Below are 144,179 nucleotides of genomic sequence, written 5' to 3' on the forward strand. Positions count from 1 at the left end.
CTCCATTCTCTTCATTGGAACATGCAATTACGGCTGCCAGAGACATATGGTCCCGTAAGTTGAATGTTAGGTCTTGGTTGGAGGCTTTATCAGGTCGATCTTGTTCTAATGAATACTTGGAAACGGCGAACGAAGCAACTGTGCAGGTATGTTCATTAGTCGTACTCTTAAACACTTGCATTCAACATTATTTGAAAAATAATAATTTTAAGTTGCTATATACTTATGACATTTAACCAGTGATAGTTGTTCCATTGATGCTAAAATTTGTAGGAACTTCATGAATGGGGATCAAGGTACGAGGAGAAATTTGGCTATGTTTTTGTGACATTTGTAGTTGGTAGGACATCTGAAGACATACTTGCTGAATTAACGGTTGGTAATAAATTTCTAGCACAGTAAGTGAATTACAGAGACACGATATGTTTTATAAAATAGACCATCAACTATACATTTTATTATGGTGCAGATGCGCTTTAATAACTCGCATGGTGTTGAGTTGGAGATTGCTTCAAAAGAGGAATTCAAGTATATAGAACGTGCTATTAGAGAGCTTCTTTCCAAGAAATCTGTCCAAACTACTGAAGAAGGAGACGGTAATATTTAATTTTGCATTTGTTAATTTTGAAAGTCCTCTTCTCATATTTCCGAAAATTTCTTTCCTTAATAACTAGAATGACTTGGAAGTTATCATTATCTTTTAACTAGTGCTATATGTTGTTGGTTGCATGTTCATATATTCAGTGTCAGCGGAATATTCAGGCGAAATAGTTGCTGACACTCTAGATGGAGCAGGCACTGATTCAGAAGATGATCTAGATGCTATCTCCTCCGGTGGATATGACATCTCCGGGGATGTTGAGCTCAATAGGGTTCCAGAAGAAGACAATGAAACTTTAAACACCCAACATAGAGAAGATGCAGTACATGCTGCAAAAAGGGGTTTCGATCTGAACAAGATGCCATGGTTTGGAGATGACTTATCAGATCCGTTATCACGTCACTGCAGTGCTTTTTTGACAGAGTATTTCTGGCCAGGTCAATACGATGTTGATGAGAAATTTTGACTCAAAACTTGTTTGTCTACATTAGTAATTCTGATTTTTTTTCCATTGAACTTTGTCTTGACTTAGTGAATTTGGACGTTTACTTGATTTTTATGTTACCAGTTATGGTTAAATACAAACTCAAAATGGCTGATACTACAAGAGAAAACATGATTCGTAAATTCGGTTTTAGTTATTCATGTATAATTTTTTTAATTAATGAATTATTTTTTATGTAACACAAGATTGAAAATCTATTTAATGCATTAATTAAGTTGCAGTATTTGAACCTTATCTTTTCATTAAAAAAAATAACGAGGATAAGAACAGTTATAAGATGGCAATAATGTTTATACAAAAAAAATTCAAGTATTAAAAAATATTGCAGCGGTTGGAAAAAAACCGCTGCAAAACGAGTATCAATGTTTTCAACAACTGGACATTTAGTAGGGGTTACAAAAAACCGCTGCAAAATGAGATTATTAAGCAGCGTTCCCTAAAATCGCCACAAGAACCGCTGCAAAACGGGTGCATCTTGCAGCGGTTACTGTAAAACCGCTGCAAAATAAACTCATTTGGTAGCGTCCTCTAAAACTGCTACAAGAACCGCTGCCAAAATCTATTTAGCAGCGATTTTATAAAACCGCGGCTAAATAACCGCCGCTGATAAATTTATCAATTGATTAAATACCGACTTTTTTTTGAGGCCATTGGTAACTACATAAGTAAACAGAAAATAAACATTAAGTTCAATAATAATTATTTGGCAAAATAATAAATTTCTTTTGAATTAATTGTCTATATAAATAATAAATATTGTTACGAAGAATATGGTTACTATTATTATATATATGTATTCCATATAATTTAAAATCTTCTTTTGGACCGATCAATATCTACATAAATTATATATCACTATAATCTTAATATTTTAAAATAAATTAATTTTCACAAAACCAAATATTTAAGATATGTAATTGGGTATATTAGTTTCAACGGTTATAATTTTCTTATATAACAAGAACTAAAGATGCTCATATGATATAAAAAGAACAATAATATTACATCAGGAGTAATGATGTTAGGTAGCCAAAATATTATAGACAATAAAAAAATATAATCAATAATATTTATACTTATAAAAGAGTGTGAATTATTTTTTGGACTTAATTGATACAATTATTTTTTTCTATAACTATCTTCTTTATTTAATTACACTAAAAATCAATTATAAATTTAGTGTGAATTAAATTTTTAAAAAAATTCTCTTTCATTATTGTTACATTTATAATTCTATAATTTTTTTTCAAATAAAAATTTTAAATTTTGATATTTTTAATCCTAAAATAATCTTAAATCACCTCAATACATTTTATAAAAAATAAAAATATTTTATATTTAATTAGTCTCTATTTATTAAAAATCTCCAAAATTATTAGTTTTTAACTTACAAAATAAAATAATATATAATAAATTAATACCAATTCATTAATTATAGATATTATGTGTTTAAAATTATAGATATTATACATATAAAATTATAGATATTAAATTAAAAATTTTAACAACTTCTACTATACAACTCCTATTTTATATATAGACTATTAAAAAATAAAAATAAAAAATAAAATATAAACAAAAATTAAGAAATAAATTTTTAAAAATAATTATTAACTTATTATATTAAAATCAATAAATAAATATACATATAAATATTAAATAAAAAATATCAAAATAATTAAATTATGACTCATTAGTGCACATATGAGATAATAATTTAAAAATACTATAAGACACAAAATTTGAAATTTGATAATATTAATTGTAAAAATTTATTAATTATAGACATCATATCATATGTATGAAATTATGAATGTTATGAGTATAAAATTATGGATGTTATTAATATGAAATTATGAATATTATTTGTATAAACTTATGAATGTTATGAGTAAATTAGTTAATTGAATAAATTAATTTCACTACTAGAAAACTAGTTATTACAGACGGATATTTCTGACGGATTTTATCCCACAGAAATACAGACGAAATTTCAGAGGAATTTTTTGTCGAAAAACAAAAAAATTGAATTAGCATAATTACAGACGGAAAAGAGAATCCATCGATAATTCTGTCGAAAAATTAAATTTTTTTCGTGAGAAATGGTTACAGACGGAAAATCTGTCTGTAATTAAATGGACAGAAGCGCTGCATTTTATTAATGTGTTGTTTTTTAGGCCTGGTGTGTGGGGAAATGAAGGTGGTCAAGTGTAGCAAAATTATTTCCTCATCAAACTATTCATTTCATATGGTTAATGGAATTATTCAAGATCAGATCGAAAGAAAGCTTATATAAATAGCATATGAAACAACTAGCTCAAGTTCCTGAAAGGTCCTTCTTTCTCAATCTCAATGCCTAATTTGCTTCTTTTTTCTTTCCTCCTATTTTGATTTTTGAGTTTTCTGCTAACTATGTAGTGAGGAAGAGGCTAAGAAGACATACTCTGTTTCCACTACTTGGCGCCCTCATTTCCGAAGAGCTTTTTTACAAAGTTAAAGGTAGGTTTTACCGCTACGTTTTTTCTGATTCCTCTTCCCATCAGTTCTTATTTTTCATTAATGTCGATGCTTATTAGATTTGTTTTCATTGCTTGCATGTGTTAAATTCTGATTTGTAAAGCATTTTTGATATCACAATTGTTTTGTATTTAAAAAACTCCTCAACACTCTTATTTCTTGATGAACCAACAAGTGGACTTGACACTGCTGCCTCTTACTATGTCATAAAAAGAATTAAATCCCTTGATCATAAAGATTCCATTGAAAGGATAGTTATTGCATCAATCCATCAGCCTAGTGCTGAAGTTTTTCAATTCTTTGATAATCTCTGTTTGCTCTCTGCTAGCAAAATAGTTTACTTTGGACCTTCTTCTACTGCAATTCAGGTTAATATACAACTAAGAACCAACTAACTAACTAGTTTATATTTTCAATCATTTCTATAATACTATCATAAGAACATCATCTTGTATGTAGTTTTTCACTTCCAATGATTTTCCTTGTCCTGCTCTTCAAAACCCCTCAGATCATATGCTAAAGACTATAAACAAGGACTTCGATAAGGTAATAAGCTTTCCAATGCCACTTTTCTTTTTTTTAATAATTCAGTTGTTCTAAATGAGAAACTTGTTGTGCAAGGATAGTTTTTTAACTCTATGCAAAAGGATTCAAAATGAAAAAGATTTAAAAATAGTTTCCATAAGAAGTGATCATGGAAAAGAGTTTGAAAACCAATATTTTGAATTATTTTGTGATGAATTTGGTATTTCACATAATTTCTCATGTTCTAGAACACCTCAACAAAACAGGATTGTTGAGAGGAGAAATAGAAGCCTTCAAGAAATGGCTAGGGTAATGCTTTATGAAAATGAAATTCCAAAATTCCTTTGAGCTGAAGCAGTAAACACTGCTTGTTCTATTTTAAACCGAACCATCATTCAAAAAGTTTTAAAGAAAATACCTTATGAGCTTTGGAAAGGAATACCACCTAACCTTAAGTATTTTCAAGTTTTTGGATGTAAACGCTTTGTTTTAAATACCAAAGATAATCTTGAAAAATTTGATCCAAAATCTTATGAAGGTATTTTTGTTGGTTATTCAACCACTAGTAAAGCTTATAGGGTTTACCTCAAAGAACATAAAATCATAGAAGAATCTACACATGTTACCTTTTGTGATTCTAACACCATTTCAAGTGTTATTGAGGAGAATGATGTAGGAATTTAAACTGAAATAAGCTCTAAAAAGATCCAAAGTGAAGACAAATCAGAACCCACATTGAAAAATTTTGTTCCTAATTTTACAGAACAAAATGCAGAAGACAATTCTATTTTGTCTCCTAGTGAAGCAGAGAATTCTGGAAATCTCAACAATGCAGAATCAAATCATACCTAACTTGAGATCACTTCACAAAATCCCAGAGAATGGAAGTTCTTGAAGAACTATTCACATGAGTTCATTATTGGAGATCCATCTCAAGGAGTTACCACAAGATCCTCAAGTATAAGAAGGATTGAACTTAATGATTTTGCTCTTATCTCTCAAGTGGAACCTCAAAACGTGAAGGAAGCACTCAATGATCCTTCATGGGTCAAGGTAATGGAGGAAGAATTTGTCCAATTTAAAAAGAAAGAGGTTTAGACTTTGGTGCCTAATCCGAATGGTAAGAAGGTAACAGATACTAAATGGATCTTTCAAAATAAATTGGTCGAGGATGGTAATGTTGTTAGAAACAAAGCTAGACTTGTAGCTCAAGGGTATGACCAAGACGAGGGTATTGACTTTGATGAGTCATTTGCTCCGGTTACTAGAATGGAAGCAATAAGATTATTGCTTGCATATGCAGCCCATAAAGGGTTTAAACTTTTCTAAATGGATGTTAAATATGTCTTTTTATTCATACATTCTATATGTATGGATAAAAAAAGGGTTTAAAAGTCCTCTTTATTTTAAAAAAAAAATTGTAAAAAAAAGACCTTTTCCTTATGTACTATAATTTTATTCTGTATAATATAAATTTAAGAAAAAAGACTAAACCTTTTCTTTCGAGTCTTTTTCTACCATATGTAGAGATTTCTAAATTTTCATATGGTCCGCCGGGGATTTCTTTCAAATTAAGTCTGTTGAATAATTTTTATAGATTCCACCATTTCACTAATTCGAACTAAATAAAGAGCTAATGAATCTCCTTCTTTTTGCCATTGAACGTCCCAATCAAAATTCTCATAACACTCATAATTTTCAGCTTTACACAGATCTCATTATATTCTAGAAGTTCGAAGTATCGGTCCTGATAAACCCCAATTAATTACTTCCTTTCCACTAACAATGCATATTCCCTCAGCCCGTTCTAAAAAATGGGATTTCGTGTAATACGTTTTTGATATTCATCAACCCTTGTTAAAAAATAATTGCAGAAATCCAAACATTTATCTATCCAACCATGAGGTATGTTCGCAAGGGCCAACTTGATCCTCTTCCCCAGGATCCCAGATGAGGAAATCCTAGGGGAGCCGCTGACTCCAACAACCATCCATGTACGATCCCTACTAGATCTGACCAACTACCCATCCTACTTCCTCTACGTTCTTGATCGCCCATCTTTGTCTCAGTATTTGGTCAATATCCTCCCACACCACCATTGTGTAGTTATTTATCGGATATAGAATAAAATAGATCCACTTCTTTTTGTTGCTACCAAATAGAATTATTCCATTTTTTTCTAAAAATCTAGAAGAAATATAAATCCTTTACCAGGTATAATTGACTGCAAAAGGGGGTTTTATAGTATATTTTTTAGTATCTTTTTTTGGTGTAATCCCGAATGATCCATATAAACGAATTATTTGAGAATTCATTTCATTTGGGGGGGGGGTATCTTTCAAATGTACAGCGATTTATTGATAGAGAAGTATATGTAGTTCCACCCCCCAGTTTTGAAAATAAAAATTTCTCAAACCATATTTTTAAACTCTCTAAAGCTCTTTATAGTTTGAGACAAGCTCTAAGAGCTTGGTATGAAAGACTTAGCCCTTTCCTATTAAAAAATGGTTTTCAAAAGAGTACTACGGATACAACTCTTTTCATTAAAAAATCTAATGATCATTTCATACTTGTTCAAGTTTATGTGGATGACATTGTGTTTGGATCAGCTAATGAAGCTTTGTGTGCTAAATTTGGAAAATTAATGACTAGTGAGTTTGTTATTAGTATGATGGGAGAACTTGCATTCTTCCTAGGACTCCAAATCAAACAAACTACTAATGGAATTTTTGTGCACCAAGATAAATATGCCAAGGAGTTAGTAAAGAAATTTTCTTTAGAAAACTCCAAACTAATGAGTACACCTATGCATCCAAATTCCAAACTTGAAAAGGATGAGATGGAAAAAGATGTAGATGAAACAAGGTATAGAGTAATGATAGGATCTCTCATGTATCTAACTTCCTCTAGACTGGACATTATCCATAGTGTTGGAGTGTGTTCTAGATTTCAATCTTATCCAAAAGAAGCACATCTTTCTGCTGTAAAAAGGATCATTAGATACATTAATGGTACTGCTGAGTTTGATCTTTGGTATTCCAAATCTGATAAGTTTTGTGTAGTTAGTTATTGTGATGTAGATTTTGTCAGAGACCGTATTAATAGGAGAAGCACTTCAGATATTTGATGCTTTCTTGGATAGTCCTTGAATGTGTGGTCTAGCAAGAAACAAGCTATAGTTGCTCTATCCACAACAGAGGTCGAATATATAGCAACTTCTTCTTGTTGTTCTCAATTAATTTGGCTTAAAATACAACTTGAAGATTACAAATTATAAGTTAATAGTATCCCTTTATTTTGTGATAACTTGAGTGCAATTAACATTTTTAAAAACCTATTTTACATTCAAGAACTAAGCACATTGAAGTGAGATTTCACTCCATAAGAGAACATGTGCAAAAGGATACAATTGAGATACAATTTGTGAAATTTGAAGATCAAATGACTGATATCTTTACAAAATCTCTGTTTGAAGATAGATTTTATAAATTGAGAACTGCATTAAGGATTGTTGATGCTGTATTTTTGAACTAAATGTGATAAATTTGCTTTATGGTTGTTTTTGTCTCTCAGGTCGACAGGAGATAAAACTGGATAGATGATGATTGTCTCTAGGTTCCATGAAGTTCAGACTGAGTATTGGTTAAATAAATTAATCTGAGACAAGACTAAGTCTTTGGTGATCCATTGTGTTTCCTTAAAACTACTATTGAGCCTAAGAGAAAGAAATTCTATTTTATAAAGTGGGTCTCCTTGTTTGTTTTGATAATTCACATCAAAAGAGTATTTGTTTTTACGATTTTCACTCGAGTCAAATCAATTTCAGTTTTTCAAAATTTTTTACCTTGTTTTTTTAAACTGATTGCATTTGTTTTAAAATTCAAATATTTTCAAAATGCCCTTTCATTTATTTCATTTTGTATTTTCGAAGGAACTCGTGCATTTAAAGCAGTTATTATTTGATAACTTATCATCTTCTCTACTACTTTCGCATTCTCTTTCTTCTCTACATTCATTATTTTATTAACCATGAGAAAGAAGGTTGCCACGAGAAGAGGAACATGGACTATTCGACCTCTACAAAATCCAACACAAAAGGAACAAGCCCACACTCACATTCACATACATTCACACTCATCCTCTCACTCCTCCCAAATACTTGAACCAATGATAAGGACAAAAACCACCTCTTAAAGCTTTGGCGCCGCAGAAAGCAGGAACTTCTAGGACAACTGCGACGAAAGGGAAGAAATCCATGACGGATGAAGAACCACCAAATTCTCCTCCTCCTCATTCATCCTCTTGTCCTCAAGGACGTTTGGCTCTTTCTAGTCGCCCTTCCAAAGGTAACAAAAGACTTTTCCTTAACTCAGTGAAGGAACCTACTAATCCTGATCCAGTAGGCTTCAAATCTCATTTTGGTAACCACCCTCACTCTCATTATGATTCTCTCCGATATTCTTCAAGTATGAATTTTGAATTCCATAGAGAAATTATTTTCAAAAGACCTCTGTGTTCATCTTATGTTGCTAACCTAAAAGCATTGGCCGAAAAAGGAATTGATTTCATTGAAAGTTTTATTTACTTGGATTAGAAAAAATTCTTTGATATTAGAAAGCCTGTTTATCCTGATTTATTCAGAGAATTTTATGCAAACATGTACTATAATGAGGAATCTGTTCACTCATATGTTAAAGACCACCAAATTTATTTAAATAAAGAATTCATTAGTGAAACCCTTCATTATTATGATATCGGTGTTAATGCTTACATTTCTGAAAAATGAGATAATAATCTGGGCATCTCACACAAGGATGTGTTGGCTAACATATGTGAAAATATATCCCTCATGGATGGTGTTACACCCAATCATAGAGCCTTAGGTCCAGCCAAATTCCAGCTTCATCGTCTCATCACTCACATACTCATGTCCCAAAGTGGTTCATTTCAAAAAGTCACCCTCTGTGATACCTTAGTCTTCTATGCAATACTCAACAAACTAAAATCCCATTTGCTTATTTGATGATGCGCCATATGTATGACTGTATCAAAAACGATAAAAATGTTTCTCTTTCATATGGTATATTTTTAACTTTTATCTTTGAGTATTTTGGTATTGTTCTAAGTAATGAGACCTAAGAAGATATAATTTTATATCTCAAGAGTGGTGGTATAGTAAAACATTCAAAGAAAAAAGGGCACAAAGGTAGCTAAGGACACGGTTTTAGAAGAAGAAGAGGAAGAAAGTATTCCTCCTCCATCTGCTGTAGGGACATCATCCTCTCACAAGTACTTAATGAATAGTATTGTCAAGGATGTCTTACAAGAATTTGTAAATCTCACTAAATAGATTATCAACTCGAGCCAACAAGCTAGGAAACTTGCAATTCAAAATGAGAATTCCTTTAGGAAGTATCAAAGCCGAATTGAAGTGCTTCTCAAATACATAGATTCTTTGGAAGATGATCAAGCATTATCCGAGCAAGAAGAAGACCTTCTTAGAACCGAGGATGAGGGATCTGATGTCTAGTTCCTGTTTGATGTTGCTATTTCTTAGAATCTAATTTCTGTATTTTTAGTTTTTAAATTTATTGCTTGAATGCTGTTTACCATTGAATGACTGTAATAGTCATAGAAACTTAATATTGACACTAACACAATTACCTATTTTGCACTTATGGTTTACATATTACGCTATTTTTTGTGCAAGTTTACCCTCCTTGATAACAAAAAGGGGACTAAATGTTGTGTGTAACAATGAATTGAAATTTATTATAATGCTTAAAGCAGGCTGCAGCTTCTGTTTTTAAAATTATTATTTGCAGCTCTAATTATGCATATTGCTCTAATTATGCATACTGCTCTGATGGTGAATATTGATTACACTTGTTTATTGATCATAGCTCTGTTTGGTATCTAATTTTTTGGATTATGTATATTTGATTAATGTTTGATTTAAAGCTGGTTGATGATCTTTAATGGATACATAGCCTTGTAAATATTGGCTAGTAATCAAACAGGTTTTTAGATATAAAACTGTTTGGATAATTATTATATGTTTGGCATTATTTCTATGTAAAGTTTGGGAGAGCCTAGTGATTAAAAGAAAAGGGGAGTTGCAAATCAAAGGAAACATCAAAGAAAAATTCCTAAAACTTTTTTCAATTCTTTTCATAATATTTGCCATAAATAAGGAGATTGTTGAGTTTGAAGAACTAATAACATATTAAAGATGATGACTAAACTTTATTAGTTGGATTAAAATCCAATTATGTGCTTGATTATTTTGTTAAGTGTGCAGAAAATTAAGTTAATCAAAACAGGTCCAAGAAGCATCAATTTAAGCCCATCATTGGTTCAGCTTGAACAAAACATTCATACCATCACTCTTAATCTAAATATTGAGTGGCTGACCTACATGGAAGAAGAGCAAGAAAACTGACCCAAGAACATAAACAAGCCCAAATCGGTAGTCCACATCCAAGTCCAATCATTCAACTTAGTTGCTAACTAAATAATTCAATTTCATTTCATCTAAACTAAACCGCACCAACAAAATCAATCTCTCTCTTCTCTTTGTCCAACCCCACGTGATTTCTCAGAAGAAAAAGTAAGGAAAAGGGAAAGCTTTGAGCTAGGGCAAAATCAAAGAACAAAAAGCAAGTTTCCAAATTCAAGCAAAGAAGGGTAAGTCAAAGAGGCTAGGGTAAAAGACAAGATCACATCCGAAGGGCAAATCACAAAAAGGAGTTTCTAGATTTTTGCTTCATTGAAACTCGATGAAGAAATTCTTTCTTTGTAAGCACAGAAGTAGAAAGTTGAAAATATTGAGGATCATAGAGCTCTGCTGTGAATCAACGTTCAAGAATTTGACTTGGAGCCAAAGCAAGTATGAAGGGTTCAAATTCAACAAGCAACATAAAAAAGGTTGAAAGAGAAGATAGAAGGTATGGATGCATGTATGGTTAAGTAATTGCTTCTACCCTATCTCTCTACTGTCACGTTGCTGCTGCTTCTGATTTTTGGGAGAAAAAGTCAAATATATGTTGAATCAAGTTTCAAGCTTTGGAAGCTTCACTCCTCTATTAAAGGGGTGAACGGCCAAGGATTGGAGAAAGGAGAAAAAACACAAAGTTTGGATTCCCATAACTCACTGAACTATCCATTCTTCTCCTTCATAGTTCTCATTGAATATCTTATTTTCTCAGTCTAGTCTTTCTTTGTTTTCAATGGTAAAAGGCATAACAGTGAGGTTTGTAAGAAAAAGCCATTGAGTGAAAAAAGAAAAGAGAGTTAGACTTAGAGAAAAGCCTATGTTTATTCCAGAAATTTTTTGTAAGTTTTTCTGTTTTGTTGTCATGATCTTGAAGGAATTTTCTTGTAACTTAAGTTAGCACTTTGCTGCTGAAAGTTAGGGTGAGTTCATAGTCAAGTCTGGTTTAGATTAGAAACTGGATTTGTCCCAAATAGGATTGTTTAGAGTCCTAGGAAGAATTGGCGAATGTAATTCTGTTGAAAGATAGTGAAATTCCGTCATAGTTGTGATGGAGACTGGATGTAGACTATATTACACTGAGTAGATGAACCAGGATATAACTCTGTGTCACTTCTTCTTTTTCTTCTCTGTTTCTAGTTCTGCACGTTAGGAGATAAAATTGAATTATCTCTTGATTATTCTATCCCTCTAAATTTCTCTGAATCATACCTTACATATAATTCTATTTTAGCTCATTCTCCAACAAAAGACAAAATATAATTCTATTTTAGCTCCTTCTCCAACAAAAGACAAAATAAAATAATTTTCTATCTTTGACTCGAAGCAGCATTCTAAAAATCAAAAGTTTTATCCAATTCTAAAATTAATCAAGCAAAATAAAAAAATATTAAGATTTAACTCTCTTTCTCTTGATTACTGATATCCATCAGAAGTAAATCTTGATGGCTTAGATGTTTGCCTCTAGGTGTTGAGATTAGAATCGGGAATTAGGATACCTAGGGTTTCGTTTCATTATGTAATTGTGATTTAATTTAGAACTCTACTAGAAACTTGAGTTCTCACCCGTTATTATATATTCTATTTTTTTAGATGCAAATCATGGTGTGTCCTGTTATTAATGTAAGAATGATGCAAAGGATAAGTGATACAAAAAATGTTTTGGATAGTCAAAATTTAAATGTTTTTATATTCTATCCTGTGTACTAGTCTATGACTCTATGTGGCTCCCTTTGTGGGCTAAGAATTAGGAAGTTTCCTATTTATATGTATTTATTTTTTACTTGACTTGTGTAATTAACTAATGGGATTTCTCGTGACTTTGGGATAATTAGAAACATGTGTGATGTATTCCTCATGCGAAAAGTTTTTCAGGTTCACATTAATATAAATACTATTGGTATATACATATATTTTATTTCCACATATGTCTCATTTGACTTACCCACTATGGTCTAGCAGAGTGTTTTTAGTGAGGTCCAAACTAATAAGTAATTTTAATTTATTTTTTATTATTCAAATTAATACTGGGATTACTTTATATAAATCAAACTATAACATAACTTTTATACATTACCACAATACAGACTAAGAAAATAAAATTTTCTTAAAGTATTTGATACTTGAAAAATGGAACCATTAAATTATGAGCTCGGGATAATAATAATATAGAAAATTTGAAAGGTTTGTTTATTTCATGGATATGCATGATAGTCTGTGTGCCCGGCATTGAATTGATGAAATTTCAATTAAATTAATAGTTGTAGTAAACAATGACTTGTATATATTTATCTAATAAATGGACAAATGTGCTGACATTAAATTTTTCCAAGATTAAAGAATATGTATTTATTAATTTTCTTTTTATGAATTAAAATGTTGAATGCATAGTAACAATTATTTAAGAATCAAAGTCTAAGCATCTTTTATTTTAATAAATATAGCGTTGAACTAAAGACTATTATAATAAAAATATGTACTATTCTAAACCGTAATTATCAATGAAAAATGTGCAGCTAATAAACCCATTGAATTCATCAAAGTTCAAACTTGCCTTAGGGTTTAGTCCGAGCCGTTGAATTTAGAAAAGTCACCACTCACATAAACATCACAAAAATAATTTTTTCTAAAGACGTCTACGTGGCAGAATCTAAACTATACATTCTAACACCACACTTTTCACTACAAAACACTTAAAACCGTAGCTTTTTATAAGAAAAAAGTGTTACCTAATGAAAAAAAGTAAATAAGAAGATTTAAGAGAAAAAATTATTAAACTATCAAAATTAATAGATCAAAAACTAATGATTTTAACTAATGTTAATTGTAATGACACCGAATTCCTAAAATCAATACAAAATGATTTTTCTCAAAATCTTTATTTTACTATAAGTTTTATTGAAGGACTTCAAAAACCTGAAAAACTTATATTTCACACGGAATTTCTAAAAAATGCTACCATGGAAATGATTCCCCACATCTTTATCATACTTTTAACCCACAATTAAATTCTATAGTAGATATGCTTGAAGAAATTTTAGTATCCATAAAATTTCAAAGAAATAAGGAAAAAGAGGAACCTAATATAAACGAAATCAAACAGATATTAAATAAATAGTTTCAGAAAGAGAATCCCAAAGAAAAAAATTTTCAAAATATAATCAACATAGCAGAATTAAAGGTAAAACCACCATTGAAATTATGAATATTGAAGAAAAATTAGAAGAAGTTACAATGCTTTTTAAACAATTAAAAATGGCTCAGGAAAATAATATTATGGAATAGGGATTTCAAATAGAAGAAGAATTAGTAAATTCTGAAAATATAGAAAATAAAGAACACATCCTAGATTATTCAAGTGACGAAGAACCAGCAATTCCAATACAAGTAAAAAACGTAGCTGGAACATCTAAGGATAGTCAATCTCAATTTAAATGGGAAACATGTTTTGATAATTATGCTTTTAAAAAAGGGTTTATAAATAAAGATTCAAAATATACAAAAATACCATCAAAATACGTTCCTAAAACCTAGGAAATGGAAGGAGAAAGAATGCTCGATTTAGACTATAAAAAGAATGAAAAAGAAATTTTCGAAAATTGGTTGAATTCCTTCTTATTAAAAGCCTTTACTAATCCAAAACTTAGTGAATTATCTGGAAGAGATATTTGGAATTATATAGGGTTTCATACTAAAGGAACTATAAGAGATTATATGACATCAATAGAAAACCAAATAATAGAAGAATTATCAACAAAAACAACAGCTTATGATAAGATATTACATATAATGATGATTCTATATAAAGAATTTTTTGGAAAAAATATTATAGATCATAGACAAGAAGTCTATAATAAAGAATATCAAGAAGCAAAAAACTATTTAGCTAATATTCAGATATATGATTTATGTAATGTGGAGTCTTATATAGGTGAATATAGAATACATTATTATAAATTAAAAGAAGAAGATAAAAATCATTATCTTAGTATGTATATAACAAAACTTCCATATCCTGCTAATGAATTTATAATGGGAAGATTTATAAGAGAAATAAATAGGGGAACAATTGAAAATAATTTTGGTGGAGCGACCTCTGCAATAAGAGAGGAAATAAAAGAACGTTGTATGCAAGAAGCGACTCAAAAAAGATTTGCAAATATAATTAGAATTTGCTGTCAGGATAATGAAGAAATACCCAAAAAATATGGTCTTAATAAAAATTTTTAAAGAAAAAGAAAATATCAATTTAGAAAAAGAAAATACTATCCAAATTGGAGAAAAAAGAGGTATTTTAGAAAAAGAAATAACAATAAAAACAAAAGAAAAAAAAGTGACTATTGCCCAAATAAAAAAGAAAATTGTAAGTGTTGGTATTGCCAAGAAGAAGGACACTATGCAAATGAATGTCCAAAAAAGAAGGATAAAAAGGATCTTACCAAACAAATAGAAATTGCTAAGTCTTGTTTCATGGAACCATTAGAAGAATCTGATGATAACCTAGACTATATTTTTGAATATGTCTCAGAAACAGACTCAGAGTGTAACACCCTACCATACAGAGTCTTATGCTTAAGTCATAATTCAGAGATGGCAAGGTATTACGACCTCTAAAACAAAAATTTAGTACGTATAGTATTATGAATGATTGATTATAACTAGGAGCCTTTGAAGAAAAATGGGTAAACAAAAATCGTAACTCGAAAACGCAACACTCCGAATGATAATGTAACGAGCAAAGGATAAGCTAGCGCAAGATCATATATATAAAGAGTGTCAAAAACGGGAATATCAAGACTCAAAACCCGGTTGCGAAGATAACCGGTCCGAGCATAGCAATATATACATATGATAAAATAAGAATACCCCAAAGGAAACCCAAAGGGACACAAATACAGAAAACCTATTCTCCAAAAATCCCCTCTAGAAGGAGTCGTCACAGTTTGTATTATTTAATGGAGATAAAAGTATCTAAACAAGATATATAACCCAAAACAGAGTCCCGAGAACAAAGGATCTTCGCTAATCCAGAAGTCTCCAGCATACCTCAACGAGAAGCCTCGCGTCCTGCATCTGAAAACCACAAAATCCGCATGGGTGAGAACCAGAGGTCCCCAGCACGGTAACAGCTTCCACATATATAATACATAATAATAGAGGAAAGCCGAAGGCAATCCTAGAACTTCCTCCAGATAATATCAAAGCTTATAAACAAGCTAAACCGTAAGTGGCAACTGACTATAGATTCTTCAGTCTAACTAATACTTCCCTTTCCAATTCCTTCAGACCTCCCAACCACCAGCAGGAGTATAATATAGCAAACACAGTTATATCAGACAAGAGATTTACAAATAGGAACAGATAAGGCATTTAGGCAATTAGCAAGTAATATGCAGTCAAATAGGCAATCTCAAACAATTCATGTAGTATGCTTATGATGCATGCCTGTCCCTAGTGGCTGATGATATCATCTGTCGGTTATAGAGCCAACCCGACAAGTCCTGGTAGCTAACCATTGGACTGTCCCTCTGTCGTGCATCCCCAACTCGAGTTATACTCATCATAAACTTGATCATAATCATGATCCATATCCATCACCCTCACTGGTGAATATTTATCCATCACCATCACTGGTGAATATTTATGGGGGCGAGCTCATCCGGGCCTTTCACAGTGCCCGGCCACACTTACGACATAGGGTCAAAAGAGCTTCGAGTCTCAACCTGGAGCACATGGTGGCTAGCCATTGCTACTACCCAGGGAAACCCTCATCTCCAATGGTGGAAGTGCAAACCTTCACAATTCAATCAACATCATATATGAATTTATACTTGGCCATAAACATGGCTCCGCCGTAACACGGCAATAATCTAGCCATCCGGCTCACGGTTAAATCCATAACCAGCCAATTCATTAACAATTACGGCCCTTCGGCCCATGGCACAACAAGCACTTCCACCGCCATTCTCCGCATCTCACATAATCATCTTTGATCCTCAATGATCATTCATTTTTCCCTTGCTTCACTCGCAAGTTACCACATTCACTAGCCCTTTTTCTCATGCTAGGCATATCATAATGATTTAAGACATAAGTGGTGAGATCGGAGGCTTAGAAGTATGAAATTTGGCTTTTAAAACTCAAAAATCAACTTTGGGATGAAAACAGGTCCACGCGTACGCGCACGCGTGGATGGCGCTTTCTCGAAGAACGGCGCGTACGCACCAAGTGCGCCTATGCGCGAGGGGTCATTCTGCTAAAAATTTTCTAAGTTAAAAGCTGCAGAATTTACAGATTCAAACCCCAATCTTCCGACGGACATAACTTCCTCATTTTAAATCGTTTTTCACTCGTTCTTCGAACGGCATGGACATCCCGGATCCAATTTCATTTCTAAACAGATTTGGCACAAATCAGAGATCCGTAGTCCAAGTTATGTCCCGTCAAAGTATGCCCAAAAACCATGTTTTCATACAAAACCACAAGGTGCCATTTTCAAAACAAGCCACTTTCAACTCTTTTCAAAATCAATCAAACATGCCAATTTCAATCCTTCTCTTTGAAATCATTCAAAATGTACCAAAATCAACAACAAGCCATCCTCAACTCACACATTGACACTTTACCAAGGTTTCCAAAACCACATCCAACCATTTTAACACTTCTCAATCAAATGGCTAAAGGACAAACACAATATCATGTCATACATCCTTCCTCATCCCAATTTCCAATAATACCATTTCCAATTAACCATCATTATACATAATCAACATCATACTCACCATCAACATGGTACCACCCATCAATTCAACCTCAATCATCCATCAAGCATATATCACAACATGCATTTCTCATATTTCACACAATCAAGGCATCAATATTCATAATCACATATATGAACACATCATATATTTCAACCATTCAACAACACCAACAATTCAATGCCTATCTTAGGGCCTCTAGCCTAAGTATTTCCTACCACATTACATATTAGATACGGGAAACTAAAACCATACCTTAGCCGATTTCCCAATCTCAACCGGAGCACTTCCAAACCACTTGTCCACAAGCTCTCAAGGTATCAACACCTCCAAGAACAGATTTTATCACACAAAACCCTCTTCCAAGCTTTCCAAAATCACCAATTAAGCTCCAATATTCACATATACACAACTTAAGCCACAATCATCATACCCATACACAACATCTCAATGCCCAAACCTCATAGAACAACAAATTTCACTAGGGTTAAGAATCTTACCACACCCAAGGTCCAAAGAGACAAGATTAACCTTCTCCTTCAAGAGAGTTGGGTCCTATAACATCAAAGAACCCAAAATCTCAACATTTTTACTCATGAAACTCGAAATCAAGGGCTGGAATTTCGAACAGTAAAACGTGGCTTACCTCAAGATTAATTGTATGGGTTTTGTAGAGCTCTCCGCGGTGAACGCGTGGCCGCAAACGGAGCGGCAATCGGAGCTCTAGATCAAAAGTTATGGTGGTTTGAAGATCAAGTGAGAGATAGAACTTGAGAGAGTGTTCTTCCCTCCATGGCCTCCATTTCAGCGTGTTTAGTGTCTCAAATGAGGAGAGAGAGTGCTGAAAACTAGGGTTTTGGTTTAGTTTAGTTGGGCCAAGGGCCCACTTTGGGTCCGGTTGGCCCGGTTTGGCCCGTTCGGTCCAATCTTGGTCCGATTTCTATAAAATTGGTACCGAAATTCTCGTCTCAATTTCCTCTATCATATTAAGCCATAAAAATAACATTTTTGGCTTTCTAGAATAAATTCTAATTTATGGGTTAATTAGCCGTTAATTAACCGGATCTTACATTCTACCCACCTAATTGGGAATTTTGCCCACAAAATTCAAATTCAAATTCAATTACCTGAGAATAAGTGCGGATAATCCATTCGCATCTCCGACTCAAGTTCCCAAGTGTGTTCCTCAACATCGCCTCGACTCCAAGCCACTTTGACTAATGAAACCTCTTTTCCACGCAGTCGTTTGATACTAGTATCATCAATTCTGACTGGAGCCACTGGAAGCGTCAAATCTTCCCTTAACTGAACCGATTCGGGTTCTAACACATGGCTAGCATCAGGAGTGTACTTCCGAAGCTGTGACACGTGAAACACATCGTGCAGGTTCGAAAGATGAGGTGGTAGAGCCACCCGATACGCCACCGGCCCAATCCTCTCCAGGATCTGAAATGGACCAATGTATCGAGGATTCAACTTCTTTGCTTTAATCGCTCTACCTACTCCTGTGGTCGGAGTAACTTTCAGGAAAACATGATCTCCTGCCTCAAATTCTAAGGGCTTCCGCCTTTGATCGGCGTAACTCTTTTGACGACTCTGCGCCGTAAGCATCCTATCTCGGATTTTCTTGACTTGTTCAGTGGTCTCAGCTATCATTTCCGGCCCCAACAAGCCTTTCTCTCCAGCTTCATACCAACATAGTGGAGATTGACATTTTCTCCCATACAAAGCCTCATACGGAGCCATTCCGATGCTCGCATGGTAACTATTATTGTATGCAAACTCTACTAACGGCATATACCGATCCCAACTCGCCGGTTGGTCCAAAACACAAGCTCTCAACATATCCTCTAGTGTTTGGATCGTCCTCTCGGATTGACCATCTGTTTGAGGATGGTACGCTGTACTCAAGCTTAATCGAGTTCCAAAAGCTTTCTGAAATGCACCCCAGAACCTCGAAGTGAAACGAGGATCTCTATCAGAGATTATAGTAGCAGGTACACCATGGAGTCTCACAATCTCCTTTATGTATAACCGAGCTAGATCCTCAAGGGTGTAAGTCATTCGAATGGGCAAAAAGTGAGCTGACTTTGTCAGTCGATCCACAATCACCCAGATAGCATCAAAACCAGTCCTAGTCCTTGGCAATCCCGACACAAAGTCCATTGCAATACTTTCCCACTTCCATTGCGGAACCTCTAAGGGTTGCAACATCCCGGAAGGTCTTTGATGTTCAATCTTTACCTTTTGACAAGTTAAGCACTTTGAAACATATTCCGCCACATCATTCTTCATACCCGGCCACCAAAACATCGCCTTTAAATCATGGTACATCTTAGTACTCCCCGGGTGAATGGAGAATCCGCTTTTGTGTGCCTCCTTTAAGATATCTTGCCTCAAAGTGCCAACATCCGGCACAATGATCCTACCCTTGAATCTCCATAACCCATCTTTTTCTTCCGACACTTTCCACTGTTTTCCTTGCTCGATAGCCGGTAACACCTTCCATAACGCTTCATCATTTTCATGAGCCTTTAGGAGTTCGGACTTAAAGTCACTCGAGATTTCTAATCGGCTCAAACACAAGGTTCCAGATACTTCTCGAGCACCAATTTTTAGACTCTCGAATCCCTTGAGCAACTTCTCCTCTTGAAGCATCATCCAAGACGCATATAACGACTTTCGACTTAACGCATCCGCCACTATATTCGCCTTTCCAGGATGGTAATTTAACTCAAAGTCATAGTCTTTCAACAATTTCATCCACCTCCTTTGCCTCATATTAAGCTCTTTCTGATCAAAGAGGTATTTCAAGCTCTTGTGATTGGAGAAGACTTGGAACTTAACCCCATAGAGATAATGCCTCCACACCTTCAAGGCAAACACAACCGCAGCGAGTTCCAAATCGTGCGTAGGATAACTAACTTCGTGAGGTCTCAACTGTCGTGAGGCATACGCCACCACATTATGATGCTGCATCAGCACGCACCCTAGGCCCTTTAACGATGCATCACAGTACACCTCAAAAGGCTCGTTCGGCTCAGGTAACACTAACACAGGTGCAGTGGTCAACTTTTTCTTCAATGTCTGAAAGCTCTCCTCGCACTCAGGAGTCCAAACAAACGGAGTGTCTTTGTGAGTTAACTTTGTCAACGGCAAAGCTAATTGCGAAAAGCCTTTGATGAACCTTCGGTAATAGCCAGCTAAACCCATAAAACTCCTTATCTCAGTTACTGTGGTTGGTTGCTTCCAATCCATCACAGCTTCTACCTTGGTTGGATCTACGGCTATTCCCTTCTTACTCACCACGTGACCCAAAAACTTCACCTCACTCTTCCAGAACTCACACTTAGACAGTTTCGCATAGAGTTTCTTCTCCTTTAAAATCTGCAACACGGTCCGCAAGTGTTCCGCATGCTCTTCTTCAGTCTTGGAGTAAATTAGTATATCGTCAATGAAGACAACCACGAATTTATCCAGAAACGGACGGAACACTCTATTCATGTAATCCATGAATACTGCAGGAGCGTTCGTCAACCCAAAGGACATTACAGTGTACTCGTAATGACCATAACGAGTCCTGAAAGCGGTCTTAGGGATATCCTCACCCCTCACCCTTATCTGGTGATAACCGGATCGCAAATCGATCTTGGAGAAAACCCCAGCTCCTTGTAACTGATCCATGAGATCATCAATTCTCGGCAATGGGTACTTATTCTTTATGGTGACCTTGTTCAGCTGCCTGTAATCCACACAGAGTCGCATACTTCCATCTTTCTTCTTTACCAGTAACACTGGAGCACCCCACGGGGAAACACTTGGTCGGATAAAGTTCTTACCCAACAATTCCTCTAACTGAGACTTTAGCTCGGCCATCTCTAACGGTGACACCCTATAAGGAGCACTTGAGATTGGTCCCGCCCCAGGCACCAACTCAATAGCAAACTCGACCTCTCGGTTAGGTGGAAATTCCTCAATATCATCGGGAAACACTTTCGGAAACTCACACACTACCGGAATCTGATCCAACTTTTGATCATCACCCGAAACACCAGCGGTTAACAACAGGATACCCTGACATTCGATTCCAGAACAGTTCACCATCATCGAATTCAAGTAATAATTATTCACCACGACCGGCCCTTCTGTATCTTCCGGCATAAAGTACACCGACTTTGTAGAACAATCAAGTAGGACATGGTTCTCAGATAACCAGTCCAATCCCAAGATAAGATCAAGACCGATCATCGGTAAGCAGATTAAATTATGGACAAAATCACGCTGCTTGAACCTGAACGAAACTTTCGGGCATCCTAGCCTAGTTACCATGGCTTCATGGGTAGCATTATGTACCTTTAGGTCATAACCTAAGGTTACGATCTTCAATCCTAACTCATGGGCTTTCTCAAATGCAATGAATGAATGCGATGCTCCCGAATCAAATAAAGCATTTAAAGTTTGACCAGCCATTTCACAGTTACCTCGAATGAGTGTCTCAGATCCCTCTGCACCCACAGTTGAGGTGGTGAACACCCGACCAGTCTGTTGTGCTTTCCCAGCACCTTGCTTTTGCTTCTCTGGACAACTTGCGGCTTTATGCCCCGCCTTTCCACAATTGTAGCACAAACCCCATCCGGCCTTGCATGGTACTCCCGGATGGTGACTCCCACACCTAGTACAAGCTTGATCATTCTGAGGCTGCTTCCCAAACCTTTTTCCTTGGGAGTAGTTGTTGTTGGGCCTCCTAAAAGAACCTTTCCTCTTGAAAGACGGACCTCTAGGTGCAAAGCTCTTGCCTCGGTTCTGTGGAAACGATCCTTTGTGACTTCCTTTCTCAGCGGCTGCCCTCTTCACACACTCTTCAGCAACCCTACACTTGTTCACCAACTCGGAGAAAGTTCTAATCTCCATTGGTCCCACTGAACTGAAAATATCACTCCGGAGTCCTCCTTCGTACTTAACACACTTCCATTCCTCATATTCCACCGGAGTCCCTTGACAAATACGAGAGAATCTGAACAGCTCCTCAAACTTGTCAGTATACTCAGATACAGACATAGTACCCTGCTTCAGCTGCAACAATTCAAGCTCCTTGGCCGTCCTAGCAGAAGTTGGAAAGTACTTCTTATAGAATTCCTCTTGGAAGATGTCCCAGGTGATATAATCATCACCCTGCTGTAGGAGGCGTCGGATTCCTTGCCACCAATGCGATGCTTCGCCAATGAGCAAATAGGTAGCGAACTCCACACGCTGCCCTTCAGGTACCACCTGCGCTTGCAGTGCTCGTTCCATGGCTTGAAACCATGTATCGGCTTCAGTCGGACTAGTGGTTCCCTTGAACTTAGGGGGATTAACCTTCAAAAAGTTTGCCAGTGTCATCGGGCCCTGAACTCTACCTCCGTCATTACCATGGTTGTTCATCTGTTGACCAAGAGTCTCAGCAGTGGCTTGCATAGCAGCAGCCATGTTCTCCAATGCAGTCATAAAGTTCACCGGGTTATTAGGGTTAGTCTCCGGCGCACGAGCATTCGTATGTCCTCTCCCACGGCCTCTACCGCGTCCACGAGGCGCCATCTGGTTCCTATACACACCAAACAATCGATATTAAGTTGATCAGTCTCAATATCGGAAGTTTAGTGCTTCAAAGTCCCAAATGCATGCTCATGAACGTTTATGCCAACTATATCAAGTAGATATACTAACAGCACATAACACACATACAGAGAATGCACAGAAGCATAGTCAGTCCATTCCTCAGGCTCTACAGGAACGAACTGCTCTGATACCATACTGTAACACCCTACCATACAGAGTCTTATGCTTAAGTCATAATTCAGAGATGGCAAGGTATTACGACCTCTAAAACAAAAATTTAGTACGTATAGTATTATGAATGATTGATTATAACTAGGAGCCTTTGAAGAAAAATGGGTAAACAAAAACCGTAACTCGAAAACGCAACACTCCGAATGATAACGTAACGAGCAAAGGATAAGCTAGCGCAAGATCATATATATAAAGAGTGTCAAAAACGGGAATATCAAGACTCAAAACCCGGTTGCGAAGATAACCGGTCCGAGCATAGCAATATATACATATGATAAAATAAGAATACCCCAAAGGAAACCCAAAGGGACACAAATACAGAAAACCTATTCTCCAAAAATCCCCTCTAGAAGGAGTCGTCACAGTTTGTATTATTTAATGGAGATAAAAGTATCTAAACAAGATATATAACCCAAAACAGAGTCCCGAGAACAAAGGATCTTCGCTAATCCAGAAGTCTCCAGCATGCCTCAACGAGAAGCCTCGCGTCCTGCATCTGAAAACCACAAAATCCGCATGGGTGAGAACCAGAGGTCCCCAGCACGGTAACAGCTTCCACATATATAATACATAATAATAGAGGAAAGCCGAAGGCAATCCTAGAACTTCCTCCAGATAATATCAAAGCTTATAAACAAGCTAAACCGTAAGTGGCAACTGACTATAGATTCTTCAGTCTAACTAATACTTCCCTTTCTAATTCCTTCAGACCTCCCAACCACCAGCAGGAGTATAATATAGCAAACACAGTTATATCAGACAAGAGATTTACAAATAGGAACAGATAAGGCATTTAGGCAATTAGCAAGTAATATGCAGTCAAATAGGCAATCTCAAACAATTCATGTAGTATGCTTATGATGCATGCCTGTCCCTAGTGGCTGATGATATCATCTGTCGGTTATAGAGCCAACCCGACAAGTCCTGGTAGCTAACCATTGGACTGTCCCTCTGTCGTGCATCCCCAACTCGAGTTATACTCATCATAAACTTGATCATAATCATGATCCATATCCATCACCCTCACTGGTGAATATTTATCCATCACCATCACTGGTGAATATTTATGGGGGCGAGCTCATCCGGGCCTTTCACAGTGCCCGGCCACACTTACGACATAGGGTCAAAAGAGCTTCGAGTCTCAACCTGGAGCACATGGTGGCTAGCCATTGCTACTACCCAGGGAAACCCTCATCTCCAATGGTGGAAGTGCAAACCTTCACAATTCAATCAACATCATATATGCATTTATACTTGGCCATAAACATGGCTCCGCCGTAACACGGCAATAATCTAGCCATCCGGCTCACGGTTAAATCCATAACCAGCCAATTCATTAACAATTACGGCCCTTCGGCCCATGGCACAACAAGCACTTCCACCGCCATTCTCCGCATCTCACATAATCATCTTTGATCCTCAATGATCATTCATTTTTCCCTTGCTTCACTCGCAAGTTACCACATTCACTAGCCCTTTTTCTCATGCTAGGCATATCATAATGATTTAAGACATAAGTGGTGAGATCGGAGGCTTAGAAGTATGAAATTTGGCTTTTAAAACTCAAAAATCAACTTTGGGATGAAAACAGGTCCACGCGTACGCGCACTCCACGCGCACGCGTGGATGGCGCTTTCTCGAAGAACGGCGCGTACGCACCAAGTGCGCCTATGCGCGAGGGGTCATTCTGCTAAAAATTTTCTAAGTTAAAAGCTGCAGAATTTACAGATTCAAACCCCAATCTTCCGACGGACATAACTTCCTCATTTTAAATCGTTTTTCACTCGTTCTTCGAACAGCATGGACATCCCGGATCCAATTTCATTTCTAAACAGATTTGGCACAAATCAGAGATCCGTAGTCCAAGTTATGTCCCGTCAAAGTATGCCCAAAAACCATGTTTTCATACAAAACCACAAGGTGCCATTTTCAAAACAAGCCACTTTCAACTCTTTTCAAAATCAATCAAACATGCCAATTTAAATCCTTCTCTTTGAAATCATTCAAAATGTACCAAAATCAACAACAAGCCATCCTCAACTCACACATTGACACTTTACCAAGGTTTCCAAAACCACATCCAACCATTTTAACACTTCTCAATCAAATGGCTAAAGGACAAACACAATATCATGTCATACATCCTTCCTCATCCCAATTTCCAATAATACCATTTCCAATTAACCATCATTATACATAATCAACATCATACTCACCATCAACATGGTACCACCCATCAATTCAACCTCAATCATCCATCAAGCATATATCACAACATGCATTTCTCATATTTCACAAAATCAAGGCATCAATATTCATAATCACATATATGAACACATCATATATTTCAACCATTCAACAACACCAACAATTCAATGCCTATCTTAGGGCCTCTAGCCTAAGTATTTCCTACCACATTACATATTAGATACGGGAAACTAAAACCATACCTTAGCCGATTTCCCAATCTCAACCGGAGCACTTCCAAACCACTTGTCCACAAGCTCTCAAGGTATCAACACCTCCAAGAACAGATTTTATCACACAAAACCCTCTTCCAAGCTTTCCAAAATCACCAATCAAGCTCCAATATTCACATATACACAACTTAAGCCACAATCATCATACCCATACACAACATCTCAATGCCCAAACCTCATAGAACAACAAATTTCACTAGGGTTAAGAATCTTACCACACCCAAGGTCCAAAGAGACAAGATTAACCTTCTCCTTCAAGAGAGTTGGGTCCTATAACATCAAAGAACCCAAAATCTCAACATTTTTACTCATGAAACTCGAAATCAAGGGCTGGAATTTCGAACAGTAAAACGTGGCTTACCTCAAGATTAATTGTATGGGTTTTGTAGAGCTCTCCGCGGTGAACGCGTGGCCGCAAACGGAGCGGCAATCGGAGCTCTAGATCAAAAGTTATGGTGGTTTGAAGATCAAGTGAGAGATAGAACTTGAGAGAGTGTTCTTCCCTCCATGGCCTCCATTTCAGCGTGTTTAGTGTCTCAAATGAGGAGAGAGAGTGCTGAAAACTAGGGTTTTGGTTTAGTTTAGTTGGGCCAAGGGCCCACTTTGGGTCCGGTTGGCCCGGTTTGGCCCGTTCGGTCCAATCTTGGTCCGATTTCTATAAAATTGGTACCGAAATTCTCGTCTCAATTTTCTCTATCATATTAAGCCATAAAAATAACATTTTTGGCTTTCTAGAATAAATTCTCATTTATGGGTTAATTAGCCATTAATTAACCGGATCTTACACAGAGACTGAGTAATAATGCCACATTTATTACTATAAAAATAATAGAAAAATTTATAAATGCTTTCATAGATACTGGAGCAACACAATATTTTGCTAGTACAAATATAAAACTTGACTGGAAAAAATTAAAGAAACCATTAAGAGTTAGAATAGCTGACAAATCAATACATAAAATTGACCAAAAAGCAGAGATGGCTGAAATTTTTATTCAAAATTATAGGTTCATTGTTCCATCTATATATATGTTAGATTCTGGAATGGATTTTATCATAGGAAATAACTTTTTAAAGCTATATCATCCATTCATTCAAGAATTAACATATATAGTTTTAAAAGCTCCACACGATTCTTCAATAAATCAAAAATCAAAACGTATAAAAATACCAACTACTACTATAGATAAGATCTTAAAATTTAAAATATTTTCTATATTAGAGACATGTTATTTAAATTTATACTTCCAGATAAATATTCCAAAAAATAATCTTGAAATAAAGATAGAAGAATTTTTGGATGAAATTTGTGCTGAAAATCCTTTAGATATTAAAAATACAAATAACGAATTAGTAAGCATTAAATTAAAAGACCCTACAAAAGAGATAAATGTTCCAAATAAAATTTCTTATTCCGCAAGAGATAGAGAAGAGTTCTCATTAGAATGTAGAGATCTTTTGGAAAAAAAGAATTATAAGATGAAGTAAAAGTCCTCATGCGGCTCTAGCCTTTTATGTCGAAAACAATAATGAAATTAAAAGGGAAAAACGAAGAATGGTTATTAACTATAAGAAGATGAATGAAGCAACTATTGGTGATGCTCATAAACTTCCAAGAAAAGATTATATTTTAGAAAAAATCAAAGGAGCAACTTGGTTTTCATCTCTTGATTCAAAATCAGGATATTGACAACTTCGTTTAGACGAAGAAACGAAGAAATTAACTGCTTTTACTTGCCCAACAAAAGAATCAACAAGTATTTTGCTCTATGAATGGAATGTATTACCATTCGGATTAAAACAAGCCCCAGGTATTTATCAAAGATTTATGGAAGAAAATCTAAAAGAATTAAATGAATTTGTTCTAGTGTACATTGATGATATACTAATTTTTACAAAACAAGATAAAGAAGATCATCTTCAAAAATTATTAATAGTTTTAGAAAGATGTAAAGAAAAAGGATTAGTTCTTAGCAAAAAGAAAGCAAGAATAGCAAAACAAAAAATAGAGTTTCTTGGATTAATTCTATCCACTCAAGGAAAGCTAAAACTTTAACCAAATGTTCTAGAAAAGGTAAATTTATTTCCTAATAAAATAGAAGATAGAAAACAATTACAAAGATTTTTAGGATGTATAAATTATATTTCTGATCAAGGATTTTTAAAGAATATAACAGAATACACTAAAAGCTTATTTCCAAAAATAAGTACTAAAAAAGAATGGAAATGGAATGAAAAAGATAGTATGCAAATTCAAAGAGTTAAAGAATTATGTGAAAAACTTCCAGAACTTTATATTCCAGAAGAAAACGACTACTTAATAGTAGAAACAGATGCTTCAGACATAACCTGGTCAGGATGTCTAAAAGCTAAGAAAGCTATAAAAAGTTTGGAACAAGAAAAAGAATCACTAGATTCTAAATATTCCCCAAAGGAATTACTTTGCAGGTATATTTCAGGGACTTTTACTCCAATAGAACAGAGATATACCACTCATGAAAAGGAAACTCTAGCAGCAATTAAATCTCTTAAGAAATAGAAAATTGATTTACTACCCAGAGAATTTACATTAAGGACAGATTCAAGTTACCTAACAGGTTTCATACGATATAATTTAAAAGTTGATTATAATCATGGACGATTGGTAAGATGGCAATTATTTTTGTTACAATATCCAATAAAAATTGAATATATTAAGGGTGACAAAAATGTTATTGTAGATACATTAACAAGAGAATGGAGTTCGTCTACAACGCATTAGATCAAGAAATTCAAAAATATGAGCAAAAACTCCAAAAATGCAAGCATTGTCAGCAAATAAGGACACAGATCCAATCTCTCAAGAAGGCCATTGAAACAATGAAATCAACACAACAAGCAAAACCATCAGAGTTTAGCCAGCTAAGCATGGTGGACAAATCAGGTGAAGAAAGAATTTCAGAAAATAAAATAATTGCTGAAATTATTAAAAAATCCACCCAAGATAAAAAATATTATGTAATTTATAATGGCCCTATGAAAGGAGTATATGATGCCTGGGAAAAAGCGGCACCATTCACACATCAATCAAGGATAATTCATAAAGGAGGGTTTTTAACACTGGAAGAGGCAAAGGAATCCTTCAGGGAATATGAAGCTCTCCATCCAGAGCAAACCCTAAAAAGAGCAGATAAAGCTCCAATTCAAACCCAGAGAACAGGGATAATTAGAAACATTCCTACAAGGGCTGAAATCAAGGAAAAGAAAAGGGTCTGTAGATCAAATCTCAGAGAAACTCGTAACATAGTCCTGAATTGGACTGAAGAAAAAAGGGCAATTTTGGGATATTATCCTATTGCCAAAGAACAGCTAACAAAGCTGGTTATATTTCCAGATGCTTCCCCATCTGACACCTATCAGTTTTTTCAGTATGGATTAATTGATACAATTTTAATTTTTAATGATCTAAAAATTATTAGTGAGTTTCCTGCAGGATTCGTTGATGCAGTAAAGAGATTTAAAAATATGATTGACAATGTAAATCCAAGGGATATATCCCTAAAATTTACAAACAGTCAACCTATTTTTAATGAAGAAGAAGAATGCTTGGTTCCAGCACACCAAGTAATATTCATGTCCGTCTTCCCAGAAAATTTTCAACCAATTGATCAGATTCAAGATTTAACAATTTACAGTCATGAAGGAAGGCTAGCCAGCACATTAGCAAGGGTCTTTGAAAGAACTCAAAAAATAACGAAGGAATCTCACACAAGGATTAATTATAAAAGTAGAAATACTCTGCTTGTGTCCAGTAAAAGAAATGAAATTGAAGAAAGAGAGATGAGACTCTTGGTGGAATTTGAATAAGCATTCTACAACTTATCTGGACTTTTAGAAAAGCTCCCTGAAGGGATAAAGAGGAATCTCTGCTATTTGATAAAAGACAGAGAGGACCACAAGTGCCAGCTATGTGCCTCAGAGATATCTGAAGAAAGCAATAATGAAACGGAATCAACCCACATGATAAAGGAAGAAGACAATGCATCTGAAGGTCACATGATAAAAGAGGAGGACAGTGCATCTGAAGCATCTCTCAACATTATTGCATAGTGACGTAAGCACTTAGGTCATAAAGCACCAACAATGTAGCTGGTGCAAGATAACAAACAATGACGTAAGCAATGACGTCATAAGAAGGGTAAGGATGGGAATTGTCCATCAAACCCAACTATTATAAATAGGTTGCTTAGGCAATTGTAGAAGGCATCAGACAATAGAAACCAGAAGGCTAAGAGTACTCATATGCTAGGAGAGCAAGGAGGAAGCTGCCGAGGCGATTCTATAGTTTGAGGAAGAATTTCCTTAGGGAAAAATAATTCTAAACTCCCCTCTGGAGTTAGTATCTACAATCTCCCCTCTGGAGATAAAAACACCCTATGTAAAATATACTAAATAAAGGAAGTTTTTCTCCAGAAAGGTACATCTTCATCCTAGTCTTTAAATTATGAATTATTTAGAAAGTTTAGAATTAACAGAAGAATCTGATTATTATAGATTAACTGCTTTATTAGATAATGAAAAACAGGCTATTCTAAAAACAGAATTAAATCTCAAATCTAATGAAAACTTTAATAAACAAAATCTTTTAAAAGAAGTTTTTAATAGAAAAAATATAATATACTATGGAAAAATTCAACTTGAAGCCCCTATAAAGATAAAATCCGCCAATGGAGAACTTGAAATAGCTTTGATAAATGATGAAGAATTGAGTAAACAGATTGAGAAAATTAAGGATCAACAAAAAAGATCTAAAATTGGATGGATTCATATTAGTACTATACAAGTCTTAATCAAATCTACATATATGAAAGGAATTAATTCACCAATAAGCTTAGCAATCTGTGACAAAAGAATTACTGATGACCCAATAGATCAAATAATCGGAATTGTTCATGGAAACTTGGCAAACGTAAATGTTAAATTCAATGCCCATCTTGGATATGCTATACCTTTATCAACTGAAAATCTTGGAAGATCTATAAGTTTGGCTTATAAATTTCACAAAAAGAATCTAATGGAACAAGATGATGAACCATTTTCAATTACATATGCAATAAATTATGCTTTAACAAATAGCCATCATAGTATAATATTTAAAAACAGAGAAAGAATTTATGTCGATGAATTATTTCAGAAAATTGTAAAAACAGAAATACCAAAATATAAAGCTATTGAAAACCCGGTTCTATTACTAAAAGAACTATCAGGAAAATTAGTTTCATCAAATTTTCAAATAAGAGAATCTAAAATTAATAGCCCTTTAAGTTTATCTAAGTTAAAGATTAAAGAAGAAAATTCTGAAATAAAAGAATTAGCAAAAAAGGTCGAAAAATTAAATGAAACCCTAAACACTAAACTATGACAATAAATAAAGAAGAAATATATGTAACTTATCAAGACAAGAAACAAGAGCTCTTTGAAAGAGAAAATCGTTTGAATTATTTACAGTTCTCTGAAATAAATCAAAGAGTATTTGAAGCTCTAAAGATAATCTATGACAAGTTGAAAAGAGAAGTTGAAGAGTTAGAAAAATTAATAGAATCTCTAGAAAATAGTGATGAATCGATGATAGAGTTCGCGGAAATTCTAAAATAAATAATGAAGCATAAAAAGATTGAAAAACCAGAAAATAAAATAAAAAGAAAAAGGGCGGAAAAATTAAAAAGTAAAATAAAAGAGTATAAAAGGGAATTAAATAATCTTTAGATCGAAATTGATGACCTTTTAATAAAAAGGATAGAAATAAGAATAAATATAAATAAGTTAGAATTAAACTTAAAAAATTTATAAATGCCTGAAAAACCATATTATGACTTTAAAGAATTAAAGCTGTTGAAAGAAAAAATGGAGAATGAAGTCGAAAAATTAAAAAGATATTTAGAAACAGTAGAAAGTGTAGAAATAAAAGAAGTTTTTGAGGATTTGAGAAATTATATTAAAGAACAAGACAAACAGATAAAAGATTTTATATACAATAATCAATGCAAAAAAGAATATTATAAACTAAAACAAGATTGAAAAATTATAAAAATGAAATCAGAATTATAAATATACATCAAGGACTAGTAATAAATAATCATATAACAAATACAAGAGAAATAGTAGAAATGGTCAATACTTTAGATTATGAATTTGCAAATTATTTTTATCAAAATTCTTTAAATAAAGCACCACTAATTGAATCTATACAAATTATAAATTTATTCGAAGTAAAATATGAAGAGTCAATAGAAATTTTGAAAAAGAAATTAAAAGAAAAGTCGACTATATAAAATTGGTATTAGAGCCAAGTTAACGATTAAGGGTAACACTTTCTCTTTAAGCAACACTTTTAGTGATACGCTTTTAAATCAATATCAACCACAAAATAAAAAAACATCTTTAAAAAAAATTAAAATTGGCAACTTTACCAGAGTGTCCCATTTAAAAAACTCAAAAGATAGAGGTTACGTACCATCAGTACTTCGTCACGTCTAATATTTAACCATTTTTGGGAAGACAATAATGTTAGATCTTCTATCATTTTTGTTGCATATAGATATCACCAAAATATTATTATTGTAGGCCCTGATATTTAATAGAGGGGACGGAATTAAATAATATATAATAGTCTGCTATACTTATTGGAGTCCACTGATCATGGTTTGAATTCAAAACAACACATTAAATTTAGTTAATTAAGACCTTTGGTATGCTTATCGTCGGGTAGCATATATCTTATTAAATTTATGGATCTTATATAATTAAATACATTAAATATAAAAAAATAAAAAAATAATTATATTATTAAAATATACTCTTAAAACACATAATTACTAAACGTTAATTTTTTTCATAACCTGAAATAAGTCGTCAAGACAGTGCAAGCATATAGAGAAATAAAGAGAAAGAATATACAGTGAAGGCATAAAAGTTCAGTTAATGAGCCTTAAAAGCACTCGCAGGAACTAAAGAAACTGTCGCGCCAAACTAAGCTCTACATTTAAAGCAGAGCAACGTTTCAAATTTTAAAAAATCAACAAAGGGTCACCTGTATGAGCTACCTCAAAGAAAATATCCAATAAAGACAAAGTTGCTCATGCTCGAGTACGACCTACAAAAAGACCGAAGCACGAGCAGGTGTACTGTTCATACCATGTCCCAAGCTATTACCTGGACCCAATATGGCGAAAGGGCCGACCTCCAGAGAAGGCTCTCCAAACCTCTAGCCGACCTCTTTTAAGAGGTCGGACACTATCCAGAAGAGATCTAGTCAAGGCTACCGCTTTTAGAAAGGCGGTGTCCAAGAAGATAAGATCTCAACAAGACTCCCAAAAGATATAAGATAAGATAAGATTATCACACTCAGGGAAACCACCGTTCTCTATTATAAATACATTGGAGCCCCCGGGTATAACTCGCGTTCTATTCTACTAAAAGGTCTGCCTAAAACCCTTGCTAACTTAAACATCGGAGTCTCTTGCAGGTACCAACCCCCAACCTCCTCACGAACTCAGAAGCGGCACCTCAACGCCAACAAGTCTGACACTGCCACTTGAAGGAATCCATACTCCACGATTCAGACCCGACTCAACGTTTCAAGTAATCCTCGGAACAGTTACCATCATCCTTTACACCATTCAAGTGGGTAAAATTCATATCTCTTAACTTTTTTATTCCACTTGAATATGGCTTGTTAGAAACGGATGGTCAACTTAGGATGCTTTGTGAGTTTAAGAGCAAAAAGGAGATGGTTAGTAGTTAGAAACACGATTCTCAGTGCATTATGGTTGAGAGATCAAGGTTGAAATGCAAATGTTGTTGTAAAGCTCAATTGCTTGGGTCCAGGAGGATGTCTGTGTGCTTAAGTGAGAATTCTAAGAGCTTGTCACCCAATGGAAATTGTAATGATCAACTTGAAGATGGGTGTAAGAACAAAGTTTGGGATCCCAGCATATGTGATGAGGATCAATTTTGGGAGCTCCGAGCTTGTGGAAAACTTCATCAAAACTTGGTGAAATTGGTTGGAAATTCTAACAATCACTTGAAGACCAAGCATTGGTGGAAGTTCAAGGATGAATTCAAGAACAAGCCACCTTGATGAGAGCTCATCAAAATGTCCAACTTAAGGATAATAAATAAAAGTGTTAGGTGGGAGATACCCCACCATGGTAAACTCTTTTCATTTTTTCTCTTTTGTATATATTGGTAAATAAGTTTAATTTCATGTTTGGTTTGGTTGGTTGAGTTTATTTGGTAGTCTAGTATCTTGAATAAGGTTTGGTAGTGTTTACGTGACTGTTTGGATGTTTGGAATGCTTGGTTTGGTGCAAGAAGTTGAAAAATTTTGAAAAACAGAGCACTTTATCATGCATACGCGTGACCCCACAATTCCAAACAATCCCGCGTACGCAGCCATATCACGTGTGCGCATCATGCGTTTTTTGGCCCAAGATGCATGCACGGTCACTTCTCGCGTACGCATCGCACCCAGGCAGAGAGCACCCTTTGCCACCCAGCTTCTCGCGTACGCACGTCACATCCCGTTTCCTTAAGTCACCCGTACGCGTGACCCCCTGTCCTGTTTCACACACTTCTTTTCTTCTCTTCTCTTCATTTCTTTTCTCTTCTTTTCTCTTCTTTCTTTCCTTCAACCATCATCCACCATCATCTCGTTTAGTTAGTTAGTTAGTTAGTTGGTTGGTTAGTTTAGTTTTCTGTTTAATTTTCTGTTTTGGTGCTAAGTGTTGGACGGTTATTCACTACAAGAAAGTATTAGAATAGCGACCGAAAAAATTGGTTGCTAATAGCGACCGATTTAGCGACCGATATAGAATTTCTAGGACCAAAAAAATATTGGTCGCTAAATCGGTCACTAATAGCAAACGAATTAGCGACTGATAAAGTTATAATACAACCAGAATAAAGCTGGTCACTAAAATCGGTCGCTGTTTTTTAATTTAGTGCCAAATTAGCAACCAAAACAGAAAGTAACGTCTTTGGAACTGTTAGTCACAAAATCGGTTGCTATTTTTATTTTAGCGACCGATTTTGCAACTGATAGTGAAATAGGGTGAATAACTGTTTGGTCGCTAATTCGGTCGCTAAATAACTGGTCACTAAATCGGTTGCTAATTGTTAAGTTAGCAACTAATTTTAGTGACTCACAAAAGCAGTCACTTAGCCACCGAATTAGCGACCAATTAGTCTTATACGACCAAAATAAAATTAGTCGCTAAATCGGTTGCTATTTTTTAATTTAGCGACTGAATTAGCAACCAAAACAAAGGAAAGAATGTCTTTAGGACTCTTGGTCACATAATCAGTCGCTATTTTCAAATGTAGCGACCGATTTTGCAACCAATCAATAAGTAAATAAATAAAAATTGGTTGGTTACTAATTTCCGGTCATAAAATGGTCGCTAATTTAAAAAAAAAATATTATATGAAATACCTTAGTTAGTACCCCTCCCTGGTTTCATCCCAATTCACCTATTACATTTTATCTCATAAATTAAACCCTAATTCGTGTCTTCTCCATTTCTCCTCAGTTCACTCCACTGCCGTCGCGCTGTCTTCGCTCTACTGCCGCTATGCCGTCTTCGCTCTACTGCCGCTATGTCCATCGTCTCTCCGTCACACTCGCGTCGCCGTCACACTCGTGTCACCGTTGCTCTGTCCTTCAGTTACTCTCTCTCTTTCTCTTTGCTCAGTTTCATTCTTCAACTCTAAAACCTCCATTGATGATTGACCTAAAACTCATCAATTTGAGAATTCAGTGCCGTCTTTCAACCTTCACGGATGAACTACAACTGAGTTCAACTTCTCATTGTTGCATTATGAAGAGGCTCTTCTGCTGATTTGAAATGTGAATTTTTTCATCGAAGCTCTTTTTATTGCAAATTGTTCTTTATTTTATGGTTACTGAAATATATAATGCAACAATTTAGAAGGTCTGTGACTACTATGAACTTTGTTATTTTGTGCAGGCAAACCAGGAGACAAGGAGACAGTTCAGAAGGTCTGTGACATAGTCAAGAAGCAATTGGCACTGCCAGAGGGTTCAAGTGTCACTGGAGAGTCCAAGTTTGCTGCCTTTGGAGCTGATTCTCTTTACACAGTATTTTCACATTTTCTTAAACTTCATCTCTGAATTTATAATAATCGCCATTCTTGATTGTATCTTTCATCTATGCATGTCTTTGTTGAAAATTTTATATGTTATCAGTCCTTTTCATGGTACTCTCTCTCATTATGGAGGGATGAAAGGTTCTTTATACATTAAAATTAATATAATGTATAAAAAGTATTAAATCAGTTATTCAATTGCTGCTAGTTATGGTGTTAGAAGATCAAGATATGTTATGTAGATCCTTATCCAGATATGTTTATGTAAAAGGAGTCATTTTTTGTTTTTTCATGATTGAAGTTTTGCAATTGAATATGGCCAATGTGCTTTTGGAGAAAGGGAGGATCAACGCAGTGCATGTGCTTTTGGAGAAAGGGATTGATTTATGTGCAGATACTATTAATGCAATGTATTAGGAGAATAAATTATTTTTTAAGCTGTGTGATGTGTTTTTCGATAATTATGATTTCAGTGTGATTTTCAACACATTGTTTGGTCTTAGCACAAGCTTTTGGATGGCAATTCTCATGAGATTTCTTCTTGGAAGTCTAAATGGTTTGCTACTTTGCTTGGACCTGTCATGGTATCTTTCTTTACAATAATTTCTACTTTGATAATTTGACATGTTGAAAAATTAATCTACAATGAGGTAGGAAATAATTAAAACTTTTATCATTTAAACTTCCACTGACATGCTCTCTTTCTAACAGGCCTATGTTACTGAAAATTTCCGAGAAGAACACCAATCTCTTGGACTTTCAACTGTAAGATCCTCACAATTCTTTCGTCTATGAATAACTTTCTTTTCAGATTAAAATTTGTGTCCAATAATATTTCTCATTTTAAAGTTTTAATGTAGTATTAGTTAATTGCTTCTAATGTTGTCCTTACTGTGTTGATCTCCATCAACTTGTAATAATAATTTAACAATTTACTAAGCATTACATGTGTTACAACAACCCTTAATTCCCTTACATTTTGAAGTTTCGGTATTTTTAGAATACATACGAAAATTTAGGTTTAAATTTATGTAGTTTTGAATCTACCAAAATTTAAAACGTAAACTATTAGAGTTGCTTTTATTGTACGGAGGAAGTATCAATTTTGAGTTTTGAGATTTTTCAACAATGTACCTTGATCATGCATGTGCTTCAAATTTATGTGTAGTTCATTGTGTAACACCCTAATATTCAACTCCTTATACTCGAGTCATAAGTCAATGATATTACGGTAGTTGGTGCACGAAATTGTGATGTCCAGGCTCAAGCAATCCCTGGCAACGTGAGCAACTTGGTACGCGTAATCGTGATTATGCTTTAATTATGTAAAATTCATGGCTCTTTCTTTCCCTGGTAATGGCGCCAAGAACATAGTGCCAATACCATAGTTCACAACTTCGATACAACTAACCAGCAAGTGCACTGGGTCGTCCAAGTAATACCTTACGTGAGTAAGGGTCGAATCCCACGGAGATTGTTGGTATGAAGCAAGCTATGGTCACCTTGCAAATCTCAGTTAGGCAGATATAAATTGATAATGATGTTTTCGAATAATATATAATAAAATAGGGATAGAGGTACTTATGTAAATCATTGGTAGGAATTTCAGATAAGCGAATGGAGATGCTTTTCGTTCCTCTGAACCTCTGCTTTCCTGCTATCTTCATCCAATCAGTCTTACTCCTTTCCATGGCTGGCTTTATGTGATACATCACCACTGTCAATGGCTACTTTCGGTCATCTCACGGGAAAATGATCCAATGCCCTGTCACGGCACGGCTAATCGTCTAGAGGCATCACCCTTGTCAATGGCTTCATCTTATTCTCTCAGTGAATAATATGCTCACGCACCCTGTCACGGCACGGCTATTCATCTGTCGGTTCTCGATCATGCCGGAATAGGATTTACTATCCTTTTGCGTCTGTCACTAACGCCCTGCAATCGCGAGTTCGGAGCTCGTCACAGTCATTCAATCATTGAATCCTACTCGGAATACCACAGACAAGGTTTAGACCTTCCGGATTCTCTTGAATGCCGCCATCATTCTAACTTACGCCACGAAGATTCTGGTTAGGAGATCTAAGAGATATTCATTCTAGCTTATTTCATGTAGAACGGAAGTGTTTGTCAGGCACGCGTTCATAAGGGAGAAGGATGATGAGCGTCACACATAATCATCACCTTCATCACGTTCTTGGGTGCAAATGGATATCTTAGAAGAGAAATAAGAAGAATTGAATAGAAAACAGTAGTACTTTGCATTAATCTTTGAGGAACAGCAGAGCTCCACACCTTAATCTATGGAGTGTAGAAACTCTACCATTGAAAATACATAAGTGAGAGGTCCAGGCATGGCCGAGATGGCCAGCCCCCTAAAACGTGATCAAAGGATCATAAGGTAATCCAAAGATACCTAATACAATAGTAAAAGGTCCTATTTATAATAAACTAGCTACTAGGGTTTACATGAGTAAGTAATTGATGTATAAATCCACTTCCTGGGCCCACTTGGTGTGTGTTTGGGCTGAGCCTGAGTGTTGCACGTGTAGAGGTCCTTCTTGGAGTTGAACGCCAGCTTTTGTGCCAGTTTGGGCGTTCAACTCTGGTTTTGGCTCCTTTTCTGGCGCTGGACGCCAGATTTGGGTAGAAAGTTGGCGTTGAACGCCAGTTTACGTCATCTATTCTTGGCTAAAGTATGGACTATTATATATTGCTGGAAAGCTCTGGATGTCTAATTTCCAACGCAATTGAAAGCGCGCCATTTCGAGTTCTGTAGCTCCAGAAAATCCACTTTGAGTGCAGGGAGGTCAGAATCCAACAGCATCAGCAGTCCTTCTTCAACCTCTGAATCAGATTTTTGCTCAAGTCCCTCAATTTCAGCCAGAAAATACCTGAAATCACAGAAAAACACACAAACTCATAGTAAAGTCCAGAAATGTGAATTTAACATAAAAACTAATGAAAACATCCCTAAAAGTAACTAGATCCTACTAAAAACATACTAAAAACAATGCCAAAAAGCGTATAAATTATCCGCTCATCAGTAGTACGACTCTCAGGTAGATTTTTAATATATAATTATAAGTAAAATTGAAGGGAGTATTAATCGAGAAGCCTGAAATTGAGTAAAATAAAATCGCAAAGTCGTATCGCTCACGTATCGATAACTTAAAGATAAAGCGTGAAGTCGAAGGCGATACACAAATAAAGGCATCAAGGAGAGTAAGAGAAGGACAGTATATAGATATATAACATAAGTAAATAGCCACTAGTTGCGACCCGCAAAGTTTAGGCTGGCTAGGATACAGTATGAAAGTAGTTGACAACAGTATTTCCTAATCTCTCCCAAACGAAACATATAAGAGCCTCTATAGGTAAGTTCAAAAGAGTTCAATACATAATATAAGCGTTTCAAAACAAAGGTGGAGAGATTCTAAGCAAAATATAAAGTAGAGAATATAAAGATCTTCACAGTCTCTCAGATGAACCATAGCTCACTTCTAAACACCTGGACCTGTATCTGAAAAACAAGAGATATATACGGAATGAGAACTCCCGACCTATGGGCTCCCAATATGGTAAAAGTGCCAAATAAATACAATGCATTGTAATAAAAACTCACTAAGCATCCTAAACTTCATTTCACCCAATATTCATCCTATGTTCTCGTTAATCCATGAATAGGCAACTGTCATAAGCCAAACCATCACCAGTTATTTTGTCTCAGCAATTCTATATCAATACTTCATATCCTCACCTGGAGCAAGTGAAATCACTTCAATACGTCTATCCAGGGAGCTCATATGATCTCATTATCAACCTGGAGCAAGTGAAATCACTTCACTGCGTCTATCCAGGGAACTCAAATTATCTCATTCAATAATCATCATTTTAAATTAATCATATCATTATTTCATTTCAACAAGAACAGCCCTCAGCGTCAACTGACACCAGCATGAGGGACCTCTCAATTGTACAAACACAATCAATACAGACAAGTAATACACAATTAAGGTACAAGTAGAACAGATAGCATATAGTCAGGTAACATAGCATATATAATATAACAATTCAAACAAATAGACAAACCCAAACAATTCAAATATATACAAATGATGTATGCCTACCCTATGGCTGATGAGTCTCATCTGTCGGTTATAAAGCCAACCCGACAAGTCCTGGTAGCTAACCATTGGACTGTCCCTCTGTCGTGCATCCCCAACTCGAGTTATTCACAATCATAATCATAATCACACAACACCCACACTAGTGTTTATCCACGGGGGCAAGCTCATCCGAAACTTTCACAGTGTCCGGCCACACTTACGACATAGGGTCAGCAGAATCTCGGATCTCAACCTGGAGCAAGTGGAGCCGACCCACTGCATCTACCCAAGGAAATCCGAGACTCAGATAGTTTCAATCTCAAATCATACTGCGTCTACCCCAGGAGTCTCAAAACTAAACCCGGAGCAAGTGGAATCACTCCACTGCATCTACCCAGGCAGGTATGTCTCACCACATCTCGGAGCAAGTGGATCAATGCCACTGCATCTACCCAAGCAGGTATATCTCACCACATCTTGTAGCAAGTGGGACGAAACCACAACCCTTGCGTCTACTCGGGGAGCCTCTATACTAACCAACCTGGAGCAAGTGGGGCGCAACCACAACCCTTGCATCTACCCAGGAGGTACGTTCTCATATGCCCATGAGGAACCAAGAAGGGGATCCTAACCTCCCACCATCTCACTGGGGGCGATTTTACAATACCAGGAAGAACAAGGAAGGGCATCCTCACCTTCCTCCTTTTCTCTGGGGTCGCACTTTCGATAAGAGAGCTCAAGATAAAACAATCATTCAAAGTCATATTTTCATTTTCAGCCATAAATCAATATTTATCATAGCTATCCGACTCATAACATAACCCATAACCAGCTAATAATCATTATTAAATACATCCCTTCGGCTCACGGCATGCACCGAACTTCCATCATCACCCTCAGTAACTCATATAATCATCATTACTCATCATTCATCATTGATTCTCACTTTACTTTATCCAAAAGTTACCACATGTCCTAGCTTCTTTTCATTACTAGGTATACTATAAAGATTTAGGATTTAGAGGATGAAAATGGAGGCTTAGAAGTCTGGAATTCGGCTTTAAAAACTCAAAAATAAACTTTTGCTGAAAACAGGGTCACGCGTGCGCGTCGCACACGCGCACGCGTGGAAGTCAGAAAAATAAAGTGACGCGTGCACGTCACCCATGCGCACGCGTGGATGGCAGAGAAGTAAGGTGACGCGTGTGCGTCAGCCACGCGTATGCGTGGGTGCATTTTGTGCTCCTCGCACAAAACCAACACAATTCCAGTGCAACTCTCTGGATTTTCTACGGGGCATTTGCATCAGTGCAGTGACGCGTACGCATCGGCCAGTCGCACGCGTGAGTGAGTAAAAATCGAGACTGACGCGTGCGTGTGGAAGCACAATATTCCAAAATTTTTACTAAGTTAAAAAGATGCAGAATTACATTTTCAAACCCCAAACTTCAAACACACATAACTTCTTCTACAAAATTCCTTTTTCAACCATTTCTGAACCGTTGGAAAGATCGTTGAATAAACTTTCATAAAAATCCAATTTTGAAGAATTCCAAACTCCGTGAACCGAGTTACGGACCGCCAAATTTGGTAAAAAAATCAGTTTTTACCCAAAAATAGAAATCACCAATTTTTCCAATGTTCACAAGCCAAATTCATTTCTACTCATCCAAACGACCACAACTCAACCACATTCACATAATTACACTCAACCAAAACCAAACCTACCTCATCTACACAATTTCACCCAAAACCATCAAATTCCACACCTCAATTTCTCAAACCTTATTATTCAATAATCAACCAATTATTCACACATTCAATATCTAAAATCCATCCAATCTCTTATATCATCACACAATACACACATCAACTTACCTTCCTTACCTCTTTCCGGCCTCCGGCCCAAAATTCACGGCCTCCGACCCAAATTCACAATTTAAATGCATATTCCACAAACCAATATTCATCATATCCAATTCATCAAATCCTCAACACACCAAACATACAAATTCACACAATTCACAACCAAATCATTAATTTACATTACACACTACAAGAAAACAAGCTTTTTGCTACGCTTTTAAAGCGTGGCGAAAAGTCCAAAAAAGCATAGCGATAGCTTTTTGCGACGCTTTTTGAGCTACTGGCACGCTTTTGAAAGGGTCACAACCGCAAGGGTGCCGGTTGCTCTATTGCTACGCTTTTGGTGACCTATCACCACGTTTTTTTTGCCATGCTTTTAAAGATCGCCACGCTTTAAAAGGGTGGCCATATGTGTCAAATATGGCTACGCTTTTAAAGCGTGCCAATAGCTGTGAGATACAGCTACGCTTTTAAAGCGTGGCTATTGATGATACTGTACATTATGGCTACGCTTTTAAAGCGTGCCAATAGAGGTTTAATTTATATGGCTACGCTGAGAGAGAGAGAGAGAGAGAGAGAGAGAGAGAGAGAGAGAGAGAGAGAGAGAGAGAGAGAGAGAGAGCCTAAACTTGTCGGTTTTCATTAGAATAAGCTTGCTTTTGAATGAAACATGACTAGACAAAGCTCTATTCATACAAGAAATCAAAGCTCTATGGAGAATCACGATAAAACTATGGGACATAGTCCCAGCTTTAAAATTATCCAGCAACAAATGACAAAACTTCTTCTCATTGCGTCTTAGTTGTATCCCTTCATTTTATGGGTACAACACTATATCAATACTTAATGAAGAAATATATTTGCATTAGACACTAAAATAGTTAATGAGAATATCCGCACAAGCAATTTCTTCTGCAGAGCAAATAACATGAAGTGCATCTTCTAGACAACAGTTTTCAGGTGTCCTCATTATCTGTTTCATAGTATCAAATCTCAAATAATACTTTGTCATTAGCCTCCCAGGATCTGCAGTAGAAAAGGAAATATCAGCAACCAGTTTGGATTCTAATTTCTGTAAATATAGCATGATAATAAATTATACTTGAAGATAACATACCTAATGGGCTCAAGAGGAAACCATCTTCATCAATCTCTACCATTTGGTGCTGAGATAACTCGTTAACTTTCTTAACACAAATATCTAACATAACATAGCTTCAATAATTAATAAAGGGAAATAGGAGAAAAACAAAAACCTTGGAGAAAGAGAGGGATAAAAATAGAAAGCTATAAGCTCAACTGCAGGACAACAATTGCACCTTGAACATGCTTCACTAAACGATCACCAGAAATTCCTTTCTTAATTGAATAGTTCTCAGGGTTCTGCTTGCAGATAAAAATTTTCATCAGACCAAATTGGAGAAACTCAATGATAAATCTAAAAGACATTCTTAATTACATACCTTTTTCATTCTAACATACAAGTATGAGCATTGCAACCACTTAATTGCTTTTGTAATATCAGTTACTGTCAATTGAACTATTTCCACAAGTAAATGTTCTGTCACACATGGAAGCAATCTATTTGAAGAAAATATCATAATGAGAAACCACCGTAAATGTAGGGTGTTTACATAACAGGATCAACATGACCATAATATCTTTCTTCAACTGAGAAAGAGGCAGCCTTACTGTGATTCCACTACTTCACATCCATTTAAGAGATTCTCATACAAATGAACCTGAAATAAAAATAGTAAATTGAATTTTGGGAGAGTAAAAGTGAAAAAAAGCATTATATAGGACAATAACACATAGAAGTGATCACTCAAAGGATTAAGAGAAGGAGGACAATAAAAAATGCATGTGAATGTAGCTCGGTTCACCATTTCCCTCCTTGTCATGATTATAACCAAGCCTGTATCATCAAATGGTGGTCACCTTGCCCTTCCACACATCTGTGCAATAAAATTTTACCCCAAATATTATATTAGCAATCCAATAGTGGGACAACATAACACTGAAAAATCCTCAAGAATTGACTTCCCCCACCTTTACCATTTTTGGAAACAAACCTTCTCAAATAGAAAGTCATTATTGGCTGGGGCATAGCCTGCATAAATTTAATAGTACAACAAATTTGCACATGTCAAAATAATATCAATGATTATGAGCCAAGACAATAACCACTATACATCACTTTCCTAAAGAAAAATATAGCTAAGTATCCAACTTGACTGTATAGATATGATAATACGATATGATAAATACAGAATGATAAAAAATAAATTTATAGATGGCTACATCCTTTTTATTTGCATACCAAATACTTTGGTTGTCAGCTTTACTGGCCTCATTTCTTCCCCAAATCTGTGATTATTCAAAAGAAAATAGTATTTTCTCTGGGTATTGGCTTTCAACATTATACAACACACTACCTTATGGATGTGATGGTAAAACCTACCTTTTAAACCCTTCCTCAAGAACCTTAATCCACTCAGCTGCAACAGTATGTATATTGTGTTAAAATTTTTCAACTTTTAGGTTTACATATTATATTCGTAACTCTTGTGATGAAATCAATTAAAACAAAAATTACCTAGATCTTCAATATTTGGAATTGTGGCTGACACAGCAACCAAGCGCACCTGATCAAGATGATTTAGTTTCATTTTTGGATTGCAAGAAACGATCTTTATTATGCTAACAATCGCTTCCAATGCTGCTCCACGTGGATCATTCAACAGATGGACTTCATCAATAAGTAGAAGTGCGATGTCACTGAAAAAGCTTAAGCCACCACCTTCTATGCCATAGCATGACGTTGCATTAAATTTCTATTCATACGAAAAGAAGTCAACTTCACCACTTGATAGCTGATATCTAGTGAACTATAAATATTCAGTGACCCTACTGCTTGTGCGTGTGTGAATGTAACTCTGCAACGATCCCAACTAAAGTTAAACAATACCAGGAAAAAGACAATGAAATGACATTATTTTTGAAAAGCCAATGAGGGAATCCTACCTTATGACACAAGAGTTAACTTCCCAGTTCAGTTTTTTATCTTGTTCTTTTGGTTGTGGGGACAATATTAAAATCTAAATAGATGATCATATAAAATTTTTTACAAAATCAGTATATTAAAATTAAATAAACTCTAATAATAATAATAATAATAATAATAATAATAATAATAATAATAATAATAATAATAATATACCGAATTATTGGCACAAATACCACCATCAATGAGGTTGAATTCATGCACATTTCCTTTTGGATCTTTATTGGTGAACTGGAGAGCAGGGAGATAGCTTGGTGCAGCTGATGTACCAGTGGCATATGTCTGATAATTTTGCATCCAAGCAAGGCGATTTCTTAATATGCATCAATAATAATTTTCAAATCTTGTTATGGGAAAGAGTACTAAAATTAATTTCCAAGCAAGAATCAAGAACAAATTAAAAATCATAACTAAAATCAAGTACTAAAATACTTAGGAACAGACCAGAATTAACTCAAGAACAGAACAGAAAAACAAATAGAAGCAGTGAAAAATCAGAGAAAAAAATCAAGAACCAACCTGAGTCAGAGGCTCCATTCTTGATGATGCAGACAGAGAGTGGCAGAGTGCAGGGAGGAGTGGAGGAAGACGCGGTGGCTGCCAGAAAGTGAGAGGCGCTGGACGACGACGGCTGGACGGGGATCGACGATGGAGGGCGAAGGGGCTCGACGCGATGGCGCAGGGGATGAAGACGCTGCTACCTACTGGCTTAAGGGGTTAGGGTTTGCAGCGACGGAAGGGAGCAGCGGCGGAGGGAGCATCGACGACGGGTTTGCGATGGCAAGTGAGCAGAGGGAGTCACTGCAGAATGAGGGTTAGGGGTGTGCGGGAAGAGGAATTGCTGGCGGAGGCATTGCGAGCGCAGCGACGTTCTGCACGGAGTGTCGTCGTCGCGGTGAGGGCGAGGCACAATGAAGAAGGGTTAGGTTTACGGCGAGGCATAATGGAGTGGCGTTGTCGCGTTGGAGCTTTTGAAGGGTTAGGTCTTTCTTTGAAAGAAGAGCTTCTTAAATTTTGTTTTTTGAGGCACCTTTTGGCCACGCTTTTGAAACGTGCTAAAAGGCTTATAGAAAACAGCTACGCTTTATAAACGCTACAATAATAAAACCCTGTTGCCACGCTTTAAAAGCATGCCGGTTTTTCTTTACGGCTACGCTTTTTAAGCGTGGCAAAAAAAACGTGGCCAAATCTCGCATCAATTGCCACTCTCATAAAAGCGTGGCCATTGACCCTTTTCGCTATGCTTTTGAAGCGTAGCAAAAAAACGTGGCCAAATCTCTATTCAATCGCCACCCTCATAAAAGCGTGGCCATAGACCACTTTTGGCCACGCTTTTAAAGCGTAGCAAAAAAAAGCGTGGCCATAAACCTTTTTTCTTGTAGTGATATATGTCAACTATGCATATTAGTACCAACCATTTACATAATCCAAACTTAATTCTAGGGACATCCGTCGATTAGATGATGATGTATTACTATAACTGTCACATAACATAATTACATGTCAAGTTAATTCTACATGTCACAAAATAATTAATTAACGTGTCGTCTTGAATTTTTCCAACCAATAATCATAAGAACCCTGCAGAAAATTTGGAAGCTATGAACTTGGAAGGATTTTTAGGTAACCCGTATTATGAGCAATTTAATACAAAACAGTAAACACATACAAACCATTGAATCAAACTCTCCTTCTCAGAATGATAAGCTTTTAAAACAAGAGAACACAAAATAAATAAATAATAAATTACTACATAAAATTGATACATTAACTTGAAAATGGTTCCTCAATTATATACTGTTTTTCAGGGTAATCGAAGTACAAATTATAACCTCAAAACAGAAGTACACGTGATAATCACAGGAATTGAACCAGATAATCATAGGATCATAGTTTTCTAATAATGTTAAAATATTACAGTTGTATAATGAAGTATTTGAATTTATTAGAAATTATTGACTCAAAAATAATATATTATCTATCTTGTCACAAAATAATTTACTTGAAAGTTGAAACAAAAATATAAAGACATGAACAAACTTGCATGAATACTCTTGTATCTAGTTGAAATGTACGGAAAATGTTGCACCATTTATTAAATCAACAATCTCCTACTTCTTCAACGAACAAATTGTATAAGGATGCTTTCCACAGTTACAAGCCGCAACCAAAAAAAAAAAAAAAAATTGAGAAAGAATCGAAATAATAAGAAGCGAAGGAACAAATACCCAAGCATAATAAGTTATTGGTTACCTTAAACATAAACAAATGAAATGAATGTAACGAATCTTTGCTTGATAAGTCTACCAAATGAACAGCACGGTTTCACACGTAGAAAACCATGAAGATATGTTCCACAACCTAACAAATTAAAAATTACAGCAAATTCAATTAAAATATTGATAAAATGGTCTATAACTTCACTTTAATTTTATTCTTAAAGGACATAGATATAGTTTAAAGAATATTTTTGAATAAATGAATTAGAGTAAAAATGCCTTATAACTTTCTACAAAACATGCATTGATTATCAATGATTTTACATAAAATTATTTCTCTCAAAAATTTAAGTTAATAAAAGCAATTAAAATTGTTATATTTTTAACACGTTTTTTAAGTAAGAATTTTTTTTATTTATTTTAATTTTTGCATAAGTATTTTTCTTTTTTTATTTATTTTATACTAATTTTTTTTAACAAGAATAAAATTCTAGACCTTTGAAATCGATATCATTATATGATCTTTTCAAAGATTATGATAATAAAAGACTATAATCTATATATGCAAGTATCACACTACCGTAGCAATTTTGCTCCATAGAACACGAGATAATGCCCCCATTGTAATAGCAATTCCATAAGTCATTTGAACAAGTGATATACATAACCAAAATACCTAAAAAAATATAAATAAAGAAAAAATGTGAGTATATAACATCAAAAGCTTCATTTTTAATTGGATAATATAAGAAATTAAAGAAAAACAAATTACCGGCTTAACACCCAAGCGTATTGGCAGAGTTTTCAAACCTGCTGCTTTGTCTCCTTCAACATCCCCTAAATCCTATTTATCAGCAAATAATATTAGATCTAGTTGTGATTAAACACATCCAATATTAAAAAAATGGTATTAAAAATTAGGTGAGTTCTATCCAATTTCCTCTAAAATAATATGTAAGTTATTTTTCATGATGTGTTACATTTTAATTGGTCATTATCTTAACTATAGTTAGATTATTTTGTAATTTATTATTTGAGATGATAATGGTATAATTTCTTAAAATATCAAAATCCCACTCCCATTAAATGAAGCACATTTGTACTCCTCCATTCTTTATCACATAGCTTCGGTCCTTTCAAGTATCGCCTCGCCGACATTGTCATTTACTGCCCTCCCACGCAATCTCTCTCTTCAGTGCATCCTTAACGACTTCGTTGAATTTCCATCGTCCGTAACTTTGATGTCCTTCCAGTATAGCCAGCGCGACGTCATCACTATCTCCTGTCCTCTCGCTTGATCCATCTTTCTGTCGTGGATCACTCCTTACCAACATAATTAATGGTTAGTTTGGTTATTAAATTTTTGATTTAATTATTCTGCAAGTCCCTGTAGTTTCACCGAATTTTCAATTAAGTCCCTATACTTTTTTTCTTTTCAATTAGATCTCTATACGTTAATTTTTTTTCAATTAAGTTCCTACCGTGAGAATATCGTTTAAGATAATAGAATATTCTGTTTAAAAAACGAATATTTTCCTGTTTGGATTAGCTATGCTAATTGGACAAATCTCTATTTTTTCAAAATACCCAAAAAATCCTTGATATTTTGTCCCAAAAAAAAACCCTAGCCAGCCCCTAATTTACTCTCTGAAAATTGTGTGCAATGCATTTCTCCTCCGTCGGTCCGTCATCATCATCCATAGATGTCGTATTCATCCATAGCTGTCAGTCCGTCGTCTTCATCCATAGCCTCTGTCGGTCTGTCGGTCTCTGAAGATCTGCACTGGTTGATCCGTCGAAGTCCTGTCCGCCACTCGGCGTGCCTCGCCTCACCTCGCCGCCGAAAAAAGTGAGACCAGAATTTGCAACCGTCGGATCTAGAAACTAGAAAGGGCACAGTTTTGGTCTAAACTCAACTGAGTTGTGTGATGGTGATGGGACCCACACCCTCTCATGCCCTATGGACCCTACGAACACGATTTTCATTTTCCAGTGATATCATAAAATGAAGAAGCCGCACACCCACACCCCCAACACACACAAGAGAGAAGAATGAATTGAAAATAGAAGAAAAGAGTCTTCTTCTTCTTCTTTGTAAAACCCGGTTAGTTAATGACTAATTAACCCATAAAGTAGAATTTATTCTAGAAAGCCAAAAATGTAATTTTATGGCTTATTATGATAGAGGAGATTAAAACGAGAATTTTGATACCAATTTTAAAGAAATTGGCCCAAGATTGGACTAAACGGGCCAAGCCGGACCAACCGGACCCATATTGGGCCCTTGGCCCAACCAAACAAAACCTAAAACCCTAAAAACAGCACTCTCTCTCCTCTCTAAACCTAAGAACACGCTGAAAATGAAAAAAGAAGGGGGAAGAACACTCTTCCAAAGTTCTACCCTTGCTTGATCTTCAAACCACCATAACTTTTGATCCGGAGCTCCGATTGCCGCACCATTTGTGGCCACGCGTTCACTGTGACGAGATCTACAAAATTCACTACTTTGTCCTTGAGGTAAGCCACGATTTTAGTTTAGTTCCTCAGCCCTTAATTCGAATTTTTGGAGAAAAAGTGTTGAGATTTTGGGCTCTTTGATGTTATACGATCCAACTAGCTTGAAGGAGAGGCTTAATCTTGTCTCCTTGATCTTTGGGTGTGGTAAGATTCTCAACTCTAGTAAAATTTTTTGGTTTATGATGTTTGGGTATTGAGTTGTTGTTTGGATGTGATAATTATGGCTTAGGTAGTGTGTATGTGAATATTGAAGCTTGATTGAGGTCTTGGAGAGCTTGGAATAAACTTTTGGGTGCTAAAAATATGTTCTTCGAGGTGTTGAAGCCTTGAGAGCTTGTGAAAAAGTGATTTGGAGGGTTCCGGGTTAAGCGAAAAAGCGGCTAAGGTATGGTCTCAGTTTTCTGTATCTAAAATATAATGTGGTGTGAAAACTTAGGCTAGAGGCTCTAAGATAGGATTTGAATGGTTGATGTTGTTGAATGGTTGAGATAAATTGTGTGGTTATGTATGTGATTAATGAATATTGATGTTTTGATGGGGTAATGCTTGAGAGATATGCATGTTTTGATATACGCTTAATGATTGATTGAGGTTGAATTGTGGGTGAAGCCATGTTGATGGTGAGGATGATATTGATTGTGTGTATTGATGGTTGATTGAAAATGGTATTGTTGGAAATTGGGATCAGAAAATATGTATAATATAATATTGTGTTTGAAGTTGAGTTACTTGGTTGGGATTGGTTAAAATGATGGATTGGTGGGTTATAATTTTGATAAAAATGTTAACATATGAGTTGAGGAGGCTTGAGGTTGATTTTTGGAATGTTTTGGTTGGTTTTGAAAAGGGTTGAAATTGGTTTGTTTCGAAAATGGAACTTTGTGGTTTTGTATGAAAATGTGGTTTTTGGGCTTATTTTGACGGAGCATATCTTGGTCTCCGAATCTCCGATTTGTGTCAAACGTGTTTAGAAATGAAATTAGATCCGAGATGTTTATACCGTTCGAAGAACGGATGGAAAATAACTTGAAACGAGAAAGATATGCCCGTCGGAAGATTGGGGTTTGAAACAGGGATTCTGCAGCTTTTTAACTTAGTAAAATTTTTGGCTGATCGTACCCCCACGCGTACGCGTGGCCGACGCGCACGCATCGCTATCGAATTTTCACTACTCCACGCGTGCGCCTGGCCGACGCGTACGTGTCGATGTGCTGATTCAATTGCCCAGCCAAAGTTCCAAAGAGTTATGCGAGTATTGTGCTGATTTTGTTCGTGGGGCACAAAACGCACCCACGCATACGCGTGGTTGACGCGCAGGCGTCACTTTACGTTTCTCCCATCCACGCGTGAGCGTGGGCAACTGATGAATGGACTTTTGACGGTTTAGAATTTCACTAATGAAGTCTCGTTGTAAAGTATAGTTTCTAAACCAACAAATAATCCTTTCATACAAAAGATTGTTTGTCACTAAAACAAACCCCTAAATTTATAAACCGAAGTATTGGAACCTCGGGTCGTTCTCCCTAGGAATTGCGATAAAGTGTCTTGTTATTGGTTATGAGGTATGTTCTGGGGTTTTTGGGGTAAGAGACATGAAATGTAAATGGCAATGAAAATAAACTAACAACTAAAAAGGTCTTGGCAAAGGTTGGTGGTCAAGGATCTCTATCCTTATCACTAACCACAACATGAGAATTGGCAAGGATCAATCCCACTAAGTCATCTCCTAACTAATAGTAGAGGAAAGTCAAGTGAGCTATATCAATCCAAGTCCATAAGTCCTAGTTCTCCACCAAATCAATTAGTGAGATCTAGAGCTAATGGCTCCCAATCGTCAATTACTTGGACATTAGTAACTCAAGAATTCCTAAGTTACCTTCCCAAGCCAATAGCATAAAATTCTACTCTAAAATCCAACCAAGCATTTTATCAAATACTTGGAAGGCCCAAAAGAAAAGCATAGTTAAATTGCAAGGAATGTAAATCTACACTACTCAATTGCAAGGAATTAAACAACAACAAATCAAATGAACAATAAGGAATATGAAAACATAAATTGCATTAAAAGAAAAAGGAAAGAACAAAAGTGCATCAACATAAAAGTAGGGAATTACAAGAATTAAATGCTAAACTAGAGAGAAGAGATGTAGAGGAAGAAGAATTACAAAGGAAAAAGTAAATCAAAGCATGAAATTAACCTAGATCTAAGAATTCCAAATCTAGATCTAACCTACTCCTAATTCTAGAGAGAAGAGAGAGCTTCTCTCTCTAGAAACTAACTAAAGCATGATAAAACTAAGATAAAACTCACTAACTAACTAGATGTCCCATCCCTCTTCAATCCTTGGGTTGAATAGCATCAGAAATGAGTTGGATTGGGCCCACAAGGCTTCTAAAATCGTTGGCCACGAGTTGCATTAGGTGAAGCATGTGCAACCATCGGTGCGTACGCGTACTGTGCATGTGTGCACCATTATAGACGATGCAACTATGAAAAATCTTATATCATTTCGAAGCCCCGGATATTAGCTTTCCAACGCAACTAGAACCGCATTATTTGGACCTCTGTAGCTCAAGTTATGGTCGATTGAGTGCGAAGAGGTCGGCTTGACAGCTTTTGCGATTCCTTCATTTCTTCATGTTTTCTCCATTTCTACATGCTTTTTCTTCATTCCTTCAATCCAATCTTTGCCTCCTAAATCTGAAATCACTTAACAAATATATCAAGGCATCTAATGGAATCAAGGTGAATTAACTTTAGCTATTTTAAGTCCTAAAAAGCATATTTTCACTCTTAAGTACAATTAAAGGAGAATAACAAAAACCATGCTATTTCATTGGATAAATGTGGGAGAAGGCGATAAAATCCTCTAAATTCAACACAAGATAAACCCTAAAAATGGGGTTTATCAACCTCCCCACACTTAAACCAAGCATGTCCTCATGCTTAAACCAAGAAGGATAAGAGAAGGGGTATGGACATTTATTCAATGCAAATAACCTAAATGCATCTATCTATATGAATGCAACTAAATGCAAAATAATTCTACCTACTTGGTTAAAAATAAATCAATCCTCCAAGAGCATGTATAAACGGATAGGGCTAAGGTCATATGACGATTCATGAATCCTACCAATTCAAATATCAAAATGAAGTTCAAGTAGACTTGCAAGAAGAATGCTAATGAAAGCCGGGAACAAGGAATTGAGTATCAAACCCTCACCGGAAGTGTTTGCACTCTAGTCGCTCAAGTGTGTAGGGTCGATTTTCTCAATTCTCTCCTAATAATGCTTTCCAAGATTTGTTTTTCATCTAACAATCAACATTTATTTCATGCATGCATACAACTATCATGATGACTTTTCATAGGTTGTAATGGGGCTAGGGTCAAGGTAAGGATGCATATTTGGTCAGGTGGACTTGAAATTTGAATCTTTGATAAGCTTAAACTTCCCACCTAACCTATATAGCAACCTATACAATTCTAAACAAACCTCACTACCCATTTTTCACTTTTTCACATACTCATGCATTTTTTTACTTGATCACAACACATATACATTGATTATTATTGAGCTTCACTTGGGGCATTTTGTCCCCTTTTTATTACTTTTCTTTTCTTTTTCTTTTCTTTCTATTTTTTTTCTTTTTTTTTTCCTTTTGATATCTTCATATAAATTTTTTTTCTTTTTTTTTTCTCATCATTTTTTTCTTTTTGCAATAAAGTATATATAAAAGCATCAATGCATATGGTTTTACATTTAATTAACACATGAGTATGGACCCAATTCCCAAATATAGAAATACAAAACAAAAACACCCTTTTATCCCAACCAATGTCCCAAGGTTCCCACACTTGAATGATACTCACACACTAGCCTAAGCTAATCAAAGATCCAAATTAAGGACATTTATTATTTTTCACTTTAAGGCTTGTAATGTGCTAAATTAAGAACAAAGTGGGTTAATCGTAGGCTCAAATTGGCTAACAATGGAAGATAAAAGATAAGGCTATTTGGGTAAGTGAGCTATTTGAAATGATGGCCTCAATCATATAAATGCATGAATACACAAAATAATGGATATAAAGAATTAAACAAATCAAATATCACAATTATAGGAAGAGAACAATTGCACACAAGAAAGGAAAATAAGTGGTTATAAGATGTAACCACACCACTAGGCTCAAATCTCACAAGCTTGTGTTCTTAGCTCAAAAACCATGTTCCAAAATAAATTCTTTCAAGCAAGTTCAACAAAAAAATTTTCAAATTGGTAGGGTGCCCTAAAACAATTTTCTTGGAGAAGAAATCGTCACCCTAACCAAGTAGTTCTAATAAGAAAGAAGTGGTAAAAATATGTACAAATTCTAACTAACATGCAACCTATCATGCAATGCAATAACTAAGAATTGGTGTTGAAAGAGAAATTGTTACCCATGGAGATCGGTCGGATGACCTCCCTACACTTGAAGATTGCACCGTCCTCGGTGCATGCAAAGAAGAGCAAGGTGGACGGGTTGCTACAATTGATGAGCTCTTCAAAAGGTTGTGCGGATGACTTGTTCGTCGCCCCATTTAAAAACTCTTCCTTTTCTTCCTTCTTGGTGGCCAACCTAAAAGGAGAGAAAATGAAAGAAAATTAAGCCTACAACAAAGATATCAAAGTAATTAAAACATAGGCGGGGCTAATGCCAAATAAAAGTATGGTTCTCTACTACATGGTAGCTAAGCATGTGAGGGAGAAAACAATATGAGCTAATGGCATATCAACTAATACTTGATGCAAGAATAGAGTCAAAGCATGAAGAGCATATTGAGCATCAAGATCAAATAAAAAAAAGTGGGTCATGAAAGACAATATGAGGGCATATCAATGCACAAAGACACAAGAGTCATAAAAGATTGAAGCATTGATTTAAAAGTTTCATCACCCATAAATATCAAACAAGTCACGAAGCACCAAAATAATGCAAGAGATTCTCAACAATTGAATAAGAGAATTTAACACCATTATTAAAATAAGAAACTCGAAAAAAAATAAAGTAAAAAAGACTATAAAAACAAAATAAAAATGTAAAGAATAGAAGTATACAAATGCGATAAACAAAAGAAAATGGAAGAGGAGAGAAAAAACTCTTTTTTTTTACCGGCGCAGACGCGCACGATGCGCGCATGCACGGATATGGCAGCGGACAGAGAGGGCGCGGACGCGCCAGGTGCGCGTACACGCGAATGTGGTCGCGCTGGTGGCACAATGTTAGCCCAGGGTTCGCACAACTCTCGGGTCCAAGTACCAGGATTTGGCTACAGGAGCGTTGATGCGCGCGCGCACGGTGTGCGCTCGCGCGGATGTGACAATAAGCAAATGGGCGCGCACGTGCCAGGTGCGCTAGCACGCCAGGGGGGTTGTGCCCCCAGCATGGTGTAGGCTTAGTGTTGGCGCAACTCTCTGAAAAATTTACCAGAGTTGCCGGCAGGGTGATTGGCGCCGACGCGGCATGTGTGCTCGCGCGCCGATTCGCGAATCAGCAAATGGGCGTGTATGCGTCTAGCGCGCGCACGCGCACCCTCGTTTTTTTTTTCAGAAATACTAAAAACAGCTTAAAACCTCCCTAACACTGCCTACAACTCAAAATCAGTTACAAAAGCAAAATCAACAAAAATTTAACTAACAACCAAGAAATTAAGACAAAAATACATGAAGAGGAAAAACTACCTACAATGGCAACTCAAATCACTTATTAAGTATATATATATATATATATATATATATATATATATATATATATATATATATATATATATATATATATATATATATATATATATATATATATATAAGAGAATGGAAAGAGTTTACCATGGTGGGGTATCTCCCACCTAGCACTTTTGTTTATTGTCCTTAAGTTGGACTTATGGGGAGCTCCTCTCAAGGTGGTTTGTGCTTGAATTCATCTTGGAACTCCCACCAATGCTTGGTTCTCCATTGCGCCCCAAGATTTCTTATTCGTTGCACCAAGTGTTGATGGAGTTCTTCACAAGCTTGGGGCTCCCAAAGTTGATCCTCGTCTTGTGATCCGGGATCCCACACTTTATTTTCACACCCGTCTTGAAGTTGATCATCATTATTAGTCCAACCGGGCGGTGAGTAAGGTGAATTCTCAATAAAGTGGCCAACAACCCTACTAGACCCATCTAGTTGAGCACTATTCCATCTGTTATATTCAACTCTTGAAGTATCAACCAAAATGAGCCCTGATTTGCAACGCCAACCACGAAACATTTTTCTTTTACGCTTCATCCCACAAAGCATCCTAAGTTGACCATCCGTTTCAAGCAAACCATACTCAAGTGGGACAATAAAGCTAATAGAAATGAACTTTACCCACTCAAGTGAAGGAGTAGATGGCAACCTAGGCAAAGAGGCTTCCAAAGATCTTGACAAAGCGTAACCAACCCCCGTTCTTCTTTTCCTAGGGACTTCCACCTCTTCACAAGATCTCTTAATTTCAATCCTTTGTTCATCAATTCTATCTAAGCCTTTTCCCTTATTCAAATCATAAATGGGAGGGTGAGAGAAATTTACCTCCTCAACACTTTCAAATCCCACGGGAGAAGGTTCGTCATGCTCAAAGGATTCTTCACCACTAAGACTTGATGCTTGATCTTCATCACCAAGGGAACTCAATTCTTGCTCTATCCCATCCAAGTCTTCATATGGAATATGCTTTGGAGGTTGTGCACATTCCTCCTTAGCATCAAATTCAATCTTCTTGGAGGGGTTTTCTTCAATTCTATGTTCCCATGGAGGCTCCGCATCCCCTAAGTCTTCAACCAGTTCTTCCATTTCTTCAACAATTATAGCTTCCTCCAATTGTTCCAATACAAAGCAACTTCCCCCATTTTCCACCAATCTCTCCTTCATGTTATGCTTTTCATTTGATTCTCCACATGTAGCCATGGGAGTTCCTTGAGTATTCAAGCATTGGGATGATAACCAGTTTACCACCTCATCCAAGGCGGCCATGAATTGTTTCACATCCCTTTTCATCTCCTCTTGTCCTTTAACAAGAACATCAAGGATGTCATCCATTGGAGGTTGGAGTGGATGGAAAAGTTCATCAAATTGGGGAAAGGATTCATAGTAGGAAGGTGGTTTCTCTTGGTAAAGTTGTAGTGGTTCAATAATTTTCATTCTTTCTACTTGTTGCAAAACACGCTCCATGGTTGCTTGAAATTGATCCAATACTTCCTTGAGATGATTCCTTGACTCTTGTTCCTCTTGGATGTCATGAGTAGGATCATATGGCTCCTGGATTGATAGACATGAGTATTCTTCCATGGGAGGTTGTGGTGGGAGGTAGAGTTCATCTTGTGGTTGAAAATTTTCACACATTGGAGGTGGTTCATCTTGGTAATAGTATGAAGGGGGTGGCTCTTGAAAATGTCGATGTTGGAGTGGTGGTGGCTCTATATGTGGTTCATATGGCTCATATGATTGTTGGTAGGATGGATATGGATTAGGGTCATATGAAGATGGTTGGTGAAAAGAGGCTTGTGAGTATGGTTGAGGGTTATGTTGTGGATATGACTCATAGGTATATGGTGGTGGTTCTTGAAAGTCACAAGGAGATTCGCCATAGCCATTGAATTGATACGCATCATAGAATGGCTCTTGTTCATAGTGCATTGGTGGAGGTTGTTGCCATGAGGATTGATCATATGCATATGGCTCCTTCTACCTTTGATTGTCCCATCCTTGATACATATACTCATTGTAGCTCCCATTTTCTACAACATAATTAGAACCAAACTCATAGCCAAAGTGAGAATTCATGATGAAAAGAGAAAATAAGAACAAAAGCTAATAATAAATAATGAAACAAAATCCTAAAACTAGCAAAAACTAACAAGCAAGCCAAAAATAAAGCTATTCACAATATTCACATATGTACAATAACCAATAACATAACACCATTGTAACTCCCTGGCAACGGCACCATTTTGATGAATGGACTTTTGACGGTTTAGAATTTCACTAATGAAGTCTCATTTTAAAGTATAGTTTCTAAACCAACAAATAATCCTTTCATACAAAAGATTGTTTGTCACTAAAATAAACCCCTAAATTTATAAACCGAAGTATTGGAACCTCAGGTCGTTCTCCCTAGGAATTGCGATAATGTGTCTTGTTATTGGTTATAAGGTATGTTCTGGGGTTTTTGGGATAAGAGACATGAAATGTAAATGGTAATGAAAATAAACTAACAACTAAAAAGGTCTTGGCAAAGGTTGGTGGTTAAGGATCTCTATCCTTATCACTAACCACAACATGAGAATTAGCAAGGATCAATCCCACTAAGTCATCCCCTAACTAATAGTAGATGAAAGTCAAGTGAGCTATATCAATCCAAGTCCATAAGTCCTAGTTCTCCACCAAATCAATTAGTGAGATCTAGAGTTAATGGCTCCCAATCGTCAATTACTTGGATATTAGTAACTCAAGAGTTCCTAAGTTACCTTTCCAAGCCAAGAGCATAAAATTCTACTCTAAAATCTAACCAAGTATTTTATCAAACACTTGGAAGGCACAAAAGAAAAGCATAGTAAAATTACAAGGAATGTAAATCTACACTACTCAATTGCAAGGAATTAAACAACAACAAATCAAATGAACAATAAAGGAACATGAAAACATAAATTGCATTAAAAGGAAAAGGAAAGAACAAAAGTGCATCAACATAAAAGTAGGGAATTACAAGAATTAAATGCTAAACTAGAGAGAAGAGATGTAGAGGAAGAAGAATTACAAAGGAAAAAGTAAATCAAAGCATGAAATTAACCTAGATCTAAGAATTCCAAATCTAGATCTAACCTACTCCTAATTCTAGAGAGAAGAGAGAGCTTCTCTCTCTAGAAACTAACTAAAGCATGATAAAACTAAAATAAAACTCACTAACTAACTAGATATCCCATCCCTCTTCAATCCTTGGGTTAAATAGTATCAGAAATGAGTTGGATTGGGCCCACAAGGCTCCTAAAATCGCTAGCCACGAGTTGCATTAAGTGAAGCATGTGCAACATATCCCATCGCTCTTCAATCCTTGGGTTAAATAGCATCAGAAATAAGTTGGATTGGGCCCACAAGGCTCTTAAAATTGCTGGCCACGAGTTGCATTAAGTGAAGCATGTGCAACCATCGGTGCGTACGCGTACTGTGTGCATGTGTGCCCCTATGCGCAATGCAACTATGGCAAATCTTATATCATTTTGAAGCCCCAAATGTTAGCTTTCCAATGCAACTAAAACCGCATTATTTGGACCTCTGCAGCTCAAGTTATGGTCGATTGAGTGCAAAGAGGTCGGCTTGACAACTTTTGCGATTCCTTCATTTCTTCATGAGTTCTCCATTTCTACATGCTTTTTATTCATTCCCTCAATCCAATCTTTGCCTCCTAAATCTGAAATCACTTAACAAACATATCAAGGCATCTAATGAAATTAAGGTAAATTAACTTTAGCTATTTTAAGTCCTAAAAAGCATGTTTTCACTCTTAAGTACAATTAAAGGAGAATAACAAAAACAATGCTATTTCATTGGATAAATGTGGGAGAAGGCGATAAAATCCTCTAAATTCAACACAAGATAAACCCTAAAAATGGGGTTTATCAGCGATGCTTACGCGTCACTGTAACTTTTCTGCTTTCCACGCGTGCGCGTGGGCGGCGACGCGTACGTTTGACCCCGTTTTCACTCCAAAGTTGATTTTTGAGTTTTCAAAGCCAAATTTCAGACTTCTAAGCCTCCGATCTCACCTCTTATGTCTTAAAACTTTATGATATACCTAACAATGGGAAGGGCTAGGAAAAATGTGGTAACTTGTGGATGAAGAAAGGGGAGAATTAATGATCAATGATGATCAAAGATGATTGTAAGAGATATGGAGGATGGTGGTGGAAGTGCTTTATATGCCATGAGCCGAAGGGTTGTAATTGTTAATAAATTGGCTGGTTATGGATTGAATTATGAGCTGGATAACTGAGTTATTGCCGAATTATGGCTGAGCCATTATTGAATTATGGCTTAGAATGATTGCATATATGCGTATTGAATGAAATGTGAATGTTGCACTTCCAGTATCTGAGATACGAGTTTTCCTGGGAGAAAGCAGTGGCTAGCCACCATGTGCTCCAGGTGGAGACTCGATACTCTGCTGACCCTATGTCGTAAGTGTGAACGGACACTGTGAAAGTTTCAGATGAGCTCACCCCTGTGAATATACACCAGTGAAGGTGTTGGATATGAATTATGATTTATAGTGTGAATAACTCGAGTTGGGGATGCACGACAGAGGGACAGTCCAATGGATAGCTACCAGGACTTGTCGGGTTGGCTTTATAATCGACAGATGAGACTCATCAGCCATTAGGACATGCATACATCATATGCATATTATGTGAATTGTTTGGAATTGCCTGATTGACTGCATATTACTTGCTAATTTTCTAAATGACGTATCTGTTTCTTATTTGTATATCTCCTTGTCTGATATAATTGTGTTTGCCATATTATATTACTGATGGCGGTTGGGAGGTGACGAGCGTTTTCTTAGCTGGTAAAGAAATTTTATAAAATTAATCGCGTTGTCAGTATAGCTTCTAAACCAACAAGAGTCCTTTCATACAAAAGTTTTGGTTGTCACAAGTAACAAACCCCCTTAATAAATTGATAACCAAAGTATTTAAATCTCGGGTCGTCTTCTCAAGGAATTGCAGGGAGGTGTTCTTATTATTTGTTATGCAAGGGTATATTTTGGGGTTTTTAAAAGGTTTGAACAAGGAAATAAATTGCTAAGAAAAATAAATTAATAATTAATAAGACTCTTGGCAAGGTATGAGAATTGGAATTCCTATCCTAGGTATCCTTATCAGGTGTGATGAGAATTGGGTTTTAATCCCACTTGGTCAGCCTTTACTTAACAAGGGAAGGTCAAGTGTACTAATTATCTTGATCCTCAAGTCCTAGTCAATCCCTAGGGAAAGACTAGCTTTAGAGTGATCCAGATCAATCAGTAATTCCAATTTCAATTAACAGCTGAGTTTGATAACTCAATTGTCACCAATTAATCAATTAAAGCCAAGAATATAAAAAGCTAAATAAAAAGCATAAATCTGAAATACCTCAAATTGTATTAAATAGAAAATTAATATAAACATAAAAAGTTCATAAACTAAATTAAGAAAATAAATAAAAGGAATATTAAACCTGTGATTGCAGAAGATGAAATCCTAATCCTAATATAAAACCTAATCCTAATCCTAATCCTAAGAGTGAGGGGAGAACCTCTCTCTCTCTAGAAACTACATCTAAACCTAAAATTATGAATTATGAGCTGATGAAAAACGTCTTGAGTCTCTGCTTGTTCCCTGACTTTAATCTGTGTTTCTAGACCGAAAATTGGGTCAAAACGTGGCCCAAAATCGCCCCCAGCAAATTTTGTTAACTCTGCAGATCGCGCATATCACGCGTACACGTCGTCCACGCGTGCGCGTCATTCAGCGTTTTTCCTTGCCACGCGTGCGCGTCGTCCACGCGTTCGCGTCACTCGTGCATATTCATTTCCATGCGTTCGCGTCAGGCACGCGAACGCGTCACTACGCTTTCTCCATTTCGCGCGGTCGCGTGAGCCATGTTTCCGCGTCGCTTCTCGCTGGTCATCTCCTTAATTTCTTGTGCTCGTTCCATTTTTGCAAGATTCCTCTCTATTTTCTAAGCCATTCATGCCTTATAAAGCCTGAAACACTTAACGCACAGATCACGACATCGAATGGTATAAAGGAGAAATTAAAATACACAATTTAAAGCTTTAGGAAGCAAGTTTTCACTCATAGAATAAATCCAGGAAGGAATTGTAAAACCATGCAAATCATATGAATAAGTGGGTGAAAAGATGATGAAAACCACTCAAATTAGCACAAGATAAACCATAAAATAGTGGTTTATCAGCCTCCCCACACTTAAACATTAGCATGTCCTCATGCTAAGCTCAAGGAGACAGAGAGAATGAATAAGGGAAAGCGAGACTCATGAAATGCAACCTAAATATAAATGCAACTATATGCTAAAATGATTTTATCTACTTGGTTAAAAGTAAACAAGTTCTCCAAGACAAATACAAACCAATTTCCACCAATCTAAATCGTACAATAAAAGACAAGTAAACTTGTAAGAAGATAGCTCATGAAAGCAGGGAACATAGAATTAAGCATTGAACCCTCACTGGTAGTGTATATCATTCTAACTCTCAAGTGTCTAAGGTCAATCACTCTACTCTTCCCTAGTCAATGTTTCTAAACTTTGTCCTTCATCTAACCAATCAACAAATATTTAGTATACCAATGCAAACATCATGAGGTCTTTTCAAGGTTGTAATGGGGCTGAGGTAAAGGTAGGGATATATATATATAGTGAGCTAACAAAGTGAATCCTTGATTAGTCTAAGATCTCACCTAACATATACATACATTCTATGTAATTCTAAAATCATACCTAGCTACCCATAATTCCCACTTTTGTATCACATACTCATGTACCAAATTTTTTTTATGTTTCTTTACTTTTATCACATGTGCATTGATCTTTTCTTATTTATTTACTTTTTTTTGAATCATAAAAGCAAACATAGCTTATCAATGCACATGGTTTTTCCATTATTTTTCTATTTTGTTTTTCATGAGTTGGTTCCCAAATTTCCAATTTTCATAATTAGAAATATGATACATTCCCTTATTAACCTATGTTCCCACAGTTTTCTCACACTTAGTTGATGCACAATCTCTATCTTAAGCTAACCAAAGATTCAATTTGGGGTTATTAATTTATTTTTCTGCTTAAGGCTAGTGATGTGGTTATAGAAAAGAAGAGGATTAAAAAGGCTCAAAGTGGCTAACAAAGGTAATTGAAAGGGTAGGCTATTTGGGATAAGTGAGCTAATAAAATAATGGCCTCAATCATATGCAAGCATGTAAATATGCTAAACATTGGATATATAGAATGAAACAAAGTAAAGATCGCAATCATAAAGAAGAAAACACACAAGAATAAAAATTTATGGTTAAATAATGTAACCATATAAATAAGCTCAAAATCTCACGGGTTGTGTGTTCTTAGCTTTTTAAACTATGTTCCAAATACAACTTCAAACAAGTTCAACACAAAAGTTTTGATTTAAATTAGTGAAATTTTTCAAAAATAGGATCTTAAAAAGAAACTTATTATTTTAACCAAGCAGTGGCTAAATACATAAAATCAAACAATCATGCAATGAAACATGCAAATGCAACAATGTACTAAATAAAATAAAATATTGGTGTTGCGAAGAAAATAACTAACCCATGAGATCGGTATCGACCTCCCCATACTTAAAGATTGCACCGTCCTCGGTGCATGCTAAGATGTGCAGGTGGACGGGTTGCGAGCTATAACTGCTGCTCTTTCTCTAAAGATTGTGTAGACGGACTTGCTTGTCTCCCCATTAAGAAGCTTTTCCTCTCCCTTCGTGGTGGCCATCCTGGAAGAAGAGGGAAAAGAAGAAAAGTAACCCAAAAATAAAGAAAAGAATTACAGTATGGATGGGTTAATGCCAAATAATGAGGGTCTCAATTACATGGTAGCTACAACATGCAAGTGAGAAAACAGTAGAAGCACATGGCAAATCAAGAGTGCAAAAAAAAATTTGCAACAATGGGAAGAGAGTGGGTAAGGAGAGATAATATAAATTCATGTCAATGCAAAAGTAATACAGGTATAAAAGATTGGTATTGATTTAAATAATATTACCTAACCAGAATAAAACAAGTCACTAAGCACCTAAAATAATTCAAGAGAAGATGCAACAGTTAAATAAGAAAATTCAACACCAAAGGAAAAATAATGAATTTAGAAAAGAAAATAAAAATATGCACCAAATTAAAATGCAAAGAATGAAAGTATGCAATTAAATTAAATAAAATGGGATGAAAGTGAAAAAAAATGAGAAGTTAAAGAGATAAAGTAAGAAAGAAAGAAGAAAGAAGAAAAGATAGAAGAGATTAGGATTAGAAAAGAAAAGATAAGATAATTGGCGCTGATCTGGATAAGTTGTGCGACGCAGGCGACGCAGACACGTGAGTGACGCGGACGCGTGGGTCACGCGATCGCGTGGCCTGATTTGTGCGATTGGCACAAGTGCAGCCTTGCGGTAACGCAACTCTCTGTTTTAAACTCATATTGCCAAATTTTGGGGTGACGCGTTCGCGTGGTTGACGGGATCACGTGGATGGCCATTTTTGAAAAACAACGCGGCCGCGTGGGAAACGCGTTCGCGTGGGAGGGCTTGGGCTTCCAGCACGAGTCCAGTCCCATTCCAGCCCAACATATTGCCATACACCCCTTTACGTTGATTTTACAGAGCCACGCTTTCGCGTGGGTAACGCGGACGCGTGGGGAGGCTATTTCGCAAACGACGCGAATGCGTCAGCGACGCAGTCACGTGGGCATATTTGTGCCTGAGGCACGCCTCCAGCCACGCTTTCGCGTGACTTTCTATTCACTTTTCTTTTCTTCCTAATGCACTTGTGACGCGGACGCGTCAGCGACGCTTACGCGTCGCGTGCATTTTTTTTTAAATGCAAAATGCAGAATGCAGTATGCAGATGTTATGAATAATTCCAGGTTCAATGAAATAAAATAAAATTAAAAAATAAACAAAACTAAATAAAATTATAGTTGAAAAAGGAACGATCATACCATGGTGGGTTGTCTCCCACCTAGCACTTTTAGTTAAAATCCTTAAGTTGGACATTTGGTGAGCTCCTTGTCATGGCGGTTTGTGCTTGAACTCATCCAGGAATCTCCACCAATGTTTGTAATTCCAATGGCCTCCGGGATCCCAAACTAGGCGCAGAAAGCCTTCAAGCAAGTTAAAGCAAGTGACAAGGTCCCAAGAGTGTTGATTGCTAGAATGAATTCCGGGGTCCCAAACTTTGCTTTTACACCCGTCTTCTTGTTGATCATTAGTGTTCCAACCGGGTGGCAGGCAATCTGAATTCTCACTAAAGCGGTCAAACAACTTCCTAGACCCATTCAGTTGAGCTTTACACCAACCTTTGCATTTAAACTTTGAGCTTTCCACCATATTGAATCTTGCATGACGACTCCTACCACTAACCATCTCCCTCTTACTCTTAAAGCCACAAAGAGCTCTAAGCTGACCATCTGTTTCAAGCAAAGCATATTCAAGTGAGCTAATTAAGCTTAGAGATGAGAGATTTACCCACTTGAAAATGAAGGGATGGATGATGATGGCTTTGGGGGAGAGGTCTCCAGCAACCTTGGCAAGGTGATTTCCAGCTCCATTCCCTTGGGCTCTTCTTTGACAACTTTCACCACTTTGCAAGCTTCTTCAATTTCAACCTCTTCCTCTTGGTAGATTTCTTTCAATTCAATCTCTTCTTCATTACTTACCAAGGGCATAGGAGGTTGTTCTTCTTCTTCTTGAATCTCCATCTCAAGTCCAATGGGAGAGGATTCAATTGTAGATAAGAATTCACTAATGATTGAATCCATCTCTTGATCATCCCCTTCAAAGTCTTCAACCATGATATGCTTTGGAGGTTGTACACCCTCCTCAACATCAATTTCAAACTCCTTAGAAGGGGGCTCTATGACTTGAGTTTCCCATGGAGGTTCCGTATCTCCCAAGTCTTCAACTACTTCTTCCTCTTCAACGATCACGGCTTCCTCCAATTGTTCCAATACAAAGTCGTGCTGCTTACTGTCCACCGAAGTTTCTAGTGTCTCCTTCATGCTACGTTCTTCAGTAGATTCTCCACATGAAACCGTGGGGGTTCCTTGAGTGCTCAGATGTTGAGAAGCTAATTGATTTACTACCTCGGTTAAGGCAGTCGCTAATTCCAGTACATCCCTTTTTATCTTCGCTTGCCCTTGAAAAAGACCACGAAGGATGTCATCCATTGGAGATTAGGGTGGATATAAGGGTTTATTATTTTGGAGAAAGGGTTCATAATAGGAAGGTGGTTCTTCTTGATAAGGATATGGAGATGGTGAATATTGAGGTGGTGGTTCTAGGTGTGGTTCATATGGTGGTGTTTGGTGGTAAGGGGCTTGTGACTATGGTGGTTCAAAATTACGTGGAGGAGGAGGTTCAGAGGCATTTTGTGGTGGGTGTTGATTGTCACGAAAAGGTCCACCATAACCATTGTCTTGGTGCGCATCATAGAATGGTTGTTGATAGTGCCTAGGAGGTGGTTGTCGCCAAGAGGGTTGATCAAATTCTTGTGGCTCCTCCCATCTTTGATTGTCTCATCCATGACCCAAGCTTTCATTGTAATCTCCTCTTCTTGTAACATTATTGTGACCAAACTCATAGTCAAAGGGGTGGAAATTCATAATAGCTAATAAAAATTAAAAACAAATAAACAGGTAAAAGGAAAATATTTACAATAACCAATAATAAGGCACACGTTTGCAATTCCTCGGCAACGGCGCCATTTTGACGATCGTTTTCTTAGCTGGTAAAGAAATTTTATAAAATTAATCGCGTTGTAAGTATAGCTTCTAAACCAACAAAGTCCTTTCATACAAAAGTTTTGGTTGTCACAAGTAACAAACCCCTTAATAAATTGATAACCGAAGTATTTAAACTTCGGGTCGTCTTCTCAAGGAATTGCAGGGAGGTGTTCTTATTATTGGTTATGCAAGGGTATATTTTGGGGTTTTTAAAAGGTTTGAACAAGGAAATAAATTGCTAAGAAAAATAAATTAATAATTAATAAGACTCTTGGCAAGGTATGAGAATTGGAATTCCTATCCTAGGTATCCTTATCAGGTGTGATGAGAATTGGGTTTTAATCCCACTTAGTCAGCCTTTACTTAACAAGGGAAGGTCAAGTGTACTAATTAGCTTGATGCTCAAGTCCTAGTCAATCCCTAGGGAAAGACTAGCTTTAGAGTGATCCAGATCAATCCGTAATTCCAATTTCAATCAACAGCTGAGTTTGATAACTCAAGTGTCACCAATTAATCAATTAAATCCAAGAATATAAAAAGCTAAATAAAAATCATAAATCTGAAATACTTCAAATTGTATTAAATAGAAAATCAATATAAACATAAAAAGTTCATAAACTAAATTAAGAAAATAAATAAAAGGAACATTAAACCTGTGATTACAGAAGATAAAATCCTAATCCTAATATAAATCCTAATCCTAATCCTAAGAGAGAGGGGAGAACCTCTCTCTCTAGAAACTACATCTAAACCTAAAATTATGAATTATGAGTTGATGAAAAACGTCTTGAGTCTCCGCATGTTCCCTGACTTTAATCTGTGTTTTTGGGCCGAAAACTGGGTCAAAACGCGGCCCAAAATTGCCCCCAGTGAATTCTGTTAACTCTGCAGATCGCGCATGTCACGCGTACCGTCGTCCACGCGTGCGCATCTTTCAGCGTTTTTCCTTGCCATGCGTGCGCGTCGTCCACGCGTTCGCGTCACTCGTACAGATTCAATTCCATGCGTTCACGTTAGGCACGCGAACGCGTTACTGCGCTTTCTCTATTTCGCGCGGTCGTGTGAGCCATGCGTCCGCGTCGCTTCTCGCTGGTCATCTCCTTAATTTCTTGTGCTCCTTACATTTTTGCAAGCTTCCTCTCCATTCTCTAAGCCATTCCTGCCTTATAAATTCTGAAACACTTAACGCACATATCACGGCATCGAATGGTATAAAGGAGAAATTAAAATACACAATTTAAAGCTTTAGGAAGCAAGTTTTCACTCATAGAATAAATCCAGGAAGGAATTGTAAAACCATGCAAATCATATGAATAAGTGGGTGAAAAGATGATGAAAACCACTCAAATTAGCACAAGATAAACCATAAAATAGTGGTTTTTCAGGAGGTCTGCAGGATTTGGAAAGGGGACTGTTAGTTAGACTGAAGATCTTTAGTCAGTTGCCATTTATGGTTTAGTCTATTTATAAGCTTTGATTTATCTGTTGGAAGTTCTAGGATTGCCTTCGGCTTTCCCAGGACATTATATGTTAGATATGTGGGTACTGTTACCATACTGAGAACCGAACCCATGCAGATTTTGTGATTTTCAGATGCAGGTCGTGAGGCTACTCGTTGAGGCATGCTGGAGACTACTGAATTAGCGAAGATCCTTGGTTCTCGGGACTTTATTTTGGTTTCATGTAGATAGTTACTATCTCCACTAAATAATATATACTGTTGACTCCTCTTAGAGGTTGTTTTGGAGAACAGGTTTTGGTAGTTTGTCCGTGGAGTTTCCCTTGGGTTTCTTACTTTATGTTTATATATATCTTTGCAAACCAGGTCTTGAGTTTTGATATTCGTATATTTGGCACTCTCTTGTTTATGCATTCGCGTTAGTCTATCCTTTATCTGTTTTGTTACGTTATTGATCGGAGTGTTGCACTTTTCCATTTAACGGTGTTGTTTTACCCCCCTTTTTCTTCAAAGGCTCCTAGTTATAAACATTCTTCACACTACTATATGTACTATATTTTACATTTAGAGGTCGTAATACCTCGCCACCTCTGTCTTATGACTTAAGCATAAGGCTCTGTGTGGTAGGGTGTTACATTTTGGTATCAGAGCAGTTCGTTCCTGTAGAACCTGAGGGACGGTCTGACTATGCTTATGTGCATTCTCTGTATGTGTGTTTATGTGCTATTAGAATATCTAACTGATATACCTAGCATAAACGTTCATGAGCATGCATTTGGGACTTTGAAGCACTAGACTTCCAATATTAAGACTGATAAATTTGATATCGATTGTTTGGTGTGCATAGGAACTAGATGGAGCCTCGTGGACGTGGTCGAGGTCGTGGGAAAGGTCGTACTAGTGCTCAGGGACTGGGATTAACCCAAATGACCTGGTAAACTTTATGGCGGCATTGGAGAACATGGCTGCAGCTATGCAGGCCACTGCTGCGGCGCTTGGGCAACAAATGAACTATAATGGCAATGGCAGAAGTGGAGATCAGGGCCCGATAATACTGGTAACCTTCTTAAAGGTTAATCCACCTAAGTTCAAGGGAACCACCAACCCCACTGAAGCCGATACTTGGTTTCAGGCTATGGAGCGAGCACTGCAAGCACAGTTGGTACCTGAAGAGCAGTGTGTTGAGTTTGCTACCTATCTGCTCACTGGGGAAGCATCGCATTGGTGGCAGGAAACACGACGTCTTCTGCAGCAGGGTGATGACCCTATCACTTGGGATACCTTCTAGGTGGAATTCTATAAGAAGTACTTTCCAAATTCTGCTAGGACGGCCAAGGAACTGGAGTTACTGCAGCTGAAGCAGGGTGCTATGTTTGTATCTGAGTATACAGACAAGTTTGAGGAGCTATTCAGGTTTTCCCGCATGTTTCAGGAAGCTCCGGGAGACTTCGAGGAATAGAAGTGCATTAAGTATGAAGGAGGGCTCCGGAGCGATTTCTTTAGCTCAGTGGGACCAATGGAGATCAGAATCTTCTCAGAGTTGGTGAATAAGAGCAGGGTTGCTGAAGAGTGTGTGAAAAAGACAGCTGCAGAGAGAGGAAGCCATAGGGGGCCATTCCCATCGAACCGAGGGAAGAGCTTTGCTTCGAGAGGTCCGCCTTTCAAGCGGGGAGGCTTTTTCAGGACGCCCAACAACAACAACTCACAAGGGAAAAGGTTTGGGAAGTAGCCTCAGAATGAGCAAGCTTGTGCTAGGTGCGGGAGTCACCATCCGGGAGCGTCATGCAAGGCCGGATGGGGCTTGTGCTATTCTTGTGGTAAGGCGGGGCATAGAGCCTCAAACTGTCCAGAGAAGCAGAAGCAAGGTGCAGGGAGAGCACAGCAGCCTGGTCGGGTGTTCACCACCTCAGCTGCGGGTGCCGAGGGATCCGAGACACTTATCCGAGGTAACTGTGAAATGACTGGTCAAATTTTAAATGCTTTATTTGATTCGGGAGCAACACATTCATTCATTGCATTCGAAAAAGCTAGTGACCTAGGATTGAAGGTTGTAGTTTTAGGTTATGACCTAAAGGTGTATAATGCCATCCATGAAGCCATGATAACTAGGCTAGGATGCTTGCAAGTTTCATTTAGGGTTAAGCAACGTGATTTTATCCATTATTTAATCTGCTTGCCGATGACCGGTCTTGATCTTATCCTAGGTTTGGACTGGTTATCTAAGAACCATGTTCTGCTCGACTGTTCTGTAAAATCGGTGTACTTTATGCCGAAAGATACAAAAGGGCCAGTTGTGTTGAATAGTTATTACTTGAACTTTATGATGGTGAATTGTTCTGGGACCGAGTGTCAGGGTATTTTGTTGTTAACCGCAGGTGTTTTGGGTGATGATCAAAGCTTGGAGAAAATTCCGGTTGTGTGTGAGTTTTCAGAGGTGTTTCCCGACAATATTGATGAATTTTCACCTAACCGAGAGGTTGAGTTTCAATTGAATTAGTGCCTGGGGCCGGACCAATCTCGAGTGCTCCTTATATGATGTCATCGCTAGAGATGGCTGAGCTAAAGTCTCAGCTAGAGGATCTGTTGGGTAAGAACTTTATCCGACCAAGTGTTTCTCCGTGGGGCGCGCCGGTGCTACTGGTAAAGAAAAAGATGGGAGTATACGGTTCTGTGTGGATTACAGGCAGCTGAACAAGGTCACAATAAAGAATAAGTACCAATTTCCAAGGATTGACGATCTCATGGATCAGTTACAAGGAGCCGGGGTTTTCTCCAAGATCGATTTGCGATCTGGTTATCACCAGATAAGGGTGAGGTGAGGACATCCCTAAGACCGCTTTCAGGACTTGTTATGGTGATTACGAGTACACTGTAATGTCTTTTGAGTTGACAAACGCTCATGCAGTGTTTATGGATTATATGAACAGAGTTTTTCGTCTGTTTCTGGATGAATTCGTTGTTGTCTTCATTGATGACATACTGATTTACTCCAAGACTGAAGAAGAGCATGCAAAACACTTGAGGATTGTGTTGCAGATACTAAAGGAAAAGAAACTCTATGCGAAACTATCTAAATATGAATTCTGGAAGAGTGAGGTGAAGTTTTCGGGGTCATGTGGTGAGTAAATAGGGGATAGCTGTAGATCCTTCTAAGGTGGAAGCAGTGATGGAGTGGAGGCAACCAACCTCAGTAACTGAGATAAGGAGTTTTCTGGGCTTAGCTGGCTACTACCGGAGGTTCATCAAGGGCTTTTCGCAAATAGCCTTGCCGTTGACAAGGTTAATCCGCAAGGATGCGCCGTTTGTTTGGGCTCTTGAGTGTGAGGAGAGCTTTCAAGCATTGAAGTGAAAGTTGACCACCACGCTTGTGTTGGTGTTACCTGAGCCGAACGAACCATTTGAGGTGTACTGTGATGCCTCACTAAAGGGAATAGGGTGCGTGCTGATGCAGCATCGTAATGTGGTGGCGTATGCCTCACGACAATTGAGACCTCATGAAGTTAACTACCCTATGCACGATTTGGAACTTCCTGCGGTTGTGTTTGCCTTGAAGGTATGAAGGCATTACCTTTATGGGGTTAAGTTCCGAGTTTTCTCTGATTACAAGAGCTTGAAATATCTCTTTGATCAGAAAGAGCTTAATATGTGGCAGAGGAGGTGGATGGAGTTACTGAAGGACTACGACTTTGAGTTGAATTACCATCCGAGGAAAGCAAATGTAGTAGCAGATGCGTTAAGTCGGAAGTCATTGTATCCTGCTTGGATGATGCTTCGAGAAGAAGAGTTGCTCAAGGCATTCGAGAGTTTGAAGATTGGTACGCAATAAGTGTCTGGAACTCTATGTTTGAGTCAATTACAAATCTCAAGTGACTTTAAATCCGAGCTCCTAAAGGCTCATCAAGACGATGACGTGTTATCGAAGGTGTTGCCAGCTATTGAGCAAGGGAAGCAGTGGAGAGTATCAGAGGATCAAGACGGGTTATGGAGATTCAAGGGTAGGATCATTGTGCCGGATGTTGGCACTTTGCGGCAAGATATCTTAAAGGAATCACACAAAAGTGGATTTTCTACTCACCCAGGGAGTACTAAGATGTACCATGATCTAAAGGCGATGTTTTGGTGACCGGGTATGAAGAATAATATGGCAGAATATGTCTCAAAGTGTTTAACCTGTCAGAAAGTAAAGATCAAACACCAGAGACCTTCCAGGATGTTGCAACCTTTAGAAGTTCCGCAATGGAAATGGGAGAGCATTGCGATGGACTTTGTGTCAGGATTGCCAAGGACTAGAGCCAGTTTTGACGTCGTCTGGATGGTTGTGGACTGGCTAACGAAGTCGGCTCATTTTCTACCCATTCGGATGAATTACACCCTTGAGGAACTAGCATGGTTGTACATAAAGGAGATTGTGAGACTTTGTGGTGTACCTTGATAAACCCCGATTTCGTGATTTATCTTGTGCTTTTTTAGGGGATTTTACCACCTTTTCCTATATTTATTCAATGAAATAGCATGGTTTTGTAATTCTCCCTTGAATTGTGCTTAAGTGTAAAAACATGCTTTTTAGGCCCTTAAATTGGTGATTTTGATTCACTTAAATTCCATTCGATGCCTTGATGTGTTTGTTGAGTGATTTCAGGTTCATAAGGCAAGTATTGGATGGAAGAAATGAGAGAAAAGCATACAAAGAGGAGAATGCATGAAGAAACAAAGATTGGGAATGCATCAATGGGCACGCAGAAGTGGTTTCGCATAGGCACGCACACGCGTACATGACGCGTCCGCGCGGATGAAGAATTAGCCAATCGACGCGCACGCGCACTTGGTGCGTACGCGCCGATACTCTCACGTGACCCACTTAAAGGCAAAATGCTGGGGGCGATTTCTGAGTTGCCCAAGCCCAAATCCAACTTGTTTCTGAGTGTATTTCATGCAGAATTGAAGTCCAAGCAAGGGGGAGCAATTAGTTGTAGGATTAGCATCATGTAGTGTAGTTTTTAGAGAGAGAGAAGCTCCCTCTTCTCTCTAGAATTAGGGTTCTTAGGCTATTTTGCATCTTAGATCTAGATCCAACTTCATGTTTTCATCTTGTTTCCTTTATGATTTCTTGTTCCTACTACTTGATTTTCTTAGTTTTCATATTAATTTCTCTTTTATGTTTCTTTTGTGATGATGAACTCTTGATGGATTTGGATCCCTTTTAATGCAATTTAATGTTTGATATTCTTTTAATTGTTGATTTGAGTTGTGAATTTACTTTTCTTGCAATTTGTAGTTGGTAGATTTTACTATTCTTGCACATTTACCATGCTTTCTTTTTATACCTTCCAAGTGTTTGACAAAATGCTTGGTTGGATGTTAGAGTAGATTTTGAGCATTCTTGGCTTGGAAAGAGTAATTAGGCAATCTTGAGTCATGAAAACTCAACTTATGTTGGTGATCTAGAGTTGTTAGCTAGTATGATTTCCATTGAATCTAATCTCTTGCTAATTCAATTAGTAGGTGATTAGGACTTTTGGATTGCGATTAGCTAGTCTTATTAGACTTTCTCCGAGCATGAGGATAATATGATACTTTCTTCCATCTTCGGGGATGACGTAATGAGATAAATTCTTGTTTATTATTGTGATATGATTGATTAGTCTTGTTTGACTTTCTCCCTAGGTGTTGGAGTTGACTAAATAAGATAAATTAATCATTGTATGACTAGGATAGAAAGCCTATGATCTCAACCTTTGCCATGAATATCTCTCTTTATTACTTGCTTTCTTTAGTTACTTGTTTGATTTACTTTTCTTGTCACTTAAATTCTTGCCTCTTTATTTTATTGCCCCTCTTATCAATCAAAACCCCCCTTACATCCTTCATAGCCAATAAGCATACACTTCATTGCAATTCCTCGTGAGACGACCCGGAGTCTAAATACTTCGATTATTTCTTATGTGGGATTTGTTCTTTGTGACAACCAAATTTTTGATGTGGGAATTGTCTGTTGGTGTAGAACTATACTTGCAACGAGAATTCATCCAATTGAGGAAATTCTATACCGACACGACAAAACTCGTCCATCATACCTACTACTATAATCTCTGATAGAGATCCTCGTTTCACTTCGAGGTTTTGGGGTGCATTTCAAAAGGCTTTCGGAACCCGATTAAGCTTGAGTATGGCTTACCATCCTCAAACAGATGGTCAATCCGAGAGGACAATCAAAACACTAGAGGATATGTTGAGGGCTTGTGTTCTGGACCAGCCGACCAGTTGGGATCGGTATATGCCGTTAGTAGAGTTTGCATACAATTATAGCTACCATGCGAGCATCGGAATGGCTCCGTATGAGGCATTGCACGGGAGGAAATGTCAATCTCCGCTATGTTGGTATGAAACTGGGGAGAAAAGCTTGTTGGGACCGGAGATGATAGCTGAGACTACTGAACAAGTCAAGAAAATCCGAGATAGGATACTAACTGTGCATAGTCGTCAGAAAAGTTACGCCGATTAGAGGCGGAAGTCCTTGGAATTTGAGAAAGGAGACCATGTTTTCCTTATGGTTACTCCAACCACAGGAGTAGGTAGGGCAATTAAAGCGAAGAAGTTAAATCCTCACTACATCGGTCCATTTCAGATCTTGGAGAGGGTTGGACCAGTAGCATAACGGATGGCTCTACCACTGACGTTGGGATTTTTGCCAGTAAAGAATTTCATAAAAACATTCGCGTTGTAGATATAGTCTCTAAATCGACAGAAATCCCTTCGTACAAATGTTTTGGGTGTCACAAGTAACAAACCCCTTTAAAAATTGTTAACCGAGTATTCAAACCTCGGGTCGTCTTCTCAAGGAACTGCAAGGAAGTATGTTCTTATTATTGGCTATAAGGGTTGTAATCGGGGTTTAGAAGGTGAGAAGCTAGTGATTTAAATGACAAGTAAAGTAAATGGCAATTAAAATAAATAAAACTGTAAAGCAAACTTTTGGCAAGGTAAGAGAAATTAGAAGTCCAACTTAGTTATCTCTCTCAACAATAATGAAAGTTGAATCTAAATTCCACTTAGTTAACCTTTACTAGAGTAAAGGAAAGTCAAGGGACTAATTAGTTTGATCTTCGAATCCTATTTAATTCCTAAGAAAAAGTTGGGATTATTGAAGTCCAGTTCAATTAGCAAGATAGCGATTATCAATTATACTGAGTTGGTAACTGTTGAGTTACTGATTTCTTAACCAAGACCAAAAGGGAAAAAGTAAATTGCTAGAATAGAATATCTTCAGATCGGAAACAATGATAACATAAATTAAAAAGAGCAATCATAAACTGAAAATACCTCAAATATCATTAATTCAAATAATAATCTGTAACATGGAATAATTCATAAATTCAATTAGAAAGGTAATTGATCAACTCAGTGCTGGAATAAATAAATAAAAGTGAAAAGGGAAGCTTAAAACAAAAAAACATAAAATCTGGATCGAGAGTCACTCTTAAAAACTAAGAGAAGTCCTAAATCCTAATCCTAAGAGAGAGAGGAGAGAACCTCTCTCAAACTAAATCTAAATCATGGAAAATAGTAAAAACGCGAGCTCTCTCTGAATGGATGCATTCCCCCACTTTATAGCCTCTAATATGTGCTTTCTGGGCCGAAAACTAAGTCAGAAACAGCCCAGAAATTGCCCCCTGCGTATTCTGGTACGTTCAGGTCGCGGACAGGTGACGCGGCCGCGTCGTCCACGCGGCCGCGTCGTCCATGCGGCCGCGCAGATTGAAGTTTGCAAATGCGACGCGTCCGCGTGGATCACGTGTTCGCGTCGCCTAGCGTCAGGGCAACTATGGCATATTATATATCAAATCGAAGCCCCGGACGTTAGCTTTCTAACACAACTAGAACCGCGTTGTTTGGACCTCTGTAGCTAAAGTTATAGTCGTTTGAGTGCGAAGAGGTCAGGCTGGACAGCTTAGCAATTTCTCCAACTTCTTGTATTCCTTCCACTTTTGCATGCTTCCTTTCCATCCTCTGAGCCATTCCTGCTCTGTAATCTCTGAAAACACTTAACACACACATCAAGGCATCTAATGGTAATAAGAGAGGATTAATATTAGCTAAATTAAGACCAAAGAAGCATGTTTTCAATCAAAGCACATAATTAGGAAGGCAAATGTAAAACCATGCAAATAGTATGAATAAGTGGGTAAAGAGTTGATAAAAACCACTCAATTGAGCACAAGATAAACCATGAAATAGTGGTTTATCAACCTCCCCACACTTAAACAATAGCATGTCCTCATGCTAAGCTCAAGAGAAGCTATAAAGAATGAAGAGGAATGATAGAATGTATGAAATGCAACCTATGAATGCAACTACATGCAAAATGTTTCTACCTACTTGGTTAAAAATAAATAAATTCTCCAAGACAAATATAAATCAGATTTCACTAATTCAAATCATACAATAAAAGTAAATAAACTTGTAAGAAGATAGCTCATGAAAGCAGGGAACATAGAATCAAGCATTGAACCCTCACTGGTAGTGTATATCACTCTAACTCTCAAGTGTCTAGGGTCAATCACTCTATTCTTCCCTAGTCATGTTTTCTAAACCTTGTTCTTCATCTAACCAATCAACAAATATTTAGCATACCAATGCAAATATCATGAGGTCTTTTTAGGGTTGTAATGGAGCTGAGGTAAAGGTAAGGGTATATATAAGGCTAAGTGAGCTAGTAAAGTGAATCTTCAATTAACCTAAACTCTCACCTAATATACATATAATCTATATACTTTTAAAATCATGCCTAGCTACCCATAATTCCCACTTTTGTATAATTCCCATACTCATGTACTAAATTTTTGATATTTCTTTACTTTTGTCACATGTGCATTGATATTTTCATTAACTTAGCATTGGGGTAATTTTGTCCCCTTTATTTATTTATTTATATTATATATATTTTTTTTTTCTCTTTTTCTCTTTTTTCTCTTTTTCTCTTTTTTTTCTTTTTTTTTTCTCTTTATTTTTTGTAGAGAAATAAACATAACTTATCAATGCACATGGATTTTCTATTATTTTTCTATTTTGGTTTTTCATGAGTAGGTTCTCAAATTCCTAATATTCAAATAAATTAGAACTATGTTACATTCCCTTATTAACCCATGTTCCCACAATTTCCCCACACTTAGTTGATACACAATCTCTATCTTAAGGTAACCAAAGATTCAATTGGGATAATTAATTTGTTTTCCGCTTAAGGCTAGTGATGTGGTAAAATATAGAATAAATGGGGATTAAAAGGCTCAAAGTGGCTGACAATGGTGATTTAAAGGGTAGGCTTATTTGGGATAAGTGAGCTAAAATCAAACAATGGCCTCAATCCTATGCAAGCAAGTAAATATACTAAATAATCGACATATAGAATGGAACAAAGCAAAGATTGCAATTATAGAGAAGAAAACACACAAGAATAAAAATTTATGGTTAAATAATGTAACCATATAAATAAGCTCAAATCTCACAGGTTGTGTGTTCTTTAGCTCAAAAATCATGTTCCAATTACAACTTCAAACAAATTTATCATAAAAAAAAATATTTTTCAATTTAAATTAGTGAAATACTATAAAAATTTCTTGAAAAAGAAAAAATTACTTTAACCAAGTAGTAACTAGATGCATAAAATCAAACAAATATGCAAATGCAACAACTAATCTAACAAAGAAAATTAAACATTGGTGTCAAAATATGAAGTGACTAACCCATGGAAGTCGGTATCGACCTCCCCACACTTAAAGATTGCACCGTCCTCGGTGCATGCTGAGATGTGCAGGTGGACGGGCTGTTCCAACTGATGCTTTTCTTCAAGGATTGTGCTGATGGACTTGTTTGTCTCCCCATGTAAACGTCTTCCAGTTCCCTTCCGGGTGGCCATCCTGAAAGAGAAAAGGGAAGAAGAGTAACCCGGAAATAGAGATAAGAAAATAAAAGAAGTATGGGTGGATTAATGCCAAATGATAAGAGTCTCATTTACATGGAAGCTTCAACATGTAAGTGAGAAAACAATAGAAGGCATGGCATGCCAGTGGTACAAAATTTTCAACAAAGGGGAAGAGAGTGGGTAATAAAGACAATGTAAGTTCATGTCAATGTAAAAGGAATATCAGTATTATAAAAAGTAGCATTGATTTAAATAATATTACCCAATCAGAATAAAACAAGTCATGGAGCACCAAAATAATACCAGAAAAGTTGCAACAGTTAAATAAGAAAATCAACACCAAAGGAAAAATAATAAATGTAGAAAAAAAAAGAAAAAATATGCACTAAATTAAAATGCAATGAATGAAATATGCAAATAAAATAAGTAAAATAAAATAAAAGATAAGAAGAATGAGAAGGGAAAGAAGGGAAGAAGAGGTAAGTAAGAAAGGAGGGAGGAAAAATTAGGATTGGGAGAGAAAAGATAAGATATTTGGCAAATTAGGATAAGTTGTGCGGCGCAAGCGACGCGGTCGCGTGGGGAACGCGATCGCGCAGCTTGCGCTTAAACTGATTGACGCGGTCGCGTCGGTCACACGGTCGCGTGACCCGTTTTATGCTACTGGCACGAGGACAGCCTCGCTCTCGTACAACTCTCTGTTCAAAAATCATTAATTGCCAAATATTGGGTGACGCGATCGCATGGGGCATACGATCGCGCGAGTGGCCATTTAGTAGGATGTGACGCGGTCGCGTGAGATGGACTGCACGTCCAGCGCCAGTCCAGCACCACTCTAGCACAACTTTCGGCTGTGCACCATTATTACGTCGAAATCCTGGCCAGGCGGCCGCGTGGGGCACGTGGTCGCGTGGGAGGCCATTATTCCCATATGACGCGGTCGCGTGGGACAATTTGTGCCATTGGCACGCCTCCAGCGCTGCTCCTGCGTAACCTTCTGTTCCACTATTCTCTCCCAATACCTGCGATTTTTTTATTTGAAATATGCAGAATGCAATGATTAATGTGAATGCTATGCATGATCCCAGGTTTAATAAAATAAAATAAAACTCAAAAACAAAACTAAATAAAATTAAAATTGCAAAAGGAACGATCATACCATGGTGGGTTGTCTCTCACCTAGCACTTTTGGTTAAAGTCCTTAAGTTGGACATTGGAAGGGCTTCCTGTTATGGTGGCTTGTGTTTAAATTCATCTAGAAATCTCCACCAATGTTTGGAATGCCAATAGCCTCCGGGGTCCCATACTAGGCATGTAAAGCTTCTGAGCAGCTTCAGACAAATTTTCAGGCTCCCGTGGTGACGAATGTCAGAATAGATTCCAGGATCCCAAGCTTTGCTATTAAATCTGCCTCCGTCTTGATCTATATGTTTCCATCCGGGTGGCGTAAAAAGTAGAATCTCACTATGGTGACCAAACGTTCTCCGTGATCCATGCAATTGAGCATGATACCAATCCGTGTACTTCGAGGTGAAGCGTGGGACCTTATTGAACCTTGTGCACTAACTCTGAGTACGAGTCATTTCCCTCTTACTCTTAAAGCCGCAAAGAGCTCTAAGCTAGCCATTTGTTTCAAGCAAACCATATTCAAGTGAATAAGTAAAGTTATAGGTTAAGGATTGTACCCACTTGAAGCTTGTATTAGGTGGTAATGGCCTTGGGATAGGTGTTTCTGGTGGTTCTGTAAGTTCTACTCCCTTGTGCTCGTCTGTGAATTCCTTCACTTCCTTGCAAGAGTCTTCCGATGTAGTATCACCCTGGTCAAAGTCTTCTATGTCTTCCTCATCACTCGAGTCGTAGATTGGAGGTTGAGAGAAATCTACCTCTGCATCATCTTCGTATTCATCTGGGGAAGATTCTTCGATCTCAGAGAATTCACTTGCAGATGCAAATTCATTACTAAGAGAATTTGACTTGTGACTATCATCATCAAGGAAATTTGTGTCCTGGGTTATTCCGTCTGATTCTTCATAAACAACTTTCCTTGGAGATTGTACAATATCCTCCTTAGCATCAACTGTAGTGTCTTTGACGGAGTTCTCCTCAGTTCTGGATTCCCATGGAGGTTCGGCATCTCCTAGATCTTCAACCAACTCTTATTCCTGAACAATGACAGCTTCTTCTATCTGTTCTAGTACAAATTCATTCTCTGTCTTGTCCACTGGAGTTTCTGGTATCTCCCTCATGCTACGCTCTTCGTTAGACTGTTCACAAGGGGCTGTGGCTGATCCTTCTGTATTTGAGCGCCTAGAAACCCATTGAATTACTACTTGCTCCAGTTGTCGAATGGTTGTTTGAAATTTATTTACTGTTTCCTTTAGGCAAACCTCTGCTTCTCGGGTTGCTGGACTTGGGCATGATACATAGGAAAGTGGTGGTGATTGGGAGTGATTGGATTGGTACTGGGGTAAGGAAGGATCATATGGTGGCGAATGGTGAAGAGAAGCTTGTGAGTGTGGTGGTTCGAGGTTATGTTGAAAGGATGGTTTATATGCACGGGGTGGGGCTTGTTGGTAGTTACAAGGTTGTCCAGCATATCTTTCAGCTGGGTATGCACGGTAGAATGGTCTTTGTCCAGGATATCTCGGAGGGTGTTGCTGCCTAAAGGGTTGATTAGATCCTCTTAGCTCCATCCATCCTTGATTGGTCTGACCTTGATGCATATTCCTGCTGTAACTTCTATTTCCTTCAACAAAGTTAGAACCAAACTCAAAGCGAGAGGGGTGAGAGTTCATGATAGCAAATAAAGATGAAAAGGAAAAAAAATAAATAAACAAGCAAAAGAAAAATATTTACAATAACCAATAATAAGGCACACGTTAGCAGTTCCCCAGCAACGGCTCCATTTTGACGTTAGGATTTTTGCCAGTAAAGAATTTCATAAAAACATTCGCGTTGTAGATATAGTCTCTAAACCGACAGAAATCCCTTCGTACAAACGTTTTGGGTGTCACAAGCAACAAACCCCTTTAAAAATTGTTAACCGAGTATTCAAACCTCGGGTCGTCTTCTCAAGGAACTGCAAGGAAGTATGTTCTTATTATTGGCTATAAGGGTTGTAATCGGGGTTTAGAAGGTGAGAAGCTAGTGATTTAAATGACAAGTAAAGTAAATGGCAATTAAAATAAATAAAACTGTAAAGCAAACTTTTGGCAAGGTAAGAGAAATTAGAAGTCCAACTTAGTTATCTCTCTCAACAATAATGAAAGTTGAATCTAAATTCCACTTAGTTAACCTTTACTAGAGCAAAGGAAAGTCAAGGGACTAATTAGTTTGATCTTCGAATCCTATTTAATTCCTAAGAAAAAGTTGGGATTATTGAAGTCCAGTTCAATTAGCAAGATAGCGATGATCAATTATGCTGAGTTGGTAACTGTTGAGTTACTGATTTATTAATCAAGACCAAAAGGGAAAAAGTAAATTTCTAGAATAGAATATCTTCAGATCGGAAACAATGATAACATAAATTAAAAAGAGCAATCATAAACTGAAAATACCTTAAATATCATTAATTCAAATAATAATCTGTAACATGGAATAATTCATAAATTCAATTAGAAAGGTAATTGATCAACTCAGTGCTGGAATAAATAAATAAAAGTGAAAAGGGAAGCTTAAAACAAATAAACATAAAACCTGGATCGAGAGTCACTCTTAAAAACTAAGAGAAGTCCTAAATCCTAATCCTAAGAGAGAGGAGAGAACCTCTCTCAAACTAACTCTAAATCATGGAAAATAGTAAAAACGCGAGCTCTCTCTGAATGGATGCATTCCCCCAATTTATAGCCTCAAATCTATACTTTCTGGGCCGAAAACAGGGTCAGAAACAGCCCAGAAATTGCCCCCTACGTATTCTAGTACGTTCACGTCGCAGACAGGTGATGCGGCCGCGTCGTCCACGCGGCCGCGCAGATTGAAGTTTGCAGATGCGACGCGTCCGCGTAGATCAAGCGTTCGTGTCGCCTAGCTTCAGGGCAACTATGGCATATTATATATCAAATCGAAGCCCTGGACGTTAGCTTTCCAACGCAACTGAAACCGCGTCGTTTGGACCTTTGTAGCTAAAGTTATAGCTGTTTGAGTGCGAAGAGGTCAGGCTGGACAGCTTAGCAGTTTCTCCAACTTCTTGTATTCCTTCCACTTTTGCATGCTTCCTTTCCATCCTCTGAGCCATTCCTGCCCTGTAATCTCTGAAAACACTTAACACACACATCAAGGCATCTAATGGTTATAAGAGAGGATTAATATTAGCTAAATTAAGACCAAAGAAGCATGTTTTCAATCAAAGCACATAATTAGGAAGGCAAATGTAAAACCATGCTAATAGTATGAATAAGTGGGTAAAGAGTTGATAAAAATCACTCAATTGAGTACAAGATAAACCATGAAATAGTGGTTTATCAACCACCCCACCTTTCGAACCTACACGACGTATTTCACGTGTCGCAGCTTCGGAAGTATACTCCTGATGCTAGCCATGTGTTAGAATCTGAATCGGTTCAGTTAAAAGAAGATTTGACGCTTCCAGTGGCTCCGGTCAGAATTGACGATACGAGTATCAAACGGCTGCGTGGGAAAGAGGTTTCGTTAGTCAAAGTGGCATGGAGTCGAGTCGGTGTTGAGGAGCACACTTTGGAACTTGAATCTGAGATGCGGACTGAATACCCACACCTATTCTCAGGTAATTAAATTCAAATTTTGTGGGAAAAATTCCCATTTAGGTGGGTAGAATGTAAAACACGGTTAATTAATGACTAATTAACCCATAAATTAGAATTTATTCTAGAAAGCCAAAAATGTGTTTTTTATGGCTTATTATGATAGAGGAGATTAAAACGAGAATTTTGATACCAATTTTAAAGAAATCGGCCCAAGATTAGACCGAACGGGCTAAACCGGGCCAACCGGACCTATATTGGGCCCTTGACCCAACCAAACAAAACCTAAAACCCTAAAAACAGCACTCTCTCTCTTCTCTAAACCCAAGAACACGCTGAAAATGAAAAAGGAAGGGGGAAGAACACTCTTCCAAAGTTCTACCCATGCTTGATCTTCAAACCACCATAACTTTTGATCCGGAGCTCCGATTGCCGCATCGTTTGCGACCACGCGCTCACCGCAACGAGCTCTAAAAAATCCACTACTTTGTTCTTGAGGCAAGCCACAATTTTAGTTCAGTTCCTCAGCCCTTAAATTCGAATTTTTGGAGAAAAAGTATTGAGATTTTGGGCTCTTTGATGTTATAAGATCCAACTAGCTTGAAGGAGAGGCTTAATCTTGTCTCCTTAATCCTTGGGTGTGGTAAGATTCTCAACCTTAATGCAATTTGTTGGTTTATGATGTTTGGGTATTGAGTTGTTGTGTTTGGATGTGATAATTATATCTTAGGTAGTGTGTAAGTGAATATTGAAGCTTTATTGAGGTCTTGGAGAGCTTGGAATAAACTTTTGGGTGCGAAAAATCTGTTCTTGGAGGTATTGAAGCCTTGAGAGCTTGTGAAAAAGTGATTTGGAGGGTTCCAGGTTAAGCGGGAAAGCGGCTAAGGTATGGTCTCGGTTTTCTGTATCTAAAATATAATGTGGTGTGAAAACTTAGGCTAGAGGCCCTAAGATAGGATTTGAATGGTTGATGTTGTTGAATGGTTGAGATAAATTGTGTGGTTATGTATGTGATTAATGAATATTGATGTTTTGATGGGGTAATGTATGAGAGATATGCATGTTTTGATATATTCTTAATGACTGATTGAGGTTGAATTGTGGGTGAAGCCATGTTGATGGTGAGGATGATATTGATTGTGTGTATTGATGGTTGATTGGAAATGGTATTGTTGGAAATTGGGATGAGAAAATATGTATAATATAATATTGTGTTTGAAGTTGAGTTACTTGGTTGGGATTGGTTAAAATGATGGATTGGTACGTTATGATTTTGATAAAAATGTTAACATATGAGTTGAGGAGGCTTGAGGTTGATTTTTGGTATGTTTTGGTTGGTTTTGAAAAGGGTTGAAATTGGTTTGTTTCGAAAATGGAACTTTGTGGTTTTGTATGAAAATGTAGTTTTTGGGCTTACTTTGATGGAGCATATCTTGGTGTCCGGATCCCCCATTTATATCAAACTTGTTTAGAAATGAAATTCGATTTGAGATGTTTATACCATTCGAAGAACGGATGGAAAATGACTTGAAACGAAAAAGATATGCCTGTCGGAAGATTGGGGTTTGAAACAGGGATTCTGCAGCTTTTTAACTTAGTAAAATTTTTGGCTGATCGTACCCCCACGTGTACGCGTGGCTGACGCGCGCGTGTCGCTATTGAATTTTCACTACTCCACACGTGTGCCTGGTCCATGCGTACGCGTCAATGTGCTGATTCAATTGCCCAACCAAAGTTCCAGAGAGTTATGCGGGTATTGTGCTGATTTTGTGCGTAGGGCACAAAACGCACCCACGCGTATGCGTGGCGGATGCGCAGGCGTCACTTTACGTTCCTCCCATCCACGCGTACGCGTGGGTGATGCTTTCGCATCACTGTAACTTTGCTGCTTTCCACGCGTGCGCGTGGGAGACGCGTGCGCGTGGGAGACGCGTGCGCGTGGGAGACGCGTACGCGTAATCCCGTTTTCACCCCAAAGTTGATTTGAGTTTTCAAAGCCAAATTTCAGACTTCTAAGCCTCCGATCTCACCCATTATGTCTTAAAACTTTATGATATGCCTAGCAATGGGAAGAGCTAGGAAAAATGTGGTAACTTGTGGATGAAGAAAGGGGAGAATTAATTATCAATGATGATCAAAGATGATTGTAAGAGATACGGAGGATAGTGGTGGAAGTGCTTTATATGCCATGAGCTGAAGGGCTGTAATTGTTAATAAATTGGCTGGTTATGGATTGAATTATGAGCCGGATGGCTGAGTTATTACCGAATTATGGCTGAGCCATTTTGAATTATGGCTGAGTATGGTTGCATATATGCGTATTGAATGAAATGTGAATGTTGTACTTCCACTATCTGAGATACGAGTTTCCCTGGGAGAAAGCAGTGGCTAGCCACCATGTGTTCCAGGTGGAGACTCGATACTCTGCTGACCCTATGTCGTAAGTGTGGCCGGATACTGTGAAAGTTCTGGATGAGCTCGCCCCATCAATATACACCAGTGAAGGTGTTGGATATAAATTATGATTTATGTTGTGAATAACTCGAGTTGGGGATGCACGACAGAGGGACAGTCCAATGGTTAGCTACCAGGACTTGTCGGGTTTGCTTTATAACCGACAGATGAGACTCATCAGCTATTAGGACAGGCATACATCATATACATATTATGTGAATTGTTTGGAATTGCCTAATTGACTGCATATTACTTGCTAATTGTCTAAATGCCGTATCTATTTCCTATTTATATATCTCCTTGTCTGATATAATTGTGTTTGCCATATTATATTACTGATGGCGGTTGGGAGGTCTGCAGGATTTGGAAAGGGGACTGTTAGTTAGACTGAAGATCCTTAGTCAGTTGCCATTTATGGTTTAGTCTGTTTATAAGCTTTGATTTATCTGTTGGAAGTTCTAGGATTGCTTTTGGCTTTCCCAGGACATTACATGTTAGATATGTAGGTACTGTTACTATATTGAGAACCTCCGGTTCTCACCCTTGCAGATTTTGTGGTTTTCAGATGCAGGTCGTGAGGCTACTCGCTGAGGCATGCTGGAGACTTCTGAATTAGCGAAGATCCTTGGTTCTCGAGAGTTTATTTTGGTTTCATGTAGATAGTTACTATCTCCACTAAATAATATATACTGTTGACTCCTCTTAGAGGTTGTTTTGGAGAACAGGTTTTGGTAGTTTGTCCTTGGGATTTTTCTTGGGTTTCTTAGATAGTTACTTTATGTTTATATATATATATATATATATATATATATATATATATATATATATATATATATATATATATATATATATATATATATATATATCTGTGTGTGTGTGTGTGTGTGTGTGTGTGTGTGTGTGTATACTTTTATCCTCGGACCGGTTATCTTCGCAAACCGGGTCTTGAGTTTTGATATTCGTATCTTTGGCACTCTCTTGTTTATGGATTCGCGTTAGTCTATCCTTTATCTGTTTCGTTACGTTATCGATCGGAGTGTTGCACTTTTCTATTTAACGGTGTTGTTTTACCCCTTTTTTCTTCAAAGGCTCCTAGTTATAAACATTCTTCACACTACTATATATACTAAATTTTACATTTAGAGGTCGTAATACCTCGCCACCTCTGTCTTATGACTTAAGCATAAGGCTCTGTGTGGTAGGGTGTTACATTCTTCTTCACACCAATTTGAATCTTGTGTTTAAAATTTGGAAAAAGAAAAATTTGGTGATTGGAGATGATGGGTTCAGGTACCAATTTGGTTACCACGGTCATTGGGTTTGGGATGAGTGCCACTTTCATTGTGTTTGTGTGCACAAGAATCATTTGTGGGAGGATCAAAGGGAGTGTTGAATCTCGCATGATGTATGAGATTGAATCCAGGATTGACATAGAACAGGTAAAAATTTCACCTCTTCAAACCCTCCATCATTTTTTGAGCTGATTTATTAAGCTTTTTTCTGGGTTGTGATTTGTGAACATGAGTTTGAGTTTTTGATATTCTACTCAACTTTTGTAAAAATTAGTTCTATACTATGTATTATTTGGTCATAGTTCCTAGATTGTTGTTCTGATCCAACCTTCCTTGAGGCATATAAGGAATGAGGACAGTTATAATTTTGGTTCTTTTGTAAGCTTTTATATCAAATGATGCAAATGATGCGTCCTTTTCCTAGAATAAATCTGTGACTTGGCTATAAATTTCAATCAGATGTAGAATTGGTATATAGGTATTGAACAATGTATATACTGCCTTTTCATTTGATTTGTTTGTAAGATGAGTATATGGTTGAGACTTCTTCATAGGTCAGTATTCCATATATCATATACTTTGGGTTCATGAATCTTCATATATCATATAATTCAAGTTGGTGATATTATTCTTTGCCTAATTAGTAGTTTAGTTTATACCTAAGTTGTGGTTTTGTTTATTTTACTTTTTTATCTGTTGGTGATTTAGATTTTAATTTTTCATTGTTTATGATAGCCAGAACATCATGCTAATGACCCTGAATCCGAGCCTGTTATGCTTGATGCAATCCCCACTTTGAAGTTCAACCAAGAGGCCTTCAATGCCATTGAAGATACACAGTTAAGTTCGGTCTCTTAGTTTCAGCTCATGCACAACTTGTTCCTCATATGTTCCTTAATTTTGTATTGTAACTTCTAGTGTTTTCTAGATACTGTAATTGTCTTAACATTGTTTTTCATACTTTATTCATGGAGTTCGATTTTGATGTTTACACTGTCATCCAATCAAATTCTTTCTTTTGGACAACCATTCAAGTAGTTGATTTCAAAAGTTGTTACTTTTGCCGAAGGACATAATTGGATGACTGTGTAAGACATCTTTACATGATAGTCCATAGAAATTAAATCCACGGTTACAAGAGCTAATGATATAAGAAAAGCACTTCATGGATTCGAAATAAGCTCAACCAAGGAGTCAATGAATGGATAACTAATTCGCATTACTTCTACATGTGGGTCATATGTTTGGCAGATTACAGAGAAAGAGAAGTGTTACGCATCATGCCAAAATACGGTCACACATTTCATCTTTCTTGCTGATGAGCAGATAATTTATACGCTTTTTGGTATTGTTTTTAGTATATTTTTAGTAGGATCTAGTTACTTTTAGGGATGTTTTTATTAGTTTTTATGTTAAATTCACATTTCTGGACTTTACTATGAGTTTGTGTGTTTTTCTGTAATTTCAGGTATTTTCTGGCTGAAATTGAGGGACTTGAGCAAAAATCAGATTCAGAGGTTGAAGAAGGACTGCTGATGCTATTGGATTCTGACCTCCCTGTACTCAAAGTAGATTTTCTGGAGCTACAGAACTCAAAATGGTGCGCTTCCAAATGCGTTGGAAAGTTGACATCCAGGGCTTTCCAGCAATATATAATAGTCCATACTTTGGCTAAGTTTAGATGACGCAAAAGGGCATTGAACGCCAGTTCTACGCTGCATTCTGGAGTTAAACGCCAGAAACACGTCACAAGCCAGAGTTGAACGCCAGAAACACGTTACAAACTGGCGTTCAACTCCAAGAATGACCTCTCCACGTGTAAACTTCAAGCTCAGCCCAAGCACACACCAAGTGGTCCCCGGAAGTGGATTTATGCATCAATTACTTACTTCTGTAAACCCTATTGACTAGTTTAGTATATATAGGACTTTTTACTATTGTATTAGGGATCTTTGATCAGTTTTATGCTATCTTAGACTTTCATGGGGGCTGGCCATTCGGCCATGCCTGGACCATTATCACTTATGTATTTTCAAACGGTAGAGTTTCTGCACTCCATAGATTAAGGTGTGGAGCTCTGCTGTTCCTCATGAATTAATACAAAGTACCACTGTTTTTCTATTCAATTCAACTTATTCCGCTTCTAAGATATCCATTCGCACTTCAACATGAATGTGATGATCGTGACAGTCATCATCATTCTCTATGAACACGTGCCTGACAACCACTTCCGTTCTACCTTAGATTGAATGAGTATCTCTTGGATTCCTTAATCAGAATCTTCGTGGTATAAGTTAGAACCCATGGATGGCTATTCCTGAGATCCGGAAAGTCTAAACATTGTCTGTGGTATTCTGAGTAGGATCTGGGAAGGGATGGCTGTGACGAACTTCAAACTCGCGAGTGCTGGGCGTAGTGACAGACGCAAAAGGATAGTAAATCCTATTCCAGTATGATCAAGAACCTCCAGATGATTAGCCATGCCGTGACAGAGCCTTTGGACCATTTTCACAGAGAGGATGGGATGTAGCCATTGACAACGGTGATGCCCTTACAGAAAGCTTGCCATGGAAAGGAGTAAGACTGATTGAATGAAGACAGCGGGAAAGCAGAGATTCAGAGGAACGAAAGCATCTCTCTACGCTTATCTGAAACTCTCACCAATGATATGCATAAGTATTTTTATCTTTACTTTCTGTTTATTTATTATTATTATTCGAAAACTCTATAACCATTTGATATCCGCCTGACTGATATTTACAAGGTGACCATAGCTTGCTTCATACCAACAATCTCCATGGGATCGACCCTTACTCACGTAAGGTTTTATTACTTGGACGACCCAGTGCACTTGCTGGTTAGTTGTGCGAAGTTGTGAAGTTATGTTTGGACCATGGTATTGTGCACCAGTTGTTGGCGCCATTGCCAGGGAGAAAACGAACAACAAATTTTACAACCTCTGAGTAACAATTTCGCATACCAAGTTTTTGGCGCCGTTGCCGGGGATTGTTCGAGTTTGGACAACTGACGATTCATCTTGTTGCTCAGATTAGGTAACTTTCTTTTCGTTTTCTTTTCAAAAAAAAATTTTTTTTCTTCAAAAATCTTTCAAAAAAAAAAATTTTCTTTTCCTTTTGTTTTCGAAAATTCTTTTAAAATTTTTAAGAATGAATTCTAAAGTTTCAAAATGGTATGCTAAAGTTTGGCTGGCCATCAAGCTTTAGACTAACCTGGTATGATTCCTGGAATCTTAATTGAGGAGTATGAATTCATTGCTTCCTTTACCCTATAGGTTTTCAAAAAAATAAAAATATACAAAAATCCAAAAAAATTCATAAAATCAAAAAATTCAAAAAAATATTTTTGTGTTTCTTGTTATAATCTTGAGTCAATTTTTAAGTTTGGTGTCAATTGCATTTTTCTAAAAAATTTATGTAATTTTCGAAAAAACATGCATTCATAGTATTCTTCATGATCTTCAAGTTGTTCTTGGTAAGTCTTCTTGTTTTGTGTATTTTCTTGTTTTTCATATGCATTTTTCGTTTGTTAGAATCCAAGCATTAAAGATTTCTAAGTTTGGTGTCTTGCATGTTTCTCTTTTCTTGAAAATTTTTAAAAATAAGTCTTGATGTTCATCTTGATCTTCAAAGTGTTCTTGGTGTTCATCTTGACATTCATAGTGTTCTTGCATGCATCATTAGATTTGATCCAAAATTTTCATGCATTGATTCTTTTTCATGTTTTTCTCTTTCATCATAAAAAAATTCAAAAATCAAAAAAATATCTTTCCTTTTTTTCTCTCATAAATTTCGAAAATTTAGATTGACTTTTTCAAAAAATTTTAAAATTCAATTGTTTCTTATGAGTCAAATCAAATTTTCAATTTAAAAATCTTATCTTTCTCAAAATTTTTTTCAAAAATCAAATCTTTTTCATTTTTCTTATTTATTTTCGAAAATTTTAAAAATATTTTTCAAAAATCTTGTTCTTAATTTTATCTCATAATTTTCGAAAATATTATCAACAATTAATGTTTTGATTCAAAAATTTCAAGTTTGTTACTTGCTTGTTGAGAAAGATTCAAACTTTAAGTTCTAGAATCATATCTTGTGATTACTTGTGAGTCAAGTCATTAATTTTGATTTAAAATTCAAATCTTTTTTAAAACTAATTTTAATCATATCTTTTCAAATCATATCTTTTTCAAAAAAAAATTTTAATTTTAAAATATCTTTTCTATCTTCTTATCTTTTCAAAATTGATTTTCAAATCTTTTTCAACTAACTAATTGACTTTTTGTTTGTTTCTTATCTTTTTCAAAACCACCTAACTACTCTTCCCTCTCTAATTTTCGAAAATACCTCCCTCTTTTTTTCAAAAATTCTTTTTAATTAATTAATTATTTTAAATTTTAATTTTAATTTTATTTCCCTTTTAAATTTTCGAAAATCATCAACTCCTTTTCAAAAATTATTTTCGAAAATTTCTCTCTCTCATCTTCTTCTATTTATTTAATTACTTACTAACACTTCTCTTCATCTCATATCTCTACTCCTATCCTCACCCTTGTGTTTGGATTATCCATTCTTCTTCACTCTTATTCCCTTTCTTCTTCTACTAACAATAAGGAACCTCTTTACTGTAACATAGAGGATTCCTCTTCTTTTCTTGTTCTCTTCTCTTTCATATGAGCAGGGACAAGGAAAAGGGCATTCTTGTTGAAGTTGATCCAGAACCTGAAGGACTCTGAAGAGGAAACTAAGAGAAGCTAAAATACAACAATCCAGAGATAAGCTTACTGAAATTTTCGAACAAGAAAAGGAGATGGCAGCCGAACCTAACAACAACAATGCAAGGAGGATGCTTGGTGACTTTACTGCACCTAATTCCAATTTACATGGAAGAAGCATCTCCATTCCTGCCATTGGAGCAAACAATTTTGAGCTGAAACCTCAATTAGTTTCTCTGATGCAGCAGAACTGCAAGTTTCATGGACTTCCATCTGAAGATCCTTTTTAGTTCTTAACTGAATTCTTGCAGATCTGTGATACTGTTAAGACCAATGGGGTTGATCCCGAGGTCTACAGGCTTATGCTTTTCCCGTTTGCTGTAAGAGACAGAGCTAGAGTGTGGTTGGACTCTCAACCCAAAGATAGCCTGAACTCTTGGGATAAGCTGGTCACGACTTTCTTAGCTAAGTTCTTTCCTCCTCAAAAGCTTAGTAAGCTTAGAGTGGATGTTCAAACCTTCAGATAGAAAGAAGGTGAATCCCTCTATGAAGCTTGGGAGAGATATAAGCAACTGACCAAAAAGTGTCCTTCTGACATGCTTTCAGAATGGACCATCCTGGATATATTCTATGATGGTCTGTCTGAATTAGCTAAGATGTCGTTGGATACTTCTGCAGATGGATCCATTCACCTAAAGAAAACGCCTACAGAAGCTCAAGAACTCATTGACATGGTTGCTAATAACCAGTTCATGTACACTTCTGAAAGGAATCCTGTGAGTAATGGGACGCTTCAGAAGAAGGGAGTTCTTGAACTTGATACTCTGAATGCCATATTGGCTCAGAACAAAATATTGACTCAGCAAGTCAATATGATTTCTCAGAGTCTGAATGGAATGCAAGCTGCATCCAACAGTACTCAAGAGGCATCTTCTGAAGAAGAAGCTTATGATCCTGAGAACCCTGCAATAGCAGAGGTGAATTACATGGGTGAACCCAATGGAAACACCTATAATCCCTCATGGAGAAATCATCCAAATCTCTCATGGAAGGATCAAAAGCCTCAACAAGGCTTTAATAATGGTGGAAGAAACAGGTTTAACAATAGTAAACCTTTTCCATCATCCACTCAGCAACAGATAGAGAACTCTGAACAAAATACCTCTAATTTAGCAAACTTAGTCTATGATCTATCTAAGGCCACTGTAAGTTTCATGAATGAAACAAGGTCTTCCATTAGAAATTTGGAAGCACAAGTGGTCCAGCTGAGTAAGAAGATCACTGAAACTCCTCCTAGTACTCTCCCAAGCAATACAGAAGAAAATCCAAAAGGAGAGTGCAAGGGCATTGATATAACTATCATGGCCGAACCCACAAGAGAGGAGGAGGACATGAATCCCAAGGAGGAAGACCTCCTGGGACGTCCAGAGATCAATAAGGAGTTTCCCTCTGAGGAACCAAAGGACTCTGAGGCTCATCTAGAGACCATAGAGATTCCATTAAACCTCCTTACGCCCTTCATGAGCTCTGATGAGTATTCCTCTTCAGAAGAGAATGAGGATGTTACTGAAGAGCAAGTTGCCAAGTTCCTTGGTGCAATCATGAAGCTGAATGCCAATTTATTTGGTAAAGAGACTTGGGGAGATGAACCTCCCCTGTTTACCAATGAACTAAATGCATTGGATCAACTGAGATTGCCTCAGAAGAAACAGGATCCTGGAAAGTTCCTAATACCTTGTACCATAGGCACCATGACCTTTGAGAAGGCTCTATGTGACCTGGGGTCAGGAATAAACCTCATGCCACTCTCTATAATGGAGAAACTGGGAATCTTTGACGTGCAAGCTGCCAGAATCTCACTAGAGATGGCAGACAACTCAAGAAAAGAGGCTTATGGACAAGTAGAGGACGTGTTAGTAAAGGTTGAAGGTCTTTACATCCCTGCTGATTTCATAATCCTGGATACTGGGAAGGATGAGGATGAATCCATCATTCTTGGAAGACCCTTCCTAGCCACAGCAAGAGCTGTGATTGATGTTGACAGAGGTGAACTAGTCCTTCAATTGAATGAGGACTCCCTTGTGTTTAAAACTCAAGGTCATCCTTCTGTAAACATAGAAAAGAGGCACATTAAGCTTCTCTCAGTACAGAGTCAACTAAAGCCCCCACAGTCAAACTCTAAGTTTGGTGTTGGGAAGCCTCAGCCAAACTCTAAGTTTGGTGTTGAACTCCCATATCCAAACTCTAAGTTTGGTGTTGGGAGTCTATAAAATTGACCTGATCACCTGTGTGGTTCCATGAGAGCCCACTGTCAAGCTATTGACATTAAAGAAGCGCTTGTTGGGAGGCAACCCAATTTTTATTTTTCTAATTTTATTGTTATTTCATGTTTTATTAGGTTCATGATCATGTGGAGTCACAAAATAAATCAAAAAATTAAAAACAGAATCAAAAACAGCAGAAGAAAAATCACACCATGGAGGAAGGGCTTATTGGCGTTTAAACGCCAGTAAGGAGCATCTGGCTGGTGTTCAACGCCAGAACAGAGCATGGATCTGGCGTTGAACGCCCAAAATAAGCAGCATCCTGGCATTCAGATGCCAGGAATGCACACTGAGGAAAGCTGGCGCTGAACGCCAGAAACAAGCATAGAACTGGCGTTCAACGCCAGAAACATGCTGCATCTGGGCGCTGAACGCCCAGAACAAGCACCAATTCGGCGTTTAAATGCCAGAATTGCATGCAAAGGCATTTTACATGCCTAATTGGTGCAGGGATGCAATTCCTTGACACCTCAGGATCTGTGGACCCCACAGGATCATCTCAAGATCTGTGGACCCCACAAGATCCCCACCTACCTCCACTCATACTCTTCCCTCTTCTCAATGTTCATCCTCTCTTTCCAATAAACACCCTTCCCTAAAACCTTTCACCAATCACCTCAAGCTCTCTTCCCTATTACCTATTCACCACTCACATCCACCCACTCTTTCCCATAAACCTACTTCATACACCCCACCTACCTTCAAAATTCAAAATCACTTTCCCACCCAAACCCACCCTAAATGGCCGAACCTAAACCCTCTCCCTTCACTATATAAACTCCTCCATTCTTCTTCAATTTCACACAACATAACCCCTTCCTCCTCTTCTTGGCCGAAACACATCTCTCTCTCCCTCTCCTCCATTTCTTCTTCTTCTTCATCTATTCTTTCTTTTCTTGCTCGAGGGCGAGCAATATTCTAAGTTTGGTGTGGTAAAAGCATAAAGCTTTTTGTTTTTCCATTACCATGGCACCTAAGACCGGAGAATCCTCTAGAAAAGGAAAAGGGAAGACAAAAGCTTCCACCTCCGAGTCATGGGAGATGGAAAGATTCATCTCCAAAGCCCATCAAGACCACTTCTATGATGTTGTGGCCAAGAAGAAGGTGATCCCCGAGGTCCCTTTCAAACTCAAGAGAAATGAGTATCCGGAAATCCGACATGAAATCCAAAGAAGAGGTTGGGAAGTTCTAACAAAATCCATCCAGCAAGTTGGAATTCTAATGGTTCAAGAGTTCTATGCTAATGCATGGATCACTAGGAACCATGATCAAAGTAAGAACCCGAACCCAAAGAATTATCTCACCATGGTTCGGGGGAAATACTTAGATTTTAGTCCGGAAAATGCGAGGTTGGCGTTTAACTTGCCTATAATGCAAGGAGATGCACGCCCCTACACTAGAAGGGTCAACTTTGATCAAAGGTTGGACCAAGTCCTCATGGACATATGTGTGGAAGGAGCTCAATGGAAGATTGACTCAAAAGACAAACCGGTTCAACTTAGAAGACTGGACCTCAAGCCTGTGGCTAGAGGATGGTTGGAGTTCATCCAACGCTCCATCATTCCCACTAGCAACCGATCTGAAGTTACTGTGGATCGAGCCATCATGATTCATAGCATCATGATTGGAGAGGAAGTAGAAGTTCATGAAGTCATCTCCCTTGAACTCTACAAAATAGCCGAAAAGCCCTCCCCCTTGGCAAGGCTAGCTCTCCCTCATCTTATTTTCCATCTATGTTACTCATCTGGAGCTTTCATAGAAGGAGACATTCCCATTGAGGAAGAGAAGCCCATCACAAAGAAAAGGATGGAGCAAACAAGAGAGCCCACTCATGGAGCTCAAGAAACACGTGAGGAAGCTCATCATCAAGAAATCCCTGAGATACCTCAAGGGATGCACTTTCCTCCACAGAATTTTTGGGAGCAAATCAACACCTCCCTAGGAGAATTAAGTTCCAACATGGGACAACTAAGGGTGGAACATCAAGAGCACTCCATCATACTCCATGAAATTAGAGAAGATCAAAGAGCAATGAGGGAGGAGCAACAAAGACAAGGAAGAGACATAGAAGAGCTCAAGGACATCATTGGTTCCTCAAGAAGGAAACGTCACCATCACTAAGGTGGACTCATTCCTTGTTCTTAAATTTTCTGTTTTTCGTTTTCTTATGTTAAATGTTTATCTATGTTTGTGTCTTTATTACATGATCATCAATGTCTAAGTGTTTATGCCTTAAAGTAGTGAATATGAATCCATCACCTCTCTTAAATGAAAAATGTTTTTAATTCAAAAGAACAAGAAGTACATGAGTTTCGAATTTATCCTTAAACTTAGTTTAATTATATTGATGTGGAGACAATACTTTTTGTTTTCTGAATGAATGCTTGAACAGTGCATATGTCTTTTGAAGTTGGTGTTTTAGAATGTTAAATATGTTGGCTCTTGAAAGAATGATGAACAGGAGACATGTTATTTGATAATCTGAAAAATCATAAAAATGATTCTTGAAGCAAGAAAAAGCAGTGAATACAAAGCTTGCAGAAAAAAATGGCGAAAAAGAAAAAGAAAAAGAAAAAGCAAGCAGAAAAAGCCAAAAGCTCTTAAAACCAAAAGGCAAGAGCAAAAAGCCAATAACCCTTAAAACCAAAAGGCAAGGGTAAATAAAAAGGATCCCAAGGCTTTGAGCATCAGTGGATAGGAGGGCCTAAAGGAAAAAAATTCTGGCCTAAGCGGCTAAACCAAGCTGTCCCTAACCATGTGCTTGTGGCGTGAAGGTGTCAAGTGAAAACTTGAGACTGAGCGGTTAAAGTCAAGGTCCAAAGCAAAAAAAGAGTGTGCTTAAGAACCCTGGACACCTCTAATTGGGGACTTTAGCAAAGCTGAGTCACAATCTGAAAAGGTTCACCCAGTTATGTGTCTGTGGCATTTATGTATCCGGTGGTAATACTGGAAAACAAAGTGCTTAGGGCCACGGCCAAGACTCATAAAGTAGCTGTGTTCAAGAATCAACATACTGAACTAGGAGAATCAATAACACTATCTGAACTCTGAGTTCCTATAGATGCCAATCATTCTGGACTTCAATGGATAAAGTGAGATGCAAAAACTATTCAAGAGGCAAAAAGCTACAAGTCCCGCTCATCTGATTGGAGCTATGTTTCATTGATATTTTGAAATTTATAATATATTCTCTTCTTTTTATCCTATTTGATTTTCAGTTGCTTGGGGACAAGCAACAATTTAAGTTTGGTGTTGTGATGAGTGGATAATTTATACGCTTTTGGGCATTGTTTTTAGTATGTTTTTAGTAGGATCTAGTTACTTTTAGGGATGTTTTTATTAGTTTTTATGTTAAATTCACATTTCTGGACTTTACTATGAGTTTGTGTGTTTTTTTGTAATTTCAGATATTTTCTGGCTGAAATTAAGGGACTTGAGCAAAAATCAGATTCAGAGGTTGAAGAAGGACTGCTGATGCTGTTGGATTCTGACCTCCCTGTACTCAAAGTGGATTTTCTGGAGCTACAAAACTCAAAATGGCGCGCTTCCAATTGCGTTGGAAAGTAGACATCCAGAGCTTTCCAGAAATATATAATAGTTCATACTTTGGCCAAGTTTAGATGACGCAAAAGGGTGTTGAACGCCAGTTCTACGCTGCAGTCTGGAGTTAAACGCCAGAAACACGTCACAAGCCAGAGTTGAACGCCAGAAACACGTTACAAACTGGCGTTCAACTCCAAGAATGACCTCTCCACGTGTAAACTTCAAGCTCAGCCCAAGCACATACCAAGTGGTCCCCGGAAGTGGATTTATGCATCAATTACTTACTTCTGTAAACCCTAGTGACTAGTTTAGTATATATAGGACTTTTTACTATTGTATTAGGGATCTTTGATCAGTTTTATGCTATCTTAGACTTTCATGGGGGCTGGCCATTCGGCCATGCCTGGACCATTATCACTTATGTATTTTCAAACGGTAGAGTTTCTGTACTCCATAGATTAAAGTGTGGAGCTCTGCTGTTCCTCATGAATTAATACAAAGTATCACTGTTTTTCTATTCAATTCAACTTATTCCGCTTCTAAGATATCCATTCGCACTTCAACATAAATGTGATGATCGTGACAGTCATCATCATTCCCTATGAACACGTGCCTGACAACCACTTCCGTTCTACCTTAGATTGAATGAGTATCTCTTGGATTCCTTAATCAGAATCTTCGTGGTATAAGTTAGAACCCATGGATGGCTATTCCTGAGATCCGGAAAGTCTAAACGTTGTCTGTGGTATTCCGAGTAGGATCTGGGAAGGGATGGCTGTGACGAACTTCAAACTCGCGAGTGCTGGGTGTAGTGACAGACGCAAAAGGATAGTAAATCCTATTCCAGTATGATCGAGAACCTCCAGATGATTAGCCATGCCGTTACAGAGCATTTGGACCATTTTCACAGAGAGGATGGGATGTAGCCATTGACAACGGTGATGCCCTTACAGAAAGCTTGCCATGGAAAGGAGTAAGACTGATTGAATGAAGACAGCGGGAAAGCAGAGATTCAGAGGAACGAAAGTATCTCTCTATGCTTATCTGAAACTCTCACCAATGATATGCATAAGTATTTTTATCTTTACTTTCTGTTTATTTATTATTATTATTCGAAAACTCTATAACCATTTGATATCCGCCTGACTGATATTTACAAGGTGACCATAGCTTGCTTCATACCAACAATCTCCGTGGGATCGACCCTTACTCACGTAAGGTTTTATTACTTGGACGACCCAGTGCACTTGCTGGTTAGTTGTGCGAAGTTGTGAAGTTATGTTTGGACCATGGTATTGTGCACCAGTTGTTGGCGCCATTGCCAGGGAGAGAACGAACAACAAATTTTACAACCTCTGAGTAACAATTTCGCATACCACTTGCATTGACATATGGCTGAGGAAACAATCCACTTTCCCGGTATGCCGTCTGCCGTTGAAAAACTCATCCGAGGTGAAACATGTTAGAGCTGCTACATTTACCATGAGCCAGCCTCTTGATGAGTCGCACAAGAACCGACCGATATCAATGTTATTGTTGATCCTTATGTTGGTTCAGAGAGTGGGAGGTTGTAACACAAGAACTGATTTTTAGATTATCTGTATTACATTGAAATGTTTTCTATGGTTTTCGTTTTTAGATTTCAAATTTCAATAATACAAATTACATAGCTTTGTAGTTTTCTATGGTGTACCATGATAGGTTAAAGACACAAACTATATTCCATGAATACATACAAATGTAAAATGTTACATAATCATAATGATTACTTGAATGGTGGAAATTGAATTTTATATATACTTATTACTACTATTTCTATTTCATTTTATCCATTCTTTTTTTTTTTGTATGTTCTTAAGATAAGGTATTTTGAAAGTAAAAAAAAAGTATTTTTGGTATAATTTGTATATAAATAAGCAAAAGAATGATAGTGACAAAATAAAAGGGATTATAAGAATATCTTTCATTGAATATTTATAGTTTTATCGAATTTTCAATTAAGTCCCTATAGTTTTCTTCTTTTCAATTGGTCCCTAAGGGTATACAAGTAATTTCACAATTCACTAACATTTTTTTATGTTTAACGTTAACGGAGACTAAATTGAAAAAAAATAATGTATAGGGACCCAATTGAAAAGAAAAAAAGTATAGGGATCTAATTGAAAATTCGGTGAAACTATATGGACTTGCAGAGTAATTAAACCTAAATTTTTTTTAATAAAAAAATATATCTTTATTTAATTACATGATAGAACATATATTCATATGTAAAATATAATATAATAAAATAAATCTATTCAGAGTATTTAAAAGTATAATTAAAATCATTTACATACAAATATAATAGTAAAATTTGTACTCTAAACAAGTAAACATATCTTTTATCATACATAAATTATTTAAAAAAATGAATAAATTATTAAAATTAATAACACAAGTTTAAAATGATAAAATCCAACTTTCTTACAAATATTTTTTATAGTATTTTTATTCTTTTAATTTTTAATTTATTAGTACTTTATTATTTAATCAATGATTAAACAAATTATTTTTATAAAAAATTATTTTTTATATTATCTTAAAGAAGAGACCAATATAACAGTTTAAAAATAATGTAAAAATAATATTTTAAATAAAAAATATTTAATATTAAAATTTTTAATACAAAAATAAATTGTATAGATATTTAAGAGATAAATATGAAATACATACCTAAAATAAATAAAACCGACAAAAATAATTCTCTATTTCTCAAGAGTACTTCTATTTTTCTGTTTTATTTATTTTAGACATGTATTTCATATTTATCTCTTTAATATTTATAGAATTTATTTTTGTATAAATTTTAATGTTAAATATTTTTTATTTAAAATATTATTTTTTAAACTATTATATTGGTCTCTTCTTTAAGATAATACAAAAAATAATTTTTCATAAAAATAATTTATTTAATCATTAATTAAATAATAAAATACTAATAAATTAAAAATTAAAAGAATAAAAATACTATAAAAAATACGGTAAGAAAGTTGGATTTTATTCGTTTTAAACTTGTGTTATTAATTTTAATAATATATTCATTTTTAAATAATTTATGTATGATAAAAAAATATGTTTACTTAATTAAAGTATAAATTTTATTATTATATTTGTATGTTCATGATTTTAATTATACTTTTAAGTACTTTGAATAGATTTATTTTATTATATTATATTTTACATATAAATATACATTCCATCATGTAATTAAATAAAGATATTTTTTTTAATGAAAAAATTTAATAACCAAACTAACTATTAATTATGTTGGTAAGGAGTGATTCACGACAAAAAGAAGAATCCAATGAGAGGACAGGAGATAGCGATGACGTTGGCGCTGGCTTAAGGGCGATGGGAATTCAATGATGTCGTTAAGAATCATGCACGGACGAAAGAGAAATTGCGAGAGGGCAGGAGATCGCGACAATATCGGCACTTCTTGTCATGAGAGCCACTACAAGATTTCTATATATTTGTGGGTGTTTTTTAAGGGGGGGTTTTTAAAAGCCTCCCCAATATATTTTATATGTGACATTTTCATAAACCCCACGGACTAACAATAAACCCCAGCGTTAATTACTACATAACTAAAACTCTTTCAAAATCCAATAGTCACTCGAAGAGAGGGAACCGAAGAGTGAGAGGGAACCGAAACCCTAAGCTCGTGATAGACATCTCCACCGCCATTTTCGTCGCCGCCTCCGCCGCCGCCTCCGCCGCCATTGCTGCCATCGCTGCTGCTAGAGTTCATCTCTTTTCTGCTTCTACCATAAAGCTATTGAGATCGAGCCAAGGCGCCTCCTTCATCAACGCGTTTCCAGACCTAATCGCAACATCCAAGTATTTGAGATCAAGAGAAAGTGCCTCTTCGGTCAACTCTCCCCGCCAATGACGCTCGTGTTCTCCATCGGCATTCTATCCCTCCTGTACGCTCTTCTCTACACTCATTCTCAATTTATGGTTCTCCTTCTCTTTTTCCTTGTTTTTTTGTTTTTCATTCGCAGATTATGAATGCTTTGTTATGTAATATAATATTCTATGAGTTTTATTATCTCTTAATGGATAACATTGTTTCAAATTCTCAAGCACTCCAAGTGATTGATGAATTGTTTATTCTCTTACTTCAAATCCTGATAAATTAATTTTCTAATTTTGAACTTTGATTTCGTGACACTCTTTTATTTTGATATTAATGTATATATTTGAAATCCCGATAAATTGATTTTATTTAGAAATAGCTATGTTGGATGAGGTGTTTGTTAAATCTCAAATTGGCTACGTCTATGATCACATAAACTGCACCTCTTCTGCTGAATGAAGATGATTATCACATGATGCTTAGGTTTTTTCCCAAGACAACTGTGGATGTTTTTGCATTAGTGCTGGAATCTGGCGGCAGTAAGCTTTTATTTCATAATGTATTTCTGTTTACTTGATAAGAGATGATGTATTCAATGGTTAGAAACTAAGGATGATAATTTTCTAAATATAAGTTACCTAAAAGCAATATAAAAATGAAGTTATGTTAATTGTTCTTTCAGAACCAAGGTTTGAATTTCACTAACAGAGTCCAAAATATGTCAAATGCCTTAGAAGGATTAGCTTAGTCCAAAATGAAATTTTGATTTACTATCAAACTTGATCTTCTGCAATCTTCTAGTTAATTTTGATTACCCCCAAAAATTACACGTTTCTTTAGTTTTTTTAATGATTGCAGTCCTGTCTCAGTAAGAATCTTGTCATTGATTCTATTTTTGAGGAGGGAAACTCCCAAGATGGAAGCTTGATGATTACGTGCATGCCTTCTCGCTATGATTAACGAGGTATTCCTATTTATTTTATTATTCTCAAGAACAATACTTAGCAAATGCCAAGGTTTCATGTTCTGAGGATTGATGCATTGCTATTTTGTTTAGACTCTAGCGAGAGAAACTCTTATATTAATGTAATTATTAAATGCAAGGAATGAATTATCAGTGACATTCTAGTTTCTTGCGTGCAGGGAATGCAGCTTTGCCTTGACGTTTGTGCAAAACTTGCAAAGATTATGAGGTCGTGTTTGAAAGAAATTGCTTCTGATTCTCAGGAATAGAATGTGAGTTTCAATTTTAGCACAAAAGTCACAAGATGTGCTGTTAAATTGTTTTGTTTTTTGTTTCTTTTTTATTCGCTTTTTTTTTCTTTTTTCGCTTTTTTTTTTTGAAGATCAAGATAATGAGAACTGTTGACAATTCTTGTATATTTAAATTTTATAAATAACTATTTGCTCTTCGTCAAGAAGGATCAACAGGGACACAGGGAAGCAAAAATGGGAAGGAAGATTTGTTGATAAAGCACATTTATTAGACAACAAATGGATTTGTGTACAAATTACAAAATTACTAACTACTCATTATATAATCACTACCAATTTTTTTTTCTTTTTCTCTTTCTATATCCTAATATTTGAATTTTATTGTATGCAGGCGGGTGCGAAAGTAAATGTTAGTGCCGGTGGAACAACTCCTTTACACATTGCAGCTGATTATATTACAATGCTATAATTAAATTATCTTTTAGAAAGTAATATTAAGGTAATGCGACAATGAGTTCAATTTAGTAGTTAATGTTTGGCTTTTGTATTACACTAATGACCTTCTATTTAGTACTTTCTGATTTGTTTGCTTATTACTTTAAAAGTTCTGGTTCGGCAATGATAATATGATATATATGAAACATACATGAGCGCTGAAAAAAAAGTGGATATTTGATCACCATTCAATATGATCATTTTGATTGAAGTTGCAGCAGCATAGTGTTCACTATTGTAACCTAAATATGTATTACCTTAATGTTGTTTCTTTTTATTGATAAACAAAGAACTTTATTAAGATGGAAAAGAAGAGTTTTGACAATCCATGTTTGCAGAAATTTGAAGTACCAGAGACCATAGAACAACGCATTCTAGAAGCTGCTGTGCCTGGGGAGGCAATCAGATTTGCTGTTACAGCATATACACTGGGTAATGCTGATAGAGAAGCAAAATCATATGATTCCTCCATGGTAAATGTTGGAGATAATAGTGGTAAGTTTATTATCATCTTATGTGAATCACTAATTATTTATCGTTAGTCGGTTACCAAAATTTACTGCACTCATATCAGTAGTATGATACTTCTTTTCCTTACCTTTTTACTTGGATTCAAGGTGGTATTGCAAACGAGGTGTCAATACTTTGGCATGCAAATTTTGAGGAATTTATACGGCATCTTAGGCATAAGGTTGGTTTTTTTATAAGTTTCCTACTCTTTTGTTTTTTCTTTCTAATGATCTGGTTGATATATTTATGGATCTCATGCCATAAGGTGCTGTTATATGTATTTGGTGAATTCTTCTTCTCCATCTTCCCTTAGCATTCTGTATATTATTATTGGATGAATACACTTGAAATATCCCATGCAAATTACAGTTATTGGTCGAGAATGAAAGAAAGTGACTGGATGAATAAATTTCATATATCTCTCCCTTTCAAAGGAGAAAGTGTTGCCCACTATTTTTACTTTTCAACAAATACATATGCCACTTCTTTTGCCCTTTCCACATGTGTATATGTTTTGATACTATGTCAAGATGTCTATGAAAAATTGCATACTTTGGAATTTGTGAGGGAGATCTATGTAATTTATTATTTACATTCTTTTTTAAAATTTTAAGGGATTGATGGTGTTAAAATTTTGAACTTTTGATGTTTTTAAGTATTTGGTGGGCTTTGCTTTTTGAGTGTCAATTTGAATTTTGATTTGAAAATTGAGTATATGTGAAGATTCAGACAAAGTGATGGAATTTTGTGCTGTTCAGCTCAATTTCTTGTCTTGTATAGTGTGAAAATTGGAATTGTCTCTCATAGTGAATAGTGTTATGTTATATGCTGTTGATTTTGTTGTTAAAGCTCTGTTTTTGAATTATGGTATACACTTTCAGACAGCCATTATGTTAGATAATCAGCTTTAGGTATCTTATTAGTTGTTAGGGATGAGTTTGTCTCCTACTTTATCCCTCTTCTAATTACGGTCTTTTTTATTAATTTCTTTGTCAGCGTATGTTATCTATCAAGGGCTTAAAGTTTTCTCAACAATCTTCTAAAAGGTTACTAATCTTGGTTTTGATATTCTTTTTTCCCTTTTGGCAGTGTTTTATTTTCGTTTTTTTTAATCCTTATCACTCTACCACCATGAATTTGAATTAACTATCATTCATTTTCTTTCTTATCGATAAGGTGTTCTTGCTTCTATTATTTTCATTCATGGGGCAAATCACCACTTCTGTGGCAGAACCTGTGTCTCAAGAAGCTTCAACTGATGATGAAATTTTTATATACCAGAGCTTGATCTTTGACGATGGTCTCAAGGTACTTTGGTCGTGTTTAATGTTCTTTTATGTGGCGAAGTTTGTTCCTCAACCATACCTCCTTCATGGCTAGTGCCTGTTTGTATAATGCATCTCTTGCTTTAATCTAGTGTAGGGTTCCATTATTAAGTAGGTTTTATTATATAATTTTGTTTGCTAACTATTTCTCATATTTTTATCACTTCTTAGGATTTGAAAAATCTCAGATCACAGTTATACTCAGCTGCCGAGTATTTTGAACTTTCATACCCCAATGATGACCAAAAATAAATGTGAGTTACTTTCTATGTGCTGTTATATATGTATAATGGTAGTATTATATCCTTTATTCCCATCTTTATTTTGTTTTCTCTTTTCATGTTATGGTTGATATGTAGAGACATTAAAGGATTATGCGATTAAAGCTCTTGTGAATATTGTGGATCATTTAGATTATTGGAGGCATCAACTTGGGTTTGTTGATTTGAGGTGCTGAGAATAAATATGTTTTTAGGCATAGAATCATTTCATATTCTTTTATTTATAGGATCCAGGATGTCATAAAATATATGGTTACTAGGAAGTGAAAAAAACTTAGAAATTCATGTCGGTCCTTTTTTAATGCTTCTGTATACTCTTAAGTTGACGTCCTTCATTATTGATTTAAGTGTTTGTATCGATTTATGTAGAATAGAAGTTTGCATTTAGATGTTAATCTCATGAGAATTTCACATGTTTAGCACGTTGGGTTGGCTATCAAATAGCTTTTAAATTTTTTATTTACCAAACACAATAAAAGATTTAAAAATATTAAAAAATAATTTTTAATTTGAGAGTATGTAAATGAAATAAGATTAATGAATGATTCAAAATTAAAAATAAATAAATAATTATAAGATTTGTGGAGGTTTAAAAATTTCACAAAATAGTTAATTTTTGTTAAATTAAAAAATCAATTTGTGGGGGTTTTAAACTGTCCCAAAGTGATTTAAAATTGCCACAAAAGTCTAACATAAAACCTCCACTAAACACAAACAAAACCTCTATTGAATAGATTGTGGAGGTTTTTAAAAACCCCCCACAAAAAACCTTGTAGCACCTCAAATTTTGGGGGTTTTTGAAACCCCCCAATTAACCATTTCGTGGGGGTTATAAATCTCCACAAATAAAAAAAAACTGCCACAAATAAATAAAAACCTTGTAGTGAGCGACGACAATGCTTAGAAGGACCAAAACTACGTAATGAAGAGAGAATGGAGGAGTGGAAATGTGCTTCAATTAACAGAGTGGAATTTTGATATTTTAAGAAATTATATCATTATCTATCTCAAATAATAAATTACAAAATAACCCAACTATAGTTAAGATAATGACCAATTAAAATGTGACACATCATAAAGGATAATTTATATGTTATTTTAGAGGGGGTTGGATAGAATTTACCTAAAAATTAATATTTCTTTTAAAAAAGTTGAAAATTTTACCTTTGTTATTGTTATTATTGTGTAGAATAAACCTATGACCAAACAACCAAGAATCATAGATCTTGGAAAGGTAGCGGCCTTTTTTAGCACAAAAGTCTGAAAATTATCACGTGTATTTGAAATCCAAAAAAAATTAAAATGCATTAGACTTCATGAAAATTGCATGATAGGAAACTAAATAATGTAATTTTTTTTAAAACCATATAAAAATTAACGAAATTATAAAGACTGGGAGAGTAATCTAATAATTAAATATTGTAGTTAAGTAGTTTAGTAAGACACAATACCTTCATGTGAAGAAAAGGTCCTATATGAAATGATGTCAACATAGCAATTGCATTAGATAGTGATGTGAGGATTATAGATCTCTTCCATCTTAATAAAGGCTAGATATAAAGAGTTACAAACATGTCAATAATCTAGTTTCTGTTATATAAATATGTTATACTTGAAAATATTAAAATCACAAGCCAATGCCCTTAAATTAACATACAAAATAATGGGCCTAATCATGGCTTTATTATCTTTATTTTTTATTTTTGTTTTAATCGATTTTAATCCATCTTGAATTTGACACTTCTAAAGTAACAAGATTACTTATTTTAATTATAAGCAGAACACAAAATAAAAACAATTTAAATAAAAAGTTAATTAACTTGTATCTTGCCAACGAGCTATAACTCATATGACATAATCTCTTCATATTTACCTACAGGTCGCGGATTTAAGACTTATTCTTAACTTTGAAAAAAAAACTAACTTGTGTCTTAAAGATATAATATTTTTTTTCCTGCCCTGCACAAAAAAACACAAAGAATAAGCTTTCTCTACGTAATGTTTTTCAATAACAAAGTGGAACTAGCCACTTTCTTGTGCATAGAATTTTTTAAATAAAAATATTTCCGTATAAATATGATATTATGATTGGTTAAATAATTTAGTCAAATATATTTAATAAAAAATTATAAAATTATTTAATAATTAATAATATTATCTTCGTATAAAGATGCCGTTATAAAAATAACAAAAAAATAATTAAAGTTGTTAAAAGTGATCATTCTATATGAGATACCGTAAGTAGAGACGATGCCAAAATTATAACTCCAAATATGAAGGAATATTCTCCGGATGCCAAAGGAAGATCTGGTTTATTAATCTACAAAAAAAATTATAAGAAAGGTAAAAAGATATAATAACAAAACAAAATATGCAAAAGCAACAGGCAATAATAAGCAATAAGCAATAATAAAGGTTGAATTATCTATTTTAACCAAAACAATTAATGAAAATCCAAGTGTTGACTTTTAGTAAGAAGTGCATACCTTGTCTATTTCCACATCAGATAATTGATTCACTCCCATAACAAATTGAGACGTGAAGAAGATAGCTACTATATACTGAAACATGGAAAAAAAAAACTGAGTAGATTATTAAACTATTTCAAAAAGAATTAAATACATGAATCAATTTTTAATTAGTTAATATATATTAGTTAATTTTTTATTATAAAATTATTTTTTAACTTTTATTTTTAAAGGATTAAAGATTAGAATTTAAGATTTAAGATTTTTTTTTGTGACTATTTAGTATTTAAGATGTAAAATTTGAATTTTAAGATTTAAAATAAAAAATAATAATTTCAAAAAATTACTAGAAAAAACATGATTCTTGTTGGGATAAGAATGAAATGAATGCCCATTTATCAATTGGGCGGCTAATCTTTTCCATACAAAGAAATCTCTTTTCAAGACAAATTAAAAGTTATCGTTTACACACAGTAATAACGATAAGGGATAAGTATTGTTTTGGTCCCTAACGTTTTTTCACAAAGGCCCGGTATAGATTATGAAGAAACGTATTCCCATGTAGTGGATGCGACAACATTGCATTATTTGGTCAGTTTATCTGCATATCATAAACTGCATATGCATTTAATGGATATGGTAACAGCCTACTTATACGGCTCATTAGATCGGAATATCTATATGAAAGTCCCTGAAAGACTAAAGATATCTAAACCATCCAATGAATATTCGCAAGGGTTTTACTCAGACAAATTGCAAAGATCTTTATATGGTCTAAAGCAATCTGGACGAATATGGTATAATCGTCTTACTGAGTATCTGGCCAAAAATGGATTCAAAAATGATGATATCTATCCATGTGTTTTCATAAGGAAATTTACATCTAGGTTCATTATAATTGCTGTGTACGTTGATGATTTAAATATCATTGGAACTCCTGAAGAGATTCCAACAATTATAAAAACTCTAAAAGAAGAGTTTGAGATGAAAGATCTTGGAAAGACTAAATTTTGTCTCGGCCTGCAGATCGAGCATATAAAAAATTGGATCTTTATTCATCAAACAATATACACAAAGAGGATCTTGAAAAGATTTTATATGGATAAGTCACATCCCTTGAGTACCCCAATGATCGTAAGATCTTTGTATGTGGAAAATGATCAATTCCATCCTAAAAAAGAAAATGAAGATATCCTTGGTCCTGAAGTACCATATTTTAGTGCCATTGGAGCATTAATGTATCTTGCTAATAATACATGACCTGATATATCATTTGCTGTGAATTTACTAGCAAGATATAGTTCCTCTCCAACCAGAAGACATTGGAGTGGAATCAAACAAATTTTTCGATATCTTCATGGAACGGTTGATATGGAATTGTTCTATCCCTATGTATCCAAGTCACAACTAGTTGGCTATGCAGATGCTGGATATTTGTCTGATCCACATAAAGGGAGATCTCAAATAGGATACCTGTTCACATATGGTGGAACAGCTATATTTTGGAGGTCCACGAAACAGACGATTGCTGCAACATCCTCTAATCATGCCGAAATACTAGCGATACATGAAGCTAGTCGCGAGTGTTTTTGGCTCAGAAGTTTGATCCAATATATTCTGTCATCATGTGGACTGATTGATCATAAGATAGCTCCAACTGTCCTGTTTGAAGATAATACAGCATACATTGCTCAACTTAAGGGTGGATACATGAAAGGTGATAGAACAAAGCATATTTCTCCCAAATTCTTCTTCACTCATGATCTTCAAAATCAAGGGACTATTGATATCCAACAGATCCGTTCAAGTGACAATTTGGCAGATTTATTCACAAAGTCACTCCCCAAATCCTTCTTTGAAAGATTGGTACATGAGATTGGGATGCGCCGATTTCGAGACATTAAATGATGTCGACAAGAGGAAGAGGTTGTACTCTTTTTTCCTTGGTCAGGTTTTTTCCCATTGGGTTTTTTTGACAAGGTTTTTAATGAGGTAGTTCCCATCACAAAGGATATTGTACTCTTTTTCCTTCACTAAGATTTTTTTCCATTGGGTAATGAGGCAATAATCCTAAATGGGCATCCAAGGAGAGTGTTGGGATAAGAATGAAATGAATGCCCATTTATCAATTGGGTGGCTAATCTTTCCCATGCAAAGAAATCTCTTTTCAAGACAAATTAAAAGTTAATGAAGGTTGAAAACAAAGGCTTGTCACCTATATAAATAGGTGAAGTCTCACTTGTATTTACACAGAGCAATAACAATAATTATTCTCTCTCTTTACATTCTAATTTAAATACTTCTCATATATATATATATATATATATATATATATATATTAGTAAATACATATATAATTATTGTTATTGAGCTAATTATATTAATATTAGAGTCTTCTATTTACACATCTTTATTTTATATTTAGTACACATTTTATTTATTTTACAACAACTCTCTTGTTAAACTCTTTCAAAATAGTGAAATTACACCTTCTAAAATAGGGAAAAAAAAAACAATTTCTTTTCTAGGCAGAACATGAAAAACAGAGGATAAGTTTTGTGGTGATGGTGGCAACTTGGGTTGAGCAGAGATGTTATCGTTACACAAAGTTAATTAAATATGAGTTAACCAAAAAAAAAAAAAATTAAATATGAAACTTTGAAAACTTCGAACAAGACCAAATGTTATATCAAAGAATAATTATACCTTAATAAATAATACATTTTCTAAATCAATTCATACAATAACTAAATATAAATAATTAGTTTGAAATTTCTAATAAACCTAAAATCAAGAAGTACAAACATACTTGAAATGTGTAATTATTGTATAAAATATTTATCTCTTAAAATAAGCTTTGAAATTTTTATAAAACTATTACTTTTATATTAAAATGTAAATTAGCACTTTTTTATGTTAAAAAAATGCAAGTAATGTACCATTAATTTCTTTCTTTTTCTACTTATTTATAATAATATCTTTTATGAAATTAGTTAAAATACAACCGTGATTTTAGAATTTATATTAATTAGAGAAAATTACACTCCCCTCCCTGCGAGATGCTAAAATGACACTCCCCTCCCTTCTATTTTATAAATGTGCATTCCCCTCCATTTTAACTTTTAAAAAACCTCATCTTTAATCCATTTTAAACTTTTTGTGTTAACTAATGTTAACTTTATCTATTTTTTAAGAAAAAATAAATTATTTTTTTAAAAAATACCCATTAGTAAAAATTTTATTTTTTATCATTAAATTTTGCTTACCAAAATATCTTTTAATAAATTATTCTTTTATTGATTAAATTGTATTTTTAAAAAAAATTTAATAATTATATAATTTTTTTCTAAAATACCCTTCAATAATTTTTTAATTATTAAATTATAATTTTACCAAAATTTTCGTTAACAATTTTTTTATATTTTACTATTAATTTTTCGATATCTATATATATTATTTTAATATTAAATAAAAAATTTTAATAAAATTATTTTTTAATATCAATATATATTAATTATTATATATATATATATATATATATATATATTAACAGTAGTAAGATTTTTTTATTTAATATTAAAATAATATATATTGATATAAAAAAATTAATAATAAAATATAAAAATAATTGTTAACAAAAATTTTGATAAAATCACAATTAATAATTAAAAAATTATTGAAGGGTAGGTATCTTAAAAAAAATAATTTAATTATTAATTTTTTTAAAAGTATTTTAATAAAATACAATTTAATCAATAAAAAATAATTTATTAAAAGGGTATTTTGGTAAGTAAAATTTAATAATAAAAAATAAAATTTTTACTAATAGGTATTTTTTCAAAAAATAATTTATTTTTTCTTAAAAAATTGATAAAGTTAATATTAATTAACACAAAAAATTTTAAATGGATTAAAGATGAGGTTTTTTAAAAGTTAGAAGGGAGGAGAATGTATATTTATAAAATAGAGGGGAGGGGAGTGTCATTTTAGCATCTCGCAGGAGAGGGGAGTGGAATTTTCTCTAAACAAATTACCAAAATTGTTAGAGCTCACTTGCAAGACTCCTTTTAAAAATAGAACAATGCTAGGGAAGCAAAAGGGTATTAGCCAAAAACCAGCCAAATACTTCTAGGTGAATCCAAAATTTCTACGAGTTAATATATATGTATGTTTCTTTTGCTAAGTATCAGAATGTTTTTTTTTTCATACTAAATAGATGTTCTTTTATATATTTTTCAAATTTTTTTGTATTACAAATATAAATGTCTCTATTTTTTTTAAAAATTTCATAATTTTTTTTTAAATTTTATAGATATTTAATTATTTTTGCTAAAATATAATTAGATATTTCTCTTGTTAAGTATTAGGATATTTTTTTCATATTAAATGAATATTTTTTTTATATTTCTGTAATTTTTTAAAGACTTCTTTTGACTAAGATCAAGTGTGTAATTTGAAATTAATCTAAATTGTGATTTGTGGAAATTTGAATGTGCGTGCAGGCTTCATATGAATATCAGGAAGACATTTTGTTGATGCGATTTGCTGATTATTTTGGCCGCGCCTTCTCATCTGTTGGAGGAGCTCAATTCCCATAGTTTAAGACTTTCAAAGAATCTCCAATTGTAAAGATTGTTGATGTAAGTTGTCTTTTTTTCCCCTTTCTATAACGAAAGAAAAGAAACAAAGGGCTTATTCGACTTATGATTAGAAGGTGAAAGATGCAAGTTTTTTGTTGGTTTAGCTTTGTTCTCTCACCTAATGTTTGCAACTGTGAAGTGCAAGTATTGCTTCCCGAAACGGTTCACCTCCAACTGCAACGGCAGTTCCGGTAACACATCTAGTTTATGAAAGGGAAGTGGTTCTTGTTGATGGTGGCAAATTCGACGAGTCAGATGTTGGTGATAGAAGAGGAGTGAATCGCGGTGGGGAGGCGGAGAGGGCCTGATGGTGAAAGAAGGGTCTGTGTGTGTGATTGTTGAAGGTGGGTAGGTTAATGTGAGAGAGAAGATGAAGATTTTTATAGGTTTTAATTATGTTTACTTAATCAATTTTAAATTTTTTAAATTTTGAATTTAAAAAATTTAAAATTAATTAATTATTAATATAAATTAATGTGATTTTGTTTAGTTTTTTGTTGGTAATCTCTTAGTTCTATATACTTTTCCTTAAAGATAATACTGGAGATACTTCCGAAAAATTATCCACAGCAAAAAATGATGAAAAAAGTCCTACTGGTATCTGTTCAAAATAAACAAAATGAGCAATTGATGATGATTAATAATTTTTATTTAGGGCGTATTTGGTTAAAAAGTAAAATCAATGTTAAAAGTTAAAATTAATTTATATAAATTTTAACAATGTCTAGTTCAACACACCATTAAGTAGGATGTAATCGAGTCAAGTTGGATCAAATTTAAAAATTGAACCAATTAAGTCTGATTGGTTCGAATTGAACTGAGTAGTGTGTTTTTGTAATTGAACTTGAACCGATCAAATTTGGATTTGATTATTAAAATTAAATTTGTAAAAAAATGGAAAAATAAAAAAACGAAAAAAATTATATAACACTACAATAAAAAAAGGGATGAAGATGATAAACACTATATTTTTTAATTTTCTTTAATATAATTAGATAAATTTAGTTCTATGACCCTAAATCCTATATCCAAATCAATATAATTAAATTTTACCCATTTAATTTAGACTCGATTAATTATTAAATATAATATTTAATATAATCGGATCAGGTTAAATTTAATCAAATTCTTCGTATCCATTTATACCGCTACCATGAAATATTAGAGTATTAGTATATGAATTAAAAATAAAACTAACCAGGCAAAGGAATGTATAAAATCTGCAAAACTGGAGAAATATAACGAGTCTCTTTTTAATAGACTCTAAAATATTTAGTGATTCAGGAGCTTGTGGTTCAGATTCATGTGATTGTGCAGAAGATAATGCTTTTGTTAAGTATGTTTTTTCAATTTTATTGCTTCTAGATCCTCCTTCAATGCGATTGTAATGGAGCTTTGAAATGTTGTGCGACAAATATGTGTCTTGATACTGTGATCTTTTGTGAGATTCTTATTATTTTGTCACAAAGCTCTTGTTCGGTAAGAACCTGGGGACCCAAATTAAATTTCATGTTAGCACTCACATTAGGAATTAAATATTCATAATTTGATAAAATAATAAATAAGTTTCTGATTTTTTATTTCATATTCAAATGAGTTTCTTATTAAATTTAATTTCAAATAAGCTTTTGATTTTTTTAAATACACATAAATGTTTTCGTACCGAATTCAAATCATTGTTAGAAAAACCTATGTACTTTTTAATTATTTACGAAGGTTAAGAATTTATTTGTATTTTAATTTGGTAAAAATTTATTTATTTTTATGATAAAAGATTAGAGATTTATTTATTATTATTAATATTATTATTATTATTATTTTATTATTTTTAGTTTTTTATGAATTTTTAAAATTATAAAATGTTAAAATAAAAAAAAATACAAATACAAATCGAACTTATGGGTAAAAAACTCAAATAAGTCAAAGAAAGCAAAATTTTACACAAATTCGCCAAACCAAAATCTGCTTCATGAATCCACCAATGCACATTTATATGTAGTTCGAACCAGCCTGATTCGAATTCCATTTCTACATAATTCGAACCAGGTTGGTTTGAATTATATACAAACACACGCACACACTAATTCGAACCAACTTGATAGAGGGTATTGATCTTGTATAAATAGAGGGTATTGAGAAAAATAAACTAATTAAATTAATTCATATATTTCGTTATCATATTATTATTTATTAAATAATTCGATATTTACTCCAATCAAATCAAATAATTAATATAATTAACTAAATTAATTAATTAATATAATTAATTATAATAAATGGTGAAATTTGAATGTCTAATCAAATTAATTAATTGATATAATTAATTAATTATAATTGATTTGCTTTAATGAATTAAATGAAATAAATCAGGAAACACCTTAAGAGCATGTCGCATGAGTTCTGTTATTAAGTGCAAAAATTTGATTTTTATATAATAGAACAGATAGATAATAAAGATATTTTCTTAAATTAGTATAATTGTGTATTATTCATTAAATATTAATTATAATATTGTAATATAATTATAATAAAGATATTTTTTTAAAATAAATTTATTTAGAGAAATATAAATTGGTTATTAATAACCGGTGCCATTATTATTATTATTATTATTATTATTATTATTATTATTATTATTATTGGATAATGAATAAGAATTAATTATATCAATATTTTTAAAATTAATATAATTAAAATTACTAAAAATATTTAAAATCAACGTGCGTTATTAATATCATAAGATTTGATCATTTTATGATTAGAATCAAATATTCTTCTCATGATTATCACAACCGGTGCCATTATTATTATTATTATTATTATTATTATTATTATTATTATTATTAAAAGTATTTTTAATTGACAATTAATAAGTAATTTAATAATGCATTAAATATTAATTTGATATAATTATAATGAAGATATGTTCCTAAATTAGTATAATTATGTATTATTTATTAAATATTAATTATAATATAATTATAATAAATATATTTTATATAAAATAATTTAGAATAGAAAAGATTGTATTTATTTTGGAGGAAAAACAGAATCATGAGAGATCGACACCTCACCTTCATTAGTTAGAGAAAAATCCAATTTTAGTATATTAAGTAGATATCATTAATACACATGACAATCAGCAATTTGCAGCAGATAAACATAAAAAAAATATATTTTATTATTAAATCTAAATTTTTTAGAGGAGAGAGAAAGAGAACATACTTGCATACTGCATAGTAATTGTCGGCGAATTTTTTACTCGAAGAAATTTTCACCAATAAAAAATTAGAAAAATATAGGATACCGATATATTATCTGTCAACTTGTTAGGGGTAAACATAGATTATAAGTACTCGATTACCTGTCTAAACCCGAATCGAACCAATTAAATTGGTTCTAAAACCAATGAGTAATCGGGTCCAATCCAAACTAAATCAATGACTATCTCTAGTAATTAATTCGAATAACGGTTCTAGCTGTGCAAAATTCGAACCAACTCATAGACCTGACTATATATTAATTAAATAAAAAGCTAAAAATTTAATATATATATATATATATATATATATGCCTTTTAATATGTTTGGATTTTAATGTCTATAGTGTTTAATATATTTGAATTTTATTGTATTTAGTTTTTAATGTATTTGGTATTTAACTTGTCTGGATTATTTCTATTAATATTACATGTTTATTGTCCTTACAGAATTTTTAAGATAAAAATTTTATTTTTTTATTTTTTTTTATGAATTTCTGTTTCATCGATATCCAATTACCTGTTGTTTTGGTTCGGATACACACACAAAAAAATACAAATTCGAACCAAACCGAACTAATTACAATTCAATTGGTTCGGTTTTAATTAACCTTAAATCCGAACCAACCCGACCCGTGCTCACCCCTATTTATTTAATAAAAATATTTTTCTTGGCTTATTATGAAAGTGTCTTTGCCAATAATAATTAATTATTATATTTTAATTACAATTAGCATTGATACATCCAGGAGATACATCTGCAAAGACACTTTTATTAGACACAGTCATAAAAAAGACATTTTCATTAAACACATCTACAAAGACATTTTCATTAAATACAATTATAAATAAGAGTTGACAGAAATTGGTAAAATTCTTATTGATTACGTAGTATAATTATAAAAAAATTTTACCCTTATTAACAAGCAAATATCAAGAGAAAAATTTTACAAACAGCTATAATTTTAAGATTTCATTTTAAAGAAAAAAATATACAATCATGATTTCATTTGTTGATGAAAAAAGTTTACTAACAAAAAATTTTCAGAACATAACTAGTAAAATTTTTTTAAAATTTACTTCATTTATATAACTTAATAACATTTTGATTTTTTATCTCACATTCCTATCAATTCACTTATTATACTCTAATTAGTCCCACTTATTAATGATATTAATTATAATATTATATCCCTAATTATTAGACATTTTTATAATTACTACTTAATATTCTCTTTTATAATTTGAATTTTATATTTAAAAAATAATAAATACAAATAATAATAAAAAACTATAATAATAATATTCATTAAATAACTTTAATTGTAATTGATTTTTAATTCCTTTATTTATTTCATTTATTATCATTCGAGGAGTTAGCAAATGTAAAAGCCTTATTTAATAGGTTTATCATTGTTAGAAGAATCATAAAGGCCGTATACTCTCTAAGAGGCCAAAAATCACAACTCTAGATCACAAACACAATTGGGATAAGCCAAGAAAATTTATAAGAAGTCGTCTTTATCATTGCAAATAATATGACATTTGAATTTGACCTTAATACGGTACCTGTGTCAGAAGGAGTTAAAGAATAATTTGAACAACATATGGACTCACCCGATGAGATTGTTGCCAATCAACCAATTTTTGAGAATATGAACACACTAGCTTTGATGAGGTATGATAATAAACTGATTTAATTTTTTTGTGTTTTTATATGCATTTAAAATTATACTATACTAACTAAGCTGATCCGCATAACATTAATAAGTTCATATACATAACATCCATAATCTTCTAATAGTATAAAGAGCATGGGTTATTCAGCCACATGTTGCTTCCTTAGCTCTTTGGAGCTCAAAATGTATACGTGTCGTCTCCTTAGTTTTTTGGAATAAAAAACAAAGGATAAGGCTTGGTTCATTGATCTTCCGTATAATCACTCTCTCTCTCTTCGAAACCCTAATGCCTCAAAGTTCTCTATATCCCTCCCAAACGTAGCAACAATGAAATGAGCAGAGAAAGAGGGCGATGTGGAGTCAAAGAGGCGAGATAAACCATAACGGGGTCGAGGAGGGCTCGACGGGAAGGGAGTTCTCCTTCTGAGGCAGTGAGTGTGACTTCTGGCTGGTGTGTTCTCTTTCTCTATATGGCCTACTTCCTCTTAGAGTTTTTTTTATTTTGTTTCAGGTATTATCCGCGAAGTCGTTTTGTCCCAAAACGACAATTTCAAGAACCACTACTTCATATTGAGTGATGATGCCGTGAAACCCGTACCCTACGCTCGCGGGCGCCCCAGCGGAGAAGGTAGCAGCAGTTCTGGTTCCTCTCACCGCAAGCGCACCAAATTTCTTCATCATTTCAAGTGAGATTTTTGTTTTTTGCTTTTAAAGTTAACATTGTTGGAAATTATAAGCTCAAGTTGTATGATTTTTGTTTATTGGCTTGCTGATGGAATGTTTTGGTCCAAGCATAGTGACATGGGGAAGATGGATTTGATTCTAGCTATGAGGGAGAGGGCAAAGGTGAATGCGATGAATCTGACGTAGCAAAAGTAGATCAAAGGATTAAAATGGATCTCACGGAGGATTTATTGCATATGGTATGCCCCTCATTTTTAAGTCAATTTGAGATGTTAATGGTTTTAAAATTATCCACTCATGCCTACCCCTTAAATACAGGTTTTCTCATTTTTGGATACTCCCAATCTATGCAAAGCTACCAGGGTTTGTACATAGTAGAGCCCCTGATAAGCATAATCACGGGTGCTCCATTTAGATTTCTAGCTGTTTCTGAAAATCACAATTCTAGATACATCTACACGGTATCTTTGCCAACTGATTGAGATTCTTTTTTTTTTATTTGGAGGTGAATGATGGGTTGGAATGAACTACAAATTACTAAGAGTTTTAGATTTAGAATGTAATGAATGTGTTGATTTTGGAATGTGATTTCTCATTGGTAGTTATTATTTGTGTCTTTGCAGTGGGAGAAGTGTGAGGCTCTGTAAGTTAAGTGTTTTTGGAATCTGTTATTGTTGTTTGTACTTTCGTTTCTGAGCATGATGTTCATATGGTTTGTTTTAATGTTTGTTGTTGGCCGCAGATGGTGAGGAGTGACAGATTTAAGATCAGGTAACGTTGCAAAAACAGTATCTACATAGGACTATGAAAAAAGATCTCAGAAAAATCTTCATTGAGATGATTGAAAGGTGTTGACAATGGCCCAATATAAGTTTATCTCACTGATATCAAATGGCACTCCCTAGGTGTTTAATAGAAAGGTTTCTTTTTTAATTCTAACTTTTTTAAATTGTTATTTATTTTTTTAATGCATTGGTTTGTTGGATGATACTCTTTTCGAGGATTGGAAGGGCGGAGACGGTAAGGCCTCTACTTTGGTAAAGGTCTTGATTTTAACTGTTTATGTGATCTCTTCAGATTTGTGTCTTTATCGTGACCTGAGAAAAAAGAGATTGATGTCATGATAGATCTGTATCATTATCTTGTGAATAATTGACTTTAGCTTTGCTTTGCTTAAGGATTTTATCTTAAAAATACATTGCTGCTTGGTTTTAGAAAAAGGGAAGAATAATATTTTTTAAATTTGTTTTTCCATCTGTGATGTGTTAAACGTGTAATATTTGGTTAGTTCATTATTACTGTCAATTTGTTTTATAGGTGCCTTTTCATCTTCTTCTAAATCTATATGAATTTACTGTTACTTTAGCTGCAATCCTTTTGGTATATGGTTATGCTTATTAATCTGTTGTGTTCTCTTATGATTTTATTCGATGTGTTTTGAGTAAATACACATGAACTAACTCTACTGCTTTCGTTCTTACAATGCTTTTTGTTTCGGTCTTCTTCCTATCTTTTTGAAGTTGGCATTTTATTGATGGGTTATTGCCTTATGTATTTTAAATTTTTCTAATAGTAGTTTTATATTCTTTTAATTTGAGAGTGACTCTACTATTATATTTTTCAAGATGTATTTTCAGCATGTTTCAAAATCTTGGTTTTAATTTTCACATAACTTCTGTAGAACATATATTTTGAATAAATTATTGACTGAGATTTAGTAACTGATTCTTTTAGAGACATGATTTACTATCTCCTTTTCAGTATCTCCTTTGTATTCTTTTATGAAAGGTTCTATTTTTAGGGTTTCTCTTTTTCCTTTCTCGATTTCACGCCTTGAGCTACTAGGATCTCTTATGCTTTCTTTAATATTAATATTGCAAGATAAATTAGGCTTTAAGATGTGACAAATGTTATTAGTTTTATCAATTCTTATGTATAATTGACTTTAGCTTTGCTTTGGTTAAGAATTTTGTCTTTAAAATAAAAATATTTTGCTGCTTGGTTTAGAAAAAAAGAAGAATCATTTTTTAGAATTTTGAACTGACTTATGATTTTTTTTATTAAATTTGCTGTTTTTTCATCTGTGATGTGTTAAACGTGTATTTTTTGTTGGGTTGTTGTTATTATCCATCTGTTTTACAGGTGCCTTTTCATTTTCTTCTAAATCTACATCAATTTACATTTTAATTGTAATCTTTTGGTAAATGATTATATTTATTGATGAAATGTGTTTTATTGGAATTTTACTTAACCTGTTTTGAGTAAATACATATGAACTACATGTTCTTTTTTTATATTTTTTTGTTTTGATTTCTATTTGTGTTATTACTTTTTATTGTATTGATTTGTAGTCATAAATAGTTTTGGCTGAAAATTTTGATATAGTTGTGAAAAGATTAATTCAAACTTTATTTTTCCATTCTTCTTTGTGGTTTTTTTTTGTTGAGTAATGATTTTTTTTTTTTGAGAATCAAATACTACAACTTTTGAGATGAGTCCGATGATTTTTTTGAACTCTCCGAGTTTGGGATTATGGGATTGATCAGTTAGTTGAGATGTTCATGCCACTTTTTTTCTGTGAAGTTTGAATGTTTGATTCTTTTGCTATATTTTTTAAAATAAAATTAATAAAAAATTTATCTTTATTTGTTACTTTCTTTTTATATCTTCATTCCTTGATTGCATTTTTTTTTCTTTAGCACAATTTTTGAACTTTATTGATGGCCACTTTCTTCTTGGGTATTTAACTACATAGATAATTAATTTGTGTGTATCTTCATTGGGAATATGATATATTTTTCATTGGAAATCTAATTATATAGGAAGCCTAATATAGGTGTCATCATCTAAGTCTACCACTCCTGCTACGCATAGGTTTTCTTTTTATTTTGGTTCTCACTTTTCTCTGTGTGTTACCTCGTGTTTTTCTTATCTTTCTCATCTCTCCTCTTGTCATCCGATCCTCTTTCTTGCTCATATCTATTGATGTTAGCTTACTTTTATATAGAGGATAACTGATAGGGGCGGCTGTTTACTGCATATATCTATTTGTGTATCTATTGCTGTTAGCCTAGGGTCTATGGAGGAGATTACTTATCACTTATTGGCTCCTTAGTTGCAGGTGCAAATATCTTTCACTAGATATCTGAGGTCACCAAATATCAGGAAGGTGATGATTTCGAGAATTTGTATGATCAAATCGTTGAAAGTAAAGAGGTTAGAGAAGGCTGTATTTAAATTAGAAGTAGTATTCATTGGGAATATGATATATATTTTCATAATTATTTATTGATGTGCTAAATTTGGTTTCAATTATTTTGAATTTTTTAAATTAGAAGTATGTTATTGGACTTTGAGAAGGCTATATTGAGGATGAACAAAAGGAAAAAAGCTCTGTTGAAGAAGTTGAGAAGGTGCTTGAAGATTGAGTTTGTTGAATTCGTTGAGGATGATACTACATCTATACAAGGGGTTAAGTGACATGGGTCTTCATGTCATTTACCTACCTAAAGCTACTGATTAGGACTTATATAGGGCAATAGATATGGGTTGTACAATTAGTGTGCACTTTTTTTGTAACAATATAAAGTCTCCTGGTTGTGTCCATGTAATAGGAGTTGATATTTGAATTTTGGGGTGTACCTTTTGGTTGGTCTTATTGCTTATGTAATGCATCAATTGCTTAGATGTTTGCATCAATTACTAGGATGTGGACATTAGATCATTAGCCTATAGGCAAAGTTAAGTACGTAGTTCTTTATGTTTGTAGACTGTGTTTGTGAAATTCAATAAAATGCGTAGCTCTCATTGCTTTATGTTATCATATTCTTAATTTTTAATTTATTTGGTTGTGTTTCACTCTTGGACCTATATTTTATTTGGTGACATTTATTTAATTATTTTCTTGTGTTTCACTTTTTTTTCATTTAAATTCTCACTACCCCTACCATTATCCTTCTTTTATCCTATATTAGAGTAGCTATGATAGTATAAAAAAAAAAGTAGCTATAATAGTTTAAAAAAAAAGGTAAATTAAATTCTTGAAAAGTATCAAAATTTTTGAATGAGCTTTTTTTCAACTTCTTTCATAATATCAATGTAGTTTGCATTGTAGGTTGCATACATAAAACTATGTAGTCAGGTTATTTCTTCTATTTATTTCTTTTGTCTTCTCTATTTACTTCTTCTCCTATTAAACTTATATGAATTAATTCTATGTCCAACAACAATATCATGGATAAATCATTCATAATTGCTATAAATAATAGAAGAGTTGCAATGTTTAGAAAAAGAGACAAGACATTTGCACTAAGAAATGGTTAGTTTGAAAAATATATTTTTTTTTGTTATCATAAATAATAATTTAGTTTTGTTCTTATTTTATTATTTTCTAACTTTTTATTTAGTTAATATATTACTTGAGTTACATGAAGGTATCATTTATGATTATTTGAATGATATATCCACAACTTCTATTGAGATCTAGGTATATATTGGTTGATGTTTATTTTCTTTGTTTGTTTTTCTCTAAATACATTGGTTGTGTGACACTTTCAATGATGTAGTCACAAACTTTGTTGATGTCAACGATCATTTGGTGTTTGCACCAAGTGAAATTAAAGATATGTAATTAGTTTTGAGCACTAAATTTATATTTTTTTTGTTTTTCCCTTTGTGTTGTTGATTTGCATAATTTTGAAGTGTGTAATATATAATATTTCTTCTAGTGTTACTCTTTGTGAGTGTTATAGTTACTTCTGTAATTTTAGTAATGTATATATTATAAAAATTGATAAAACATATATTTCCTTTTTTGTGTTATCTATTCTAAAATTATTAGCAATAACCTATTCTATTTGTTGCTTATTCTTTTTCCTGACTCTGTAGCCAACAATATCATTAGTCAGATATTTACAGTTGCTAGAAAGAGTAGAAAACATGCAACGGAGAGGAAAAAAGATGAGGCATCTACAATAATAAATTGTTAGTTGATTCCTATGTCTATTACTGTTTATTCAATTAATGATGTATTGCCTATCTTTACGTGGGTTCATACATCTTAAAATTTTTTTTTGTTTCCAATTAGAGAGAGAAATATATGGTTCAGCTAAACTCGGTCTTATTAGTTGTGGTATGTGATTATATTTGTATTTATTTTGTTTTGGATACATACTTTTGTTCGTTTAGGTATCTATTTATTTATTTAACTAAATACATTCATTGATTTAGATGAAGATATTATGTAGGAGACTCTCAGTGATGTATTCACAACCCCTATTCACAACCCGTTGACAGAACCTTTCGAGATTTAATGAGTTTGAATACACCTTCAGCTCGTGATATTCCTTTTGGTGGGAAGGTTGTTGTTCTTGCTGGTGATTGTAGACAAGTGTTACCAGTTATTCCAAAAGGGACTCATGCTGAAATAGTTATGGCCTTCATTAATTCTTCGATTCTTTGGAAATATTCTAAAGTCATGTGGTTAACAAAAAATTTTTGATTGCAAAGTGACTCTTTTGTGTCAAATTTTGACGAGGTTAAAGAATTCTCAGATTGAATTTTAAAAATTGGTGAAGGTTCTTGTGGGGTTCAAAAAGAGGATGAAATTATTGTTGATATGCCAAGTGATTTGCTTATTTCTTCGACTGATAATCCTATTCAAGATATTGTTTTAGCTATATATTCAGATATTCATATCAATCATGGCAATGCTTTGTATTTCCAAGAACGTGTCATAGTTGCCCCTACTGTTGATATTGTACAGCAGATAAATAATTTTGTTGTTGATACTATTTCTGGATCAGAAAAAGTTTATAAGTTCTAACTCTGTGTGTCAAAGTGATTATCAAAATGGGATTGAAGTTGATTGGTTGACAACTAAGTTTTTAAATCAGATTACGTGTTCAGAAATACCGAAACATGTTCTTAAATTGAAAAAAGGTGCTCCTATTATTTTGCTAAGGAACATTGATCAGGCAAATGGATTGTGTAATGGAACTTGACTCTTTGTTCAAGATCTTAGAGATAACATTATTGGTGCTGAGGTTGTTTCTGAAAGTAACGTTGGAGGCAAAGTTTTTATTCCTCGGATGAATTTGGTACCGAATGATCCTAGTATCCCATTCAAATTTCAGCGTCGGCAGTTTTCAGTTAGTCTTTGTTTTGCAATGACTATTAATAAGATTCAAGGATAAACTTTATCTCTGGTTGGTATTTATCTACGACGTCCTGTTTTTTCTCATGGATAATTATATGTTGCCATATCTAGAGTGACAAAAAGATTAAGATTGAAGATATTATTGGCTAATGAAGATGATGAATGTTGCAACTTGACATCAAACGCTGTTTACAAGGAAGTTTTTCAAAATATATAAGTTGATAAGTGGTTTATTCAAAGTTTAATTACTTTGTCATTTCCTATATTTTTATTGAATTTTCAATTAGGTCCTTATATTTTTTTTCTTTTTAATTGAGGCGCTATACTGGTAAAACTATAGAGACCGCTACGTAATTAAACTTTTATTAATACGAAAGTTTTGTTTCCTTTATAATTGTTTTTAGAAGGGTATGTTTGTGTTCCTTTTAGTAGTTGGTTGTTATATTTTTCGTTCTCATAAAGTATCTTCATTGTCTTTTTTTTCCTTTTCTTCAACTTAATTAATAATAATGGCTTTTAAATTTAATATTTTTAGATCTATTTTAATTATTTCATATAGTTTAATAAATAAAAATATATAGTATTTAAAAATGATGTTATATTAATAAAAGATGAAGTGGTTTGTTATAAAATTTTAATTTATTTTATAAATATTCTAAATACTAAACTTCAATTCAATTCTAAAATTTTATTAATTCATTTTAAATACTAAAATTTAATTCATTTCTGATTGAACTTTAATTCGTCATAAAATTCAATTTACTTCTATATAATTAATATAATATTGACTATTCTATTTTATTTTTGTATATTATTTTATTTTTGATTGAGTAAAAAAATATTGATGTGATAGAAAAATCTCAATTGGATTCTTTTTCCGATAAAAAGGTTATCCCTAACCCTCACTCACTTTTTATGCCCTTCCTATTTTCCACTTTCTTACCCCATATCCTATAAACCCCTTTTCACTCCCCTTCTTATTTCAAGTGATGTTCGTTATGGGTGTTCGTGGTGCGGTTTGGTTTGGTTTTATAGAGAAAAGTCATCCGATTCAATTAATTAATTAAACTGCGGTTCGGTTTGATTCGGTTTTTTATCGAGACCATCCGAACCAAACCAAACCAATTGAAATCGGTTTGGTTTGGTTCAGTTTGTTCGGTTTTTCAATTAATTTTAGAAAAAAAAGTTTAAAAATTGCAAGAACTGTTAGAGCCAAGACCGAAGTATAAAAAAATAGTAAAATTGCTATGAAGGCTGTGTCATTCATGACAAATTAGTGGAACTTATTTAGTAAAAATCAAGTTCAATTAATCATGAAAATGAGCAAGATTGAGGGCTGAGAGTGGAGCAAACTAGCTAAAAATAGTCTGCAATAATACAATAGAATAACTAAGATAGTTCAAAGTTCAACAAATCAAAGGAAAGATTGGCGTTGTGTAAGTATGGATCTGCACCATTATATGTTTCTTTTGCCCAATCCTCCAAATTATGTATATCATATATTCCCAATTTTCCATTACTCTAAGGATCACAACCCCTTCATCTTCGTGTCGCCAATAGAAGCTTAAAAATTCAACCCACCAAAAGGATAAAACAACCAAATTAAAAGAACCCCATTTACGAATACATAGAAAACCGAATAGAACAAAAAATGAACAAAAAGTAGAGAATTAAGCAGTTAGAATTGGCTATATAAAAACAGAGGTAAGAATAAAAATTACAACAAAAACTACACGTAACTAATAATCAGATTAAAATCAACAAGAACAAAAATAATGAAATTAAACAATCAGAGCTATCAACAAATAATCCTAACAAATAATCAGATTAAAATCAACAAAAAGAAAAACCATGAAATTAAACAATCAGAGCCATCAGCAAATAATCCTAACAAAAATCAGCAAGTAACAAATGATAGATTAAAAATAGAATTATGACAATAAATTATAACAAATAAAAAGGATTTAAAAACAGAATTAAGAAAAAATAAAAAAACCCTAAGAGAAGGAAAGATGCAGCGATGGAGGCGGAGAGACTGGACGGTGGCGGAGAGGCTGGATGTTGTACGACTGGACAACTGGCAAACCGCGATAGAGCACGACGGCACTGAGAAGTGAGAATGGATGGAGGCTGACTTACTACAACGAAGCATACGTTGCTGCTGGACGGCGTGAGGCTTCAACGGACGGCGGCAGAGAGGACTAGGATTGAGAGAGGAGAATGGAGTGGAATCTGAGACTGTGTGAGTGAGAGAGGAGTTTCTGGCTTTCTGGTTTCTACGGCGTGAGTGACTGAGTGAGAGAGAGAGTAGTGTATCTGTAAAGTGTTTTAGGGTTGGTTTAGGTTGAGTGGGGGTAAGACTAACTTATATAGTTATATGTATTTACCAGTTTGGTTCAGGTTTTTAGTGTTAGAACCAAAAACCAAACCGAACCGAACAAAAAATTGCAAAATTTCATTTTTTCGGTTTTTTTAGTTTTTGATTTTTTTGGTTATCGATTTTTTGGTTCGGTTGATCGGTTTTGTTCGAATTGGATCGGTTTTGAACACCCTATTGTTCGCGTTCTTTTTCTCAGGAAATGCATTTCATGTCTCTCAACAACTCTCGCATAGACCGAGAAAGGCTATGGTCTATATGGAAGAAGGTGGATGTCGTGGAACGATTTCACCCTATGATTTTCACCTCTGTGCTCTATAAGTTCCCTGCTGTAGCGTTCACTCGGTTCTGATCATGGCGGCAATGAAGAACTTCTCTTCCAATCTGGTGATGACAGAGGTGAAGATCTTCTATCAGATTAGGCAGTAGGATTTACATTAATTTGATAATTGTTCAGGGTTACTGATCACCGAAGACAAGAAGTTTGGTCCATACCTTCTAATGACACGATATTGTTGCCTATTTCATAGGTACTCTATTTAAATTTATAGTTGCTTCTGAAATTCCTAAATCTACCTACTTCTGTACCGTGTCTGTGTATATTAACTAAGATTTGTTTTTTGATGTGAAAGTGAATGATGGATTAGGATAAATACTTCTTAGGGTTACTGTTGACAATGATGATTCTATTAGCTATTGCTGTGTTTGATTCGAAATTCTTTTGGAGCAGGTGTCTTAGGGTTTTCACTTCAGTTAGTTTAAATGTTTTTGGAATTTGTTATTTCTGAGTTTCATATTGCAAATTTGATCCCAGGAAATGTGGGAAATCGTATTTCATAGTTTTATGAATTCAAAGGATTTTTTTGTAGTTATTGATTTGAAGTTTTTCTTAGTTGTTTAGTATGTATAGTCTTATCTGTGTAAACTAATGCATGTATACTGCTTGATAGAATGTCTATGTGAATAATTTGAAAGTTAAATTTAATGCTATAGATCTTTACAAAATATATTTATAAATCAGAAATAGAAATCAATCTCAAGTTTTGGTAAAAGAATCGAACTATAATTTTAAATTTTAACATTCAGATTACATGATTAAGAAAAGGTGGAGCTATAATGTTAATAGTGATGGAGCTATGATAAGTTATATGTTCCTATTATATAATTGTACACTGCATGAATTGTGCTTAGACAAAATGTGTTATTTCTTTGAATTGCACTTGAATTGTACTTGGTAGTCTTGGCTTCAAATTTTGTTTTGCTTGTGTTTTTTTTATTTTAGATTGTATTATTGCCTTTGATATTCTTGATTTTCAGCTACATGCCTTTGTAAGTTTACAAAAAATATTTTTGAGCTATATGCCTTTTATATGCACTTAGTTGTTATCTATTTGGCACACCATTTGTGACTTACATCATATGCTTGAGGAAGACAATAACTTTTTCTGATGAGGCATTATATATGATGAGGTATGTTTGTATAGAACCAAGTGCTGAATATTTAGAAGTTATATCCTTTTATCTTTTTATGACTATGAGACGCTTCTTGCATAAGTTACTCTCATTTGGTTCTTCTCTTTATGAAAAAATAGTAATATTTTGAAAGATTTTATTTTCTAATTTGCATAACAATTAAAGAAGTGTACTAGAGGATTTGCTTATTGTTTATTAACAAAAATTTAGTTGCTTCAATTCGTCACTTGAATTGGATGTTGTCTATTTATTGAAGTGACATGCTTTCAAATTTCAATTTTCTATATTTTGTCATTAAAAGGTTTCAAAGTTCTTTTTGTTCTTTGTTATAAGTTTGGGTGTATTCTTTGGATCTTTGATCTTGAGTTTGAAAATGCTAAGTTTTTTAAAATAAGTTAACAAGTGTAGTTTTAATTTAATCAATTTGTGTGCACTTTCTTAAAAGTAGTTGAATATAACAAGTCTTATAAAAATCCCAATTGCTAACTAAGGTTTATGTTCTGGACTATGTTGTTTATAACTTTATATTTTATTTATTGTCACATAATATATGAAGTTGAACAATATCTTATCACAACTGATTTATAGAGGACTGACATTCATTTTGTTCTTTGTCCTTTGTTCTCTATTTTCATTTTGTTCTTTTTTATTTTTTTTTAGAATATGACAATGTTTGAAATGTTGATATAAACTATTTTATGCTTTTTTCTCTACAAGAACATTGATCCAAGACAAAGGGACAAATTTACTAAAGAATGCTTCCCTTAGAGTTTCTGATATATATATATGGTCTAATCTCACATTTAAGCTATGTTGAAATTTTTTAGAGAGATTCTTGAATATGAAGTAGAACAGGAAATATGTATTTTGGAAGGGAATATCACCACCTACCAGACTATGACAGCAGTAAGCAGCATAGCACTACATTAATAATGCATGTATATATGCATGTATTGACTTACAATGTGTTTGGATTGTTAAAATAAATTTGTAATTTTAAATTGTGTTATATTCAGCTTGTGACTTATGGTTGAATGCATATGGTGACAAAAAAAATAGATAGAATCATCTTATTTAGATTTAATTTTAAGCTTGAGTGGTGCATGAGAAGAAGAAATTAATATGTTTGAGACACTGACCATTTTTAATTAGTTGGATGGTGGGGGACCATAAATTAAAATAATACATACACATATATATGCATATAAATACTTCTATATTACTATTACTCATTCTCATTATTACATTTATGTCAAATGTATGTAGAAATTCATGAACATTTTTTGTCCATACATATAAAGCCATTGATTTCTAATTAGAATGTATTGAACCTGAAAGTTACGAGGCCATGGCCTTCACTTACTTAACTTCTCATTCTCTTTTAATTTTGTATTTAGTATTTTATCTTTCTTTAGTTAGTTTCCTTCCTCACATGCAATAAGTTAAAGTTGTCAATTTCACATTAATACCCAAATTCATTCTTTGTCATTCTATTCTGGGTTTTGGTGTATTCTTTGGACTTTTTATTTTGGGGTTAAAAATTCTAAAAGTTCTTCAAAATAGGTGAAAAAGTGTGGTTCTCTTTTAAAGAGAAAAAATTGGACAAAATTTGTGATAAAGTGAGATTCTCTTTTAGTATAAAGTAATTTTACACGTCTATTCAGTTATGTAATGTTAAATCAATAAAAATAATTATCTTTTCATATTGACTCATTGATTGTGTTAATGCGCAAATAAAAGAACGAATTTTATTATATGGCTGTGTAATAAAAACTCAGAAAAATTCTCAAAAATCTAATAATCATTTGACAATACATTAATATTTATGAATGAATTTTACTTAAGTATTATAAAAAATTTTTAATTATTCTTCGATACTTATTTGGTTAAAATAATTAATTTTTTATCTTAAATTCTTTTATTAAATATATAATACTTCAATTTGTGTATTAATTAGATTAATGTAACATTGATCAGAATTGGTTGAAGTTCACCTTTTTTTTCACTCCGATAAATATTTTTTTTTGTAGTATTTAATATAATTTAATTTGTTTTTCGAATAAATTTCAAATTTATTTGAAAAAAAAGTAATTTAACCAATTTAATATGAACAATATAAATTAAACATTTTTGTTTGGATAAATTTTTGTTCTTTTAGAGAATTTCAAAAAATTAAAACAGAGTAAGTGGAACATAAATAGAATTAGTATATAGTATAATAATATTTTTGTAGAGTTAAGCATTTTATAATAAATTTATGATTTTGTTGGTAAAATAGTTCTTTTAAATAATAATTAGCTACCAAGATTATAATTGAAAATTTGAGTTGTAACTACAAATAAAAAAAAAAATTGTTAACTAATTATTGTTTGAAAATTATTAGTTTCAACTTTATTTAATTTATGAAAGATTTAATTTTTAACGTATATATTAAAAATTTTGTTAGAAGAACGAAAGAATTAATTTATCTAAGAATGAGAATTATATAAATTTTATAATAAAAACTTATTACATATTAAAGTAGTCTACCTAAAATTACTCATTTCAATATTTATTTAACCAAGAAATTTAAGACATGGACAATTTTTTTTGGGAGAAAAAGAAAGATGTGTGATATTTAATTGTAAATTCTACAGTGGACGCAGCTGGTCACACTGACCACTTCCGATGTTTTTCCACATGAATCTTACAAATATATAAATACCATATCCATCGTAAAATTAACAAATAATATAAATATAAAAGAAAAAAAAAAGAAAAACTTCTTTGTCTTATGTAATGTGGTATTTTCTTTGTTTTATGTTTTGTGAATTGTAGATTAAGGAGATAAATCTTAAGCAATAGAAATTTTTGCTGGTGCGTTGTACGGGTCTTCTGCTAGTTATATACATAACATCTAAAAATTAAATTTATGTTTATTAGATATTATATTTATACACATATCATTTTTTAGTTATTGCAAAAGTAACTATCAAGTTAACACAGATATTTTTAAATTTTATCATAATTGAATTTTAAAAAAATATCAAATTCTTAAATTAATTTATTCAATTGATAAATTTACTCATGTTGAGTTTGAAAAAATTAAAATTATTGTGATGATCAAACATTGTTAAAAATATCATTTACAAAATTCTTAATTTAATTTTTAGTTATTATCAACTTAATTACCAATTGGTGGTTTAACAATTTTGTTGAAATGTGCAGATTTTGATATTGGGTCACAAGAAAATCTAAGCCCAATATAAGGATGAGGTTCAGCCTTAGCAAAAATAAATTCTAAGAAAAGTGGCTGAATTATCTTTGTTGCATAAGCAAATGCTTATTGGGCCAAGGAATTAATGGGAAGCCCAAAACAAATTCCTTTTTGATCCAACAAAGTGTTGGTTCGAAATTAAAAGAAAAGAGAAAGAAAATAGTGCATGCTTCCCGCGGTTATCTACTCCCACTTTAGAATAGAATTCAAAGATAATTAAATAGATTTAAGTGCATTGGTAACATGAAAGAGAAAGTTGAAATTGATTTGATTGCTTTTAATGAGTTACACGTTACTAAGCATGAGGAGTGGGAAATTAATTTCTTGTAATTTCATTCCTCAATTATATTGAAAGATTTTCACTCTTCTCTCTCTTCTCTCTCTAGTTTCGGTCACTTCACTGACAGGGAAGAAGCTTGAAGATGCAAGCTATCAGAGGTAGAAGCTAAGAACTTCTGAACAAGTAAGAGGCCAAGGTGATGATGGCCCTTGCAAAAAGAAGATCTACAGTATGGTGTAGCTGAGATCCTTACCACAAAAGGTAAGATGTGGTGAGGAAGTCTCAAGTTTTCTATACCTAGAAATGGAAGCAATCCATTTCGGTCAGAGAAGAAGATCCCTGGGGTATGGCTCGTCTCTACTTTTTGTTCATCCATCACAAAAGGTAGCTACTGTAGCTACGTGGAGGAGAAAGCAGAAGTGGAGCAGAAGAAGCTGTCAAGGATCAAGTATTCATTAAGGATCAAAAATCCTTCTTGGGACCCAAGTCAAGATGGAAGGCTCAGATTGATGAAGCTTGAAGAAAAGGGATAAGAGAGAGGTAATTGCATGTTGGTTTTAGCTTTTGGTTCCCTCTCTCTTCTCTCTGTCCGAACCAATTTTGGTGTTGAAGAAGAAGAAGTTGGCTCGGTTGAACTGTTTCAACCTTAGAGGCTTCCTCTTCTATAATAAGGGAGAACAGCCAAGGCTTGAGACAAGGAGAGAAAGCACAGAGTTCTCATAGCTACCCAAGCTAACAGAAGTTCTTCTTCTTCAATGTGTTTCATTTTGTATTTTCTTTAGTTTTGTCTGTTTGAGTCTCATGGTGAAAAAGACAAATAGAGTGAGGTTTGTAAGAAAAAGCCAGTGAGAGAAAAAAGGCAGAGCATATAAAATTAAAGAAAAAGCCATAGATGTCTTAAAGTTCCTTTGTACATCTATGTGTGTGTGTATCATGATTCTGTGGGAATTCCTTTGCAAGTTGGGTTAGCACTTAGCAGTTGAAAGCTTGGTAGATGACCAAGTCAAGTTCAGGATTGGGGATAGATTCTAGACTTGTCCTGGATAGGAAGGGTAGTTCCTAGGGAGAATTGGTGTCTATAATCTGTTTGATTATAGTGAAATTATATCATTGATTGTGATGGATTCTGGACGTAGGCTGCATTGCACTTAGCAGCTGAACCAGGATACTTCTTGGTGTGATTCTCTCTTTCTCTTCTACTCCATTTCAGTTTCTATTGCTAAGGAGACAAAATTGAAAAATATCTCCTGACTGGGTACGAGACAAAAAGAAAATGTCTCGTGTTTGGTTATGAGACAAAACGCAGAAAAATCTCCTGAAGCTAGTTTGAAAGACAGCAAGTATTACTCAGCAAAAAAGGGGCTAAGATTCAACTCCCCTTCTCTTAGCCACTGATTACCATTAATTGGTATCAAAGCTTGGTCTTAAAGAGATCAAGCTTTGTAGCTTGGAGAAAAGATCCTGATGGCAGAAAACAGTGGCTCAAACCTGGTGGCCTACACTCTGACAGAAGGACAGTCAAGCAACAGACCTTCTCTCTTTAATGGAAAGAACTACACTTATTGGAAGGAAAGAATAAAGATTTTTGTCCAATCGGTAGATTACAAACTCTGGAAAATAATCCTAGAAGGTCCTCAATTCCCAACCACCACAGGAGCTGATGGTGTGGTCTCTCTCAAGGGTGAAGCCAGCTGGACTGAAGAAGACAGAAAAAAGGTGGAGCTCAACGCCAAAGCTATCAACTTGCTTAACTATGCAATCAGTTTCGAGGAATACCGACGAGTATCAAGATGCACAACAGCAAAGAAAATCTGGGACAAACTACAAATCACTCATGAAGGCATAACCCTAGTAAAGAAGATCAAAATTGACATGCTAACAGGGAGTATGAAATATTCTCAATGAAGGAAGGAGAATCAATTGATGAGTTGTTCGAAAGATTCAACGTCATCATCACTGGCTTGGATGCTATGGGAATCACATATTCTGAATCTGTGCTTATGAGGCGAATTTTGAGGTGTCTCACAAAAGAGTGGGAAACAAACGCAATAGTTATAGTTGAGAGTAGTGGTCTTGATTCTATGACCTATGATGATTTGAGAGAAAATTTACTTGCTTTTAAAAACACATGTTTGAAAAAAGATTCAAAAAGGAAAGGAATAGCTCTCAAATCTGCTACTAAACCTCTGGATGATGAATCCAGTGATAACTCATCTGAAAATAATTTTGTTTTATTTGCTAAGAAATTCAGGAAAATTGTGAAGCTGAAGGAAAGAAACCGAGGAAGCAGCTCAAGGAAAGCAAAGAAGGATCTCAGTAAAGTGATCTGCTATAACTGCAACGAGGTTGGCCACTTCAAATCCGATTGCCCTAAACTGAAGAAGGATAATAAGCCAAAGAAGGGAAAAAGGAAAGGACTGATGGACTCTTGAAAAGACTTGAAAAACGATTCAGATGAAGATGAGAAAACAGAAACCAAGTCTCAAACTTGCCTTATGGCAGATCACATAAAACATGTAGTTTTTCATAACCTTGACACTGAAAACCTTCATCTCATGATAGATCACCTCTCTGAAAAGATTAGATGCTTCTTAAATAAAAACCAAAATCTTGAGTCTCAAATTGAAATTCTTAAAGCTGAAAATGGTTTTCTTAAAGAAAAATTGAGAGAAGCTGAAACCGCTGTTGATCTTGTGGAAGAAAACAAGCGGTTGAAAGCTGAAATAAAAGGTGGTGAAAAACAGCATTCTGTGGTTGCATATTTAGATTGTGTTGAAAAAAATGAGAAGATGCTCAAAGAGGTAAAACGAATCAAAGAAGACTTAGCCACCTTTGCTCAAAGTTCAGAAAATTTAAATCAACTCTTAGCTAGTCAAAAACCTCTTTATGATAAAGTTGGGTTGGATTTTCATAAAACTGCAAAATTTGTTGAAAAACCTAATTTTACAAACATGACTTCATCCTCAAATGATGAAAGGTTCAAAACCCAACAAGGTTTGTGAAAACAGCAACTCATAGATTTTGTAGACTATGCAACCCGAATAGACACTTTCTTATTCAGTGTTTCTTTGATGAAAGAATGATTGGAAATAAAGTTTATAAAATTGTTTGTGACTATAATGGCTTGGGACAAAGAAGATGGTTTGACATCAAAGGATCCAAAAAGATTTGGATACCTAAGGTCACTTGAGCTTATTTTATAGGTTTGCCTAGCACCCAAGCGAAAGGACAATATGTGGTATATGGATAGTGGATGCTCTAGGCATATGATCGGAAAGGCAACCTTCTTCATTAAACTTGATGAATATGATGGAGAGTTTGTCACTTTCGGTGATAATGAAAAAGAAAAAATAGTGGCCATTGGAAAAGTTGGTAAAAGTTTCTCTTCTTTCATAAATGATGTTTTACTTGTTGATGGCTTGAAACACAATTTACTAAGCATTAGCCAATTATGTGATCTTGGTTATGAAGTTATTTTTAGAAAATTGGATTGCTTAGTTATGTGTAAAAAATCTGGTGAAATTTTATTTGAAGCCAAAAGATGTAATAATGTGTATGGATTGACTCTTGAGGATTTAAAAGATCAAAAGGTGACATGCTTTACATCACTTGAATCTGAAAAATGGCTTTGGCATAAGAAATTAGGTCATGCAAGCATGTACCAAATTTCTAAGCTTGTTAAGAAAAATTTAGTAAGAGAAATTCCTAACATTAAATTTGATAAGGATATTATTTGTGATGCTTGTCAATTAGGAAAACAAGTAAAATCATTTTTTAAACCAAAAGATGGAATTTCTACCAAAAGGCCATTGGAAATGTTGCATATTGATCTTTTTGGTCCAACTAGAATTCAAAGTTTATGAGGTAAACATTATGGTTTGGTAGTGGTAGATGACTACTCTAGATTCGGTTGGATACTCTTCCTAGCTCATAAGAATGATGCTTTCCATGCTTTTTCAAGTCTTTGTAAAAGAATTCAAAATGAAAAAGATTTGAAAATTGCCCACTTGAGAAGTGATCACGGAAAAGAATTTAAAAATCAAGATTTTAAAAAATTCTGTGATGATTTTGGAATTGCTCATAATTTTTTATGTCCTAAAACTCCTCAACAAAATGGGATAGTTGAAAGAAGGAATAGAAGCCTTCAAGAAATGACTAGGGTTATGTTTTGTGAAAATGAGGTTCCAAAATTTCTATGGGCTGAAGCTGTAAATACATCTTGTTATATTTTGAATAGGACTATCATTAAAAAAGGGTTAAAGAAAACTCCTTATGAGCTATGGAAAGGAACCCCTCCTAATCTTAAGTATTTCTACATTTTTGGATGCAAATGCTTTGTGCTTAACAATAAATAAAATCTTGGAAAATTTTGATCCAAAATCCTATGAGGGAATGTTTGTTGGATACTCCACCACTAGCAAAGCATATAGAATTTACCTCAAGGAACATAGAACCATAGAAGAATCCATACACGTGTCCTTTTTTGATACTAATTCAATTCTCAGTATTGTAGTAGAAGATGATGCAGGTTGTGAAGATATGGTCAATTAGGAAGTCAGTGAAGAAAATCCCAAAACTGTTCCAAGTGAAGAACCTGTCCGTCCAGAAATGTCTCATCAGGATGGAAGAGACATTTTAGTTTTGTCTCCTTAACTAGTAAGAGAACCCGGAACAGATCAGAATGTTGAACCTTATCAAGGCATATCCTTACCTCAAAGGCCAAGAGAATGGAAGTTTCTGAAGGGTTACCCCCATGATTTTATCATTGGTGATCCTTCCCAAGGCGTGACCACTAGATCCTCTAGCAAGAAGCAAGTTGATCAAAGCAATGTGGCTTTCTTGTCCCAATTAGAGCCTCTCAATATAAAGCAAGCCCTTGAAGATCCTTCATGGATTAAAGCCATGGAAGAGGAGCTTGCTCAATTTGAAAAGAATGAGGTTTGGACACTTGTACCCAATCCTAATGGTAAGAAGGTAACCGGTACAAAGTGGATCTTTAAAAATAAATTGGGTGAGGATGGTAGTTGTTCACACCCTGGGTCGAGCTATCCGACTTGGGATGATTGGGGACAAAGCAACCGACCTCTTCAGGTCAGGCTACCCGACCTCTTCTCAAAGAGGTCGGCCAAATCGACAGGAAAGCCCAATAAAGGGACCAAATAGAGGAACACGACCCAAATCCAAAGGCAGTCCAAGCCTAAAGAGGTAAGGGCGGTTCCCTTGAAGATAAGCTGACCCCACCCAAAGAAAAGAAAAGATAAGATAAGATAACTAACTTATCTTATCGGAAAGGTCAGCCCACACTACTATAAATATACTAGAGCACCCAGGTATAACTCATACTCTGATTCTACAAAAAATATGTTTAATACCCATGCTAACTTAAGCATTGGAGTCTCTTGCAGGTACCCCCCCACCCTCCGGTGACCAAGGATCAGAAGTGCAGCCAGTCCAACGAGTCGGCACAACAGCTCTGGCCGCCACCAGCCAGCCGGACACGTCATCTCCAACCAGTAAAGAAGATCTCATCCGAGATCGACCTACAGTTTCAGGTAACCCCTGGAACAGTAGTGTTGTTCGTAACAAGGCTAGATTAGTGGCCCAAGGTTATGATCAAGAGGAAGATATTGATTTTGATGAGTCTTTTGCCCCGGTAGCAAGAATGGAAGCAATTAGGTTGCTTCTTGCCTATGCTGCCCATAAAGGTTTTAGAATGTTCCAAATGGATGTTAAATATGCTTTCCTTAATGGCTTTATAGATCGAGAAGTATTTGTGGCACAACCCCCCGGTTTCGAAAATAAAGAATTTCCAAATTATGTTTTTAAACTTTCAAAAGCTCTTTATGGGCTTAGGCAAGCTCCAAGAGCTTGGTATGAAAGGCTTAGTGCCTTCTTGTTGGAAAATCATTTTCAAATGGGTACCATCGATACTACTTTATTTATCAAAGAATCTAATGATGATATTCTTCTTGTTCAAGTTTATGTGGATGACATAGTGTTTGGTTCGGCCAATGAAACCTTGTGTGAAGAGTTTGGAAAACTTATGACTAGTGAGTTTGAAATGAGTTTAATGGGAGAATTAACTTTCTTTCTTGGTCTCCAAATTAAACAAACTCCTAGTGGTATTTTTATTCACCAAGGTAAATATGCTAAAGAGTTAATTAAGAAAGTTGGCCTTGAAAATTCCAAACCAATGGAAACACCTATGCATCCAAATACTAAACTTGAAAAGGATGAAAATGGCAAAGATGTGGATGAAACACGGTATAGAGGAATGATAGGCTCACTCATGTATCTTACATCCTCTAGGCCGGATATTGTTCAAAGTGTGGGTATATGTTCAAGGTTTCAATCTCACCCAAAAGAATCCCATCTTTCAGCCATCAAAAGAATCATTAGATACATTAAGGTAACATGTGATTATGTCTTATGGTATCCTAGATCTAATGATTTCTGTGCAGTGGGGTTTTGTGATGCATATTATGCGGAAGATCGGGTGGATAGAAGGAGCACATCCGGAATGTGTTGCTTCTTTGGAAGCGCGCTAAACATGTGATCAAGCAAGAAACAAGCCACAGTCGCTCTATCCATAGTTGAAGCCGAATACATATCTGCCTCTGCTTGTTGTTCTCAATTAATTTGGTTAAAAACTCAGTTACAGGATTATAAATTGAAAATTAATAGTATACCTTTATTTTGTGATAATATGAGTGCAATAAACATTTCTAAAAATCTTGTTCTACACTCTATAACTAAGCACATTGAAGTTAGATATCATTTTATTAGAGAACATGTGCAAAAAGTACTATTGATATTCAATTTGTGAAATCCGAAGAACAACTCGCTGATATATTCACTAAACCTCTGTGTGAAGATAGGTTCTGTTCATTGAGGAACAGTTTGGGTATGCTGGATCTAAGTTCTATTGATAAATTATGATTTTATTGATTCTGTTTATTTTTGTCTCGTAAGTTGGAAGGAGACAAATCTGGAAAGATAGTGAACAAGCCAAGAAACAAGGGAAGACTGATCATAGGCGTTTTTGAACTGAAGCCCAACCAAATCTTTCTGACCCACTCCATGTCTATGGCCCATTTGAGTTCTTTATTTTTTTTAATAATAATTTATGGAGGTTGCCTGGTGCACAAAATCACAATCACACTTTTGCAATTCCGCACAACCAGCAAGTGCACTGGGTCGTCCAAGTAATACCTTACGTGAGTAAGGGTCGATCCCACGGAGATTGTCGGCTTGAAGCAAGCTATGGTTATTTTGTAATTCTTAGTCAGGAAGTTAATAATAAAAATGATTAGTTTATGAAGAGTAAATAGCATAAATTAAATAATACTTGTTATGCAGTAATGAAGAGCAGATTGAAGATTTGGAGATGCTCTGTCTTCCGAATCTCTGCTTTCCTACTATCTTCTTCTTCACGCACGCAAGGCTCCTTCTATGGCAAGCTGTATGTTGGTGGATCACCGTTGTCAATGGCTACCATCTGTCCTCTCAGTGAACATGGTCCAAATGGGCTGTCACCGCACGGCTAATCATTTGTCGGTTCTCACTCATGTTGGAATAGGATCCATTGAATTGATCCTTTTGCGTCTGTCACTACGCCCGCACTCGTGAGTTTGAAGCTCGTCACAGTCATCCCATCCCAGATCCTACTCGGAATACCACAGACAAGGTTTAGACTTTCTGGATCTCAGGAATGGCCGCAAATAATTCTAGCCTATACCACGAAGACTCTGATCTCACGGATTCGAATGCTCTGTTGTTAGGAGATGCAATCAAACACGTGAACCAGGAATCAAAGAGATACACACTCAATCTAAGGTAGAACGGAAGTGGTTGTCAGGCATGCGTTCATAAGTTGAGAATGGTGATGCGTGTTACGGATCATCACATTTATCATGGTTAAGTACGAGCGAGTATCGTAGAACAGAAACAAGCGTGATTGAATAGAAAACAGAAGTAATTACATTAATCCATCGAGACACAGCAGAGCTCCTCACCCCCAACCATGGAGTTTAGAGACTCATACCGTAGAGGATACAAAGTTCAGATGTGAAATGTCATGAGGTACAAAATAAATCTCTAAAAGTAGTTTTTATACTAAACTAGTAGCTAGGGTTACAGAAAATAAGTAACTAAGTGCAGATAGTGCAGAAATCCACTTCTGGGGCCCACTTGGTGTGTGCTTGGGCTGAGCATTGAAGCCTTCACATGTAGAGACTTCTCTTGGAGTTAAACGCCAGGTTGCAGCCTATTTCTGGCATTTAACTCTGGTTTGTAACCTGTTTCTGGCGTTTAACTTCAGAATAGGGCAGGAAGTTGGCGTTTGAACGCCAGTTTGCATCATCAAAACTCAGACAAAGTATGGACTATTATATATATCTAGAAAGCCCTGGATGTGTACTTTCCAACTCAATTGAGAGAGCACCAATTGGGCTTCTATAGCTCTAGAAAATCTATTTTGAGTGCAGGGAGGTCAGAATCCAACAGCATCTGTAGTCCTTTTTCAGCCTCTGAATCAGATTTTTGCTCAGGTCCCTCAATTTCAGCCAGAAAATACCTGAAATCATAGAAAAACACACAAACTCATAGTAAAGTCCAGAAATGTGAATTTTGAATAAAAACTAATAAAAATATACTAAAAAGTAATTAAAATATACTGAAAACTACCTAAAAACAATGCCAAAAAGCGTATAAATTATCCGCTCATCACAACACCAAACTTAAATTGTTGCTTGTCCCCAAGAAAATAAAAATAAAATAGGATAAAAAGAAGAGAATATATTATAAATTTTAAAATATCAATGAAACTTAGCTCCAATTAGATGAGCGGGACTAGTAGCTTTTTGCCTCTGAACAGTTTTGGCATCTCACTTTATCCTTTAAAGTTCAGAATGATTGGCATCTATAGGAACTCAGAATTTAGATAGTGTTATTGATTCTCCTAGTTTAGTATGTTGATTCTTGAACATAGCTACTTTTTGAGTCTTGGACGTGGCCCTAAGCACTTTGTTTTCCAGTATTACCACCGGATACATAAATGCCACAGACACATAACTGGGTGAACCTTTTCAGATTGTGACTTAGCTTTGCTAAAGTCCCCAATTAGAGGTGTCCAGAGTTCTTAAGCACACTCTTTTTTTGCTTTGGATCATGACTTTAACCGTTCAGTCTCAAGCTTTTCACTTGACACCTTCACGCCACAAGCACATGGTTAGGGACAGCTTAGTTTAGCCGCTTAGACCAGGATTTTATTCCTTTGGGCCCTCCTATCCATTGATGCTCAAAGCCTTGGATCCTTTTTACCCTTGCCTTTTGGTTTAAAATGGTTACTGGCTTTTTGCTCTTGCCTTTTGGTTTAAAGAGCTCTTGGCTTTTTCTGCTTGCTTTTCTTTTTCTTTCTTTTATTTTCGCCATTTTTTTTGCAAGCCTTGTTCTTCACTGCTTTTTCTTGCTTCAAGAATCAATTTTATGATTTTTCAGATTATCAATAACATTTCTCCTTTTCATCATTCTTTCAAGAGCCAACAATTTTAACATTCATAAACAACAAATTCAAAAATATGCACTATTCAAGCATTCATTCAGAAAACAAAAAGTATTGTCACCACATCAAAATAATTAAGCAAATCTCAAGGATGAATTCAAAATTCATGTACTTCTTGTTCTTTTGTTTTTAGAACATTTTTCATTTAAGAGAGGCGATGGATTCATAGGACACTCATAGCTTTAAGGCATAGTTACTAGACACTAATGATCATGTAATGAAGACACAAACATAAATAAAAATAAAGCATAGAGAATGAAAACAGAAAAAATAAATAGACAAGGAGATTAAGGAACGGGTCCACCTTAGTGAGGGTGGCGTCTTCTTCCTTTTGAGAACCAATGGTGCTCTTGAGCTCCTCTATGTCTCTTCCTTGACTTTGTTGCTCCTCCCTCATAGCTCTTTGATCTTCTCTAATCTCATGGAGAATGATGGAGTGCTCTTGGTGCTCCACCCTTAGTTGTCCCATGTTGGAACTTAATTCTCCTAGGGAGGTGTTAATTTGCTTCTAATAGTTTTGTAGAGGAAAGTGCATCCCTTGAGGCATCTCAGGGATTTCATGATGAGAAATTTCCTCATGCTCTTGTTGAGGTCCATAATTGGGCTCTCTTGTTTGCTCCATCCTTTTTCTTAGTGATGGGCTTGTGAGATAAATCTCTCTATCTCCCATGACTCGGAGGTGAAAGCAATTGTCTTCCCTTTCCTCTTTCTAGAGGTTTCTCCGGCCTTTGGTGTCATTAGTAGTTATGGAAAAACAAAAACAAAAAAGCAATGTTTTTTCCACACCAAACTTAAAATGTTTGCTCATCCTCGAGCAAAAGAAGAAAGAAAGTAGTAGAAGAAGAAGAAAATGGAGGAGATGGAGGGAGATATATGGTTCGGCCAAGGGGTAGAAGTAGTGGTTGTAATGTGTGGAAATGAAGGAGTAGTGAGGGGTTTATATAGGGATGGGGGAAGGGTTAGGTTTCGTGTATTAGAGTTGGGTTTGGGAGGGAAAGGATTTTGAATTTGGAGGTAGGTGGGGTGTTTTTGGGGAAAAGTGGATGGATGTGAGTGGTGAAGAGGTGATGGGTAAGGGTGATGAAGGTGATTAGTGAAGGGTATTTGGGAAAGAGTGTTATGAGAAGGTGGGAGAGAGAGAGAGAGAGGGGTGGGTAGGTAGAGATCCTGTGGGGTCCACAGATCCTGAGGGGTCAAGGACTTAGCATCCCTGCTCCATTTAGGCGTGTAAACGCCCTTAGAGTGCAATCCTGGTGTTAAACGCCAGATTGCTACTTGTTTCTGGCGTTTAACGCTAGCTTTTCTCCCTTTATTGGCGTTAAAACGCCAACTTGATGCTCTGTTCTGGCGTTAAACGCCAGTCTGGTGCATGTTTCTGGTGTTAAACGCCAGCTTGATGCTTCTTTCTGACGTTAAACGCCAGTCTGATGCTTCTTACTGGCGTTTAAACGCCAGTAAGCTTATCCTCCAGGGTGTGCTATTTTTAATGCTGTTTTTCATTCTGTTTTTGATTTTTCAGTTGTTTTTGTGACTTCACATGATCATCAACCTAAGGAAAACATAAAATAGCAATAGAAAATAAATAGATATAGTTAAATAACATTGGGTTGCCTCCCAACAAGTGCTTCTTTAATGTCAATAGCTTGACCTTACTAAGCTTTTAATCTAGTCTCAGCCTTGAGCATTCTTGCTCAATATTGCCTTCAAGATAATGCTTGACTCTCTGTCCATTAACAATGAACTTCTTATTAGAATCAATGTCTTGAAGCTCCACATAGCCATATGGTGACACACTTGTAATCACATATGGTCCTCTCCACCGGGATTTCAGTTTTCTGGGGAATAATCTGAGCCTAGAGTTAAACAGCAGAACCTTTTGTCCTGGTTCAAAGACTCTGGATGACAGTTTCTTATCATGCCACCTTTTTGCTTTCTCCTTGTAAATTTTTGTATTTTCGAAAGTATTGAGTCTGAATTCTTCTAGCTCATTTAACTGGAGTAATCTCTTCTCTCCAGCTAACTTAGCATCTAGGTTTAGGAATCTGGTTGCCCAGTAGGCCTTATGCTCTAGTTCCACGGGCAGATGACAGGCCTTACCATACACAAGCTGGTATGGAGAGGTTCCTATAGGAGTCTTGAATGCTGTTCTGTATGCCCACAGAGCATCATCCAAGCTTTTTGCCCAATCCCTTCTACGGATACTTACAGTCCGTTCCAGGATTCTTTTTAGTTCTCTATTAGAGACTTCAGCCTGCCCATTTGTCTGTGGATGATATAGAGTTGCTGGCTAATTCCATATCTGACCATAGCAGAGTAAAGTTGTTTATTGCAGAAGTGAGTGCCCCATCACTGATTAGTGCTCTAGGGACACCAAACCTGCTGAAGATATGTTTCTGGAGGAACTTCAGCACTGTCTTAGTATCATTAGTGGGTGTTGAAATGGCCTCTACCCATTTGGATACATAGTTGACTGCCACCAGAATATAAGTGTTTAAGTATGATGGTGGGAAAGGCCCCATGAAGTCAATACCCCATACGTCAAACAACTCAATCTCTAAGATCCCTTGCTGAGGCATGGCGTAACCATGAGGCAGATTACCAGCTCTCTGGAAACTGTCACAGTTACGCACAAACTCTCGGGAGTCTTTATAGAGAGTAGGCCAGTAGAAGCCACATTGGAGGACTTTTGTGGCTGTTCGCTCACCTCCGAAATGTCCTCCATATTGTGATCCATGACAATGCCATAGGATCTTCTGTGCTTCTTCTCTAGGCACACACCTACGAATTATTCCGTCTGCACATCTCTTAAAGAGATATGGTTCATCCCACAAGTAGTACTTTGTATCAGTAACTAATTTTTTTGTTTGTTGCCTGCTGTACTCATTGGGTATGAATCTTGCAGCTTTATAGTTTGCAATATCTGCAAACCATGGTGTTTTCTGAATGGCAAACAATTGCTCATCCAGAAAGGTTTCAGAGATCTCAATAGAGGGGAAGGACGCCCCTTCTACTGGTTCTATCCGGGACAGATGATCAGCCACTTGGTTCTTTGTCCCTTTTCTGCCTCTTATTTCTATATCAAACTCTTGCAGAAGCAACACCCATCTTATGAGCCTGGGTTTTGAATCCTGCTTTGTAAGTAGATATTTAAGAGCAGCATGGTCAGTGTTCACAATCACTTTTGATCCTACTAAGTATGATCTAAACTTGTCAATGGCATAGACCACTGCAAGCAACTCCTTTTCTGTGGTTGTGTAATTTTTCTGTTCATCATTTAAAATAGGGCTAGCGTAGTAAATAACATGCAGAAGCTTGTTATTCCTCTGTCCCAGTACTGCACCAATGGCATGGTCACTGGCATCACACATTAGTTCGAATGGTAATGTCCAGTCTGGTGCAGAAATAACTGGTGTTGTGACCAGCTTAGCTTTCAGAGTTTCAAACGCCTGTAGACACTCTGTGTCAAACACAAATGGCGTGTCAGCAGCTAACAGATTGCTCAGAGGTTTTGCAATTTTCGAAAAATCCTTTATAAACTTCCTATAGAATCCTGCATTCCCCAGAAAGTTTCTGATTGCCTTAACATTGGCAGGTGGTGGTAATTTTTCAATTAGCTCCATTTTAGCTTGATCCATCTCTATTCCCTTGTTTGAAATTTTATGCCTAAGGACAATTCCTTCAGTCACCATAAAGTGACGTTTTTCTCAATTTAAGACTAGGTTAATCTCTTGGCATCTTTTCAGAACAAGTGCTAAATGGTCAAGGCAGGAGCTGAATGAGTCTCCAAATACTAAAAAGTCATCCATGAAGACTTCCAGAAATTTCTCTACCATATCAGAGAAGATAGAGAGCATGCACAGACCAAAAGGCATCCTTCTGTAGACAAACACTCCAGAAGGACATGTGAATGCTGTTTTCTCTTGGTCCTGAGGATCTACTACAATTTGGTTCTAACCTGAATAGCCATCCAAAAAGCAGT

At 35.2% G+C, this 144,179-nt stretch overlaps 2 protein-coding genes, 3 long non-coding RNA genes and 1 pseudogene across 65 annotated transcripts; 4 read left to right on the forward strand and 2 right to left on the reverse strand.

Moving 5' to 3' along the window:
- The first annotated feature begins 35,211 nt into the window (after positions 1 to 35,211).
- LOC140181644 (uncharacterized) lies at positions 35,212 to 36,814 on the forward strand. 2 transcript variants are annotated; one of them, XR_011876638.1, is made up of 4 exons: positions 35,212 to 35,594; positions 35,716 to 35,846; positions 36,156 to 36,438; positions 36,566 to 36,814. It is a non-coding gene; the product is annotated as an uncharacterized lncRNA (long non-coding RNA). The 2 variants fall into 2 exon arrangements; XR_011876637.1 differs by having other exon boundaries at positions 35,217 to 35,594; positions 36,328 to 36,438.
- A 5,632-nt stretch (positions 36,815 to 42,446) lies between these two features.
- Positions 42,447 to 45,890, reverse strand: LOC112772716 (DExH-box ATP-dependent RNA helicase DExH17). Of its 20 annotated transcripts, none has more exons than XM_072224017.1 (11): positions 45,414 to 45,890; positions 45,051 to 45,176; positions 44,427 to 44,664; positions 44,292 to 44,328; positions 44,151 to 44,197; positions 43,903 to 43,940; positions 43,714 to 43,785; positions 43,520 to 43,569; positions 43,291 to 43,388; positions 42,945 to 43,210; positions 42,788 to 42,853 (listed from the first exon to the last, which is right to left on the reverse strand). In XM_072224017.1, the coding sequence occupies exons 1-7, from the start codon at positions 45,429 to 45,431 to the stop codon at positions 43,765 to 43,767; spliced, it is 525 nt and encodes a 174-aa protein (XP_072080118.1). In that variant the 5' UTR covers positions 45,432 to 45,890; the 3' UTR covers positions 42,788 to 42,853; positions 42,945 to 43,210; positions 43,291 to 43,388; positions 43,520 to 43,569; positions 43,714 to 43,764. The 20 variants fall into 20 exon arrangements, with proteins under 20 accessions (XP_072080121.1, XP_072080110.1, XP_025673490.1 ...); XM_072224016.1 differs by having other exon boundaries at positions 43,291 to 43,408; XM_072224012.1 differs by having other exon boundaries at positions 43,880 to 43,940.
- Positions 45,891 to 46,806: 916 nt separating this feature from the next.
- On the reverse strand, positions 46,807 to 113,499 carry LOC112770341 (naringenin 8-dimethylallyltransferase 1, chloroplastic-like; annotated as a pseudogene).
- On the forward strand, positions 100,178 to 104,784 carry LOC112771328 (protein ABIL3-like). Of its 35 annotated transcripts, none has more exons than XR_011875875.1 (12): positions 100,196 to 100,606; positions 100,913 to 101,078; positions 101,440 to 101,503; positions 101,683 to 101,775; positions 101,962 to 102,043; positions 102,146 to 102,253; positions 102,588 to 102,744; positions 102,867 to 102,940; positions 103,756 to 103,805; positions 103,936 to 104,067; positions 104,256 to 104,338; positions 104,444 to 104,784. XR_011875875.1 is itself a non-coding variant. In XM_072224044.1 (11 exons), exons 7-10 carry the CDS (start codon positions 102,720 to 102,722, stop codon positions 104,334 to 104,336), a joined length of 312 nt encoding a protein of 103 aa, XP_072080145.1. In that variant the 5' UTR covers positions 100,203 to 100,606; positions 101,023 to 101,078; positions 101,398 to 101,503; positions 101,683 to 101,775; positions 101,962 to 102,043; positions 102,146 to 102,253; positions 102,588 to 102,719; the 3' UTR covers positions 104,337 to 104,338; positions 104,444 to 104,784. The 35 variants fall into 35 exon arrangements, 20 of the variants coding, with proteins under 20 accessions (XP_072080136.1, XP_072080135.1, XP_072080145.1 ...); XR_011875874.1 differs by having other exon boundaries at positions 100,197 to 100,606; positions 101,023 to 101,078; positions 101,398 to 101,503; XR_003187017.3 differs by having other exon boundaries at positions 100,178 to 100,606; positions 100,913 to 101,503; positions 101,959 to 102,043.
- Positions 113,500 to 116,578: 3,079 nt separating the features above from the next.
- Positions 116,579 to 120,910, forward strand: LOC112769112 (uncharacterized). 7 transcript variants are annotated; one of them, XR_011875866.1, is made up of 7 exons: positions 116,582 to 116,842; positions 116,923 to 117,097; positions 117,209 to 117,334; positions 117,414 to 117,738; positions 117,838 to 118,015; positions 120,211 to 120,311; positions 120,431 to 120,910. It is a non-coding gene; the product is annotated as an uncharacterized lncRNA (long non-coding RNA). The 7 variants fall into 7 exon arrangements; XR_011875863.1 differs by having other exon boundaries at positions 117,414 to 117,556; positions 117,719 to 118,015; XR_011875864.1 differs by having other exon boundaries at positions 116,579 to 116,842; positions 117,414 to 118,115.
- Positions 120,911 to 125,808: 4,898 nt separating this feature from the next.
- On the forward strand, positions 125,809 to 128,117 carry LOC112773011 (uncharacterized). Its single transcript, XR_011875868.1, has 2 exons — positions 125,809 to 126,159; positions 127,820 to 128,117. It is a non-coding gene; the product is annotated as an uncharacterized lncRNA (long non-coding RNA).
- Positions 128,118 to 144,179: the final 16,062 nt, after the last annotated feature.

This window comes from Arachis hypogaea, chromosome 18 (assembly GCF_003086295.3).
Source record: "Arachis hypogaea cultivar Tifrunner chromosome 18, arahy.Tifrunner.gnm2.J5K5, whole genome shotgun sequence".
Taxonomy (NCBI): domain Eukaryota; kingdom Viridiplantae; phylum Streptophyta; class Magnoliopsida; order Fabales; family Fabaceae; genus Arachis; species Arachis hypogaea.

What these genes read in the sequence shown, in the direction of transcription:
- LOC112771328 (XM_072224034.1), top strand. Translation starts at nt 102,720, where the DNA reads ATGGTAAATGTTGGAGATAATAGTG. An exon ending in TACGGCATCTTAGGCATAAG is followed by an intron (nt 102,941 to 103,935) that starts GTTGGTTTTTTT and finishes CTTATCGATAAG; the next exon opens with GTGTTCTTGCTTCTATTATT. An exon ending in TCTTTGACGATGGTCTCAAG is followed by an intron (nt 104,068 to 104,255) that starts GTACTTTGGTCG and finishes ATCACTTCTTAG; the next exon opens with GATTTGAAAAATCTCAGATC.
- LOC112772716 (XM_072224009.1), bottom strand. Translation starts at nt 43,731, where the DNA reads ATGACAAGGAGGGAAATGGTGAACCGAGCTACATTCACATGCATTTTT. An exon ending in TGTGAAGTAGTGGAATCACA is followed by an intron (nt 43,409 to 43,519) that starts GTAAGGCTGCCT and finishes TTCTTCAAATAG; the next exon opens with ATTGCTTCCATGTGTGACAG. An exon ending in TGTATGTTAGAATGAAAAAG is followed by an intron (nt 43,211 to 43,290) that starts GTATGTAATTAA and finishes ATCTGCAAGCAG; the next exon opens with AACCCTGAGAACTATTCAAT.